Source organism: Pinus tabuliformis, chromosome 5_1 (assembly GCF_031772625.1).
Source record: "Pinus tabuliformis cultivar Carrire ecotype Pingquan chromosome 5_1, CPIR1, whole genome shotgun sequence".
In the NCBI taxonomy this organism is placed as follows: Eukaryota; Viridiplantae; Streptophyta; class Pinopsida; order Pinales; family Pinaceae; genus Pinus; species Pinus tabuliformis.
Window position 1 is genome coordinate 715,725,126 of NC_142305.1, and position 144,179 is coordinate 715,869,304.

Below are 144,179 nucleotides of genomic sequence, written 5' to 3' on the forward strand. Positions count from 1 at the left end.
TCCACTCCAAATGTGAGTTCTCCCAACACTGCTTCCTGTGTGGCCAAAAAGAGGCAGAAAGGGCATTTTCAAGGTGTTTTTGACCCTTTTGGAAGCTCAAAACTTGACAAAAATTTCTAGTAATTTCTAGGTATTCATAATTTTGCATGAGGAATCCAAAAATGTAGAGTTTTTCTCCAGAGGAGGTCCCTAGCGAAAGCGAGCGCCGGGTGGCGCTATGCACCAGGTAGAAAAACATATTTTTTGGTCCAAAAATTCAAAATTGACAAAAAGTGTGCCAAATTTCTTGAAATTTGGGCTGAGTGACCTGCATCAAGTACTATGTTGGGCTAAGGAAGCCTCAGCCAAAATCTTGAGCTTGTCTTGCTCTTTCTTCCTCCTCAAAGTTTTCCTCAACTTGGCCTTTAAGGTCCTTATTCTCGCTTTGCAAATCTTGTTTCTTGCCAAATAGTAATAGGCCATGTGCCTCAACATCTTTTTCTCTTTGTTTTCTTTCTCAAGCAGCTTCTCTAGGTGCATGTTTGACCTCTCCAGCCAATATTCTCGATCAGATTCAATCTTTTGATTTAGCGGTGTCAACTTGACTTTCCTCCTCTTTGTTGCTTGTCAGTTTTCTCTTATGTTTTGCAGCTCCATGATTGTCTTCTGGCCCTCCAACTACTTGTTCCTTTGCTCAAGATAGTTTATGATCCACTTAGCTCTTTCTAGTTTAAGAGATAAGTCATGAATGTCAGCTTCTTATTCCTGGATGATCTCCTTGAGCTTTGAGCTTTGGGAGCCCAAATCAGAGTCATCATCCTGAATGAGAATGAAATCTCTCTCTTGACCTTCAGAAGGCCCTTCATCATGCACTGGTTGTTTACCTTTGTCCTGTACCTGCTTTGCTATTGAAGGAAACGAGACCCCTTCCACCCCGGGTGGAGATAGTACTCGTTTGGCTGCTGTAAACAATCTCCTTATGCAATTTTGGTAAGTGACAAATACTGACACACCGGTGGTTTGAGTCTCATGCACCTCTTGTTGATGTGAAGGCCCTCCTACCTCATGAAAAACTGATGGGGTCACTTGAGGACTTGTGAAAACCTCATGTGAAATGAAATCATCCCATGAAACATTCAGCAAACCACAATCTTGATCAATGCAAAATGATAAATATTGTTGTACTGCTGATGAGGAGGTTTCCTTTGCACCAATGTGGTCATTTTCTCAATATTCTAGCATATGAAATAGGGGATGTTCATCATCTTCACTCTAGTGAAATGCATCAATAATCTGACATGATAGGTGTATAAGCGAGAAAATCTTCCTTCATAGCTGAAGTATTTGATTATGAGCTTCATGAGTGGAGCATATGTGTCCTGTAGGTATCTGAAAGGGAAGACCCTACTGATTTGTTTCTGATAGCCAGCCTTGATATAAGGCTCATAATGTTTTTTGTGCACCAGCTGTCCCTTGTTCCATTGTTCACCCACATTCGGAATACCTGTTGCTTCAGCTATAGTTTCAGGTGTCAAAGTGAATGTAACACCTGCCAAATTGACCTAGCCATTGTGAATATGGAGCACAAATAATCTAGCAAGCTGATGATGGTATTTGACTCTTTCCACCATCTTACAAAACTCGTAGAAAGATTGATGTTTGAAACATGCTACAGCAAGAGGGCAAGCCAATAGCTTAGTAAGTGTAGTGGGCTCCTCCCGGATGTGTTTTCCTCCCTTGTGAGGTTTTCTTGGTGCATGAATCTCTTGGGAGGAATCACTCACTGTTTCTCATCTCTTTCATAAGGTGAATCTGTTTCCATATTTGCCACTGTTTGGTTTTCAATGATGAGTATGAAGAGATTTTATATTAAGAATAGGTGTTTGCTATTTGATGAATGGGACTGATGAGGGGGACAGTGAATGAGGGATTTTGATGTTGGATATGGTGGCTTTTATGGAGTGATAGGGTTTGGGGGATGCCAATTAGGGTTTGGGAATAGTGGGAATTTTATAGGGTTTTAGGGTTTTGGGGATAGGGGAGTAGGATGAGTGGAAATGAGAGGGGGAATGCGAAATTAAATTAATGAAATGTATTGAAGGGGATGTGAAAATGATATAGGGGAATAAGACAACAAAAATGACAATTTTGCAAACCCTAGGCAATTTTTGTTGTGTAACTGTGCAGCAAGTAGGGTTTGTTTTTTCACCTTTTAAAACACCTTGAAGGATGAGTAAATCTTTTGAAATGGAAAATTAGAATGCTTAACTTACTTTTAGAATAAATTTTGCAAGATTTGGGAGCTTTGCAAGATGATTTGAGTGAAATTTTGACTAAGCAGGCAGGTGCACTGTGCCACTACCCAGGTGCGCCGCGCCAAGGAACAGGTGCGTAACACCTTTTTGCAGACTAGTTTTGGAGGCCTTCCCAGTGTCAAAATTGGGCACGAGATATCTTGTTAGAAATATTATTGAGTCCAATTTCGAAAACAACTTTAATTTTTTAATTTGGAGTTCATTTGCCCTGTCAAAAGTCAAATCTCCCAAAACTGGTCAAAATGTGCAAAATGAAGCTGCCTAAAGGCATAGTGTTGTTGCAATCAACTTTTGAAGGTCTTTCTCAACCCCAAATTGAGCTCATGATAGCGCATTTGAAATCTCTTTGTGTCTAGCTATCATTTGACTCATCAAGAAAGTCGTTTGGCCAACCAAGCTAGGAGAAATTTTAATTTTCTCAAGGTCACTTTAAAGGTGCATCAATTCTCCTGAGGCAACTGTATTTTTGACATTTCTCTAAAACCATGACACCTGTGTAAAAAGTGAAGGAGGTTTTATTTTCTTGATATATTTTGGAAAAAAACCTCTCTCAGTTTTCCCAAATTCGTCTTTTCTTGGTCAAAAACGTCATTGGAGTAAAACTTATCCTGATGTGTGGAACAGGGGATTTTTTCGAAATGAAGTGAAATGAAGGGGATAAGGGGCTTCTAAATTCTTGAGAAAATTTTTGGAAGTAGGTAGGGATGTTAGGAAGTAGGGGAAAGTGGAATTTCAAAGATTGAGTGAGGGGAAGGGGTCCAAAAGGGCAAAACACAGGCCTAGCCTAGAAAATTGTCAAATTGTAGCAAGAAACTAGGGTTTGTGCTAAGATGAGGAATTTGAGGGACATCAGTTATGGGAAGTGTTTAATAAGGTACTTAGGGATAGTGGAAGGTGTATGAACATCAGGATACAATTTTTGTTGATGATCTGACCATCCAAGAGAAATTACCTTCAAAACCCTAGGAGAGGGAAATGAACCTTACCTAGGCACAACTGAAGCATGAACAAGGTGTAAAATGACCCATTGGAACCTGACATGATGATGAAAACCCTTTGAATGATGGTACACTCAGTTGAATGGTGACATGGACTGACATTTGGACAACTTTGAAAGGAGTGAAAACAAACCCTAGGCTTAATACCTAGTGACCAAATTTTTCTTCAAGACTCACTGAAATGACAAAATTTGACCTTGAAACCTTAAAATCACTTTGTAAGAGCATGTTTGATCACTGGAGGAAGGTTTCAAAGACTGAAACTAACATTGGCTCCAATGGGGATGGTAGCTCCTTGGAGGTGCCAAGAACCGCAGATCTTTGGGAGAGCATACAAGTGCCTTCATCCATTAGGCAATGGAGTCAATAACTTCAAATATCCAAAAACCAATTACTATGAAACTTTGACTCAAGACTAATAGTTGAACTAACTAATTCAAAACTGAAACAAGACTCTCAAAAGCTGAAACTAGACACTCAGTTGAAACTATCTTTAAACTGTCTGAAACAAAAAATGACTCAAGACTAAAACACAACTGACAAACTAGAAAATATGCTCAAAATGGAGCTTATTCAATACAACCTACTCTAGTTGTTCCATTCATCACCTGATCAAGTGAAATGAAACAACCAATGCAACCAAGTAAGCATTCTGGCTACTGTTGCTTTCTCCACAAGTGCTTGCTTATGAACAACAACAGAGAACTACTGAAAGGCAACTCCCATGAAAACTTGGAAACAAATCCGTTGAATGATATGGATTCTCTATCCGCCTCAAAAAACACTGCATAAGGATCTTGAAGTTCATGCACACTGGGACTTAGCTCATCCAATGGGTTACTTCTCTTCTCCTCATACCATGAATGAAAAATTTGATCTGAGTTTTGTGATGAGAGTCTTGTTGAAAATGAAAAAGAAACCAGTTGCCAGATCAAGTTTGTATCAATACTTTTGTCAAGCTCACAGATAGGAGAAGGACTTTGACTGTAGACATCATCCAACACATCAGCTATTGGATCGTGAAAAACTTGAAAAGATTGCTGCAACCCATTTTTTATTGTTTCCTATGAGATTACATGATTTCCTACAAGCTTCTCATTTGAAGATATACTATGCAGTTTTCCCTTCAGAAACTGAAATGATTCAAAACAAAAAGGTATGGAATCATCTTGCATCATTTGATCATATGGTCCAGCTTCCAAGTCTTCATCTGCAACTTGACAATCAATGGGATTCGGGGGCTACAACTCTGGATATGAAAAGTCTTGAACAAGGTTTTCATTGCTCTCAAGATGGTCCAGATTAAGACTTGTTGTTAGTTGATTTCTGATTGCATGAAAGTTGTCTCTGATGAACTGAAATGAAGCAAAACAAAAAGGCAAAGATCCTTCACTTACTTCAAAATTTGCTGCACTTTCCTCATCATTTCCATAGCTGATATGTGATGGCTGAACATTGTATTCGAGCTGCTGAAAATGAACTTCCTCCTTCCACAAACTAGTTGCTGATTTGTTTGCAAGATTAGATTCTGTTTGGAGAACATAATCATCATCATACTGATCAAACTGAGGCAAATCATCAGTAAAAAATACATCATCAAGCATACATGTCATATCAACAGATCTCTCTTCTCCAAGATGATCTATAAAACAATCATTATCAGATCTATGACAACTGGGATAAGAAAGAAGATTTTTTGGATCAACAACTTGTTCTTCTTGAATTAGCGAGCCATGGGCTTGAACATTATACTCATTCCTTGTGATGATCCTTTGCATCATCTCTTCCACTGCACTTACCAAAATTTCAATCTTTACCTCTAGAGATGTCTATTCCTTCGGATCTATGTTTTTCATCTCTTCTTCCTTCAACTTTTCCCTTCGGATCAACAAATGAGCCTTTACATATACTGCACTATTCTGCATCTCTTCAAGTGTTGCAAGATTCATTTATCTCAGCTGAAACTCCATTTCTGGATCAAAGGCACCCGGGTAGTGCAAGAGAGCAGATCCAAGAGGAGGTCTTATATTAACTGGCATCGAAAAATAGACTTGGTTAAACCTACCTGAAAACTGTTGTACTGTTTCCCCTGGCAATCTTTTCAGCTGGTTATACTCTTCTATAATAAAGAAATGGTTTTGTTTGATCATCCATCTATCGAGGAAAACTTTGACGAATTGATGGAAATCTGAGATGCTCACATCAGGTAGGGTTTTGAACCAACTCTTGACTTTGCCTTGCAAAGAAAGAGAAAAAAGCCTAATACTAACATCTTCTTCATCAACTTCAAAAAGGTCAAGAAAGGACTCAAAATTCAATACATGTCTCTCAGTAGTGATATTGTTGAATTCACCATCAAATCTTGGTAGATATAGATCATGAATTTTAGTGAAAGCATGGGATATAGGAGGTAAAATCAGAGGCTTGTATCGATCTGGAATTTTACAAGGTATAGGGGTATGTACAGAAAGTATAGAATCAATCTTGATCTCTTGAGGCTCATCAGTTTGAATACGGTCATCAAAAGATTCAGAAAAGGGGTCTTGATCAAGCTCAAAGGCATGCAAATCTTTGGTATTCACAATCTTCAAAGGGAAGGAATCAAATGCAGGCTGAGGATATTTTCTCAAATACAATATACTTTGCAAAGCCTTCTTGACATTCTCGGGAAAAGAGAAGAAATAATTTATGAAAAAGAACAAAATGTCTTGGATGAAATTCCAACTTGAATACCTAATCTTTCCATATTGTCCTTTCATGTTTCTGCTGGTCAAGTTCATCCTCCAGTGGAGTCCTTGGATATGATCTCGAAATTGATTTAGAGTCACCAGGTGAATGATTTCAGCCTTGTGGTGTTTGATCGTTGTCAACCACCAACAATCAAATCTGAACTTTATTACATTTTGCTGAGGAAAGCAAATGTTCAATTCATAAACTAAATTGGAGATTGACTGAAGCAACATTTATCTACTATGCACTTACAGAGCAAGAGCAGTTCAAAGGCTACCTAGCTAACTTCAGGCTCCATCTGTAGTTTATAAAGCAAACAACAAACTCTTTGTCTCCCTAGCGGAGTCGCCAATATATTATGGCCTAAATCTACCTCAGGCTAAGAAAGGCAGGATCTAGGGTAACATCAAACCACGCTTAACTTGGTAGCTAGCCCTGCCAGGTCGGGAGAGGGCCCTCTCCTTGTCGATCTCAGGAAAAGATGGTTAATAAAGCTTTGAGATGACTGATATAATGACTAATTTTAGGCTAGGTATATGCTCAAAGGAGTTTGATTGAATTTAATGTTGGTTTGCTGGCTCAAATGTGAAAGGCAGATTTGGGTCCGGGGAATGGAATTAGTCTTGCAGAGGTTTCTGTGGAGCGAGGTAGGAAAATGGTTTAGTACTTTGAAATAAGTGAGATGGAGAGTCTTAAGATTGATGAGGAGTTGGAGAGGGCATGAGAGTCTAAGGAATCCTCTTCAAATAGTTGAAAACATGAATAATTAAACAAACCCTAGGTAGAGCACTGCAACATCAATGATTTCCACCTTTATCCTTGATTCATTTAGTTAAGCTGAACAGAGAGAGATGATGGCATACATAAACACATGTAAAATTGAATTACAGAAGGAAAAACAATACCAAATCAAATTTCCACAAGAATCCCACAAAATACTGCAAACCCTGGTCTATTCCTTTGCCAAACTGCAAAGATGAATGTATAATAATGCTCAAAACATTCACAAGAGTTCAACCTTTACAAATGACTGATAAAGTACTAGATATAGGCAACAAACAACTCATTCTAGGCTTTAGGGGTTGAATTCATGATTTTAAGAGCTGTTTCAACAAGATCTAAACTAAGAACTGAAAAGTAGGCAGTGGAACAACTTGCCTCTAAAGCCTAGGAAATTGATTCATTCAGTTCAAAACTACCCAAACATGATGTATCTAACTCCATGAGTGAATTTTCAACATTTTTACATCAAATTCCATCAAGTTACATCAATTTACATCATGAGTTTGACCATGAGAGAGAAAAAAGTCAAACTGAGAAAAAACTAGGCGAAAAATAGAGTTTTTTGGCAAAAATAGCAATTTTCCATCCTGTGCGCCGTGCCACTTTCCCTATGCGTAGTTCCTTTTTGCAGCTAATTTTGGAGGCCTTCCCATGCACCAAATTTGCTCCAAGTGGGCTTGTTGGAAAGGTATATCTGTCTACTTTCCAGAACAGATAGAATTTCTAAATTTTGTGTCCATTCCCCTCCAAAAGTGAGTTCTTCCAACGATGCTTCCTGTGTGGCCAAAAAGAGGTAGAAAGGGCATTTTTGAGGTGTTCTTGACCCTTTTGGAAGCTCAAAACTTGACAAAAATTTCTAATAATTTCTGGGTATTCATAATTTTTGTGAGGAATCCAAAAATATAGAGTTTTCCTCCAGATGAGGTCCCTAGCAAAAGTGAGTGCCGGGTGGCGCTACACACCAAGTAGAAAAACCGATTTTTTCCTCCAAAAATTCAAAATTGACAAAAAATGTGCCAAATTTCTTGAAATTTGGGCTGAGTGACTTGCATAAAGTACTATGTTGGGCTAAGGAAGCCTTAGCCAAAATCTTGAGATTATCTTGCTCTTTCTTCCTCCTCAAAGTTTTCCTCAACTTGGCCTTTAAGGTCCTTATTCTCGCTTTGCAAATCTTGTCTCTTGCCAAATAGTGATAAGCCATATGCCTCAACATCTTTTTCTCTTTGTTTGCTTTCTCAAGCAGCTTCTCCAAGTGCATATTTAACCTCTCAAGCCAAGATTCCCGATCAACTTCAATCTCTTGCTCTAGCGGTGTCAACTTGACTTTCCTCCTCTTGGCTGCTTGTCAGTTTTCTCTTATGTTTTGCAGCTCCATGATTGTCTTCTGGTCTTCCAACTACTTTTTCCTTTGCTCAAGATAGTTTATGATCCACTTAGCTCTTTCCAGGTTAAGAGATAAGTCATGAATGTCAGCTTCTTGTTCCTGGATGATCTCCTTGAGCTTTGAGCTTTGGGAGCCCAAATCAGAGTCATCATCCTGAATGAGAATGAAATCTCTCTCTTGACCTTTAGAAGGCCCTTCATCATGCACTGGTTGTTTACCTTTGTCCTGTACCTACTTTTCTATTGAAGGAAATGAGACCCCTTCCACCCCGGGTGGAGATAGTACTCGTTTGGCTGCTGCAAATAATCTCCTTGTGCCCTTTTGGTAAGTGACAAATACTGGCACACTGGTGGTTTGAGTCTCATGCACCTCTTGCTGATGTGAAGGCCCTCCTACCTCATGAAAAACTGATGGGGTCACTTGAGGACTTGTGAAAACCTCATGTGAAATGAAATCATCCCATGAAACATTCAGCAAACTCAGCTGATGCAAAACCACAATCTTGATCAATGCAAAATGATAAATGTTGTTGTACTGCTGATGAGGAGGTTTCCTTTGCACCAATGTGGTCATTTTCTCAATATTCTGGCATATGAAATAGGGGATGTTCATCATCCTCACTCTATTAAAATGGATCAATAATCTAACATGATAGGTGTATAAGCGAGAAAATCTGCCTTCACAGCTGAAGTATTTGATTATGAGCTTTATGAGTGGAGCATATGTGTCCTGTAGGTATCTGAAAGGGAAGACCCTACTAATTTGTTTCTAATAGCCAGCCTTGATAGAAAGCTCATAATGTTCTTTGTCAACCAGCTGTCCCTTGTTCCATTATTCGCCCATATTCGGAATACCTATTGCTTCAGCTATAGTTTCAAGTGTCAAAGTGAATGTAACACCTGCCAAATTGACCTGGCCATTGTGAAGATGGAGCATAAATAATCTAGCAAGCTCATGATGGTATTTGACTCTTTCCACCATCTCACAAAACTGGTAGCAAGATTGATGTTTGAAACATGCTACAGCAAGAGGGCAAGCCAATAGCTCAGTAAGTGTAGTGGGCTCCTCCCAGATGTGTTTTCCTCCCTTGTGAGGTTTTCTTGGTGCATGAATCTCTTGGGAGGAATCACTCACTGTTTCCTCATCTCTTTCATAAGGTGAATTTGTTTCCATATTTGCCACTGTTTGGTTTTCAATGATGAGTATGAAGAGATTTTATATTAAGAATAGGTGTTTGCTATTTGATGAATGGCACTGATGAGGGGGATAGTGAATGAGGGATTTTGATGCTGGATATAGTGTTTTTAGGGAGTGATAGGGTTTGGGGGATGCCAATTAGGGTTTGTGAATAGTGGGAATTTGATAGGGTTTTAGGGTTTTGGGGATAGGGGAGTAGGATGAGTGGAAATGAGAGGGGGAATGGGAAATGAAATTAATGAAATGTAGTGAAGGGGATGTGAAAATGATATAGGGTAATAAGACAACAAAAGTGACAATTTTGCAGACCCTAGGCAATTTTTATAGTGTAACTGTGCAACAAGTAGGGTTTGTTTTTTCACCTTTTAAAACACCATGAAGGATGAGTAAATATTTTGAAATGGAAAATTAGAATGCTTCACTCAATTTTGGAATAATTTTTTCAAGATTTGGGAGCTTTGCAAGATGATTTGAGTGAAATTTGGCTTAAGTAGGCAGGTGCGCCGCGCCACTACCCAGGTGCACCGCGCCAAGGAACAGGTGCGTAGCACTTTTTTGAAGACCAGTTTTTGAGACCTTCTTAGTGTCCACATTGGGCATGGGATAGATAATTAAAAAGCTTATTGAGTATACTTTCCAACACAACTGGAATATTTCAATTTGGAGTTCATTTTCCATGTCAAAAGTCAAATCTCCCAAGACTGGTCAAAATGTGCAAAATGAGGCCGCCTAAAGGCAGAGTGCTGTTGCAGTCAAATTTTGAAGGTCTTCCTCAACCCCAAATTGATCTCATGATAGCTCATTGGAAATATATTTGTGTCTAGTTATCATTTGATTCATCAAGCAAGTCCTTTGGCTAATCAAGCTAGGAGAAATCTTAATTATCCCAAGGTCACTTTAAAGGTGCGTCAATTCTCCTGAGGCAACTGTATTTTTGACATTTCTCTAAAACCATGATACCTGTGTAAAAAGTGAAGGGGGTGTTTCTTACTTCATATATTTTGGACAAAAACCTCTCTCAGTTTTCCCAAATTCATCTTTTCTTGCTTAGAAACATCATTGGAGTAAAACCTATCCCAATGTGTGGAACAAGGGATTTGTCAAAATGAAGTGAAATGAAGGGGATAAGGGGCTTTTAAATTCTTGAGAAAATTTTGGGAAGTAGGTATGGATGTTAGGAAGTAGGGGAAAGTGTAATTTCAAAGATTGAGTGAGGGGAAGGGGTCCAAAAGAGCAAAACACAGGCCTAGCCTAGAAAATTGTCAAGTTGTAGTAAGAAACTAGGGTTTGTTCAAAAATGAGGAATTTGACGGATATCAATGATGGGAAGTGTTTAATAAGGTACATTAAGGATAGGGGAAGGTGTATGAACATCAGGATACAAGTTTTGCTGATGATTTGACCATCCAAGAGAAATTACCTTCAAAACCCTAGGAGAGGGAAATGAACCTTACCTAGGCACAACTGAAGCATGAAAAAAGTGTAAAATGACCCATTGGAACTTGACATGATGATGACAACCCTCTGAATGATGGTACACTTAGTTGAATGGTGACATGGAACGAAATCTAGACAACTCTGAAAGGAGTGAGAACAAACCTTAGACCTAATACCTAGTGACCAAATTTTGCTTGAAGACTCACTGGAATGACAAAATTTGACCTTGACACCTTAAAATCACTTTGTAAGAGCATGCTTGATCACTGGAGGAAGGTTTCAAAGACTGACACTAACAGGGTACTTTGAACTTATGATGGTTTTGACATTGTTGTGAGAATTGTGTTGGGGTGGGTTCTTCCCTTCAACTAGTTAGGGTACTTGGGGTCTCAAGAGAAACCTCACTCTGAGGTTGACTAGGAAATTTATGAGGGGGAGGTGTGACCAAAATATTATTGTTTCATTGACATGTGATGAGTAAGTGACACATATAAGTGAGATGGGAATCCTTAGAACAAAGCATGCAGGGGCATTCCATCCATTGGTTGATCGAGGTAGTGATATAACAAATGGTAGGAAATGCATCATCAACATCTGGGGTTGGTGGAAATGGTGGTGCAACTATGGAGGAATTAAGTAGGGTGACAAACACATCCCAATGTCACTAGAGATTGTGGAAATGATGCATATAATGTGTGTGTTGCACACAACTATCACATGGGTGGTTGGTTCATAGAACCATATTACATGATGAGGTAGCTCTATCACCTAATGGAGTGGGGAGAAATGGGGGTCCGTAATGGGCATGAAGAGGGGCATCCAAATTATTTTATGTGGGGAATTGATTAGTAGGATGGTCTGACATGTCATAAAGAGCACAGGGAGGGGTGATTACCCTTAGAGTAATTGCGATTGGAGGGCATTTCTTCTTTTAATTTCTCCCTATTATTTTTTTGGTTCCCTTTAATGTCCTTGTGTTGGTTTGTGTTTCCAAAGGAGTAGGTTCCTTTGAACATGAGGTAGATGTAATATATCTAGTGAGAATGACCACTAACATAGATGACATGGAAATAGGTGTCAAATACTAGACATGCATTTTCAAAGAATGTTTAGCAAGGTAAGTGTCACCATTACTTGGTGTAAGACAAAACTAAGAGACGAGTATAGGAAGGGATTTTAAATGATAACATATAGTAAAAATGTTGTATCACTCATTAGAGCCATTTATGGTTTAATTGTTATGAAATGAGCATCCTAAGAATATTCGTTAGAAGATGTGGTTACTATGCACACAAGGGATGAAGTCGAAGAAGTCATGATAGGGAGTCTCTTGAGTCTATAGCTAGGAGAGTGGAAACTTTGATGTTTTTGAGCCTAACTTATGTCAAAGAGGGGGCCAATTCTTATTGTGATCCCACAAAAAGAAACATATTGTTAGGGGAGAGTTAGGCCTTTAAATCATAGTGTATTTAGTGGTATATGGTTATGATTTTTCAATTATAAGGAAATCTCAGTGTGAAGAAGACTAAGGATGTTACGACCTTCATTGTGTACATGTAACTTTGTACAAAGTAAATGTTATAATCCATCGGGCATCTAGGACTTCAATATCAATGATAACTATTTTACTAATGAATTCCATTGGGATGTTCTCAAAGAGTCCTACTAGTTGTGAAGGATGACTATCATATACCTTAAGGGTAATAAATGATGTTACAAGCTTGGGGATCCTAATTTCTACCATACTGTCTTATACATGATGCACGCAGATCCCCCCTCATCGATAATGAATTTGTGTATTGTGATGTTACATATGGTGAAATGTATCTGGAAAGTCACTAATGATGGGAGTCACAATTCTTAGTTGTCTAAATCAAATGATCAATAGTGAATTGGAAGGGTTGATCACTCCTAATGATGAAAAAAACCCTTCCTTTGAGTTGGACATGTTTGAAGAAATTCTAGTGCTGACATGGAAATAGGGGAGTGTTCAAGGCCATAAACAATTCTATAACTATGTGTTTCCTTTGTGTTGTGAGAGGCACATATTAAGGGTCCTTTAATCAAACTAGAAATTGGGTCTATGGAAGGTTGTGAAATTGTTAAGGGGGGTGGGGGTTGAAGTAGATGGCATTGCATCTACTAATGAGGGGTTAGACTTAGGAGGAGAGATATAGTCTTGATGGAAAGTCTACAATATGATATCTATTGCATTCATACAAATGTCATGGTTGGCCATATCTTAGGTGTTGCCAACTATGACATTGTTGTAATGTAGAGCACCAACTTCTGGTTGTGAAATTACTATGCCCTTTTGAGGGAAAGATATTTATACTAGGTTCTTGGATACCTCCTAATTGACCACTATAGTTACCTATAGCCTCTTTAATGCATTTGAACTTAGAATTTTGGGGGAAATGATAGGTGTAATGTCCATACTCAGCATAAAGAGTGCAAGGATAATTAGTCTGTAGTTTTAATTTGGTATCTCAGTGATAAATTCGAACCATGAGATGAGATTACTCTTTTCAAGAGGACCAATTTTGACTATTAAAGCACTCAATTTGGATAAGGGAAAGTGTATTTTTGAATTAAATCCCACATGTGCACATTTGATCAAGTCGCCTCTAAAGCAAATTGGACCCCCTTTGGAAGGCTATAAATATAAGTGACCTCAACCTCATTTGGACATCATCATTATGATCATTCTTATTCTTTCTTTTATTTGGATCACACATGTCTAAGATAGTTCGTGGAAATTTTTCTCGCATAAGTATGAGATTGGAGGGCTTGAAGCTTGCACGTGTCTAACATTTTTTGTTTCCGACCGCAGGCATGGCACAAACATATTTTAGTCATAACCATAGGCATGTAGGCTCATGCATGCGGTTGGAGGGTTTCAGCCACACACAAGTCACTCTTTGGGTGCAGTTGGGACCTAGGGTTTAGCTTTTCAATTGACTGTCTATTTCACTCATTGAATACAGGGCTTGGCAGTGGATCACAAACAATGACAGTTGATCATAGACTTCTGAATCGGGGTTTTGATTGTTGACATTGTTAGGTTCATCTCATGATATTGTCTAGTTCATTTTGCTAGATATTTGTATGAATGGTACTCCCTTTTCCTAAATCATTCAATGAAAATCTAATAAGAAGAAGAATTTGAAAGGGTTTTCCCCATAGTGGGTTTTGTGAATTATTTTATTCTATTGTTCCTTTATGGTCTGCTGCATTGATGATGATGTTGTTATTTCTACATAATTACATATGTTGTTGAATAATTTTGTAAATTTGAATAATGATATGATGTCATGGGGTGAATTTAATGTGCAAACGAAGAAATTTAATTATCAAAGCAAAGAACAATACAAACTTAAGGGAAATTTAGCATGATATTAGATTTGGGCTTAAGAAAATTCAGTGAGATCACCCCTAAGAAGACACCATTGATGAAAGCAAGAAAATATGGTGGAGACCTAAAAGAATAATAAGGTTTGAAGGAAACCCTAGGAAATTTGGTTATTAGGGTTTGATGGATATCATGAGGTTATGGTTTGGAAGAAACCTTGGATTATGACAAATATTGAAGATAGGTACTTTTATATTTATGTTACCTCTTTGTGATTCTATTCCTATTTGAGTTTATTTCTTTGATTATTACTTATACTTCCTACATGTATATGTGAGTATTTAGATATTTCTAGCCTCCTGATGAGATGTGATAAGTGGATTCTTCTTGAGGATCATCTGAGGTGCAGGAAAAGATGGCTCATGTAGGAAGAGAAGATCTAGCATTGGAAAAGGAAAAGAGACACTTGATGAAAATTTTGTAGAAATTAATGTCTATATTAAAAAATACTTATGAAATTTCCTAATCACAAGACTTGAAGCTACTTTATTGATCTACGGAAGTTAATTCACGATATAGAAAAATAATCATAGACATGCAAAAGGAAACATCACACATGCAAAAATATCTATGTAGGCAAAAGCAACTGCTCAAAACCCCTTACTATATATATTTCCTTAATCATAGAATAAAGATGAAATACATATGCTTTTTCAAGCTTGAGCACACCTTGCAAGTGTATGGACTATCCTTCTGCTTGATTGAGTGACTTCAGCCAACACTTAGCCAATTTTCAAGCCCTCCAAGCTCTTATTTCCTTGCATTGTTCCCTTAGGAAATTGCCTCTACTTTTTAGGAATTTCACACCATGCAATTGCGCAATTACCTTAGGTCATTCCTATGACTATATGAACCACCTATACACATTGGAATATGCTACAACTGATAGTACACTACCTTGGAATCTCCATCTCAACTGGGTAAGTCTAATACTCTTAATGAAAAAATTATTTTGGGTTGATTGATTAGTTAATTGGTTGATCACTTAGTGTGGCTGAAGTTCCACTTCCACAACTTGACCTCCACTAGTTCTTCTAACAATTAGAACTAGTTAAACTAATAATAACTGAAACTAACTGAAATAGATTGCTACAAATTAGCAATCAAACATATTGAACTAAAATCAAGCTTCCCCAACTCAAATTAACTAATTTAACTGAGTGACAAGTGCCATGTCACCTCAGTTAACTACCTCCAAGTATTTTGGTGAAATAGAAATTCAAATTCTCTCTAGTCTGACCAAGGGAAAGCCACAATGATATTTTCTTACTGCATTTTCAATGATCCCTCTTAGCAAGAAAGGGATTATCAACCACCCCTATCCTGCACCTGTGGAACTCAATCTCCCTCTTGACAAGGCCTTTGTCAAAATATCTACATCTTACTCCTCTGTCAGAACGTACTACAACAACATAATCCACCTTTGCACACAATCCCATAGATGATGATACCAGATATCAATATGCTTGGATCGATCGTGAAATACATGATTCTTAGAGAGTTTGATGCAACTTTTATTATCACAGTAAATCACAGTAGGATCCATCATCTGACCAAAAAAGCCAACACATATTTTTCTCATCTAGATTGCCTCACATGCTGCTTGACTTGCAACCATGTATTATGCTTTTGTTGAGTTGAGTGCCACTGATCTCCGCTTCCTGCTATACCAAGAAAGTGTTGTGTACCTAACATTGAAAATTCCACTTGATGTACTCTTATGATCCGATGGACTTCCCACCCAATCTGCATTAGCGAAGCCACACAAATTCACTCCCTCTGTCTATCTGTACCAAAGTCCAAACTAGGTAGTGCCTTTGAGGCACTGTAGAACATGTTTTGCTTCCATCCAAAACAACTTGTTTGGCATAACCATAGCTTGACATCAACTGCCAGTAAATAGTCGCATCCAATTCCTCACCTAAGGTGACATCCTCTTTCCTCTTGTTGGTCTCTAGAGGAGTCTCCATGGGTTTGCGGTTGTCCATGCAGAACCTATGAAGTATATCGTTGGCATACTTTCCCTGAGAGACAAACAATTCCCCAACACCTTTCCATACTTCCAATCCAAGGAAGTAGTGCATGAAACCCATGCCCTTCATCTCCACCTCTCTTGCAAGGTACTCCTTGCAAGATTTGATCAGTTGCTCATCACCAATCATGATTAAGTAATCAACATATAAAACAATAATCAACAATTTACCTTCTACCAAAATATGATAGAGGTTTGCATCTTCTTCACTTTTTGTGAAGCCCAAACTAGTGAGATAGTTATTGATCTTGGTGTACCAAGCACAGGGTGCTTGATTGAGACCATACAGTGCTTGCTTAAGTCTGCACACATGAGACTCTCTACTAAAAGTCTCAAATCCTTATAGTTGATCGATATACACCTCCTCCTCAATAACTCCATTGAGGAATGCATTTTTCACATCCATCTGGTGGATCTTCAGCCCCATCTGTGCAGCCAAAGAAAGGACTAATCGAATGGATGAGTACCTTGCTACAATAGAAAATGTACCCTCATAGTTAATCCCCTCTACCTGAGAGTGCCCCTTGGCCACAAATATGGCCTTGTACTTTTATATGCTTCCATCTGCTGCTTGCTTCACCTTGGAGATCCATCTCGAACCCACAACTAATTTTCTGTTGGTATTGGGACAACTTCCTAAACACTATTCTTCACAATGGATTCATAGTCCTCCACCATTTCATCAACCCATACTAGTTGCTCTACTGCTTCCTCGAAGGAGGATGACTTAGTCTCTACTTTCTCACTCATTCGATCCATGTAGCTAGTGTACCGATTTGGTGACCTTCTCTGCCTACTCTAATTTGAAGGAGCATCCACATTCTCCCTCACATCCTACACAAGTATATCATCTTCTCTAGTTCTTTTCTTTCCTTCTCTAGATAGTTCTTCTTGAGCATATCTCTCCACTCTCTTCTCCTCAACTTGTGGCTGCTCCACAACATTCTAAGGCTCCTCATTTGGAGATAAAAGCACCTCCTATAGTAGGATCTGAAGCTCCCTCTCATGAGAGAAGTGCAAGGCTTTTTCTTCATCAAATTTGACATCCCGTCACACAACTATCATTCCGAGGGATGGAAAATACACACAGTAGTTTTGGGGAGTTTCTGTGTAACCCAAAAATACTCCCAACTGTGTTGTTGACTCTAGCTTCATCCTTGATTCTTTGAATACATGGAAATAGACAAAATCTCCAAAGATCCTGAAGTGTGACATGTCCGACTTCCTCCCCGAGAAAGCCTCCTTTGGTGTGATCTTGCCAAGAATATGATGAGGACTCTTGTTCTACAAATATACTAATGTATTACATGCTTTATCCCACAAGTGCAGAGGTAGGCTTTGGTCATGAAACATTGCCCATTTTTCTCCCACAATGCTTTGGTTCTTCCTCTCAGCGACCCGATTCTATTATGGGTTGTGGGGTACTATTAAGTCTCTTCAAATTCCTTCATTTTCACATAAGTTTTTAAAATCATTCGACACATACTCACCTCCATTATTGCTCCCGAGAGCCTTCACCTTCTTGCCCATTTATTTCTCCACTAATGCCTTTAACTCTAAGAACTTGGAGAAAGTATCATCATTCTTCTACATGAAGAAGGTCCAACACTTCTGTGAGTATTCATAAATAAAGATGATAAAATATTTTTGTCTGGTAGTGGAGGCCGTCGAGAAAGTTCCACATACATCAGAGTGGATCCTTTAAAGGACTGCATGTGCTTTACTATCTTGATCATGGAAATCGACTTTTGTGTACTTCCCAAAGGAACACTCTTTGGATGTGTCCTGCTGATCTAGTGCTCCTTTATGGAGGCCTATGGAAATCTGCTACAGGATCTTAAAAGTACCATTATGAAAATGACCAAGCCTTATATGCAAAATTTCACTGACATCGCGACTTTGCACCTTCTCCACCTTTGTGCTAAATGAACCATAATCCTCCACATCTAGCTTGTAGAGGTTCTTCACATGAACCCTGATTTGCTTCACCTATCACATGGCTATGTGTCTTAGGAATTCCTTTCCTTTACTGAAGATCACATCATAACCACGGTCTTCCAAAACTACAGCAGAGACAAGATTCTTCTTTAGACCTAGAACAAACATGACACCCTTGAGCCTGAGAGGGGAGCTCCACTCCCTCTGAAATGTGACTATACCAATCCTAGTCATGTTGTAGCTTCCAGAATCTCCCATATCAATGTGCATATGGAGATCCTTCTCCTCCAAATCACTGAAAAAATATCTATTCCCTATCATATGGAACGAAGCACCACTGTCGAGATACCGCACGCTTCCCATCACTTGTGATGACAATGCATGGAATGAGAGTAAAATCAAGCTTGAACTATGAAGTTAGAGATTCACCCTCTACTCCTCCTGTAGTCTTCTTTCTTTCCTTCTTTTGTGTACACTTCATGACATAGTGCTCGAATTCATGACAGTGAAAGAACTTGATTCTGGAAAAGTCTTTATTCTTTCCCCCTTGAATATATTCTTCTTTGGATTGGGATTTCTTCCCTTTTCGTTTCTTTTCATTTCCATCCAAGGAACAATTCTCCTCATCCTCTCCCTTGGATGAAGTCTCATCTTTGGTATTCCGCCTTATTTCCTCTTGTACCAAATCAGACCATAGGCATTCACAATTCGGTAGTTTCTCCCTCCCATTCACCAAATCTTGGTAGTTGTGCCAACTCTTGAGAAGGCCTAGAAGGGATAGGCTAACCAAATCATCCTCTTCTATAGTAATACCAACTTGACCAATTTCATCATGAAATTGTGTGAACCTTCTCAAGTACTGTGGAATGGTCTCGTTCCTCTACATCTTGATATTTTGAAGCTTGTGCTTAAGTGCCAGCTTCCTGTGGTCACTACTATTTTGGAAAAAATATGTTAGTGCTTTCCACATTGCATATAGAGTCTCTTTCCCATGAATATTTGAAACAATATGGTCTCATAATCCCTCCAATATGATTCTCCTTGCCTTGGAAACACACTTCTTCCATTATGCTAGATACTTTGCATTAGATGCTGCTAGTTTCAAAATATCATTATCAATGAATTCCTACAACCCATTATCCTCCAATATTGCCTCCATGCGGTCCTTCCATGCAACACAATTCAATCTTACCTCAAGGGTATACTTGAGGCTTAGTCCATTGAAATTCATCTTCTTAGTCCTAAAGAAAACCTACAACATTGATTTGCAAATTCGAATCTCCTGCAATGAAAACTTCGAAATCTTTGCTCTACAGTTATTCCAACTCCAACATCATGTGCAAATTAATGTGTAGATTCAAATCTGCTCATGAAATTTTCTAAATAACAAGACTTGAAGCTACTCTATTGATCTACGCAATTTAATTCACCATATAAAACAAGAATCATAGACATGAAAAAGGAAACATCACACATGCACAAACATTTATCTAGGTGAAAACAACTACTCAAAACCCCTTACTATCAATATTTACTTAATTAGAGAATAGAGATAAAATACATATGCTTTCTCAAGCCTGAGCACACCTTGTAAGTGTATAGTCTATCCCTTTGCTTGACTGACTGACTCTAGCCAAAACTTAGCCAATTTTCAAGCCCCCCAAGCTATTATTTCCTTGCATCGTTCACTTGGGAAATCACCACTATTTTTTAGGAATTTCACCCCATGGAATTATGCAATTACCTTAGGTAAGTCCTCTGACTGCATGCACCACTTGTACACATTAGAATATGCTACAATTAATCGTACACTACCTTAGAATCTCCATCATAATTGGGTAACTCGAATTCTCTGCATGCAACAATTATTTTGGGTTGATTGATCAATTAACTAGTTGATCATTGAGTGTGGTTGAAGTTCCACTTCCACAACTTGACTTCCAATAGTTCTTATGATAGTTAGAACTAGTTAAACTAACAATAAATTAAATTAACTGAAATAGATTGCTACAAATTAGCAATCAAACATACTGAAATGAACTCAACCTTCCCCAACTTGAATTAACTAAGTTAATTGAGTGACAAGTGCCATGTCACCTCAGTCAACTACCTCCAAGTATTCTGCTAAAATAGAAATTTGAATTTTCTCTAGTTGGACCAAGGCATCAAACTGAGGTTTTCTTGCTGCATTTTCAACAATGTTGACAAAGTGCTACAAATGCCTATGTCAAATAAGAAGGTTCACTAGTATTTGAATACTATAAGGTATGGATCTTTGTTTCAATTTTATGTTTTAAATGCAATATTGGATGACAAGGTAAGCTCTACGGTATGATGAGAATATTACCTTCACAAATGGCTCATGCATGCATATGAAAGTAAGTTTGATTCATGGTACTTATGATGAGATCATTCACTTGGCATTGAACACGTTTCTTACATTCTATAAAGTCATGGTAAATCTACATAGAAAAATTGATTTTTGATATATTGGTGCTCTTTATATTTGGAAAGCATATTTCATTTTAGACATGATGCATTTCCTAGTCCCATAATGAAGGCTAGCACATTTATTCTTATATATGGTAACTTGATAGTGTTTGTGATAAGCACAATAATGATGATGATGGAAGTATAACAATAAGAGTATTTCTCAAAATATCCTTATTGACCTTGGCTTAGTAATTATGACATATGGTAAAATTGAATGACTTGATTTGATTATTGAATATATGATAAATAAGTGATGTAGTGAATATGATCCGTGAAGTATGATTATGCATCTGCCAATTGCCCTAATCATATGACTCTAACCCTTGATGAAAATTTGATGTCATTTTCATATGTGATGGTGGAGTATCTGATGCTGACATGTTATGCCCATGATGAATATTTGTATTAGAACCTGATATAGTTTGATCTAACAATTCTGTTGATGCATGAATTTATTATGATAGACATGTTGATGTTTTGAATGATGAGGACTGGAGTAGCTTCCCATTCAGAGGGATAAACTCTCCATAATATCCCTACACCTATTATCATTAATTGTATAAAGGATTGCTTATTGTTGAAGTTTTCTAACATTAATAGACAAGATTATGATGTTGTTGGTCTACAACAAGTTCTGGTCTGAGAAGAGACAGTTTCTCTTAGTATAAGCCCCAAACAAATGGAGGAAGGCTTAAGAGTGCGATTATTGCTTCCCAACTGCACATAAGAAATAATATGGGTGCAGTTATGCCTATAGGTCACAAAATCTGAAGCCTCATGCACAAAATCAGAAGTACACCTAGAGTATGATAGTCCTATAGATATGAATAAGACATTATAAAGTTCTATGAGCAAGGAAGTTTGAATGTTTGACTTAGAGAATGTAAACGTGTTGACTAAACTTGTGTTTGCAGGGGACCAAAATATGCATATTAGTATGTTATTTTGATTTGATCATTGAAGTTAGTATATGATAATATTTGATAACATTTGCAAGGGTTTGACAAGATTTGGCTTATTGGCTTGACTTAGTGAGTATATTGGCTTGGATGATTGATGATGCTTTCGAAATTTGACATGATTCTTAATGGTTCATACATATGTTTTGACTTATGGATTGTTTGAGTTCACAGTGATAACAAGTTATAGTTTTGATTTGATCTGGTACTTCATGATTGATGGTTTGCCTTGATGACATTGCTATTGTGGCATAGTAACTTTCTGTGATTTATGTTGAAAACGATTCTATATTGAATTCATTGGATTGTGCACATTTGTTGTAGTACAAACTGTTGAAATATGCAATGATATCACCATGACTGCGTGAAACTTATATGAATTATCCTGTCTGTATGCATTTGCATCTAGTGACAATTCAAGTTATGATGGCCTAATGGAATTTGATATTACTTAATATCAATTTTTTGACATGACAATAGATGAAATCATGACTTAGTATTTGGATGTGAACTCTACCTAACATTTAGTCCAAAGTGTTTGTCATGGGGATATTGGCATAAAATTTTATGATTTTGATATTAGTTTTGATCTAGAATCTAAAGCTTGATAAGCTGACTTAGTTGATTTGATTGCACAATATTGATTTATGTAAGGCTGAGCATGTTGGTTTGGTCAAGTGTTATGTTTGTAGAAAGCATTGTATGAAGCAAGCTCCTCAATCCTGGTATGTCCACATTGACAATTACCTCGTGAAGCCAAAAAGATGTGCAAATCTAAACCTCTACTTCAAAAGTGGTCCGAGGTATAGCTTTGATTTTGGTTTTATTTACCCATGGCATATTCTTGACAGGTAATAAGATTTTTATGGTCAAAGTAAGAGGGAGTTATCCTCTGAAGTTTGAAATGAAGAATCACTGCATGATGAATCACTATATTGTGAAGCTATTGAAGAGTTTTTGGAAAGTGGAAATGCAAATATGTGGAAACTTCGATTGAATTACGCACATATATTGTTGGATTTACCTTGAAAACCAACTGTTCAGTGTTGATTGAAGCATAGATGTTCCTCGTGAACACCCGTCCATATAGATATGTGTGTGTATGTGTGTGTGTGTGTGTGTGTTTTTTGGCATAAAATCTAAATCAATTATTGAGCCTCTTCATACACACTGAGTTTCCACTGAGCACACATCGAGATATTTGCATGTGATGATCAATTTTTGGTCTAAGATATTCTTCCTATGATATGTGATTGCATGGATGTACTGATGTTGTTTGGGATCATTATTGATGGTAGAAGCACATCCGAGTGCTGCCTTAGCATGAGATATTCCATGATATTCTTATGAGAAGTCCATAGCCTTAAGCATGATCGAGGTTAAATATGATGTTGTTGGCATAACTAGCTATGAGGTAGGTTGAAGAAGCTCTTTGAAGAGTTTTTTGAGCTAGTTCCAGATATTAATGGGATACATTACGATAATAATGAGTGGGATTCGATTGGAAGAGAATCCCATATATATATGGGACTGATATATCTGCGGCTGGTGCTGTTGTACGAGACAATATTAGACTTGTGGTTGCTGCCTCCATGAAAGGGAGGATGAATAAGGTATCCTTTTTGTGATATATATTTGTTCCAATATAATATTTGAATTGATGTCTTGTATGAACATGAGATTGAGACATGGTGATTGAACTCTTTAGTGAGTTGTTTAAGTCGATTCCATATATGAACATGATGATATGTTTCTGATCTACAAAGAGCAGGAGTGATTAAGAACATTGAGCTAGCTCTTCCCCCCTGTCTAAGATCCCAAGGTAAGGAATTGAGATGTGGGGCTCCTAGGGTTGAGTTATCTCTAGAAAATAGGGTTGTACATGTTTCTCCCCTATTTGTTTTCCATAGGGTTGGATATGTTTCTCCCCTATATTAGTATTTGCAGAGTATACCCTAGTTGGCATCATGCCCATAAGTTGGGCTCGTTGGGATTACGCTCTGTGTTTGTCCAACGGGTTGAAAGTGTACTTGGGGGTGTACAACCCAAGTTGATTATGATGCATATGTTCTACCACATGAATCTTGAGGTTAATTTTTGGGAAGATCAATGGGAAATAAGATGGGTTGAGATGTGCTCCCCTATAGCACCTATTGTGCAACATGGGGTTGAATATGTTTAGCTCCCCCATGAGATTTTGGGTTGAGATGTGCTCCCTGATGTGATTTTTGGGTTGATATATGTGCAATTTTGGGTTGAGACTAATCTCCCCAACATGGTTTCAAGTTGAGATATGCTCCGTGATATTATTTTAGATTGAGATATTCTCTCCAACATGATAGAGGGTGGTATCTTAGGCTCCCGTCCAATGTCAAATTCTTCTTCTTTTAGATTCAAGAATGTTTAGCACATGAGCAGAGACAATCAAGAGATAAGTAGGAATGAGCAGAGATGAATTGATATGAGAAGTGATGACATTTGATGACATGATACTTGAGACAATATACTTGCGATGATTACATGACGTAGTTGGAATTCCTCCCTAGCTGAAAGGGAGTGTTAATTTGGAAGCTCAGTGAGAAATTCGAAGCATGGGATGAGATTTCTCTTTTCGAGCAGACCAATTTTGACTATTAAAGCGCTCAATGTGGATAAGGGAAAGTGTATTTTTGAATTAAAGCCCACATGTACACATTTGATTACGTTGACCCTAAAGCAAATTAGACTGCCTTTGGAAGGATATAAATACAAGTGACCTTAACCTCATTTGGACATCATCGTTATGATCATTCTTCTTCTCTCTTTGATTTGGCTCACATAGGTCTAAGATAGTTCATGGAAATTTCACTCGCACAAGTCCAAGATTGCAGGTTTTGAAGCTCACACGTGTCTACAGTTTTTGGTTTCTGACTACAGGCATGACACAAGCAACTTTTCGTCATGACCGCAAGTATGTATGCTCAAGCATGTAGTTTGAGGGTTTCAACTCCACACATGTCACTCCCTAGGTGTGGTTCAAAAATAGGGTTTGGTTTTTTAGTTGACCACAGATTTCACTCATTGATCACAGGGTTTGGCAGTTGATCATAAACAGTGATAGTTGATCATAGGCTTCTGAATCAGGGTTTTTATTTAATTGGCATTGTTGGGTTCATGTCATGATATTTTTAGTTGATTTATTGGATATTTGTATAAATGAAGATATGGATCACTGGACTCTCATTTCGTGAATCATTTAATGACAATCTAATAAGAAGAAGAATTTGAAAGTGTTTTCCCCATACTGGGTTTTTCCCTCGTCTCTGACCAATAGTGGTGTCTCTATGTGTGAATGTTTTTCTTCTATTTTTCCTTTATGTTCCGATGCATTGATGATGATATTTTTCTTTCTACATAATTTCACATGTTGCTGAATAATGATATGATGCCATGGGGTGAATTTAATGTGTAAATGAAGAAATGTAATTATCAAAGTAATGAAAAATATAGCCCTAAGGAAAATTTAGCATGCAAACCACTATTTTTCCCCTGTCTCTGTGGGTTGTTGGGGCCTCGTTTGAGATTTTGGTTTTGATTATGGGAATTACCCCTTCCTTGCATGTTTTGTTGTCATAGGTTATTTCCCTGTGCTGAATTTTCTTTTTATCTATTTTTTCCTTTTTTCTTCCTGTTATTGGAAGGGTTGGAAATATTGAGTTGTTTAAATGACTATTTTTGTTGGGGGAAAGAATGTTGAACAAAGCTCACCCCTGCATTCGGTTAAGGTTGTGGGGGGATAGAAAGTTGTTGTCCTTGGAAAGGGAAATATGAATTTCTTTATGTTGGATTTATATGGGAGGGTTGGGATGTTGAAACATTGTTAAAATTACACATGGGGTAATTTTCCACCTAGATGGGTGGTTATTGACTTGAATAGGAGCATTATGATAGTACCTTGTCATTCTAATTGAGGGGATTAATGACATCCCACCTACCTGGGGGAATGATGAAGGTAGTCCATATGAGTTTCTATGGTAGGGAATTTCGTTCCATTTTTGGTGTTGGTATTTGTTAATGGACCCAATAGGGCCATCAACATTGTTTGATTCTTGCATATTTTATTTGTTAAAAGGTTAAGGTCATGGAGCATCTAGTATTAGTGTATAAAGATACCTTGATTATGCATAAATGATCTCAAATTGTTGAGCTTTGATTATGGCTTCTTCTTCATTTTGCATCATGGTGGTGGAAATGTCCTTTGATATTACATGTAAGAGGGACTCGAGGAAAAAATATAAGATAATTTCTTTGAGAAGTTTAAATTTTTAGTTGTTGTGGAATTTGCACCTCTCATGGATATGGTTTGTTATGTGAGTGGAGGATGTTTGTTGAAGTTGTGAGTTGGAAGAATGTGAGAAATGACTTGGATAGGGATTTGAATATGTTGTGGCATCCTAACTTTTCACTCACATACCATTTAGCTGAGGGGCTAGTGAGGGTAAATTGGAAGAGACCTAGTCAACTAATTTGTTAGTGATTCTATTTGGAAAATAACATAGATGAAAGGTCATCACATTGTTTGCAAGATATTTTCTTATTTTCCATTCAAAATTTGGTATGTTTGAAAGATATTTGGTAGGAATTGATTTCCAGTACCATCATGAGCTTGGGATTGGTTGCAAACTTTAAAACATTAGGAAGATTTAGTGAAGCGAAAGATGCAAGGTTACATGTAGGGGTGGCCATACTTGTGTAACTTGTGTGAGATGAAGGGATATTTTGAGGTAATTAGGTTACTAACAAAGTTGGACCAAGGAAGGAAGAGTTTAGAAAAGTGTTGTAGCAGCTACAATCACCCTCCAAAATTTTGCCTTAGCTTCATTTTGGAGCCTCCATAGCAACCATCCTTAGCAGCATGTCTTCCAGTGTCAAGTACATAAGCTTCATTGGTTTTTCTACAGCTTCCCAGCCTGTGCATGATGGTTTTCTTCACCCCCCTCATAGGCTTCCACTCCAGACTTGGGCCACCTGTTGGTTGAGCAACTCCCTCAAAAAATTGTGCGATTCTGTAGGGAAACCAACCTTCCCTTCAGAAATTGCCCAAATTTGACTGGCAACCTACTGGGCTAAGAAATTGCGCAATCCTGTCAAACAACCTTCCTCTGGAAAATTGCACAATCTGGCCTCACAGTGCAACTCAGCCTAGAAATTGCACAATTATGGGTAGCAGTCAGCTTCTCCTACTAGAAATTGTGTAATCCCTCTAGACAACCAGCCCAACTTCCTCCCAGAAATTACACAAAAATCCCTCTTAGTCCAGTAGGATGTTGCATGTGCCTTCAGGTTGACCGGTTCCCTCCGGGACCGAGAAAACTTAACTTGCATTAATGGGCTTATTTCTCCCGAAATAGAAAAAAGAAATATGTAAAAGGCATCCTTAGATTTTAGGGATCTATTTTTAGTAGCTGGAGGTTACATGCAAAGATCGTTTTAAAAACTTTCCTCCAAGTGTCGCTTTTTCCTAGATTTGTGGCATGCATGTCATGATCCTCAAACTTATTTATTTCACACACATTAGAGCTCATTATTCACATAAATCTTGGAGCTCTGACATCCCACAACACATCTAGGAGTCTTTGGCACATTCAGCTCAACTATTTATGTGTCAGTCCACTTTACTTGTCTTTTGCAGCATTTCTGTCGCTTTTTTGTTTTGGCTTGTGTGAGTGTTGTCTGCTTGATTATTGTGAACGCTTGTTGTTGTTTGCATGCATGTTAACCTGTAGAAGCACCATTTTATATTTCGTTTGCGTCTCAATACTGTCACATGCATGACACTGTTTTGCATGAACGATCACCGATTCGATGACTCGTTTCACACACATGCATGTTGTTATGTTTTCTGCATCTTGCATTTTCTGTTTGCATGCAAGATCATTCACTCCTCCTCACACTCAGTATCACCATGCATTCACATCTTCACATTCTTTTAGTTTCCCATTGGTGGTTCTGGGCAACCTTCGCCTGGACTCTGCCTTGCCCGGACAACATTGTGCAATTATGAGAAGGAAGGCTCTGCCTTCCTCCCAGAAAATGCACAAATCTAGCTAGTTTGTACCCTCCAGTATTGCTTTACACAATTATGAGAAGTAGTGACAGCTAGCCCAGAAAATTCTGTAATGTCATCCCTGGGCCTGCATCACTTGCCAGTTGAAATTGCGTATTGCGCAATCTCAGCATCTCGATAGTTCGCACTGACTTTTGCACAGTTTCGACAATCAGTCTCCTGGCCTCCCAGTGAAAATTGTGCAATCCTTTCCAACAATTCCCTCGATATGTTGCTTGTCATTCCTTAAGTTTGCTTTGGTTTTAGCTAATACACTTCTTAGCATGCATGTCACCATGTCTCCAAATATAGCACGTGTTAGTTCGTCTCTCAGCAGTTTAGGATCAATGGTCTCCTAGAGAGCAGGGTTGAAGGACACTGACGAAAGCGTAACTGGAGAAGTAGTATGGATTGTGTCTACGAGTTTTCCAATTTATGAAGACACCAAGTTGATCATAGAAAACGACATCAAGCTGAAATGGCAAGAGGTCGATGATGCATTCTCAAGCACATTTGGGGAAGATCTTGAAGACCGCCAAGTATATGTGAACATTCACAAGTCCACCATGTACCTGATTGCATGCAGGTATCCCGCGTTCCCATGCGTGGACATGATACATTGGATCGTCTCGCACACTGATCCCAAGACAATGACATTGAGCAGTGTCAGCGAGACAGGGATCGCTACCTTCAGGGCACATGATTATTAGCATATGTACCACTTTTCGAAGCCAGTGACCACCATGGAGACACCCTTCAACATACTCAGCAAGAATGCTAACTCCAGGAATATCTTGAAGAACTGGGTGAAGGAGCAAACCAAATTCAGGATGACACCCAACCAGATTTACAAGACGAAGATACTGGGGATGTCATATCATTACTTGGTCATCTTTGCATGTCGCTTGTATGGCCAAGAGAGCATGAAGACCTTCCCATAGAGTTGGATGATTGCATTGGACCAACTGGCTAGTGAGGGACAAGCATGCAACTGAACCAACATGTTGGCTCATAGGCTGAAGGAACAGGTAACACAAGCTTGAAAACCACCCAAAGGTTAGCAAGCAGAAATCTACATGTCCACATACATCTTGGATGCAATCTGTGCCTGTCAGGAGTTTTTGGGCTTGAAGTGGGCTTGGACACCAATGGAAACCTCTTTGAACACATTGTAATTTGTTTTCTGAATGAAGGTTCCGAGGAGTCATCACACAATTGTCAGATCATTTTGTTGCCCCAGCGTACAAGATGATATTTGAGTAGGATCCACCTTGTATGTTGAAGGCATCAATGGAGGAATTGATCGACATAGTAGATTGGTATGCCTAACCTCTTGGAACCTCCATATGAATTTACAACGCAGAGAGGGCTCCGCATGTTTTGCCGAATTTTGCCATGGAAAAGCTCGTCATGCAAGAAGTATCGTACTGCATCTCAGCAGGACTCTCAGCTAGACTGCATCGAAGAAGAAGGCACCTTGGCCCACTCTTCCATCGCGGATCGGGTTGTAGGAGATAGAGAATCTCAATCATGTAGATGACGAAACATAAGAGGTCAAGAAATATCCTTTCAACACCAGAAGCTTCAATCCGTATGACCTGCATTATTTTGTGAAGGATCACTGTGCAAGAGTACAGTTTCTATGGATCCATGGGGCATGTCATTGGGCTGAGGAAGACCCATGGAGATATTGTCACAATTTCTCCAGGCCCAATGAATCGGTCAGCATCACTGTGGAATGGTTAGTGAAGCAGCATCCAGGAGAGAAGTAGCAGCAGAGGTAAACCTACTAGGACGTGACAAAGGCAAGAGAAATATTGTCGATAGCACAGAGGCATAAAAAATTTGCAAGTTCAGAGTAGACCCACTTGTGGAAAAAGAGATTTGGTAATAGAGGCAAAGAGGCAACAACGCAATAGGAGGAATGCGCAAAGGTAGAGAGAAAAACAGAGGATAGAGGAAATAGTGAAGGAGCTGCATGAGTTGAAGGAGAAACTATGGAAGGAACGGGAGTTGCACAGAAAGGAGAAGGAAGTATAATAGGTACAGGTATAATAGGGCTCGTAACATGCACATACATATGAAATTTCACTCGTACATGTAGTAGACTCATCCAAACAACTAGCACAAAGCAGACAAGGTGAGCAGTCGCAGTCACAGGACTTTGCTCAAGAGATTGAACGAGCACTTGAGCAGATGGATATGGAGATGGAGCAGCCAGAGTTAGAACAAGACATCAAACTCATGGCTTACCACCAAGAGGTCAATCCACCAGCTTCATTGGATCCGGAAGCAGAGAAAGTCCCAAGCGACCAAGAGACATTAAGATCCTTGGAGACAATCTGGAAGAAGATATGCACAACATATCATTTCACGAGTCGCAACATAGAGTTGTGCAATTGCGTAGAGTGTCTACTCCATATGACCACACATCTACTGCATAGTTTGAGGAATGAGTGATTGTATCTGATGTACACAAGAATCCAACAACATTGGCCGATGTTACCAGATCATATGCCAAAGCCACTAGCTCGAGTATTCGCTTCTTAATAGAAGAGAATGAGCGAATGGATAAGGAGTTACAAACAGCCAAGAAGGGAGGAGAATTGGGTACAACATCTACCCGAGTAGAATTTAAGAAGGCTATATTGGATGAGTTATCATCCCTTGAGACAGTCATGCGGGCGTTGTATTCCAAATTTGGTATCGTGCATAAGGTAGTTGTCCATCTCAATGTTTGGAAGCAACGATGTGCTAGGAGAGCACATATCTTGTAAAACTTGTATACTGTTGTTGACCACATGAAAACATGGACAATGAGATACAAGGGAACACCATTATAGTTGCCCAAGATGATGAAGCCCAAAGTGGTCGAGTTGAAGGCACACATCTAGAGTCAGATCCAAAACCATGAAGAACTCCCGTAGCTCATCATTAGTTTGCAGGCTTCCCATGGACGGGTATTTAGAAGCATGGATGCTATCATGCATGTACATGCAATCCCATCTATTGGGACACTCATCGAGGCAAAGACAAAGGCAAAAGTCCGACTGGAGTTTGACTCATACTTTGACAAGTTAATGCGCATAGTCACCAGTGAAAACTTGGCGATCAGTGCAGACACCATGCATGAATATGTCATTTGTCCAGCCACACTTGAGACAATGATGTGCATGTTATTAGACGAGTTGGACAGAGGAGCCAGAGCAGTGTAGCCAGATGCAATGGAGGCAAGAGTTTGTTTCCAAAAATATGTCACCACAGAGCACACAGACACCATCGCAGATTATCGAGCTTTGCATCAGTTCGCCACCATCGACCATCATGAGGATGTCAAAGAGCTGGTCTTCCCATGGTGGTCCGAGCCATAGTGATGTCTTGCATGGCTTTGTCAAGCCTATTTTGTCTCACATGGGTACATGTGCAGATTGTATGAAATGTCTTGTCACATGGAAGTTCAAGTGTCGATAGTTGAATGTAACAGTCATAGAGTAGTTGAAAATTCATGAGGGTAGATGAATAGTCACAAAGGGGAATTTTGGGCATGGAATCCCCCCAAGGCACGTTTTCGGGCTTAAATCCCAAGTTTTAACCAAATATTTTTTGTAAAATCTCCGCGAATTGTGGGCGCGGAGCGCGAAATTATGATAGAGTCACAGGGTTGTCCGTCATTGTTTTGTAATGTAATGTTGACTTAATAGACCTACCCATAGTCCGTGGACCATGGGATTGTATAAATAGAGCAAGGCTCTAAGTGTATAAAAAGGGGCATAAGAGCATGAGAAGTCTAAGTGATTAAGAAAAAGTGTAAAGTGTGTCTTTGGGTTGTAGGGTAGGAGAAGGCTCTGCAGTTGAGTGCACGAAGGCCTAGTAGTCCGTAGCTGAATGCACGGACCCCTGCAGCTGAGTGCGAAGGGCGGGTTGAGTTTGTAACCATTGGAAGAATCAATAAAGAGAAGTTTACCATATTTCTGTGCATATTTTCCTATTTTAATATATGATTGGGTATAATTTCCAAGTACATTGTTTATTTGTTGCGCGAACTTATATGAATGTTTTGTATAAATAAATATAATGTAAGACATCCAAGTACGTGGAGGTAATTAACTAGTATAGGAAGATAAGTAAGATCTTGGGTAATAGTGTAGAGCGTAAATCTAGCAATGTGGAAGCTCCACAACACTTGGTTAAGACTACGTGAAGGCAACATATCAGGCCGTGAGGAATAGGGAAGTGCGCGAAGTGACCTGTGCGCAGGGACAAACAGTGGGACCAGTCAAACCTCTCAGACATTTCAAGGGTGCGGAAACTTGGTTCTAGCACCCTCCTATACTACTTTGGGTCAGACCTCAGTCCGTGCCTTATGGAATATTGCTGAAAGGGCCAGTAGTACAGGGATTTGTTTGACTAATTAAACTCCGAACCTAGGTCAGGCCCCAACAAGCCAACAAATGGTTCCGTTGCCAGGACCGGCATCTACATAGAGATGTCTGATGTGTTATCACTGGAATCCGTCAAAGAAAGGAATTGAAGATAGGTTGGACAGGAAGATTCATGAATTTGCAGCGCAGGATAACATGAATCTGTGACTATCAAAGGAAGAGTGGTTAGACTGCTACTTATATACAAAGATCCATGAAATTTTCTTCTCATCCTTCCCCACTGAGTTATATGAGTGTGCAGTGAAGCTAGTAGATAGCCAAGAAAGGTGTAAACTTGACAGACCTATTGTGTGGACTCCAAAATTGGTGTGCAGACTCGAAGTATCGGATGATAATATCACACATGCTGTCGATCACTGGCTCGATCGAATCATAGGAGGATTCATCACCGAATTCGCAGTAGATACTTCAGTCAGTTATAGGAAGGAAGAACACCACTTCCTCAAAGGAACACGAGGTAAGTATGTTAAATCTTTGAACACTTGGATTAAAATGCTGCTGTGTGAAAATTGGGTTATGCAAATAAATTGATTTTTGGGGCTACACGAAGTGGGAGAATCTACAGAAATGAACGTAGCAAAAAACTAGAAAGTAGCCCCTTGATTTCACCTCTGTGAGGGGGAAAAGAAGAGCTCGCGAAGGTCTCGCCAAGAAGTGTGATCAATCTGATAAGGCAAGGAATTCTGTGCATACCACCCCCAGCCACACCACCACCAGTTTCACTGTCTTCTCCCATACCACCTTTGCCACCACTGTGAAGCAGTATGGAAAGTGTGATAAAGCTACCAGTGTTCAAGGGAGTAGGGAATGAAGATCTGGACCAGTTTTGGTTCGTGATAAAAGCTGTATGGGAAGAACAGGGAGTCATGGATGAAAATATAAAGAAGGCCTTAAAGGGGCTGTAGGAACTCATAGCTAGATGTGTTGGGACCGCACTAGGAGAACTGTGCGTATTCTGAAAGCTCGGGAAACACACAACGTGAATAGGAAGGGAGATGAATTTGACCACGCAGATTGGGGTATATGAGATGGACCAAGTGATTTTGGATCTAGGATTAGATGCAAATGTCCTGCCAAAGCAGACATGGGAGCGCATGGGCAAGCTTGGATTGCAATGGTCTCCTATCCAACTGTGAATGGCGAACCAGCAAAATATCCTAGCTATGGGGAGATTGCAGTGAATCACAGTAGATATCGAGGGAGCAAGCGCGCTAGCGGATTTTGAAGTAGTAGAGATTATTGATGACAGCAATCCCTACCCCATGCTATTGGTAATAGATTGGGCCACTGACATGAATGGAGTGATAAACCTAAAGAAGTGCAAGATGATCTTTGAGAAAAAGTCTCTGCACGTAGTGGTACCTTTAGACCCTGTAAAAGGATCACGCTAAATGGAGCTAGTGCGCGACTACGACAGTGACGATGATCTAGACTGCATTTACAAGATAACCGTGTGGGAGCAAGACTGGGTAAATCCAACTGCAGACAGACGAATCTCATGGGGGAGTGAAATCTCCTGCACATCAGATTCTAACGAGGAGATAGAACGATGGCAGAACTAGTTACACAAGGTAACCACGCTCAACTGTAACATGATGATGAGATCACTGCACTGTGTAGCAACAAAGATAAGAGATTTGCCTACATATGATGGGTTAAGTGAGGTGGATGAATTCCTAAACAGATTTGAAAGAGAAGTGCTGGAACAATAGTGCTCCAACACTCTGAAATCGGTATTGTGAGCTACGCCCACAAGGTGGTGGGGTACGCACCAAAGAAGTTTTGAGGACTAGCGTGACTGTAGAAGAATGATGTACACATGGTTTGGGAAGCCTCCAATGCGATTAACAGACAAGATTGTTGGATGAATCGGCCTGCACACCCACCTATCTAGGTGGATACAGGCATATGGTGTGAAACTTGCACGAATGCACAAAGTCCTCACGGTAGGAGACATGATTAGTAAGCAGGCGTGGGTAAGAAAATAGCGTGAACATCCCCTCCGGTTGGGACCATGAAGTATGGAAAGACCAAGTGCGCAGAAGGATATCCACACAGAAGCCTTTAACAAAGTACACAAAGCGCTGAATAAGGTCCATAATGTGAAGTGGACTGACTGGGACTTACGTGTACCAGCGGTTCTATGGGCTTATAGGACTTCGTGCAAGAACCTGACCATGTAGGCAATGCCAAGGGTGGAATATAAAGCAAACGATGTAAGCCCTGTAGTACATGAAAAGCTTAGACCATGCATGATAGAACCGGAAGATATGACGGTTTGTAGAACCTTGGAAGAAGAAACCCAATAGGGAAATTCTAGGCTCCAAGAAATTGAAGAAGAAAGGGTACGATTAAGGAAGAAAAGCGCTCTAGTAGACACGGAAGTCAAGAAGCTAGAGGATGAGATAAAGGAAGATTTTCTTGGTAAAAATACCATCATGATAAGGTAGGATGTGCATGATCACAATGGCAACTTTGAGGCCTATCGCTGTGAATTGATTAGTCAGATGCCTTGGTTTGAACTGCACATTACTAAGCGAATTGACTAGGGTAGCGTGTTGCAGATGATAAAGTGCGCGATGCCACCCATAACAACAAAAGGTGGGTATTTTCCAAGAAACGTGATTGATGACAAGATGAAACTTTACACAGGTGGTGCAACCACCCGACTAGCCAAGGGAAGTACAATCTTAGCGCTCCAGGAAGTTGAAAGTAAGCGCGGGACTATAAACTACTCTGCCCAGGAGCTGCACACAGAAGCAAAGAGTCACAAGGTCCATGACCGACATGAGGGGTTGCGCTGTTGCATGGGTTGGCCATAAATTAACCATTGAAGTCACTATTCACAATGGGATGCTTGACTTGAGACCAAATGGAGCAGGCGGCAGGCATTTAAGACATGATTTATGGGCAAGATTTGGGAAAATCTGCTGCCAAGGGAGCATTAATGAACCAGATTTGGGGGGAACGGTTGAATTCAAATTCAAAAAGTGCTATAAATTACAAGGGGCTACCAAGAAAACAACACTTGGTCATTTGTGAATTGAGCTATTGAGCAGAGCCCTATTTGTTTTGTGCCGAGCGTTGATTGAGCAGTTGATTTCGCAAGTGATAGATTTTTGGACGAACACGATGGCAGCAGTTGAGGAAGTTATGGAAATAATAGAAATGACCATCGAAGAGGCCGCATATGCCCTGAATATGGGGGATGCTTCGGAAGGCGTTGAGATTGTGGCAGAAATCTCGAAATCACCACACACGCCAAGAGCAAAGAAGGACAAACAAGCGATGGTTCCCGTACGTGTGTCCCGGTGGAACCCGCTGCGCACCAAGTTGTCAATGGAGGACAAGGGGAATGTTGTCACCATAGAGACTGATGAAGAAGAATAAGTCCTAGAGGACCTTATCATCGAAGATGATGAGGACGAAGGCATGGAGGAGGAAACTGAGCCTGTGCACCCCCGACAAAGCTGCCCACCTATGTCCTGTGGAAAGGGAAGGCTAAAGCTGCCAAGGACCTTGATGAGACCAAGAGCTCACTCCAGAACCCACTCCTCCCAAACAACATTATTTTTGAGGGCACGCACCTGGGATGAGTTCCGAGCTTAGAATTTGAAGATTGGGACCTCACTGACCATGAGAATTTCCCTCACCTTGAGACCTCGCACTTCATGAAGCCCAAGCAGAACACTGGGGTGGGGGTTATAGAATTAGAGCTGCAAAAGTGGTTGCATAGAGTGGAAAAGGTCAGGCTACTTAACCTGCTGTGGGTGCCGCATTTCCACCATTCCCCAATAACAATTTTCGTCACTAGGCAGTTACTTTTCCTGGTGCATGATGGGTGTTTGTGGATGGAGGAGCACATCCACATCACGACAGACATGATTCACTGCATTTCCTGACTTCCATGCAAAGGAGAGGACCCTGCAGACATCTCAGAAGGGAAGAGCAGTGACTTGGCCATCGCAGAGGCCATGAAGATGAAATACAAGCTGGAGAAGAAGAAAAGGTGCTACGCCATATCCAACATCAACGATAAAGTAGTGAGAGTGGCGACCCAAATACTAGCCGGTAAGGTTATGTGCAAGTGTCATGTAGACGAGGTACCCACGACGGTGGTAGCACTTGCTGAACAGTGCGTGGAGGGGGTCTAGTTTAACTGGTCCGAGTTCCTCTACAAGGAATTCTTGGATAATTGCTACAAAGCTTAGGAATAGGGTAAAATGTTCCACTATGCATGGCTTCTGCTATCCATAGTACTCGTGGCAGAGGAATTGCCAGAAGATAGTCAATTCCCCACAATTGACAGGGATCTATTAGAGGCTGTGAAGTACACTTTGCTCTGGGCCACAAAGGATGCAAATAGGATCCGCAATAGTAAGATATTCTGGGTGTTCATGGAGATGAACCTCAGAATGGGGATCAACCACAAGCCGCATTTGTTGCCCACTGTCTACAATAGCCTGCAGAGTTTTGTAGAATTTAAAGCAGACATCCATAACATATACATTAGAGCATGCAAGGACCTGGAAAAACAATGGAGAAAGCTACCGTTTGTAGCCATGGATAATGTCATCTTTAACGTATTGGAGACATGGCCGCCAGAGTGGTACGCTCCAGACATCATGGAGATAGATAAGTCAGTGGCACAGAGGAAGAAAGAAGAGGCCAAACTGCACATCGCACAGTTGGAAGAAAAGAGAAGGAAGGAGGCAGCGGCAACAAAAGTGCGGGTGGCGTGGGATGCTACAAAGACAACAATTGAACAGGAAAAGGCCACAGTAGCAGCAGCACAGGAGGCAGCCATGAAGTTGCGCGAGGGCTAAACGTCGCCTTCGCATGGGCAAGAAGCAGAGGAAGAAGGGGGAGGCGCGGACCTGCAAACCGCATCAACACAGTTGAAGCACTAGCACTTGACTGAGCGGATAGGTCCACACAAGAAGTTCAAGCCATCAAAGTTGTCGATTGACCCAATCTCCCTAACTGAGGGTGATTTGCATGACATTTGCGAGAAAGTACACAATGTCACATTCGAGGCCCTCCAAAATTTTATGCAAGAGAACCAGATTGTGTTGGGGGCCCTCAGAGAGTAGCTACAGGAGTTGAAGGTGCACCCTCCTTCGGCTAGTACCCTTTCGACCAGCGTCGCAGTCAGAACAATGATAGCAGAAAAAATGTTGCGCACTCAGGTGATGAATACTGTAGTGCTGCCAGAAGGGGCACTAGTGACAACAAATGTGGTCGACAGGCCTACAGTTAGCGTGCTCAAGGGTCTCGACATCAACATGGCTGCACTCACGTGGGAGACCTTATACGTTTTGCAGGATGGGATAACTGCAGAACTAGGGAGAGTCGTGCACTGCAAGTCCTCAGTGAGCAAAAAATCAACATGGAACAGTTGAGCTTGTAGTGCGATGAAGTGGTGTCGCATAATCGACAGCTGGTAGAGGTACTAGATGAAGCTTGTCAAAGCATCCTGGAGCTGGCCATCCCAAAAGACACAGTAGCAGAGGCGCGCATCCATAGGCTAGTAGCACGGGTGCATGAGGTGTGGGAGGAAATAACAAAGGTTCAGTTGGAGCTGAACCTTCATATCATCGAGCTGCGGCCATTGTGTCTGTCCAGAAATCTATCACTTACAAAATCAAGTGCTTAATCAATGCTCGGCACAAAACAAACAAGGCTCTGCTCAATAGCTCAATTCACAAATGACCAAGTGTTATTTTCTTGGCAGCCCCTTGTAATTTACAGAAATTTTTGAATTTTAATTCAACTGTTCTCGCCAAATCCAGTTCATTAATGCTCCCTGGGCGGCAGATTTTCCCAAATATTGCCCATAAATCATGTCTTAAATGCCTGTCACCTGCTCCATTTGGTCTCAAGTCAAGCATCCTATCGTGAATAGTGACTTCAATGGTTAATTTATGGCCAACCCATGCAACAGCGCAACCCCTCGTGTGCGGTCATGGACCTTGTGACTCTTTGTTCTGCGTGCATCTCTCGGGAAGAGTAGTTTATAGTCCCGCGCTTACTTTCAACTTCCGGGAGTGCTAAGATTGTACTTCCCTTGGCTAGTCAGGTGGTCCCACCACCTATGTAAAGTTTCATCCTGTCATCAATCACATTTCCTGGAAAATACCCACCTTTTATTATTATGGGCGGCATTGTGCACTTTATCATCTGCAACACGCTACCTTGGTCAATTCGCTTAGTAATGTGCAGTTCAAGCCAAGGCATTAGACTGATCAATTCGCAGTGATAGGCCTCAAACATGTCATCATGATCATGCACATCCTGCCTTATCACCATGGTCTTTTTACCTAGAAAAAATTTCTTTATCTCATCCTCCAGCTTCTTGACTTCTGCATCTAATAGAGCGCTTTTCTTCCTTAATCGTCTCCTTTCTTTTTCAAGTTCTTGGAGCCTAGAATTTCCCTGTTGGATTTCTTGTTCCAAGGTTCCACAAACCGTCGTATGTACCAGTTCTATCATGATTAGTCTAAGATTTTCATGTACTATGGGGCTTACATCGTTTGCTTTATATTCCAGTCTTGGCGGTGCTTACGTGGTTAGGTTCTTGCACGCAGTCCTATAAGCCCATAGAACTGCTGGTACGCGCAGGTCCTAGTCAGTCCACTTCACATTATGGACCTTGTTCAGTGCTTCACGTACTTTGTTAAAGGATTCTGTGTGGATATCCTTCTGCGCACTTGGTCTTTCCATACTTCATGGTCCCAACCAGAGGGGTCGTTCATGCCATTTTCTTATCCGCACCTGCTTACTAATTATGTCTCCTACCACGAGGACTTTGTGCATTTGTGAAGGTTTCACACCATATGCCTGTATCCACCTGGATAGGTGGGTTCGTGGGTCGATTCATTAGACAATCTTGTCTGTTAATCGCATCAGAGGCTTTCCAAACCATGTGCATCATTCTTCTGCAGTTGCGCCAGTCCTCAAAACTTCTTTGGTGCGTACCCCACCACCTTGCGGGCATAGCTCGCAGTACCAATTTCAGAGTGTTGGAGTGTTGTGGTTCCAGCACTTCTCTTTCAAATCTATTTAGGAAGTCATCCACCTCGCTTAACCCATCATACGTAAGTAGATCTCTTACCTTTGTTTCTACATAGTGCAACGATCCCGTCATCATGTTACAAGTGAGCATGGTTACCTTGTGTAATTAGTTCTGCCATCATTCTATCTCCTTGTAAGAATATGATGTGCAGGAGCTTTCGTGGTCCAATGAGATTTGGACATTTGTGGTTATTTTTACCCAGTCTTTCTCCCATGTGGTTATCCTGTAGATGTAGTCTAGATCATCGTCGTTGTCGTAGTCACGCACTAGCTCCATTTAGCGTGATCCTTCTGCAGGGTCTAAAGGTACCACTATCCATAGAGACCTTTTCTTAAATATCATCTTGCGTTTCTTTATATTTATCACTCCATTCTGTCAGTGGCCCAATATATTACCAATAGCGTGGGATAGGGATTGCTGTCATCAATAATCTCTATTACTTCAAAATCCGCTAGCGTGCTTGCTCCCTCGATATCTACTATGATTCCTTGCAATTTCCCCATAGCTAGGATATTTTTCTGGTTCGCCATTCAAAGTTGGATAGGAGACCATTGCAACGCAGGCTTGCCCATACGCTCCCATGTCTTCTTTGGCAGGACGTTTGTGTCCGATCCTAGATCTAGAATCACTTGGTCCATCTCATATTCCCCAATCTGCGCGGTCAATCTCATCTCCCTTCCTGTTCGTGTCATTTGTTTCTCGAGCTTTCGGACTACACACGGTTCTCTTGGCACGGTCCCAACACATCTAGTTATGAGTTCTTGTAGCCCCTTTATAGCCTTGCTGTCGGTGGCTTGCAGGCCTAAAAAATATGGAATGCTAGACCTATGTACTAAACAACATGATGCTCATGATAGCATGTAACTGCTCGGACTACGCGAGTTAGCAGTCGGCGAATTCGATCTGACACCCCCACCATATGCCTTTGGTACTAGCGTGGGACATCACCCATCTGAGCATACTCTAGGATCCCATGGGTCAAACCCTCGATATTTCATGCAATCTCCTCCTCGTTGTCGCTTCCCTCCTGATAAGGAGTGACATTAAACTACCGAGCGATGCGCCTGGCAATCGGGGACATCCTAGTAGGGCGTTCTAGTCCAACATCTACATTCATAAAATCAAAGTGTCATGAACACATATTTCAAAAATAGTAAAAAACATCAAAAAGCTAAATTTTTTTGTTTTTACCTCCATCATCAAAATTCTCCCCTTCTGGGAGTGACATTTTAAGATCTCCATGGAAGTCAGTACTATTGTAAGGCCAATCCTCCACTATGATCAGTTGTCATCGTAAACACGAGAAAATGGTGGGTAGGGAAAATTTTAAGAATGCCCCCTAAATTTACATGTATAATAAATGGGCGAATCTCCATGGTATATAGGAAAAATGGAAGGCGATTTTATTAATAATATGATATGTATATATAATTTTTTGGCGAATCTCTCACCAGGCATGGCGAATATTTTACTCAATTATAAAATCTTGTGTTTATTGAATACAGAAATGAAACCATTGCATTTCTTTAAAATATCTTTTGAAATCAAAATTACCGAAATTACATATCGATAACCTAGTGGGTGTAGGATAAAATTCACCCATGCCATTCATAGAAAGCATGAGAAAAAACCTAATACTATATATAAAACCAAGAAAAATTCCAATTCATTACTTCTAGGGACCTCGTAACCACCTTGCCAATACACAAGTATGTTCCTATTTGCAATTAGAAAAATTACCTAAATTACAATCTGTTTACCCCAGCATATGTTGGAAAGTTATAGAAGGATGACTAGTGCAATCAATCCATTCCTTTTAGCCCTGGATTTGTTTCAGTTTAAAACAGAAGTATACAAATATACTTGTCCAATGTCTATACTTTAACCATTCACCTTAAGATGTTTTTACAATATAATTTCATAAGTCTATTTAATATCTTCATTATCATAAAAACCAACCTATCCATCTTAACTCCACATCTACCACTCTTAGGGGGATGAAATCTATTTATCCCTCTGAGCACTTGGTAGACCCAGAATTAAGATGGATCTAAGATGATAGAATTTCCCCTTTAAATAGTCTATGCTCACATGAATACCATGGTATTACCATGGGTTATCATAAACCTGGAGCTTAAAAATTACTATTAGTAATTTATAAAAATTAATAAAATTAATAGTTGATTTTTATTTTATTTTTTATTTTAACCAAGCTAAAATGTTTAACATACATTAAATTACAACATCCATTTTTGCTCTTGATCGGATCAAATATTTTTTCACTCTATGCTAGTTTGCATACCACGATATTTGATACCTCTTGGGGGTTAGTAGATCTAGAGTAAAGATGGATCTATGCTGGTTAAATTCCACCATTTAAATAGGCTACATTCCAGGTGAATACCATGGGTCAATACCATGTGCCATTTTTATTTTTATTAATACTAATATTAGGGTTAATAATGTTTTTTTGCATGGTATTAATAACAATCTAGTCCATGGTATTTGTCCCATAGTATTTTGCCCATAGGTTTCACCTAAATATAACGCATTTTTTGAGTGTTCGTAAATATAAGGTGAATTATGGAGTAAATATAAAAAAATGTTTTATTTGTTTACCATACCTCTCGTTTATTTATATTTTTATTAATTTACCATACCTCTTTTACAAATATGGTATTTGGCCCATAGGATTCACTTAAATAAAACCTCTTTCTTGAGCCTTCATAAATAGAACGAGGGTTATGGACTAAATATAAAAAGAGGTTTTATTTATTTACCATGCGTCTAGTTTTTTTATATTTTTATTTATTTACCATACCTTTTGAGTAAGTATAAAAAGACATTTTATTTATTTACCATACCTCCACTTTACTTATATTTTTATTTGTTTACACCATTGCATGTATATAGGGTGACTTATGGAGTAAATATAAAAAATGTTTTATTTATTTACCATTACCTCTCATTTATTTATATTTTTATTAATTTACCATACCTCTTTTATAAATATGGTATTTGGGCCTTTGGCCCATAGGATTCACTTAAATAAAAAATATTCTTGAAAATGGGCGAATGGAAGGTTGTAACTCCTAATTTCAAGGGCTAAATTTACCTTTTTTACCCTCTCCCTTAAAATAAGGTGGGCGATTTGAGGTGATTTGTAAAAATGTACTATGATACAAAATATTCGCCCACTAAAAATTTAAAACACCTTAATTTCGCCAAAGGGCGAACATTCGCCCCTAAAATTTTCTATGATGGTGGGCTTGTATGACACTTGTTGGCCCCCTGTGACCTTGGGCATCAACTCGGTCCAATGGACCATCCATGGGTCTCAATATATCGATAGATCTACGTTAGTCAACTGGTAGTGGAACCCGCTCCAGGAAGAAGGTCACTAGCACAGATCCAAAGAAAAACTACTTCAGGTGTCCCGCCATAGCTTTTGATAGATGGCACTTCATGTTGATTTTCATTGCTTCCATCCACTTAAAGATGGTGGGCATTGTGCAGTAGATAACGTATTGGAACTTTGACTTGTTGGTCTCATGCGGTTATTGGGACCCAGCCACTCTATTGATGGTCAATAGTAGCATTCTCAACACAAGATCCCGAATGGTAATGATCTCGATCTTGCCACTTTTGGATTTGAGAGCTTCTAGGAAATATTCAGCAAGTAGCATAGTTACGCTTGCCCCAATTGGCCTTGAACCATATAGGGTTACTGCTTCCCCTCTCCGAGACATTCCTGTGATGAAATATATGTCTGAAGTCTCCAAATCTAGCTCTTGGTCACCGATGACAAAAATTTCCTGATTTACATCCTAGAGACTAATTGGGTACTGTAGCAACTTAGGTTGGGCCTATATACCTGGTGTAAGAAATAATTTGAGGAGCCCACAGTACCTCAAAGCCTCCAAGCAATTTGGATCAGCTATTGCTTGAATATCAATATCCTCGTGCTCATGTTATTTCCAATCCACCATTTTTTCATGATTTCTTCATACAAAAAACATGTAATCAAGTCAATGATCATCCTTGGCTAGAAAAAGTTGGGTTCAAATGACTGAATTGAGCAAGAAACATGTAAATTTTTTGCTCGTGGCGTCGGTGCAACTGGAAGTTTTAACCATGCACGATCGGCGCGATTCCATGCCTGGAAATCTTGTCGATCAAGGGCGATATTTTTTGCCAAAATCTCCCCATGAAACCCAAAAAGTGGATATAAATAGGAAAAACTAGTATGAAAATGGAGCTTAAGGTCTTGGCTCTTACCTGCAACTGACGGCTCGACGAGTGACGTCCCAGATCTCCTGCAATCGGCTCCGGAAGAATTAGGGCACGAGTGGGTAAAAAGCTCTTGACACAAAGGTAAAATGATAAATGGTAAAAAATAACTTACTTTCCCCATTTATTCATTTTTTCATGAAATATTAGGGTTTTCGAGTATTTTTGACCTATTTTGCCTCAAAACTGGATAATGCCTTTACTTTTCTTGTGTAGTGACAGGTGATCGATTATTGAGGATGCTACTAGAGTCATGTTTCAACTCTTTTCTCGACTCGTAAATCTCAAATGAAAAGATCTCCAAGTATTTTTCCCTTTTTGACTTGTAAAAGGGAATAAAATGGGGGGTCTGCTATCAAGCTCTTTTTTGACTCTTTAAGCACGAAAAGATTGCCGATCTCTTGTTGTTTTGAACTCATTAAAGGTTGCGAAATGTCGTGCACCTAGTATATGTTTACCCTTTTTCGGGCTGAGATGCACTATTTATGAAAAAGGTACTCCATGATTTAAATGGTCAAGCGGTTCTTTCAAGTGTTTTCTACCTTTTCGGGCTCGAGAGACACAAATGTATGAAAAGGAATCATGTGGAGTTTTCTTTTTCGTGACTTTTAAAACTCTCTAAACATGAAAAACATAGCAAGTTACCCCTTTGTCGGACTCTTTAAAACATTAAATGACATCGGATTCATCATTGAACGTGAGGTTCTCCTTCCTAGGGCTCATTAAACTTACTAGGTCGGATTCGTCTGAAGGATGAACTTACAGTGCAAGAACATGCTATCCCATTCAAGATTGCGATAAAAGATAATTGGTGTACCTACCAAAAATGGTGGGGCAAAATTGGAAATTTTATCAGTTGTGTCAGAAGCTCAGTCTCAAACATGATACTTTCTATTTCATGTTGGGTTGGGATATCCCCATTTCATCATTGACCTTCCTGGGTTGGGTTGTCCATTTTTTCCATCCATTTGATCTCTGCCACATTATCATGACCACCGATCCTATGGATCCAACAACTGCCAAAATCTAGAATCGTGTTGCCGATATGTTGAAGAGTTAGTTCCTTTGCAGTTACACTTACTCCTGATTTTATGTATCATCTGACATCATTTTCATCCCTTTGTCTCATGTCGATGATGTGGGATACATCATGGCCCTCCTTCGACACAGTCGCTTCTTGTCGACTTCAACTCAATTATCCAAGAAACTGATCGAGAGACTCCCTTCTAGTACCTTAGAGCTTGCATGCCCCAATGGAAAGTTCTTTGCACTCGATGACAAGTTCACATCATTGGCTTTCCATTGGGCAATTTCATGGGTGTTCGACATCAGTTCCTTTCTTCACATTCTATGAATTGTGCTTCCAGTACCTTGAGAACCATTGTCATTATTGGTGGTTTCTCTTGCGCTTGTTAATGGTTCACATCATTGACCGATAATCAGGTGACTTCCTAGCATGTTTGACTTCAACACTTTCCTTCACATGTTAGGATTTGTACTTTGATCAGGTTGTTTGGAGCGCAAGACCTTGGGCTAAGATTACACAAGTCCAGGCTGCGAGGCGATGTGACATGGTCATGTTGATATACATGTCTCTTTCAGATGTATGGCTGTGACCATACCAGGGGTTGTTAAATGTGATCCTTTTCATTGTTGGGTGGCTGCGACCATACCTTGGTTTCATTATGATCCTTTCTACTGGATGATTGTGCCCATGCCTTGGATCCATTTGCATGATCATTCTCTAGATAGATGTGTCAATACCATGATTCATGTATTATTATTCAAAGTTTTTCAGTGATGTATATGTATCTATGCTTGCTTGTAGGTTTTCTGATGACAGACTCTGGTTCCCCACTTCCACTTGTAAAGCATTTCAACCCTCACTCTAGCTCGACGTTCACACTTTAAGGGGCACTTTTTACACAGAATTTTGTCACTGTCCCTGTACTCCCCATCTATGATCCTGGAGGACCTCTATAGTGTACCTAACATGCTTTCTTATCATGAATAAACTCCCATTGTGTCCCTCTTCATGAGCAGAACAATTCCCTTTTGCATCATTTCCTCAAAATCTTCTATTTATCCTAGTTTACAAGACTGACGCTAATGACCCATGTCCTCCTTGCGTTGATATGTAGGTATTACAACTGTCCCTAGTGCTGATCGGATCGACTGAGTCCTTTCTCAGTCACGCCGATCCTCTTTTGGAAAGTTTTTTAAATATGGAGTCGAAGCTTCCAGCTCTAGAAGCTTCATAACGAAAGTCTGGTAAACGGTTAGGTTGGATTGAGTCAAGGAGGTCAGTTTGGGCTCCTCTCCCCTGTTAGGATGGAACTAATCCAAGAGATAAGGCCTTCTCCCATGAGAAGAGGAACCATCTCCCTTCCATCCAAGCTATATAAACCTTTGTTTTTCCCAAGCACAAGCTAGCTTTTAGTCCTAATTAAGTTATGGCTAAAGTTTTGATTTTAGAGTAATCAGCAAGTTACCAATAGTTTGTAGCTTTCTAGTTTGTGTTTAAGGGAGAATTGTGAGTTTGGTTTAATGTAGAGACTAAAGGGAAGAGCCTTAAGACTACCATTGTTGGGGCTATCCATGAGATGCTAGCAGAGGTGTGTGGGAACCCAGATATGTCGGAGGATAACAAAAACATCAAGACATCGGTTGTAATCTCTTATTGAACTAATATAGATGCAAATATTGATTGATTTCCTACATGAAATGTCATCTCACATATTTATGGCTTAATGTTTCTTGACCTATTAAGTAGGTTGAATGAAATTTGTATGTTATTAAGTTTGTTGTTTGCTGTTGTTTACTTATTTCAGGTGTTTGAAGAAAGGAAATATAAGATAGCTAGAGCGAGGAAGTAAGATCATCACCAAGCAGAATAGCCTACTAAGAGGTAGGCCCTCTTGTTTGATTCTAGCCTAAGGAGATCTTCCATAGATTGTTTGTTTATGGCTAGAATTGCTCTCAGGATAGAGGAATGGTTTGTGTCCGCACTTAGAATTTACCTGCACCACAGGGACTTCTTATTAGGGAGATACCCTGACATGTTGGTCGGTCCAGCACTGTCAACACAAATATAGATCAAGCAATCATATTTGAGGGGAACGTTGAGTATGCAAAGCTAAAAGATATATCACTCCTCATACCAAAGGTGGGAGGCCTTGAATGCATATTGAGCGACGGGGTGATAAATGGCACCCTATGGTGCTCAAAGGTGTGTGTGAATGATGAGGGGGATATCAAGTATGAAAAATGATGTATTAATACATAAAGCAAAGAAAATAACAAATGATTAGTCACTTTAAATGATGCTTAATGTTTGAAACAATGAAAATTTTAGGCTTGGGGGTTTTGCACATAAAATCATAAAAGACATAATATCCTTCCACTCAAAATTAACTGGGCCTTTCAAAAGTTTTATGATAATGGGGTATCAAGACACCATAAGAAACCCAATGAATGTATGAAAAGAGGGTCATAATGAGGTGTACTGGGCCATGTCCAAAAAAAACTAGAGATGTTTCCAACACACATTCAACATTTCCTCTAGGTGTAATTTCTCCCACACCCACCACCTTTTGTAATATTCCCTAAATTTTCCACTAAGCTACCTCAATTTAGTGAAGGTGAGAGAATATCAGCTTTTGGGTACCAACCATAGATATGGAGCCCCTACCAAGATTCATGAGACTCAAGGAGGCCCACAATAATATTTGGCTTAAGCCTTGCTCCTTCAAGAGTTTCTTATCACCACTAGCTTTGTGACATTAAATTACAGTCTTTAAAGTTCCCTAAAAGACAACATTCTATGTTTCAAATGAGAATGACCATGATGAGTTATTTGGATGCTTACCCCTAGGGTACTAAAATTATAATTTCTTTTGTGACCCCATGATGGGGGGAACTAATGTGTTTAGGTTAGGTTTGTTTTATGAGGCTATGAGTTTGGGATGATGGCCCAAAAATCATGTGGCTTAGGGTGTGAAAAATGGTGATGTTCAAGTAGTTGACACTTGACATTTTGATTCAATATATCACTTTGGGTGCAAGTAGAAGAGCATACTAATAAAGTAAGAGCTATGTGAAATTATTTTGTATGGGGTGTAGTGGGTTCAAAGTGTCAAGTAAACATCACAAATATTTATCATATTGTAGAGATATGGATATCATGCGATCCGTTACTTTCCAATATAATTACTATATGTTTGTTGTACATTGCAAGAAAGAAAATATGTGCATATGATGGGATTCTTCCTTTGCTCCTATTACAATATGTAGTTTAACCTCTAATCATAAAGGGATATGAAGATGTCCTTTTTAGATGTTTTTGATTCTTCCAAAACACTATGTGCGCAAGGGGAAAAACGTACTCTAAAGTCACTAGCTTCACTTATAGTCCCAATTCTACAATTGGTTAGAAAAATGTAATACCATCCACATGGAAAAAGAACTAAATTATTCTACACTAGTGACTAATGAAAATGAAATATATCCTAACTAAGTTGCTAAAACATGATAGAGTGGGGGTAGATCATTAAGGGACGCCACCCAACTTGAAAAAGATGAAAAAAATACGATGATTTGAAATTCTATAGACCCATGCATGTATTTCGCTAATGGTTGTGGGGAAAACATTGTGACTATTTTTTCGGTATACACATGATCTGTCCTGAAAAACATACATAGCCAATTTTTGGCATAGACAAGCTAAGAGGAGGAATGAAATGATTGTACAAGATATTTATAAAGATTATAAATAAAATAGATCTAAGAGGAGTGTTATAGGGATAATTACATGGATGAATAAAAAAATACCCTCTCAGGTTTTCTCAGAAACCCGAGATTGATAGGACAAGGGATCAACTATTATAATGATTTACTCATTCAACAACACGAAGATAACTGAATATTGATAAGATAAGCAGAATATGAACCTATTTTCCATGTGTGCAGATCCATTGGAGTTATTAGTGTAACTCAAAAGTGCTCTTAGCTAGCTCCAAAGGCTGGTGCTGACAATAAAGAAGGGAAGATCAATCTTTTCACATTATAACAATTCGTCAATCAAAACCATAGTAAATGAACAATTAAAAATTATTAAATCAATCAATGTAACTAAATCTTGCAAATAATCATTAGCTAAACACAATATATATAACCATTTAAAAACATTTTGGAAGGAAGAACATTTGATCTATATATTATTGAAAAGAAGGAAGTTTACAACCAAGTGTTGAAGTTGTAGCATAACTTCCTCCATCTCCTAGCTCCAATAGTCTCTCTTAGTGATGATATTGATAGCATAAAAATGATTTGAATTATTATGCTTTTCTCAATGGCCAAGATCTCAATTTATAGGAAAATGGAGGCTATGAAGGCTGTCAATTTCTCTCCAATGAAAATTGGGAAAAATATTTGGAGTGGGTGATGTTTCCTCATGTAAAATTCTTTAAGTCACTTTTAAGTTCTTTATTTGTATATTCAAAAGCTGAAGATGAGGTCAAGTCAATCACATTCCACCATGTAAGAGTTTCCTCATGTGAACAAGAGTGCCATAATGAGTTAAATAAATATTTTGTGCTTGTGATTCGGTGAGTTTTTGGTAAGACAAGCTAGCTGAAGAAACAAAGCATTACAGACAAGGGTAACACATGTCAAAGAATAGATGACCAATTTTATACCTCATGCTGCTAAGAACATAGGGTGTGTTACAATCATGAATAGGATAGAGAAAGAGGTTAAGCTTTGATCAAAGGAAAAATGATCTCGTTTGAGCTGATGAGGAGATACTTAGATGGGACTCTAGAAGAGAAGACAAGGGCAAACATGGAAAATTTGATTTTCTGTGGCAGGGCTCCTATGTCATTTATGGTTACAGAGGTAACAATGTTTTTTTCTTGAGAGAGATAGATGGATTAGATCTACTAGGAGGACCTATCAATGGTAGAATGTTGAAGCATTACTTTTCCATAGATTAACAATAGTTCACTTTACTCATTGTATATAATAGTGCAGAGTTTAGATTAGATTGGATGGTAATATTTTGAAGTTGAAGCCCGGAGAGAAGGCCCTGAGCTTTGAAAGGTTCACCATCATAAGTATGAATAAAGGAGAATCACAGAAGAATAGTTTACAAGGTAACTTCAGTCACATTTTCAAAGGCTACTGATCTCAAAGTTCTTGACATTTCACCAGGAAATGCCATCCCCATGTGGAGCCACTATTAGGGTCCTATAATAATAGGATTCATAATGTTGAATTGGCTATGGTTAGTCTTGTAATATTGTACACAATTTTTCTTTCTGCAAAATGTTTTCCATATTAAAAAATAAAAATTGTAAAGAGGGTATGTCCTAAAAGAATAATCAAAGGACAAAAAGAAAAAGAAAATATCAAAAAAGTGAAAAAATATGAACCCCAAACAAAAAAAGATCATGAAAGTGTGCAAATTGAAGTACGACTGCTTTTACTGTTATGTGCAAAATAATGGTTATGTGCAGCTTGTCATAAATGCCACAACCCATGATAGTTGAATAGCTTAATCTTGACTAATTCATGCTTTAAACTTCATGTTTGTAGATAAAGAATAAAGATCTAGCCAAATGGTTTAACCTTGGCAGATTAGTAGTTAGGTGGAGAATAAAAATGTGCTCATAAGCTTGATCTGAGCCACTGGAAGTTATAGGGTTAGAATTAGATAGTTTGCTTGTCAAAAGAAAAGGAAAGAAAGGGTCTGCTAGCTTAAATGCACCCAAGAAAGTGAAGAAAAAATGTTAGGGTAAATAAAGGTAGGTAGAAGAAAGGTTGCAAATGTACAAGGTTGTTAAATCATGAGCACATTTATCATGCTTAAACTTATGTTTCAGTGTGCAGGAGCATTTATGAGAGTGAAAGGATGTTCACAAGCTTACTTGATTAACTTCCCCTCATTTCATTTCACCCCCACTACATACTTACTAATTTCCCCATTATCCCATCATTTCTTATAAAAATACCCTTTTCCCTTCATTTTGACCCTTACCCCTTGGTTTCATACATTTCCCTAGTAAATTACCCTTCAAAGGTCATCCCCCTACCCAAAACCCCTTTTCCCTAGTATGAAACCCATTCCCCATTGCAAAAATCACCTTCTCCCTTATTAATTTCCTTATTTCACCTCAAAAACCCATAAAACCCCCTTATCCTAAGTTTTAATCCCCCCCCCCCACATTTTTTAATTAACTCCTCAATTTATATTTCCCTGACATAAACCTTTTAACCCACCAACCTAGGTGCGGTTAAGAAAACCTCGCCACAATAAACCTTGGTCCCCACTCCATTAACCAGCAATTATATTTAATCCTCACTTTGTTTATTAATTAATTACAATTTATTGTAATTTACACCTCGGGCCCCGCAAATCCCGACCCATTTTCTCTCCGTGCATCTTGACTACACAACAACTGTTATATCTTACACCCCCAGATTTGACGGTGCACGTCCATATCATGCTCATTCCCTCTCCGACCTTTACTAGCTCGAGAGCACTCGAGATTTGTGGTTTTGCTCGGTCTCTATTCTGCTACGTGGTAGCTCCAGGTGAAATCGTGTGCTCTTAATGAAATGCCAGCTGCTCTCCAAAAGAGGTACAATGGCCCCTAAAACTGCCTCCCCGACAAAAGCCAAAACCATCCACTATTCATTTATGAATTCCACACCAAATTCTAACTGTTGCTGGTTAAAAGGTCGGAGAAGCCCATTTCGACTCTTTTCGCTCATTTGCACTGTGAATGCAGCCCAAGCCTGCCTGCACCACCCTGAGCCTTTGTAACTGAAATTGACCACCGTTTATCTCCTGAACAAGTTTTGGATGCCCAATTCAAGCATCCAGTGCACAACTGAAGCCACCGTACCATCTACAGTCACCATTAAAACCAGTTTGCAGCCTGAACCACCAATTTCCAAGTATTTTGAGAAAAAACCAGAACGACCCTCTCAATTTGAAAACATACAGTTAATTCAAATATTAATTAATTTAATTTAATTAATTTTCCCCTAAATTGAATAATATTTCCACCTGAATACCTAAACCCCTCTTTTGTAAATTGCAAATTACCCTCTCACTGCACCAGAGTTTTCAAAGCCTCACTGCTACAGCCTATACAAGCCTAATTCACACCTTTCCTCCTAAAAATGGCTTCCCAAACCTCTCTAGACATGAGACAAATGTCAACCCCTCACCTGGACATTGACCATTTGGCACTAGCAGATAGGGATTTCTAAGTAAAAGGCACTGCTGCTGCAACCTACCTTCTGAAGCTCCACTGATGGAGTAAGGACAAATTCCTGAACCATGCCGATGATATCCACCTTTGGGAATCCAATTTACCCAAATACCTATTCCCAGAAGTTCACCCATTCCCTGATATCATACATTTTTGTTATGCCTACTATATCCCTAGCGAAAGAGCTATTGTTGCCCGAAACCAGCAGCTCTTATTCACCATTACACCAGAGTCCATCAACCAAATGCTTCAAGTCCAACCTAGCCCTAATCAGATCCTTGTATCCATTGGAGACCTATTGGACCTGTATATCATCCTAGACCTGGTTAATATAAGGCAAATCTTCCAGAATTTCATCATTGAAGACCGCCATACTCCTGCAGATACCCCACCCTATTCTGCCACTATTTTTTCAGAAACTAGTAGGCATATAATCACCATGCTGTCATGGATCCTAGGATACACCACAGATGAGCATGTGCATGAGGTCATCCTAGCCTTCTTGTCCATTTTTACCCCACACAAGCCTCCTTCTATCATGTATAATTATGCTCAGTTCATTTAATATAGGATGCATGAACAATTCACAAGACTGCCCACTGAAAGAGTTTTCAAGTACTCATCAGTGTTGTTTCACATGTTTTATATTACCAAGTAGATAAGTTCCCTGTAAGCATCTAGAAGCTGGATACCAAGGGAAAAGAGAGATCAGTGGTCTTCTGGACACCCTTGCCAGAAATACTCCACAAAATTTACATATAAAGACTTCATATATTCATTTGTCTACCCAGTCATGAAGATGCTGACCTGTAACACTCAACCTAGAATCAGCCAAGAAATCAAGATGGTGTTATAGTTGGCTAAGAAAAGCAAGGTGGGAGATTGGTATGTGTACCAGAACCACAGTGAAATCAGGGTTTATGGCTGCCAATTAGCCCGTTATAATTTTCCCAATACCTCCCTATGAGGACATTTTCACTTGAGTATTTTAGACAAATCATCAACTTTGATGAGGTCCACTTCCTATTTCCTAGGAAGAAGACCTAGTTTAAAATAAAAAAACCAATTAGGCCCATTCACTTGCAATAATAGGGAGGCTGGACTAGAGGCTGACAAGATACTACAACAGATGAAATTCAGCAACAGCTTCATGTGGCATTATGACCCTCATGGGGTCATAAATAAGCTAAGACTCAGGGTCAAATTGGTACCTTTCATCCACCACCCAAGAACTGACATTGAACAGTTTTCCAGCCAATCTGAGTGGTTGGAAAATACATTGATTGATATGGATAACACAGTTGTGGGTGTAGAGAACACACTCATTGATCTAGAAAAGCAATTTGACCATAGTTCTTTCGTGCAGGTTCTAGAACTAGGGGAACTAATGAATTTTCATCCTGTATTACAAACCCTAGCCAATCAGGAGAAGAATCCAAAGAGGAATAGGGAAGAGGCATCCAGTTCTATCATGTAGACTACAGATGAGCTGTTTGAGCTTAGAAAAAGGCCCATGTTGAATCCTATGTCTGAACAAGAGGAGAACATTGAATCAGTGGAAATAATTGAAACTGAAACAATGGGGCAGAGAAGTAAAGACACAGTTGCTTCAGGTGAAACACAGTAGCCATCAACCTCCAACACTCAAATTATTGAGAGACAACAAAGTGTTGAGGTTTCTTCCTTTGTCAGGCTAGCTGACAGAGAAAAGGAAATCAAAGACAGGTACAAAGAAATAAATATGAGCAATGAGAAGTTGAAGGTAGAGACATATGCCTAATACTTCAAACATACACCAGCCAATTAGAGCAGGTTATGTCAACCTTTGACATCAAAGAAAGAAAGATGTAGGTCTCATTTTTTCAGCCCACTGTTCAACAACCAAAGACCTCATCTGCTTATAAGAAGACAGATTTTGAGGTGTTGGCCAAGGATGTTCATCCCATTAACTAGATAAAGTTCCACAAGCAGGCTGGAGAGATGATTTACTCCACCCTTACAGTAAAGGCCATGGCTGCACAAAGGCTGCAGGATTCACTGGATAATGTAATAGTCCAGTATAAATTGGAGAGGGCCTCCTCATAGGCCAAAGACAATAGGATCAAGTCATAGGAGGACATGGTCATTGAGCTAGGCCATGATCCTACTGACATTAAGGCAGCTGAAAAATTGATCAAAAAAAAGAATGAGGATATAGCAATCCTCAAGAAACAACTCAAGCTACTTCATTTACAACACCCACAAAAAAAGGTGGTCCTGGAGAGCCAAACCAATCATGAAGAGATGATGGACCTAGTGATGCAACTGAATAATCAATTAAAGGAGATGGAGAAATAATTGGATAGCTTGATTAATATTAAACAACTACTCTTGATGATGCCCCTGCAACTATCATCCCAACAGCTACCACTATTGTACCTTCTACTTTGGCATCATCCTTAGCTCCGACAGCTCCAATGGCCACATGACTGCCAACATCTACACCAACTACATTAGCAACAGGGTCTATAGCAACATGGTCTACAGGTGATGAGTAAAACAGGTTGGTCAAAGCAATGGAAGAGATGTCCATTCAGACCACTGAGATGAATAGGTTTAAGGAGAAAGTGACCAGCCTGGAAACATATTACAAACTTGCCCAAATCATGCACAAAGAAGAACAACAAAAGTCTACAAGGATGACTCAAAGAACCAAAAGCCTGGAGAAGGAACTAACACTGAATGAACCTCTAGGTCAGGCTAAGGAGAAACTGTGGGCCAATATAATTGACTCAATCAATGATATTTGGCCATCCATTCAGGTTATTTTTTAACAGGTTGATTTAATAAAGCAGGCTACACAAGCCATACAAAGAGTCAAAGCATAACTTGGAGACATACCAGATGAAGCCGCAAGGATCATTCACTTCCTCAACTCTAAGAACAAGTATGAGCTGCAGGAATTAGAGATACCTGACAGAATAGTACAATTCTGGAAGTGAAGAGGGTCCTCACCAAGAGGAATTTGATGTTAAACCTAGAGGATAAGTGCCAAACCATGCAATTGGCCATTGACAGATTCATGGTGAAGTTCAAAATTTTGAGGCTTAAGGGTTTACCAAATCCCTTGGTTATAAACAAAAAGTTGATGACACAGGAGCACTATAATAAAAATATTAGGGAAGTAGCCAGAGATCAGGTGAATACTTCATCCATGAAGGGCATACCCACTAGAAAAGTATTGTATCAAACTTTTGAGAATTTGTCTTACCTCTAGCATGAGGTAAAACACCTTTTTGTCAATAAGCCTACTTTTTCCAATTATACACAGGCAGATGAGATCTACAGGAATATGCTCAATATCCAATTACCAAATTTTGAGACATGGAAAAACTAAATGATTTATTGTAGAAATACACAGTAAAAATGTAAAATGTATAGTAAAAGTAAAAGGGCACATAAAAGGATATTGAAAGGTTAGCCAGATCAAAGTGTATCAGATAAAAGTGTATTAGATGAAAGGTCAAAGTAAATAGAACATCCAGTGTGAAGACCAAATAGAAAAGCAGATTAAAAGGCAAAATATCGAAGCCAGCAGAACCTAAATAATGGGGACAGCGAGCAGCAATTCAATAGTTGTCTCTATCTTCTTGCATGAAGATATTTCTTTCTCCTATATTATTTTCCAAAACAGTTTGGGATATTTTGTAAATTATTTTTGTATAAATACTTCATAATTCAAAGTATTGTGTGTGGATTGCTATACATTTGTATAGTTACTTTGATCTTAAACCTGAGGGTTATTGTACCAATTTTCAAGTCAACAAACTGGAGCAAGTAATAAAAATATTGCATTATCGGATTCATGAGATCAGCTATTGCAGTGAAGTATATTCTTTTTCTAATTTTGTTACATTCTTATGTGTTTCATAAACTTAAATGTTATCTAAATTTGAATGAATTAACTAGAAATTTAACTCAAAATTTGTTTAAGTACACTCTGTTTTGCACAGTTAATCATTTATATGTTTTCCTCTGATATCCAAATTTGAGAACTCTTAATTGCTCTCCCATCCCGGTTGACCTCTTTCATTTCTATTCATAATCCGGCCTAAGGAACCCTTAATTGCTCCCTGGATTTGATTGGAAACCATTTCACCATCAGGCCTTTGAGAACTGTAGTAACTCCTCTATCTTGCCCTGTAGACATTGTTTTTAGAACTTGATCCAGTCCTGCTTGTTTGGTATTTTGACCCCATAGCCCAATGGTAAAAGAAACCCTCTGTTCATCTAAGTGATCCCACCACCCAAATTCAAATCAAAAACCCAAGCACAACAATAACTAACCTAAAATCAAATAACTAAACAAAGTTAAATCATAAAGAGAGAGCCCTCTCTGAGAATTAGGAAGGTTAGATCCTAATCTCCAAAGTAGGTTTGTGGTTACCTCTGAACATTTCTTTCTTTAATAACTTCTAGAGAAATTTTTGGAGTGATAACATAATTGGCGACCATACTGGGGACTTCGATCCTCAGTCTACTAAAACTTTAAGGAAGCCTTAAATTTCATATTTAGCCCCTTAAGGTCATTTTTTAGAAGTTGTTCTTGAAAAGTTTCATAAAAAACAATTAAAAATTTAAAATCCTGGCTCCCAAGAAGACTCACTATACCAAGGCAAATCTAGATCCAAACGCTGCTAATATAGTTGATGTCCCAGAAAGAATTTTAAGAAAACCAAAAAAGGTAGAAACTCAAGCAAGTAGTAGCCAGTTAGTTAAAGCAAATTCACTCCCCAGAGAATTACCAACTTTAGAGGAAATTCCATTTGATTTGTCATTTGACCTCTCATTGTTTAGAACTAAATCATAGAATGCAATATGAAACTGTGTTAGACCCTAATTTTATTCAATTCATTGAGTTGAAAAAGGTGCCTATACATCCATATTTAGATAAATTTGTGTCAAATACTTTTGACAAGTTAGAAGCTTTAACCTCCACATTAATAAGCCATATAGATGATGTTTACCTTCAACAATCAGTTGAGCTAGCTGCCCTCACTGCTGCTGCCTCTAAAATTTCTGCACAATCTTCAAATAATGTAAATACAAATACAATTACTACCACCTCACCAATAATATCCACCACAGTCCTTTCCCGTAAACCAGTTATTCATTAGCGAAACACCTCATCCTCATCTAGTTCATCTCCATCCATTTCAAGCCCTTCCTCAAGTACTAGCACTTTACCCCCTGTTAGAGTTGGTTTGTTCAGCCCTCCGTCAGAGATCAAACCCTCTTTTGTTGCATTTCATTTTTAGGTGTCTCATTCAGCTCGATCATCTACATTCCATTAGGAGCATCGATCTTCTGACGGAAGGGTCTTGTCTCCATACTTCCCTCATGTCTTGTACCTGCTGGTTCGTGTCTGATCATCCAAGTTCATCAAAATCAATTTTACAGTCATTATGGATGGTCTTTTGGTCAGCCAAGAGTCATGTCAGTCATTAGGTCTAGGGTTTCACAAATTTTGTCTTCAAAGTGTCTAATAATGCCAGCAGGCCATGAGGATGTTCATAATAAGTTTTTATTCCAGATGTTTCATTGCCAATAATGCTCGAGAATGATTCTTCTTCAAAACTCTGTTTTGAAGAAGAAATCGTCAAATTTATTTTTTGTAATAAATATGTAATTTTTTAAAGGTTTTTCAAGCTATACAGTTCTTCAGTGCAGTCCTGGTCATCCTTTGCCGAAATCCAAGCCATCATCCCTGCAAAAAATTGCCAAGAGATTCATCATTTAAGTCAAAAAATCAAAAGGAAACAACGAAAACAGAGTTTGTATTAGAAAGTGAAAAGTGCCAAAGCAAAAACATTATAAAAGTGGGTTTCATGAGCTAAAATCTCAAAAGCTCTTGGTCTATAAGCTATTCCTTCCTTTGATAAGCTCATTTGCAAAAGAGAAGCAAGATAGAGCAAATTTGATGAGAAAGTGAGAAATTGGGTGAATTTGGGCGAAAATCGGCAGGCACGACGCACTGGGGAGGCGCAGCGCATTGGGCGTGCTGCGCGGCGCATACAGCCAGGAAGCCCGAAAATCACCAGAACGACCTCCAATCACCAAAATCGCATGAGTTCACCTTGTTCCAAGTAGGTTGAGCTTAACTTCTGCTATTTATCCAAGTTTGGTGCTGATGTTATGATGGTTGATGTGGTGAATGTTTTAACAAATGATCAAACCCTATCATTACAAATTCCTCAAACAAAAATTGCTGCCTAGGGTTTGATCAACTTTTTTGCTACCAAGTTCATTTTCCCTCCATCATTCCCTTACCCCATTTTTCCCTGTTTTCATGGTTCCCTAAGTTCCCCTACCCCCTAAACTCACTAATCCCCTATCCCAAGTTCCCTTTCCCAAATTTCCTATTATAAAATCCCAAACCCTAACCTTATACAAAACCTCCCAAACATCCCATATTTTCCCTATCTAAATTTATCCCAACAGTCCCAAAAATTCCCACTATTTTTCCCTCTCCTAACAGTCCCTTGTATCATTGTTTTCCCTTGGTAGCAGAGGTTGCACAATTATTAAAGACAGTCCAACACAGTTTGACACATCAGCACCCATCTCTTCAGGACAGTTTTTCCACCAGTAGTCATGGCATCTAATCCTTCATCTGATTATGAAGTGGAGACCCAAAGTGACTCACCTGCAGAAGGACATGCACCCCGGAGGCCTCATAGAGGTGGCAGACATATCAGAGAAGAACCAACCACCCTTACTGAATTACAGGCCTGCCCTCTTGCCATCTCTTGTTTCCAGCATCAGTCATGTTATGAGTTTTGTGAGAAGGTTGCTAATGTTTGGTTTCATCATGAGTTGGTTCATCTGTTTGTACTGCATTTACATGGTGACCAAGCCACTTTAGTGGGTGTTACTTTCACACTAACACCGGATTCCATTTCATTAGCAACCGGCATACCAAACATTGGAGAACCATGGAACAAGAGGCAGAAAATTGACTGGCAGCACTATGAACCATACATCAAGCCCCGATTTTTGAGACGGCTCAAGAGAGTGTTTCCATTTCGGTGCCTCAAAGATGAATATGCGCCTTTAATGACACTGATCATGAAGTATTTCAGCTGTGAGGGTCGGTTCTCCTGCTTATATGCTTATCACATCAAGCTGCTGATGCATTTCACTTGGGTACAGATGATGAAAATTCCTTATTTCATATGCCAAAACATAGAAAGGATGACCACCCTTATGCAGCACAAGACCCCTCAGCAGCAGCTTAACAGTGTTTATCATTTTGCTCTCATCAAGATTGTGGTGGTTCATCAGCTTGGATTACAGGGCATCACTTGGGATGATCTTATCTCTCGTGAGTTTTTCAGAGCTTCACAGGGATCTTCAGAGGCTGGACATGAGACAGGTGGACCTTCTTATCAGCATGAGGGTCATGAGACACACACTGCTACTATGCCAGTATTCATTACTTATCAGAAGGGCGCTAGATAGTTATTTGTAGCAGCAAAGTGAGTGTTATCTCCACCTGGGGTGGAAGGGGCCTCACTTCCGACATCAGAACCATAGGTACAGGACAAAGGCAAGAGGCCAATTCCAGATGAGGGGCCTTCAGGTGAATGAGAGACCGACTTCATTCTCATTCAGGATGACGATATAGACATGGGCTCGCAAAGTGTCAACCTTAGAGATATCATCCAGGAGTAGCAGATAGTGATCAAAGCCGTGTCATTCAACTTGGAGAGGGCTAAGTTGATTATAAAATACTTGGAGCAAAGAAATAAGCAGCTTGAAGATCAGCAGGTGATTATGGATTTACAAAACATCAGGGAGAATCGTCAAGCTGCCCAAAGGAGGAGGATTGAATTCACTTCATTGGAGCAAGAGATTAATGATGATCGGGAGTCTTGGCTCGAGAGAGTCAACATCCACTTAGAGAGACTACTGGACAAGGCCGATAGGGACAAAGCATTGCTGAGACACATGGCTTTCCACTACATGGCGCGGAACAAGGTTTGCAAGGCACGAATAAGAAATTTAAAGGCAAAACTAAGGAAGGCATCAAAAAGGAAAAATAGGCAAAAGAGCATGATCGACTCTGGATATTTGCCGAGGCTTCCATGGCCCATCATAGCTCTTGATGAAGAAGGTCCAGCCCAAATTTCAAGAAATTTGGAGCAATTTTTTCATTTTGAAAATTTTTTGCACTAAAAAGCAGGGTTTTCCTCCCTATGCACTGCATCATGTGGCGCTCGCTTTCGCTAGAGGGATCCAAATCCAAAAACTTTGTATTTATGGATTTTTCATTATAAATTATGTTTTCCTACCTATGGCCAAGAAATTTGGGCAGGTTTTGAGCCCTCAAAAGGTCAAAAAACACTCAAAAAATGACCTCACTGCCCCTATTTTGACACACAGGAAGCAGTCTTGGGAGATTGGACATTTGGAGAGGAAAATGGACACCAAATCCAGAAATTCCACTTGGGTTGGAAATTAGACAGGTAGATATTTCCAATGAGCTATCATAAGCTCAATTTGGACTTCGATAAGGGCCTCAAAATCAGCTCCAAAGTTGTGCTACGCATAGATATTTTGGGCACAGCGCAAAAGAATTTTGGCCTATTTTTCACTCTAGCTCAGAATTTCGGCTAGTTTTGACTAGTTTCACTTTTTGATGTTACTCTTTATCTAAATTGATATAATTGCATGACCATGATGTAATTTTGGCACATTTTTACTTGTTTTAGTAGATTCATTCACCAAATGGTGAAATGTGAGTGAATGAATAAGTTTCCTAGCATATAGAGGCAAGTTGTTTCTTTACCTATTTTTCAGTTCGTTGTTTAGATATGGTTGAAATAGCTCCTAGAATGATGAGCTCGAACCCTAGAGGCATGGGAAGGAGTTAGGCTTGTCTATATAATGTCATTTCTCAGTCATTTTCAGGGTTGGAAACTTGGGATTGCTTGGCACTTCATTGTACATTCATTTTCTGCATTTTTGGCAAAGGAAAGACCAGGGTTTTGTAGCACTTGTTGGGATCCTTGTGGCTCTGTGTTTTGATGGTGTTTTTCTTCATGTAATTGTAAGTTCATTGATGTTTTATGTATGCCATTTCCCTTCTCTTTGCTTCTGAAATTAAATAAATTGAGTGACAAAGGTAGAATTCATTTGGCTTGCTGTGCTCTGCCTTAAAATTTGTTTAGTTTTATATGTTTTCATATGTTTGGAGAGGATTCTTGTAGCCTCTTTCCCTCTTCAGCTCCTCAACGGTCTTTTCCATCCATTCATTTAATCTAAAGCATCAAAACTACTGCCTACCTTTCCCCAACCAGAACTCTGCAAAAATTTGGCCTCATCCCCGGACCAAAATTTGCCTTTCCCTTTTTCCAACAAAAAACTCAAAAACTCAAATTAAAACCTTGCACTTCATACCTAGCCTAAGATTAGTTGTTAAATCAGTCATCTCAAGCCCCATCTGATTATCTTTTTCTGAGATTGACCTGGAGAGAGCCCTCTCCTGTCCTCGTAGGGCTAGCTACGAGGCTGAGCATGGTTTGATGTGGACCTAGAATCTCACCTTTTCAGCCTAAGGTAAATCTAGGCTCTAACACCCCCTAGTCAAGCTAGAATCCAAGCCATGGCAGATCGATATGCACCTTTGGTTTTACCAGCACAACTCCATGCCATGCCCCAAGATTATCAAAGAAAAATATATATATATATTTTTTATGTTACTGGTCAGTAAACTGCCCAACAGCATGTGAACAATATGACTGACTATTTTGAGTTGCATGAGATAGATGAATCTGATGTCCAAATGAGGTTGTTTTCCCAAACATTAACTAGGGATGTTAAGAAATGGTTCAAAGCTTTACCAGCTAATCATATTGCAGATTTAGCTACTTTTCATAGATTATTCATTGATATATGGGAGAGAAAGAAAAACCCACTGCAAATACTTTCTGAATATGATAACATTAGAAGAGCTCCTAATGAGTCAATTCAAGATTATTGTACTAGGATCAATAGCATCTATAATGCAATACCTGCTAAGCTTAAGCCTCCACCTGACCTAGCATTAATCAAATTCCCTAATGGTTTTGACATTGACATGTCATACCAGTTAAGGGAAAGAAACCCTGAAACATTGGAACAAATGCAAAGTAATGTTGTTAGTGTAGAGGCCAACCTATTAGCCAAGAAAGCTAGAATGAGAAATGAAAAGAGAGTTGTCATTAAAGAGGAAACTTCCACTTCTGATGGTAAAATAGATAGTTTATCAAAGAGTGTAGAGAGAATAATGGATAGATTAGAAAACATGGAAATAAAAACTCAGTGGGAGAATCAACAGACACCCCCAATAAGAAACCCCAACTTCAGGAAGAACCCTAACACTGGAAAGAATTCTATACCAGATCAACAAATTAAGCCACCATTCCAGGAAAACTATGCTGAGGGTTCACAGAGCCATGAAGGAGAAGATGACACCCAGATAAACTTATTAGGAATAAAAAATGAAGATGTTGTTTTTCTTACTCAAGAAGAACAAGAATTGTATATGCTGCAACAATTGCAATTAGAATCTGGGGAATCCTTCGACTTTAAATAGGGCTATGAATCTACCATATATGAGGTTCACAAATAGTATAGCTTAAGAAGTAAAAAGAATAATGAAGCTCCCACTAAAAGATCAATCCAGACCCAAACTAAAAAGATAACAGAAGCTCATGTCACTAAAATTTTACAAATCCTTCCTACGGGAACACATGAGGCTTCTAGCCCAAAAATTGTAGATGTAACTTCATCCGAAATTCAAACTGAAATAGTCTCTCAAAACATTCCAAATAGGAGTAATTGTTGGGCAGTGGATCCCCCCACAGCATGTTTTTGGGGTTTAAAGCCCGAGTTTTGGTCAATGTAATGTAAAGGATCCATGAAGTACAGACACAGCGAAAGTCTAGGATGAGTCATAGGGTTGTTTGCCCTAAGAATTGTAAAATAATGTAAAGTTGTGTCAACCTACCCATTTTCAATGGACCATGGGATTGTATAAATAGAGTGAGGCTCTAAGTGTAAAAATAGTTTTTGGGGGAGTAAGCAAGTAATAGATAGATTCAAAGGCATGGTTAGAGGATAGAGGAGGATTTGAAGTGTATTGGGTCGTAGTAGTAGGAAGAGGCTCTACAACTGAGTGCGCAAAGGCCTAGTAGAGTCCGCAACTGAGTGTGCAAAGGCCTAGTAGAGTCTGCAGCTGAGTGCACAGGGTAGAGTCCGGTCTGTAAGTGGGATTGTACTTCAATTTGAAAATCTAATAAGGAGAAGGTTATTTTGTGCATCTATTCTTGAATCTGTTTGTTGATGTTATGCATGACTTTACGCTGTTATTTATTGCGCACATTTGGTAATTACATGTATGATTGCTTATATGTGAATTTAATCTAAGTAATTGGCTAACAAAGACTAATTAAGGAAGACTTGGGTAAATAACACTGGTCGTGCTGCGACTAGAATTGCATGCAGATAGTATCACCGGGAGCGGGGTGCCCACAGGTGCACATAGCACAGCAAGTGCGAAGGTTGGACCGCATACAAATCACCACATGTCAGACATCCCCAGGGTGTAGAAACATGGTTCTAGCACCCCCCCATACTACTTCGGGTGAGACCTCAGTCTGCACTCCGTAGACTATTGCCAAAAGGGCAAGTAGTACCAGGATTTTCTTGGCTAAATCACTTCCGAACCTGGTTCAGGCCCCACGTATCCAACAAATGGTTCCCTTGCCAGGACCAGGATTTTCATAAGGGATGTTTGATGTCATTCCACTGGAACCCAACAAAGAAGGAAATTGAAGAGTGGTTGGATAAGAAGATTCATGAGTTCACGACATAGAAAAACATAACTCCGCAAGTATCTGAGAAATGGTGGTTGGATTGCTACGTGTATACAAAAATTCACGAGATTTTCTTTACATCCTTTCCATCTGAGCTGTATGAGGGGATCGCGAGGTTAGCCGACAACCAGGGAAGGTGTAGGCTTGACCAATCGATAGTGTGGACTCTGGAGCTAGTGCACAGACTAGAAACCACATAGGATAAGATAGCGCGAGCTGTGGACCACTGGCTCAACCGAATAATAGGAGGATTTATCATTGAGTTCGCGATGGACACAAGTGTCATTTACACCAAGGCAGAATGATATTTTCTCAAGGGACTGTGAGGTAAGTATATTAAATCTTTGAATAGCTGGATTAAGATGCTATTATGTGAAAAGCGGGTTATGTGAATAAATTAATGTTTGGTACTATGTAGAGCGGAAGAATCTATAGAAGCGAAAGTAGTGAAGAATTAGAAAATAGTCCCTTAATTTCACCCTCGCGGGAGAGTGAGGATGAGGTCGCGAAAGTTTCTTCGAGAAGCATGGTTAGTTTAATAAGGCAGTGGATTCCACGGTTACATCCACCCACCCCGCCACCCCCTTCACCTCCTTCACCTCCATCCCTACCCACTCCACCTCTACCACCTCCATAGTTCTATATGACAAGTGCGATCAAACTACCGCCATTTAGAGGAGTAGGGAATGAGGATCTGGACCAATTCTGGTTCATGGTAAGAGCAGTATGGGAAGCACAAGGTGTCACGAATGACAATATTAAGAAGGCTACATTGGTGAGCACGCTACAGGATCGCACATTGACGTGGTACATCAAGCACTCTAATGACCACCCAAACGTAGGGATAGCAGAGATCCAAAATGCGTTGAATAGAGAATTTAGCAGGCCTAAATCAGAGACACAATCAATCATCAGGTTTAAGGAGATCGTGATGCTTCCAGGTGAGACCCCCTGGTATCTAGACCAAAGGCTAAAGAGTACGATCTGCGAGGCCAATATGACACTAACGAAGCACAACATCACACATGGTTTGTAGCATCTCTGACATCACACTTGAGGACAACGCTGTCATAGCAGAAATTTTCTACCCAGGCCGAAGTGTTGGAGATGGTGATGAGATTACATGAGACCTCAATACATGACCCTGGGTTTGGAGTTCAACAAATCCACGCGCAACTATTGAATCTATGCCTGGAAATGCAAATTTTGAAGCAGGATATGGCACCGTAGCTAGAGGCATGCGAGGAAGTATGATGCATAAAATGAAAAGGCCAGGGCCATGATAAATATCATTGTCTAGTGTTCGCGAACTACTTAGATGGAGGGGGGCCAATTCTGTTGAGACTAGAGGCACAGGAAGGGCCGAGTGCGACACCTGCGTTATGGTGCGTGATCTATTAGATAGGAGGAAAACACACGAAGGATAATTGTCATTTGTTGTAGATGTATAGACAGACTCCCCAAAAATTGTTTTGTAATTTCTGCAGGTTGGTAGGCCACAACGAGTGCACTTGTCACATCTACGAGTTAATGATGGATCAGACCCCAGCCTATAGAATACAGATAGAAAATGCTAGCCCTCGACCCAGCTGCGGGGATGGCGCGCGATGGATTTTAGGGGCGAGGTTGAGGACGAGGAGGAATGGGACCAGGAAGGGGCCACGAACAGTTAACCTATTACAATTGCAGAGGACGAGGGCACTATGCCCACGATTGTACCAACCCAATGAGGATATCCTATTTGTACTATGCTTAGTTTGATCATGAAACAATAGATTTCCCTACGTTGATCACACAGATGCATGAAAAATGGGTATTCTAGCCTCCTCAACTCAAAATATACAAATGATGAGGTCTGAACCACACAAATAAGACCCAAATGTGAACATGATGCTCAGAAGTGGTGCAACCACGAGGGAGGATAAGGGGAAGTAGATGGAGGAAGATACATGGGTTCACAAGGCTCCTGCAAAGGAACCTGAGTTTGACTTAGAACATGCAAAGGAGATGTTCATGGAAGCTAAGAAGACCTTCGCGGTGGCCTCCACTTCAGGTAGTAAGGATCAACCAGAGCCAGGAATGGATCCTTCAATGCTTACTACCTTTCTAGAGACATGCATGAAACTGTTGCATGACAAAAAGGTGGTTAAAGGACTATAGGAACTAATCACTAGGTGTGTAGGGTCAGGGGAACTGTGGGTAGTCCAGAAATTGGGGAAACATGCATTGTGCACTAGAAGGGAGATGAGGTTGACTGCACAGATTGGTGAGTATGAAATGGACTAGGTAATCCTAGATCTAGGTTCGGACGTGAATGTGTTACCGAAGAAAACATGGGAACGTATGGGCAGGCCCGTGTTATAGTGGTCCCCTATTCAATTACGAATGGCAAACTAACAAAATATTTTGCCCATGGGGAGGTTGCAAGGGGTAACAGTTGATATTGAAGGTGTAGACACAGATGGATTTTGAATTGATAGAGATTTTTGATGACGACAATCCCTATCCTGCGTTGTTAGGAATAGACTGCGCCACCGATATGAAAAGAGTCATCAACCTAAAGAAGTGGAAGATGATATTCGAGAAAAAGTCACTACGCATAGTAGTCTTGCTAGACCTAGCCAAAGGAGCACGCTACACTGAACCAGTGTGCGACAATGAGATGGATTGTATTTACAAGATAACTGCACGAGACCAGGATCGGGTGAATTTGACTACAGATGGGAGAATCTCATGGGAGCATGAAAGCTCCTGCACTTCAGATTCAGACGAAGAAGTAGAGTGCTGGAAGAATTGGTTGCATGAAGTGACAACATTGAATTGCAACATGAGGCACGAGAGCTGCCGACATATGATGGACTGACAATGGTGGATGAATTCCTAAGAAAATTTGAAATCGCAGTACCAGAATAGCAGCGGTTTGATGTGTTGAAGTGGGCAGTATGCGTAACACCCACACGATGGTGGGGTACACATCAAGGAAATTTTGAGGACTGGCGTGGATGTAGAAGGATGATGCACCTACAGTTTGGAAGCCCCTAGTTTCGAATGAGAGTCGGGTAGCCAGGACGGAGCAGATTGTCGCCCATCTGTGTTGATGGGTACAGACGTGTGCTGTACAGTTCACACAAACACACCCCAAACTAAGGATCAAAAATCAGAATAGGACGTAATAGTAGGAAAATCATCGTGCACCACAAATTTTCCACATAGAATCATTCAAGAAGGTATGCGAAATCATGAACAGGGTCCACCAGGTGAGACGAAATGATTGGGACTTGCATGTACAAATAGTCCGATGGGCCTATAGGGCCATGTAAAAAAACCTGAGCACAGAAATGATTCTGAAGCCGATGATCAGACTCGATGCCATAGTTTTGGAGGAAAGGAATCCTCACACAATAGCTTCCACAATTGGGACAATACGCGAGGACCAAGACGAAGGAATTATGCAGTTTTGCAAGGACGAACATATGCAAATTCAGAAAGCCATTCGGTGAGGGAACCTTAAGCTTCGCAAACTTGAAGAAGATTTGGTACAACTGAGGCAGAAAAGCATGTTAATGGACGTGGAAATCAAAAAATTTGGAAACCGAAATCACGCAAGAATGTTGCATTGATAGAATGGCAGGATAAGATATGGGCAACCATACCACTGCATTAGAATATTTTCACTGAGAATTTGTGGCTCTACTACCATGGCTGCGACCGCACCTTACCAAACAGAGTATCCAGGGGAGCACACCATGTAAGGAGGAATGTGCAGCGATGATTGTCGCAAGGGTAATTGAGGGGTACCCGTAGACCAGGCTGGAAGGTGAATTAAAGCCTTGCATAGTTGGTGCCACCACCTGAATATCTGTAGGGAGCACAGTCTCAGCACTCCAAGAATTTTAAAGAGAGCGCAGGACTATAAAAGAGTCTGTAGGGGAGTGTTGACACCTAATCCTCAACGGATGGGTGAACTGGAACGCGAATAGTCATCAAGAAGATGAACTGAGCCGTCCCATTTATGTATATAAATGATAGTTAGCTAATGAATTATGCAATCAATTTTTCTCTGCCCATTCTGGAGTTACCCTGGCCTGACATGGTATCAGAGCACAGGTCCCAGAATCCTTGTAACTCCTCTGGCCATAATGCCTCTGCCTGAACGTTTGCCATAATGCCTCTGTCCTGCGCTGCTCTGCCTCTGTCTGATATTCCTCTGACAGATATCTCTGCGCTCTCTGACTAACATGAACGCCTGAGACTGCGTACTACCCGGTTTGAACGCCTGCGTTATTTGTTATGCTGGTTACCGTTGAACACACTCCTTGTATTCCCATTCTGTCAGTAAGAAGCTCGTAGGCGGTTTGTATCAGAGCTTCAAAGAACTTTTCTGCCTTTTCTTTTTTCCCTCTCTCGGCTTCGGCCTTTCTCTTGGCCGCCAATGCTTCCAGGATTTTTTTCCGGTCCTCAGGCATGGTTGCAGTAACGTAAGATCCCTATTAGCCGATAGATGCTTCTAGACACTGGAATTGAGCCTGAATTGCTCAGATATTCACCGCGGAGACGAGATAATTTGGATGCAAAGACTCGAAGCTAGCTTCCGACCAAAACGAAAAGATACCAAAATTCCAGATACTGTCAATCTCGTGAGTACAACCATGCTCAGATAGTCGTAACCCTTTTCTAGAGCTCCAGTGAACGAGCACCGACGAGACAGCGCATTTCCTTCTGCGAGGAGGTATAACGTGTCCCCAGCCTGGTAAGCCTCTACCTGAGGTGTTGCGACTTGGACATCACATGGTATCCATTCATTTGATCTCTGTTCTGTGTATATAACCTTGACATGGTCTCGGATAGATCCGCATAAAGATATTGGTTACTGAGGGGGCTCGGATAGGTCCGCATAAAGATATTGTATGTGATTCATAAAGATGATATTATTGTATGCATTATCATCTATGTATTTGAAACGAGTTATTAGCTGTCAGCTGTATAGACATTGAATATTATAGTATGCAATATCATCTATGCCACACAGATGCTTATACTTGGAGCGGAAAGGATCGAGAGGGTCGTTTTCCATGCATTCTTGACACGAAGCTGCTGGGATAGTTGAAAGTGTTCAGTATTGTTCAAAACATTTGTATCATTCAAAAGTTTTATATATTGCGCTGCTTTCATAATAGTTTTGCATTGATATATATATTGAAGTGATATATCCCTTGCGCATTTTTAATATATTGAAGTGATATATTAATAAGTGATATATTGAAGTGATCCATTACGCATTTTTCAAAACATAGTAATATTGCAGTGATATAAGAAATGTTGATGCTTCTATCAAACGTTAGAAGAAAATAAAGTCCATAAGGCTGTGGCATAAGGATTTTTTTAGCAGAAGTTTTTTTTTATCAACAGAAGTTTTTTTTTTTTAGCAGAGACATTCTTTTACAGAATGCATTCAATCATTTCTATGGTAGGAATAGTTCTCACTGGCAAGGAGAACTATTCTGAATGGTCCCGGATGGTAAAACACACCCTCATCTACAATGAGTTGTGGAAGGGAGTGTGTGTCGGAGAAGAAGACAAAGACCCTGTGCAGCCTACATCAGATAAAGAACTTGTCATTTGGGAAAACAAGAACAACAAATCCTATGCATTGATCGCAGCATCTGTAAATGAAGAAGTAAGTCGTCATATTTCATCCTATTCCACTGCCTTTGAAGCTTTACAAAAGCTGAAAGAACTCTATGATTGACATTCTGCACTTGAAGTTGTTCAGCTCATGATTAAACTCTTCACTCTTGAACTGAAAAATAATGATCCTCTTGCTCTTGCATCTGAAATAAAGTCTATAATGCATGATATTAAATCCACTAAGGTTGAGCTGGATATCTCTCTTATTGCCTTTCTCAAAGCACTCTATCCTACCTACTCCAGTTATCTTGAGTCTTTACAAGCAAATGGAAATCTTAAAGACATAACCTTTGAGTCTCTTGTGAAAAAGTTTGCTGAAAGAGAGAAAGCCTTTGGAAAGAAAACAGTCCCTGAATCTTCTGAAGAGACGGTTTGCCTTGCTCATAAAGAAAAGCATCCTGCTCAAGATTCTACAAGAGGAAGAGGTGGACGAAGAGGAAGAGGAAGATACTTCAGAGGCAGGGGGGCAGACATTCTCAAGGTGAAAAAGCAGATCTGCATTGCATTCACTGCAAACGAAATGGATCACATGATGCTTCTACATGCAAGCTACCATGGGACAAAATTGAGCAGAGAAGAAACCAGCAGAAAGGTAAAATTGATGACACAAACAAAGGTAAAGCACCTGAATCTGCTCACTATATTGAGGCACAATGTAACATTGGAGTAAATGAAGATTTTTTTAATGCTTCACTTGCTTCTTCGAAAAATGATTGGTTGCTTGATTCAGGAGCAACCTGTCATATGACTCATAGGAAAGATTTTTTTGAAGATTTTACTGACAATGTTGATGGAGCAGTATACTTTGCAGATCAGTCAAAAATCAAGCCATCAGGGCTTGGCACAATCAGGCTTAAACTGCCTGGTCTTCCAGACTTTCTTCTAGATCATGTTCTATATCTCCCACAGCTCAAGAGAAACTTTCTGTCCTTGGTCCACATCCACCAGCAAGGTCACTCCATTCATATGTTTGATGGAAAGCTTGAGGTAAGAAAGGCATTTGACCACTCACTTGTCGTGAGGGGTATAGAAGAAGAAAGACTTCTTAAACTGCAAGGAACCTCTGCTCATGCACAACATTTCTCATATATTTCTCATCATGAAGAAGGGACACTTCCGTCAAGTTTATTATGGAATGCTAGATTTGGACATTTAAACTATGATAGTCTCCGCTTGTTGAAGAAAAATGGTGTTGCTGGTTTGCCTACAATTCCTAGAAAACATAAGCAATGTGATGCTTGCATTCTAGGAAAGCATAGCAAACAGTCTTTTCATGATTCACATTCAAGAGCACATAGGAAGCTTGAACTCATTCATTCAGATTTATGTGGTCCAATGCCTGTTCCTTCTGCAAATGGAAATTGTCAGGCCAGGGTAACTCCAGAATGAGCGAGAGAGAAAACTGAGATATTATTATTCATTAGCTAACTCATATTTATATACATAAATACAACAGATCAGTTCATCTTCCTGATGACTGTCCAGTTCACCCATCCGTTTCGGATTAGGTGTCAACATTCCCCCCTTAATCTGAAGGGATGTTGGTGAGTCCAAGCATCGTTCTGAATATTTCAAGCTTTTCTCTTCCAAGCGCTTTGGTGAAGATGTCTGCAATTTGCTCGTTTGTGGAACAATGACGGAGATGGATTGTTTTGGCCTCAACATGATGTCGGATCAGATGATATTTAGTATTGATGTGCTTAGTACGATCATGGAACTTTGGGTTCTTGGCCAACTTTATTGCAGATGTGTTATCAATCATGAGTGGAGTTGATTGTATTTGTTTTACCTGCAAATCTTCAAGAATTTTCCTGAGCCACACAATTTCTTTCGTTGCTTCAGCTGCTGCCACATATTCTGCTTCTGTTGTGGAATCTGCTGGTACTGATTATTTGCGTGATCTCCAGGAGACAGCTCCTGATCCAAGACTCATAGCATATCCTGAAGTAGATACCCCAGTTTCTTTGTCTCCATCGAAGTCTGAATCAGAGTATCCAATCAAGTTGAAGTCGTCCATCTGTGTATACTTGATTCCAAGGTCTTGAGTTCCCTTCAAGTACCTTAGAACTCTTTTTGCAGCAGACCAATGTCCCTCACAAGGCTTTTGCATAAACCTGGAGAGGATTCCAACAGCAAATGAAATGTGTGGTCTGGTAGTAGTGAGATAGATGAGACTTCCTACAAGCTGTCTATACTTTTTTGCATCCTCAAATTCCTTTCCTTCAATAGATGTGAGCTTCAAGTTTTGTTCCATTGGAGTAGAAAGGGGATTGCACTCTGTCATGCCAAATCTGTTTAACAAATCTCCAATGTATTTCTTTTGAGAAAGAAATATGGACTTTGGATGTTGGGTTACTTCAATGCCAAGATAGTAATGAACATAGCCCAAATCAGTCATTTCAAAATTTTTTCCTAATTCTTTCTTTATGGATGCAATATAGCTTTCATTGTTCCCTGTCATTAAAAGATCATCTACATATACCACAAGATATACAACTATTTTGCCAACTTTCTTGACAAATAAAGTTGCATCATCAAGATCAAAATGATTGAAGTTGAGTTTCAGAAGATGCTCAGTTAGTTTTTCATACCAGGCTCGTGGTGCTTGTTTGAGGCCATACAAGGACTTCACAAGTTTGCATACTTTTTGTTCATGTCCTTTCACAGCAAATCCTTCAGGCTGGGACATAAAAACATTCTCTTTTAGATCTCCATTCAAGAATGCAGTTTTTACATCCATTTGATGGACTTTCCAACCGTTCTGAGCAGCTAGTGCAAAGAGTGTCCGGATGGTGGCCCATTTTGCTGTGGGAGCAAAAGTTTCCTCATAATCGACCCCTTCCTTCTGTGCAAAACCTTTTGCGACAAGCCTAGCTTTGTGCTTGTCAAGTGAGCCATCAGCTTTGTACTTGTTCTTGTAGACCCACTTGCAGCCAATTGGTTTGGTTCCAAATGGAGGATCAACCAGCTTCCAAGTGCCATTCTTTATGAGGGCATCATACTCCTTCTGCATTGCTTCTTTCCATTCATCATGAGAAGTAGCTTCTTTGAAGGAAGTTGGTTCAAAATCTGTAGACAAGTTCAATTCACAATCATAAGTAACATCCATATCAACAGGTGAATTAGAGTTATCTACATCACCTCCATTTTGTCGGTTTGTATTTCTGGTTCCTGTTTTTCCAATTTCATCAGGATGAACACTTTCAAGTGTCTTTGTCAGCCATTTTGGGGGACCTTTCTGAGAAGGTCCAGGCTGCTCTTTTGATTGAGTTGGGTCTGAATCAAGATTGAGTCTCCCAATTCTATCAATTACATCACTTAAAGAATCATCCGTTGTTGGAGTGTCATGCAGGGGAGATTGTTCTTCAGAAGAAGATTCCACATGTTGATCTAGTATAGGAATCCCCCCTTCAAGATGTGGAATCTGATTATCAAACTCTTGAAATGATTTCGGTTTTGTGAATTTATCCAAGCGATCAAGCTGCCGCTCAACAACACTGTCAGATTTGGATGATTCAAGAAAAATGACATCTCTAGATAAAACAAACTTTTTATTTATTTCATCATAGAGGCGGTATGCTTTAGATGTGTTTGAATACCCCAGGAAGATACACTTACGACTTCTAGCACCAAGTTTGTTTCTATGTACCTTTGGTATTAAAGCATAACAGGTGGAACCAAAAATCCTGAGATGTTTTACCGAAGGAACATGTCCATACCACAATTCATAAGGAGTCTTGTTTCTTATAGCACTAGATGGAAATCTATTCTTTATATATGTAGCACATAGAACAGCATCAGCCCAAAACATTGTCTTTACATTTTTGAAGAAAAGCATGGATCGTACCATATTCAAAATTGTTCTGTTCATTCTTTCAGCTACACCATTCTGTTGAGGATTATAAGGCATAGTTGTTTGATGTTTAATCCCATGTTGGCGAAGATAGTGTTCAAATTCATTTGATGTATATTCTTTTCCATTATCAGTGCGAATAGACCCAATATGAGATTGTGCATCATTTTCAATCCACTTATGAAAATTCTTGAATGTTTGAAAAGCATCAGATTTGTTCTTCAATAAGTAAACCCAACACATTCTGGTGTAATCATCAATAAATGTCATGATATATTTATTTCCATTTGCAGAAGGAACAGGCATTGGACCACATAAATCTAAATGAATAAGTTCAAGCTTCCTATGTGCTCTTGAATGTGAATCATGAAAATACTGTTTGCTATGCTTTCCTAGAATGCAAGGATCACATTGTTTATGTTTTCTAGGAATTGTAGGCAAACCAGCAACACCATTTTTCTTCAACAAGCGGAGACTATCATAGTTTAAATGTCCAAATCTAGCATGCCATAATAAACTTGATGGAAGTGTACCTTCTTCATGATGAGAAATATATGAAAAATGTTGTGCATGAGCAGCGGTTCCTTGCAGTTTAAGAATTCTTTCTTCTTCTATACCCCTCATGACAAGTGAATGGTCAGATGCCTTTCTTACCTCAAGATTTCCATCAAACATATGAATGGAGTGACCTTGCTGGCGGATGTGGACCAGGGACAGCAAGTTTCTCTTGAGCTGTGGGAGATATAGAACATGATCCAGAAGAAAGTCTGGAAGACCAGGCAGTTTAAGCCTGATTGTGCCAAGCCCTGATGGCTTGATTTTTGACTGATCTGCAAAGTATACTGCTCCATCAACATTATCAGTGAAATCTTCAAAAAAATCTTTCCTATGAGTCGTATGACAGGTTGCTCCTGAATCAAGCAACCAATCATTTTTCGAAGAAGCAAGTGAAGCATTAAACAAGTCTTCATTTACTCCAATGTTACATTGTGCCTCAATATAGTGAGCGGATTTAGGTGCTTTACCTTTGTCTGTGTCATCAGTTTTACCTTTCTGCTGATTTCTTCTCCGCTCAATCTTTTCCCATGGTAGCTTGCATGTAGAAGCATCATGAGATCCATTTCATTTTCAGCGAATGCAATGTAAGTCTGCCTTTTCTTCTTGAGGGTGTCTGCCCCCCCTGCCTCTGAAATATCTTCTTCTTTCTCTTGAATGCATACTGTAACAAAATATCTCTGCTGATAAAAAACTTTCCTTACGTTACAGCCTTCAAATCCCTCTAATGTTTGCTAGAAGCATCAGCATTGAAATGATAACTTTTCAATGCAGCATTATCATTCAAAAAAGAAAACTGTGTAATAAATTGCGTAATATCAAACACTTTGATTGATATATATAAATTCTTTGAAGAACAACGCAATATTCAGAATGATAAATACACCCTTTTGAAAACTGCTTACATAAGCCCTTTGAAAACTGCTTACAATACAATACTCAAAACTGCCATCATAAATATGTATTGAAAGCACAACATTATTCGATCTCAACACTATACCAAAACTGCTATCATATCATCACATAAACTGCGTAATCATATAAACTGCATACGGAGGTTTAACATCTCGTGCCAGGTTTGAGAATAAACAAAACAAAGATTATATCAATATAACTTTGTCAGCACCTTGCTCTTAAAAGTTCATCTTGATACCAATTTGCTGAGTTTGACAATAAACAAACCAGAGACTATTGAATAGAACTTTGCTAGATCTGAAAAAATTTGTCAGCGTCGACAGTCCATTTTGATATCAATTTGTTGAGTTTGACAATAAACAGAACAAAGACTATTGAATAGAACTTAGTTAGATCTCAAAAGCTTTATGGTGCTGTCCAGGTTCGAACTGGAGACCAAACCAGAGACTATTGTGATCCCGATGGCTTCGGCAGGTTGCAAAGCAATTTACAGGTCTCTGAATCACCAATAGCTTCATAAAAACAACGTAAGACCAGTCGTTTTCAAAACCATGGAACACAAAAGAGAAAGCGAATACCACGAGAGGGTCTGCGAATCACAAAACACTGGGCGCTGTCGGTTATATTTGGAGCTACGATCCGTGCAGAAGGAGAACTGGAAACGCAAAATCTCAAATGCACCACGAGTGAGGTTTTTCACTTTCTTCTCTGCGGCATGCTCCACCCATTCGCATACACTGTCGAAGCTAAATTTCCTCTTCCGGAAAAGGCCAAACACCTCGTTTGTGAGATAAAATGCCTCCAGGTCTTCCAAGTGCGAGAGCAAAAGCTTGGAGATTATGTTTTCTGCAAATTCGATAATGGGGATTAGGTCTTCGTTAGTTTCGATTATGGAGGTATTAAAACAATTTTCAGCGGCATAAGTCCAGTGCAAGAGATGAAAGGGTGACAGAATGAGGCATGGTATTTGGGTGTAAAGGAATTTGAAGCGTATTCATGCGCAGAGAGGTGTTTTCATGCGTAGAGAGGCAACAGAAAGGTATAACAACGCTTCTATGCATTCAATATAAAAAAACGCATCAACCCTCAGGTGTATTGCACATTCAGCAGGGCAGAGGGCGCAGTGTTGACAGTGTCAGGATAGAGAGCAGAGAGCGTATGGAGCGCTGGTGCGCCAGGGAGCAGAGGAGCAGAGGTGTGTCAGACAAACGCTCAGGCAATGCACTCAGAGAGACGAGTAGCGCTCAGGACTAAGAAGCTCTCAAGACAGCAAGAGTTACTACTATTTCTGGGACTTGTGCTCTGATACCATGTCAGGCTAGGGTAACTCCAAAATGAGCGGGAGAGAAAACTGAGATATTATTATTCATTAGCTAACTCATATTTATATACATAAATACAATGGATCAGTTCATCTTCCTGATGACTGTCCAGTTCACCCATCCGTTTCGGATTAGGTGTCAACAGAAATAAATATATCATGACATTTATTGATGATTACAACAGAATGTGTTGGGTTTATTTATTGAAGAACAAATCTGATGCTTTTCAAACATTCAATAATTTTCATAAATGGATTGAAAATGATGCACAATCTCATATTGGGTCTATTCGCACTGATAATGGAAAAGAATATACATCAAATGAATTTGAACACTATCTTCGCCAACATGGGATTAAACATCAAACAACTGTGCCTTATAATCCTCAACAGAATGGTGTAGCTGAAAGAATGAACATAACAATTTTGAATATGGTACGATCCATGCTTTTCTTCAAAAATGTAAAGATAATGTTTTGGGCTGATGCTGTTCTATGTGCTACATATATAAAGAATAGATGTCCATCTAGTGCTATAAGAAACAAAACTCCTTATGAATTGTGGTATGGACATGTTCCTTCGGTAAAACATCTCAGGATCTTTGGTTCCACCTGTTATGCTTTAATACCAAAGGTACATAGAAACAAACTTGGTGCTAGAAGTCGTAAGTGTATCTTCCTGGGGTATTCAAACACATCTAAAGCATACCATCTCTATGATGAAGTAAATAAAAATTTTGTTGTATCTAGAGATGTCATTTTTCTTGAATCATCCAAATCTGACAGTGTTGTTGAGCGGCAACTTGATCTCTTGGATAGATTCACAAAACCGAAATCATTCCAAGAGTTTGATAATCAGATTCCACATCATGAAGGGGGGATTCCTATACTAGATCAACATGTGGAATCTTCTTCTGAATAACAATCTCCCCTGCATGACACTCCAACAACGGATGATGCTTTAAGTGATGTAATTGATAGAATTGGGAGACTCAATCTTGATTCAGACCCAACTCAATCAACAGAGCAGCCTGGACCATCTCGGAAAGGTCCCCCAAAGTGGCTGACAAAGACACTTGAAAGTGTTCATCCTGATGAAATTGGAAAAACAGGAACCAGAAATACAAACCGACAAGATGGAGGTGATGTAGATAACTCTAATTCACCTGTTGATATGGATGTTACTTATGATTGTGAATTGAACTTGTCTACAGATTTTGAACCAACTTCCTTCAAAGAAGCTGCTTCTCATGATGAATGGAAAGAAGCGATGCAGAAGGAGTATGATGCCCTCATAAAGAATGGCACTTGGAAGCTGGTTGATCCTCCATTTGGAACCAAACCAATTGGCTGCAAGTGGGTCTACAAGAACAAATACAAAGTTGATGGCTCACTTGACAAGCACAAAGCTAGGCTTGTGGCAAAAGGTTTTGCACAGAAGGAAGGGGTCGATTATAAGGAAACTTTTGCCCCCACAACAAAATGGGCCACCATCCGGACACTCTTTGCACTAGCTGCTCAGAACGGTTGGAAAGTCCATCAAATGGATGTAAAAACTGCATTCTTGAATGGAGATCTAAAAGAGAATGTTTTTATGTCCCAGCCTGAAGGATTTGCTGTGAAAGGACATGAACAAAAAGTATGCAAACTTGTGAAGTCCTTGTATGGCCTCAAACAAGCACCACGAGCCTGGTATGAAAAACTAACTGAGCATCTTCTGAAACTCAACTTCAATCATTTTGATCTTGATGATGCAACTTTATTTGTCAAGAAAGTTGGCAAAATAGTTGTATATCTTGTGGTATATGTAGATGATCTTTTAATGACAGGGAACAATGAAAGCTATATTGCATCCATAAAGAAAGAATTAGGAAAAAATTTTGAAATGACTGATTTGGGCTATGTTCATTACTATCTTGGCATTGAAGTAACCCAACATTGGTCTGCTGCAAAAAGAGTTCTAAGGTACTTGAAGGGAACTCAAGACCTTGGAATCAAGTATACACAGGTGGACGACTTCAACTTGATTGGATACTCTGATTCAGACTTCGATGGAGACAAAGAAACTGGGGTATCTACTTCAGGATATGCTATGAGTCTTGGATCAGGAGCTGTCTCCTGGAGATCACGCAAACAATCAGTACTAGTAGATTCCACAACAGAAGCAGAATATGTGGCAGCAGCTGAAGCAACGAAAGAAATTGTGTGGCTCAGGAAAATTCTTGAAGATTTGCAGGTAAAACAAATACAATCAACTCCACTCATGATTGATAACACCTCTGCAATAAAGTTGGCCAAGAACCCAAAGTTCCATGATCGTACTAAGCACATCAATACTAAATATCATCTGATCCAACATCATGTTGAGGCCAAAACAATCCATCTCCGTCATTGTTCCACAAACGAGCAAATTGCAGACATCTTCACCAAAGCGCTTGGAAGAGAAAAGCTTGAAAGATTCAGAACGATGCTTGGACTCACCAACATCCCTTCAGATTAAGGGGGGGAATGTTGACACCTAATCCTCAATGGATGGGTGAACTGGAACGCGAACAGTCATCAAGAAGATGAACTGATCCGTCCCATTTATGTATATAAATGATAGTTAGCTAATGAATTATGCAATCAGTTTTTCTCTTCCCATTCTGGAGTTACCCTGGCCTGACAGGGAGCTGCATGACAAGGAGGTTGAGCAAAGGATCCGTATGCCACAAGGGTCGCGCCCGCGCATAGGGGGCTGCACTGCCACATGAGTAGGCTGGGAAGTGACCATTGGTGTGACTATTCATGACAAGATGTCCAAGTTAAGGAAACAAGGAGCAGGCGACGGGCAATTAAGACACAATGTCAGAACTAGATTTGGGGCAATTTGCCACCAATCTCACATTAATGAGCTGAATAAGGTGAGAACGGTCGAATTTGAATTAAAAAGGGCCTATAAATCACAGGTGGCTCTCCACCAAACAACCCTTGGCATTTTGAGAATTCAGTTGTTGCACTATCAATTGGGTATGGACCTGACAAATTTGGAGGCTTTGAGAGCAAGTTCAGTGTTTGATACATTGCCAAAGGAGACACAGGATTTCTTGAATAGAATGATGTCAACAACCGAGGGAGCCATGCATATCCCTATGCCCCTAGTGGAGGATGCACAAGAAATTTATAAATTGCCCCAGACACCGAGGCCCAAAAAGGATCCACAGGCAGTAGGACCGGTCCATATGTCTCCACAAAATCCACGGTTTGGTAAACTGTCTATGGAAGACAAGGGCAAGAATGTTAATCTTGAGACAAATGATGAAGAGGAGGATGTCCAAGTGTTCATAGAAGAGATCGAGGTGGATGAAGAAATGGAGGAAGACATTCAACCAGTGTGCACTGCAGCAAAACTGCCCAAGTATGTCCCTCCAGGGAAAGGGAGAGAATAGTACTGAAAGATTTGGATGCCATTAAGAGTGCACTCCAAACCTTACTCCTCCTAGATGGAATTCTGTTTGAAGGATCGGTTCTGGGCCATGTGCCCATGATGAAATTTGAAGATTGGGACCTCGCGGACAGTGAAAAGTTCCCAGATTTGGAGACTAGATAACTCATGAAACAGAGCAAGGAGGGGTCAGTTATAGCGCTAGAGTCACAGAAATGGCTGTGCGGTGTGGAGGAGGCCAGGCTACTCCACCTACTATGGATTCCACACTTTCACTGGGCACCAATCACGATCTTTGTCATCAGGCAACTTCTTTGCCTGGTTCACGATGGGTACTTGTGGCTGGAGGAGCCTATTCCTATCACGGCAGAGCTTATTCATAGGATTTCTCAGCTTCCCTGTATGGGAAGGGACCTCGTGGAAATCACTGGCAAAGGCAAAGATTTGGCGCTCGTGGTGACCATGAAGAAGAAATACAAGTTGGAAAAGAAGCAGAGAGGCTACATAATTAATAGCATTCAAGAGAAAGGGGTGTGTGTAGCCACCCAATTGTTGGCTGGAAAGGTGATGAGAAAATGTCACGGCAACAAGGTACCAGCGACGGTTGTCGTACTGGGCAAACAATGCACAGACTGGGTACAGTTCAACTGGATGCGGTTCCTCTGTGAAGAGTTTCTGACAAATCGCAAGGAGGCCTAGGAGCAGGGTAAGACCTTCCACTATGCGTGGTTGCTCTTATCCATCTTGTTCATTGCAGGGGGATTTCCTGAGGATAGTCAGAGGTGGAAAAATACGCGTTGCTCTGGGCGACAAAGGATGCCACACGAATCTGCGAGACCAAGATCTTTTGGATACTCATGGAGGCAAGCATTTGGATGTGGATCAATAAAAGGTTGCCTATCCCCCACAGTGTACGATAGTCTACGAAGCTTTACAAATTTTAAGGCAGATATGCACAATGTGTATATCAAGGCACGAAAGGATCTAGAGTAGAACTGGACCAAACTCCCTTTCATCGTGATTGATGATGTTGTTTTTGTTGTGCTCGACTCATGGCCACCCGAGTGGCGCACTCTGGAACTGGCGGCACGCAATGAGACAGCGATACAAAAAAAGAATGATGCCACCAAGGTGTTGGAAAAATAGAAGCACAATGAGCAGTTCGCCGAGGAGGTAAGGGCTTCCCGCGAGGCAGTGAAGGCCGCCATAGAATAGACCAAGGCCGCCAGAAAAGCAGTAGCAGCACCAGCCACTGGGGTGACCATGACGTAGGAGGAAAGAGGCCTAGACCTAACCACAGGACATGGGACAGATGACATGGCGGAAGGCATGGACCCAAGCATGACACCTGCACAACTGAAATTGCCATGTGGTATAGAACGAACAGGGCCACGAAAGAAGACCAAGGATTCCAAACTAGATGGTTAACCCATTACACTAATAGACGGTGACCTATACAACATCGGTGACACAGTTTGCGAGGTCACTAGGGAAGCATTCTAGGAAGCAATGACGGAACAACAAAATGTGTTTGGGGCCCTCAAGGTGCAATTGTAGGAACTTTAGTTTCGGACCCCATAAGAAGGAACGGCAGCCACCTACAGTACTGCGGGTACATCGGCAACAGAGCAGATGTTGTGGACCAAAATGGCTAACACCATCGTGTTGCTAGAAGTAGGATTGATAGGAGACAGCATGGAGGACAGAGCTGCGATGGGTCGGATCAAGGGACTTGGCCTAGCCGCCCTTTCGTAGGATATATTATACCAGCTACAGGACAGAGTGACAACAGAACTCCATGCTAGGGAAGGATGCGTAGTGCAAATGCTCAGTGAACAATGAATCAACATCGAGTAGCTTAGCCTACAATACGATGAAGCATTGGCGCATAATGAACATTTGGAGAAAATAGTAGAGGAAGAATGCTGCTATGCCCCAGAGCTAGAAATTGCGACAAACCTACCAATATGAGTGCAGATTCACAAATTGGCTAGTGGATTCCGTGAGGCAAAGGAGGAAGCAACAAGGATCCAACTAGACCTCAACCTTCAGATTGCTAAACCGTGATTAAAGGCACAATCATCCATGCCCCTTGAATTTTGGGAACAACGTGTTGACACTATCCAAAAGGGGTTGGAGGAAATAGGATAGGCAATGCAGACCTGTACAATGATGTTGGAAAAATCCTTCGTGGTCCTCACTTCCATACAGGAGGAAACCACCATACAATGCTTGGAAACAGAGGCGCAGGAGCTTAAAATGCAATAGTGCATAGGACGATGCAGACAATGGTCCTGACCCAGTGGCTCACGAAGCTACAACAGGTGAAGGCATTGAAGGAACAAGTGGATGTTGTGCACAAAAAAGAGGCAGTACTTAAAGCACACATCTAGCCTTGGATTGATGAGGCCTCCCTCATCACTACCGACATCGAAGGAAAACTTGCACATATGAAAGCGATGCATGCTTTAAGACAGGGATTTGACTCTGACAGTGAGCATTCAACCAAGCGAGTAAAGAAAATCCAACAGAAGGTAGAGCAGTGTGCTATGAACCTTTGTGCAACCCAGACACAGTTGGATGGGCTCCATGCCAGGATCACCACACAGTGACTTGGGATGAGTTACGATGATTGTGTTGGGGGCTTGTTGGGTAGCAGATCCCCCCACAACATGTTTTTGTGGTTTAAAGCCCGGGTTTTTTTCAATGTAATGCAAAGACTTCGCGAAGTACGGATGTGGAGCGCGAAAGTCTAGGATGAGTCATAGGGTTGTCCGCCCTAAGAATTGTAAAATAATGTAAGGTTGTGTCGACCTACCCATGGTCTGCGGACCATGGGATTGTATAAATAGATCGAGGCTCTAAGTGTAAACATAGTTGGGGAGTAAGAAAATAATAGATAGATGCAAAGGCATGGTCAGAAAATAGAGTGAAAAAGTATCTTGGGTTGTAGTAGTAGGAAGAGGCTCTACAGCTGAGTGCGCAGAGGCCTAGTAGAGTTCGCAGCTGAGTGCGTAGACCCCTGTAGCTGAGTGCGTAGGGCAGAGTTGGGTCTCTAAGTGGATTGTACTTGGATTTGAAAGCTAATAAAGAGAAGTTTATTTTGTGCATCTATTCTCGAATCTGTATGTTGATGTTATGCATTACTTTACTCTATTATTTACTATGCGCAATTGATAATTACATGTATGATTGCTTATAAGTGAATTTTATCTAAGTAATCGGCTAATGGAGACTAAATAAGGAAGACTTGGGTAAATAACACAGGTCGCGTTGCAACTAAAACTGCGCAAAGACAATATCACTGGGCACGGGGTGCCCACAGGTGCGCGTAGCACAGTAAGTGTGAAGGTTGGGCCGCATACCAATCACCACATATCAAACCTCCCCAGGGTGTGGAAACCTGGCTCTAGCACCCTCCCATACTACTTTGGGTAAGACCTCAGTCCGCGCTCCGTGGACTGTTTCTGAAAGGGCCAGTAGTACCGGGATTTGCTTGGCCAAATCAATTCCGAACCTGGGTCAGGCCCCATGTAGCCAACAATAATCAAAGCTCAACTATCTTTCAACCTCAAGGCTGAAATAGTAAAAGTAAAAATATCAGTCCCTTTTACTGAGCTAGTGAAAAATGAATCCTATAGATTGCAGATCCCAGAAACTTTAAATATAGGTGAAGGGGAAGATGCAGTCAATTTGAATTATGATCAACCTGAGCTATTGTTTGGCCCTGAGGTAAATGGTACTAATCAACAAGGAGGAATCCCTCCTTTCTACAATAGCTTGAACATTCATGACAAAGTATTACATAATGCTATGCTAGACTCAGGGGCATCCCATAACTTGATGCCAAAAGCAATCATGGAGAGACTAAACTTAGATATCACCAAACCATATAAGGACTTGTTTTCCTTTGACTCTAGTCAAGTTAAATGCCTTGGCTGGATTAAAGATTTATGTGTAACTCTAGTCCAATGCCTAGAAAAGAGTATTGTGATGGACATAGTAGTTGCAGACATCCCACCCAAATATGGAATGTTGTTATCTCGCTCATGGGGAACAAAATTGTAGGGATCCTTACAATTAGATATGTCATATGCCACCATCTCTGTTTTTGGTCAACAAAGAAAACTATATAGAGAGAACTTGATGAAATACATGGTGAGTAGTGCAGAAAAACCACAAAAATTACCTATATACTCCTGTTGTGGCCAACAACAACCCCCCTTCTTATTTAGTGTTATTCCTAATACTAAATAAGTGGGGACCCTTAGTTAAAAATTTAAAAATCAATTAGTGCTTGAATTTTCTTTTTCAATAAAACTTACCATCATAAACTTAGGAAAATCCCCTTGAAAAATCTAAAAATCTAAGTTCTATGATAAGGTAAGACAAAATCTTTCCTTAGAAAATATTGCATCGCAAAAGGATAACGGGATACCACCTTGCAAGCTGAATTCTAACATTGCGAGATCGCGATACGGGACAACAAACATATATCACATCGCATGCATCAAAGACCACTTACATTGAAAAACTTTAAATTGCCGATATGTGATGGTGCATATCGCAAATCACATTTCGAAGAAAACAGATTAACGAAAATTGACATATCTCACGTTCCTGCGATATTGCGATTTTGCGATAGAGCGACAATGCGATAATGCGATACAGCGAGCTAGCAACTTTACGATGTTGCGATTCTGCGATGTTGTGATTCTGCGATATTGCAAAGAAAATTGAAAAATCGCTTCGTCGCAGATCTTTCAGGCTCATTGTTCAAAAAGAAGTATTTTCCATAAACCGACACCTGGTTATGCACTTTAATACTAATTAATGAGTTAGTTTCTAGTTATTAATGGAATATGGTTTCGTGCTTATCGAAAAGTCATTTCACGTAAGGTGGTATATTTTATACGTCTTCGGCATTTAAAACTTTCCCATCACCTTTCCTTATCATTGTTCTCACTTCAATTGTAAATTGCAGGAATGGAGAGCAGAGAAATATACTAAGCAGTATGTAGGATATCATGGGAAAGAAAGGCAAAGCCCAGAGTTCTGAAGAGAAAGAAATGGCACCCTTGTCTATAGACACTGCCTGTAACAGAGACACTGGTATTTCTACTTGGGAAGGCATGTATAGTCTACTCGATGAAGAAAATCCCAGAGTAATGGAAGTTACAGCTACTGCTGGCTCACATGGTTCTTCCGAGGCATCCATTATAGAGCTAGCTTGTTCGTTCTTGCATAGGATAGCGGTGAGGCCCAAAATTCTCCCATACATAGACATGGTTAAATGGATACTAGACAGCGTTGATATCAGAAATAGACAGAAAATACTCAGGGTCAAGAGCTTACAGAATCATTATTTTCACAAATTTTGAGCTTTATATGAAAAAGCGCAAAAGGTGAAAAATGCACTAAAGAAGCCTAGATCAAGAAACGGAGGCAGTTTCCGATGTGCAATTAGCGCATCGCTGAGCAAAAATTCTTGAAAAGGAAAGCTTCTAATTGCTCAGTCACCTGTAAGCCCAAAAATTTGTAAGAAAGCAACGATAGAGGTAAAAATTAAGACTTGAATCCTAAAACCAGTGGTATTTGTCAGAAATATCTTCAAAATGGTATCTACCAAAAATACAACAAATACAAACAAACTGGAGATAGAAGGCTCAAGAAAGGGCAGAATCAATCCAAAGGTTAACCAAGTTGAATAGGGATTCTTACTAGATGTACTTGGTAAAGCCACACAGTCAGTGGATGACTCTCAAGTGTATCACAATTCTGTCGAGAAGATGACGTTAGCTCTTGCCGATTCTGTTTTCACAGCACAGCTAAAATCAGAAGTTTGCCAGCTGACTCTTCTCAAACAGATGCTGAATGCGTGTGACTTCAAGGAGCAGATACAGAAATAGTTAGTAATTTTAGTTTTAGATTCAGTTTTATTTTTAATTTCGTTTTACTTTTGCCCAAAATGAGGACGGTCATTTAAACCACATCATACATTTTTGTAATAAGTTATTTTTAGATTTAGTTAGTAGTATTTAATCCCTTCTCATGCATTTAGAGAAGGGTCCTGAAATTTTTCAAAAACTTATCCCCAGAACATGCACTTTTGTACCCTCTGAGGAGGTTTTGATGAATGAATGGAATAGGATTTATTGATATCTGCATTTAATATTTGCTACTGATGTTGCACTTCTGTACTCTTAGCAGATGTTGGATCAAGAAGAGATAAATCATTATTGCTTGAAGCTCATGAGTAGAACTAGTTATAAATGGTACTTCTATCTCTTAACTATTTCTGCCTTTGTGTCAAAGTGATATTCTTGTTCAGTTGTTTATATATTGATGCGTGAATTCTTGAGTTATCATTTGGCACTTTTGTACGGTGATAGCTATTTATTTATGCTTAATGTATGAGTAGCTTATTATGTGATATGTTTTACACAACTGTTTCGTCTAACTTTTTATACGAAGTGGTTTATCTGTATTGAATTCTTTTCTCATAACAGTTGAATAATATTTATTACCAATTGTTATTTGGAATCATTTTAAATCACATAACAGAAGGATTACACCCCGAGTTAGTGTAGATTTAGATATTTCTACTTATTAGAATACAATTTTTCATGTTATTAGATTAGAGTTAGAATTAGAGCATCTCACTTAGGAACTTTTAGAAAGATAAATATCAATCCTTCACACACACACACATAAATTGGGAAACTGGTCCCATATCCCCAGTCGAACCCACTATACCAAATGGAAAAGGAGCTGCTAACCAAGGTCCGGACAGGGTGGGTATCCCCCTTGTTGTAGACCCGATTTTTGGGGCTTCAACATATTTGGCGCTAGAAGGAGGGGCCCGAACTGTGAATGGAAAGAAAGTCTAAATCTAAATACCATTCTGAGAGTAAATCACCCTCACCATCTCCCTCGACTTCTCCATTGCATTTAGAATCCTTAAATCCAAAGTGAGAAGTCGTTGGAGGAACAACCGCTGCTAAAAACCTTGACATTTCAAAACAATCTACTATTGAACCTCCTAAAGTTGAATCTTTGATTCACAAACTTCAGTGATTCTCTATATCTCCTCAAAAATCTGATAAATGTCAAGGCAGCGTGACTTCGCAATATAACCCTGCTCATCCTCTTACTAGATTAAAGAGCAAAAAGTTTGATGTTTAGCCAACCGAGTTACATCTACCTACAAGGAAGAGAGCAAGGAAGTCTCCTAAAGAGTCCGGTGGCGAGACTCTTTCGTCATCATCATCCATCTCAACCTCTTCACTGCGAAGTCAACCATCCACTCCTCCACTTCAGATCGTTGTCCATCAGTCCACTAGAACTCCCACATCTCCTTCTCAATCATCCGGAGTCATAATATCCTCATCTTCTCAACCGCAGGGATCATCTTCTGCACTTTCCTCTGTTAATAGTTTAGTGATGGCCCAATCTCCATGGAATAACCCAGGGGTAGTCTTAATACCTATACCCTTGAGTCAGCTACCGGCCCATCCTGAAAAATGGCTGCCTAAGTTTAATCCTGAGGCAGGCATGCTAGCGGAAGGGCATATAAATAACTTTATGCTATCCATAAATCTCAATGGAGTAACCAACGATGACGCTCTTGTTCAACTTTTTCCTTATACTCTACAAGGAACAACCGGATCATGGTATTTTTCATTACCGTCTGGATCTATTACTAGTTGGGAATTTTCCAAGAACAATTCCTGACCAAGTTCGGTGATGACAGGTCTACAGCGACACTGATCAACGACTTGTCTAACCTTAGGGCCAAGTCAAAAGTACTTATCAAAGATTTCAATTTATGTTTCAATAAAATCTTAAACAAAATTCCTACTGCTTCCCAGCCTAGCAAAGAAGTGCGAAGTGAATGGTACATCATTGCTTTACCATCAAACATAGCAATCTTTGTTGATAGGGCTAACAAAACAACTTTAGTTGAAAATATGAAAGAAGCGATAGCAGTAGAGAAATGTATTATGGCCCTAGAAAAGAAAAACGCGATAGAAGAACGAAAATCTAAGAAGGTTACTTTCAAGGAAGATCCCAAGAAAAACAATCGAAACATCCATTGGACTTAGAAGGATTGCAAAAAGTTTTGAAGACCATGTCTAACGAGATGGTCGAAATTAAGAAACAAGTGGCAGAAACTTCTTCTAAAAATCCGTACAGACCTTTTAAAAGAAACCCTTCGACTGATTCCAAACCCCCTAACACTATTACAAGTGCTGAATCTGAAGAAGAAGAAGAGGAAATCGCTACTGAGGAACATACCGATGAAGAAGAAGTTGTAGAATTAAAAGGTATGTGGGATTTCATCCTCCTAGATGAAGAGGATCAAGAGGCATTCCTAGTTATTACTCGCAGTAGAAATCAATGTTAGAAAATTATATATTACGGAGCAATGGAACACATAAAATATTGTACAAATATAAACACAGAGAACACACAAAACAAGAGAGACACAGATATACGTGGTTCACCCAGTTTGGGCTACGTCCACCCCGAACAGCTAGTCCTTCCTTTCTATTATCCAGCAAAATGAAGAGACACAACCTACAGCAAATCCGCTGTAATATCCTCTGTTTTCTCTCACAGCCTCACCTCTCTGTTTCTCGCTCACGGAATACACATCTATTTCACAGCCTCAAATACAATACCCTCATACAAAGAGAGGGGTTGCCTTCTAGGGCAAAAAACCCTAAACTAAACATAAGTTCTACCGTCAGATCATCCGCCTAATGAACGGCCCAAATTGACTAGAAATTACTATACTTTTACAAGGCAATTTTACATTTGTTTTTAGCTTCGGGGGCGCTGCCCCCGAGCCCCTGCCGGGGGACCACTGGCCCTCGGACCCCCCAGTCGGGGGGGATCAGCCCCCCTGGACCCCCGCGGGGGGTACAAGTCCCCCCCGCACCCCCCCCACTGGATGGGTGTACAAACTTCCTGGGGTATACATCCGGCTGAAACAAAGACCTCTGAACAATCATGCTCCACACACAACAATCAACTTGATCCTCCTCAACCTACACCTAAGCCAAAGAGCACAAGCTCAATGACTAAGGATAAAGTCGCAGCCAAGAGAACGACACCTAAAGCGACTCAAACCAACCCAGTCCAAATAGACCCATCAACTCCATCTAAATCGCTGATCGTTTCGGATGAAATGGAGTATAATATCATAGAAGACATGAAAAAGACTAGGGCCAATATCACCTTTTACGAATTGAGCAAGTTAAAGCACCAGCAAAAGGTACTTTTGAAAGAATTACATGTTGTACCAGTTGCACCTTTGCTCGCCACTGTAATCTCTCAAGCTTCCCATGACATGGGAAGACCTCCAACTAATGTGATTAATAAATTTGATCCAAATGATATCACCTTAATTGGAGGAAGATCGAGATCTCATACTCCCCCATTTCTTCTTACTTATGAAATTTTCAATAAAAATTTGCATAATTGCTTAGTGGATTCTGGAGCTTCATCGAATATCTTACCGAAGTCAATATGTGAAAAATTGAATGTTTAACCCCAAAAATCTGCTGTGCACATAGTTCAATTAGATCGATCGCAAGTCGAAGTGATTGGCGAATTAAATCAGGTTACCATAAGGTTGTCATCCAACCCAAAGGTATGTCAAGTTATCGACATTTTAGTTGCTGATATTCCAGAATTTTATGGCTTAATTCTTAGCAGAGATTGGTCAGAAAAACTTCATGGATACTTTGCAACTGACTGGTCGCACATGTGGCTCCCCGACAATGGTAAACCAAATCAAATAAAAGTTGAGTGAGAAAGGCATCATAAATACATAGTAACAGAACTCGAGGGAGAAAATGAACCAGTAGCATACAACAATAACATCATTGGCAACTACTCAGTAGATTCTTTCCTAGGAAATTTTAATGCTCATACCTCACCTTACTTAGAACATTCTGTTTTATCTCAAGTAGAAAATTTCTCTCAAATAGATAGTTCTAAATGTATTAATTTTATAGATAGTCCTGTGAATAACTCTTTATTTTGGAAATTATTTTTTGATGGTTCTAAGTCTAATGAAGGAGCAGGAGCAGGATGCGTGTTAATAAGTCCAGAGGGAGATAAAACTATGCTAACTTGCAGGCTCGAATTGGATTTCACCAACAACACTGCAGAATACGAGGCTTTAGTCCAAGGGTTATACAAAGCAATCGGATTAGACGTCAAATACCTTCAAGTTTTCAGAGATTTTGAAATTGTAATCAGACAGGTACATAATACTATACATTGTTTATCAGGTCATTTAAAATATAACCAATCTTTAGTTCAAGATCTGACTGAACACTTATTACATTTAATATTTCATCAATTCCCAGACTCCAGAATGCTAATGCAGACCTCTTAGCCAACGTAGCTTCTAAGCTCATTCCTTCAGAAGATTTTAGCCCTGATCGATTTTCAATCAAGTTAATTTTTAGACCATCTATTCCTGATAACATTACCAATTGGAGGAATTTCAACGACGATCCTGATATCGTGAGTTTCCTCACATCTGAAGGATCCTATGCCAATCAAATAATTGACGAAGACCAACATGACGAACAATTGCAATAGGATAGCACTAACAATGCCATACCTAAGTCAGTAGTCAAGTTAGAGGAAATTTATGATTTGAAAGATCGATTAAAAAGATCTACCAATTCAAAACTCCAAAGTTCAACTTTGAACTATGAATTAGTAAATCTAGGAACTGATACCAAACCACAGAATATCAATCTAGGCCTTGGTCTAGCTCTTGAAGAAAAATTAGTGTATATTCGTCTCTTGAGACAATACAAAAGTGTCTTTGCTTGGAATTACGATGAACTCAAAATGTACGACGCCTCCATCATCCAACATACTATTCCAATGATCAAAAATGAAAAACCTATCCAACAAAAGTTGAGAAAGATCCATCCCAATCTAGAAAACCAGATCAAATCTGAACTCAATAAGTTATTGAAAGCCAAAATAATTTTGACATTCCAAATGGGTTTCCAATATGGTTCCTGTTGGATACCTATAGTAATAGGTTTCATATTTCATGATTGGCAAGAGAAAAGCCAAATATGCTCTGCTCTGGTATCCCAAAGATCCCATATTTCCTAGAAAGCAAGAGCTGGGTAAAGTGTTTCAAGTATTGAGGACCTTATTTCAAATTTTGTGGATGATTCAACAGTCTAATCTGGATCATGCCATGTTTCAATTTTGAGTTGTAGAATAGAGAAAGAGGTCTGTCCAAACAGCTTAATCTTGGCAGACAAGTAGTTCAGGTAGAGAAGCAAAGGTTCCCAAAAGTTTAATCTGGGACCTTGGAAGACATAAGGGTAGAAGTAGATAGAGAGAAAAGGAAAAAAGCCAAAGAAAAGAAAAGGCAATTGAGGGTTGCAAGTCCAAGTGCCCCTCCAAGAAGAAACAAAAAATGCTAGGCAAATAGTTGGGTAGGCAGTTGTGGTTGCAGAAAGAATATGATCACCATTACACAGGCATCAATAGGTCTCTTGCCAAGGCAATAAATCTATCAGCAAACAAAGTGGTGAATTCCATGAACTCACAGCAAAGAGCATCACTAACTTCTTTTCTTTCCCTCTCTAGTCTATCACTAACACCCCCTTTCTAATTCCCCTCCTTCATTCATATTAACTCCTAATTCTACTATATAACCTCCCTTATCTTACCCCCACCCCTAATATTATTAACACTAAGGTGTATAAAACCCCAAATCTTATGTATATTCCCTCCCCTAGGCATAATAGCCGTGTATTGTTCAAAAGGGACCAAAATGGCATCTGGCCACTTTGGTGAACCTATTCCACCCTATTTCCCCTTTGCTGCAAGTCAATTTGCCCTCAAATCACCTCTGCACTGATAAAACCCCTCTCCAAACCCCTTTGGCATATAAAACCTTTGCAAAGGCTAATACCCGCCTCTGGCACGTTTCCCAATCCTACCGCACGGTTGGTTAATCAAAACATTTGAAAAAACCCATAAAACCCACAAAGTTTGATTTTTCCGCCCGCACTATCAAACGCGCCTTTTTCTCCTCCGCCAGCCGTCGGATCAAGCCCATCAGATCCGACGGCCCACATCAATATCGGAGCGCTTCCTGTGGCGGCACGTTAACCTCCGGGAAAGTGACGTTGCGCCTTGTCATGCCTCCTCCACGCGTCAACCGATGGACCATCTCGGAGCCCGCTCTGACAGCCTCTGCGCCGTACCTAAACCGCCCCGAGAAACCGCGGCGGTTAAGGCCTTAACCGTGACCGCTGCAGTTTGACCGCCACCTACCCGCCGCTGACTCGCCGCCACGTCATTGCCTGCTCGTACCTGCCTCTCGTATGGGTCCACCTCACTGCTGACTGGACTGCCACCTCGCCGCCCCTTGACCAGTCACCCACTGCCACGTCGCCCGATGACGTCAACTGACGTCACCTCACCATGACCCACCAATGACGTCATGCTGACGTCAGCAGAAAAAGCGCCAAATTGGTAAAATAACCCATATTTACCAATTTTCCCGTGTTTTTACCATTTTCACTGTGATTTCTGCTGAATGCTCTGCATGACCGTTTGAACTCAAATTTTCGCCAACCAGTCAATTAGCCCGGGCGACCTCCTCAAACAGCAACTGTGCACCTGTGTTTCAACCTCTGCTCGTCGAATTACAGGTATTTAGACCGTCTCGCCCTCCATACGACCTTCATTAAGCTTAAAATTTCTCAGAGGGATAATAGAACCATAAAAACGATATTTGCACCGTTCATTTCCATTTGTTCATCCACCATTATCATTGTGAGGGCCAAGAAGTACCCGCAGAGCTTTAGAAACCTGCAATCCTCATAAAACCTCTGTAATTCTGCGTTTTCCCGGCAGAGCTCCTAATAGACATAATTCACCCGATTGGAGAGTTCAGTTAGGCCACAGAGAAGTTCTGTCACTAGACTCCAGTAGTATTTCAATTGCTATTGAGAGAATTCCCCTTGAATACTCAAAACATCAACTGTTTCCACAGAAAACTGCCTCCAGACTGTGTTTTTACCATTTCACCTGTCTACCTACAATTATTGCAACTTGAAGAGCTATGGAGACCCCTATTGCACTGAATATTAAGCCCATCAATGCCCCTCACCAGGAATTAGCATGGAAAGCCCTGGGGGACATGGACTACCAAATGCTGGATTGGTTCCCGATGGGAACCAAGTACAATGTGCTAATGTTGAATGAATTAAGAGCCCAGCACCTCAGTGGGGCAGATATCTTGGGGATTTGGGAGTCAAATTTGCCCATATACAACCTTCCCCAAGTCAATCCTATGCCAGAGCTCATTTATAGCTGCCAGGAATGCTATGACCCCAGCCAAAGAGCAGTCATGAGCCCCACAGGCCTAGTCCTGTTCCAGATCACCCCAGAGAGCATAAACCAGATGCTGTGCTTCAATACAGCCAAGAAATTGACCCCTCTGTCCATGCAGAATCTGATTAACACAGGGATCAAGCTGTCCAGTGACCAGATTGTCAAAATCAACCAACTGTTTGTCACACCAGGCTCTGAAACAGTCAGAACCCCTCCTATTGGGTACCATTGTCTGAATGAGTTGGGCAGAATGTTGGTGGATCTAATTGGCTATGTCCTAGGATTCAGGGGGCTGGAAGATGTAGATGAAAGCATAATGGCAATGCTGTCCATATTTGCCCCTGGTAAGCCTCCAGCTGTGCAGTATGATTATGCAACTTACATAGCAGAGAAAATCCATGATCAGTTCATGAATTTGAAAAGGGAGAGACTGTTCAGGTACTCCTCCTATATATATCATTTATTCCTTTTCTATCAGCCAGCTACCTTCTCTGTTCCTTTGAGGCCACTCAATGCCCAAGGAAGCCCAAGATCAGTTGTTTTCTGGACCTCTGTTTTTCATTTTACCTCAGTATCACCCTATACATACTGTGAGTTTATTGATTTATTTGTTCATCCGGCCCTAACAGCTCTGCAAGGTACTCCTCCTCCTAGATTAACCGATGAAATGAAGAGGATTCTACATTTGAACAAATCTTACAATATTGGCAACTGGTACTTCTACCAGAACCACACAGTCATTAGGATATATGGCTGTGAATTGAACCCATTTAGATTGCCAAGGTATGTCCCCATGAGGCTTTTTGCCTTAGAGTATTTCAGGCAGTTTGGGAACTCAGATTACCTTCACTTTCAGAGTAGAAACAAGAAGTCACAATTGAAGGTAAGAAGTCAGCTAGGTTCCTTCCTGTATAACAAGAAAGAAGAAGGGTGGAAAGAGGCACACAGCATCCTGGAAGGCCTCAGATTGCAGACCAGTTTTGAATGGATTCCCTATGACCCCAATCATTCTATCTCCCTCAGGAGAATTAGATACAAATTGGGCAACTATGCACATAAAAGACAACCTGAAATTGAACAGTATGCCAATGCACTAGATTGGGAAGAGGGTACACTAGTAGAACAAGTCACTGAGGTAGAATTACTTGAGAAAGAAGCTAGGAATGTGCAAAAGGAAGCTGACTTGGAAACTTGTGGACAGGTGCCCTCCTCCTACAGAAAGCAAATTGGAACAGCTGCTAGATCTTCAGCAGCACAGCAGCAAACCACTGAGAAGACATCCCAGGCAGCAGGCAAAGACAAAGGTAAACAGGTGGAACAGCCACCTGTATTGACAGAGGAACAAGTTGACACCTTGCTACAGCAGCAAGAAGAAATGGAACAGCAAGAACTGGGGCAGCAACAAGAAAAAGCACAGTCCAGTGAACAGCAGCCCTTGCAGCAGGAAAAGGGGACAGATCAACCTAGTAACACTGAGCAGCAGCCCCAAACAAAGGTGCCTCCCAGCACAGACACCAATGTAGACACCTCAGTCCTCCAAACACCACAGAAGGAGGATGTGACTAGGAAAAAGGAGAGAGAGACCCCCCACACCTCATCCTTCATCAGAGGAGAGAAGAGACAAAGACTGAATGACTCCCAAGAGGAGGACATAGCAGTAAGGCAAGCCATGGGCATGGGCCCACCCAGTGGAGAACTTTCGGCCAGCTCATCTCAGCGTGGACATGACATGACTATGGGTGGAGAGGTCAGCTCCTCCGGTCAACATAGAAAGGGGCAGTCAAGTATAAAGCAGCAATTCATTGACATCAAAAGGAGGAGTGATCCCATAAAAGTGCAGCTGTATGATCACTTGTTAAACCTAGCTCCTAGCAACCAGCAGAGACTCATGTCTGCTTTCGATGTGAGCGAAGGCAAAATGGTAATGAGCCACTTCATGCCCACAACTTTGCAACCTCAGTCCACCTCGGACTATCTAAGAACCAACATGGAGGTTCTTGCCAAAGACATACACCCTATGGACAAGATTGAATTACATAAACAAACTGGTGAAATGGTGTATGCCTCCCTGGCAGATGAGACATTGGAGAATTATAAACTAAAGAGCAGCCTGGATAACACAGCTTCTCAGCTGGAGTTAGAAAGAGCATCATCACAAGCCAAGGACAATAGGATCAAGTCCTTGGAAGAGGTAATTATAGAGATAGGGCATGATCCTAAAGATGTCAAAGGCATCCAAGAACTTCTGAAGATAAGGGATGCAGACATGGCAGCCCTAAGAAAGAAAATCAAACTCCCGGCCACCATCCATCCACAAACAGATGAAGTTTCCCAGCAAAGGCAAGAGAAGGATGCTACAGATCTGCTGGTATCCCTATACAAAGAGCTGGTTAGGACTCAAGACCAGCTAGGACAAACTGAAGCTGCAAAGGCAGCACTACAAGAAACACTGAAGCAAAGAGAAGGGGGCCAACCCTCCCAGCCTCCTCCTGTGATAATAAATCTTGAGGAAATCCCTCCAAAGACCACTCCTCCTCCTCAGCAAACAGAAGCTACAGCACCAACTACAGCGCCATCCACAGCAACAACATCTACAACATCAGAACAGGCTACTAGTTTAGACATGCAAAAGCTGCAAGCTGAGATCCAAGCTATGGAATCTCAAATGAAAGAGCTGGATGAACTTAAGAAAACCTTGACCAAGGTAAATGAAAAGTTTGACAAGAGCAAACAGAATGAAGCAGCCAAGGAGAGAGAGGTAAAAGCTCTTAAGAGGAGAATTGCTGAACTAGAGAAAGAGCTTGCACTAGAAAAGGTGACAGCTGAAATGAAAGCAGTGCTATGGAGCAACATTGGGCGGTCCATCGCCAACCAGTGGCAATATATTGAGACCATGGATGAGCAAATGGTGCTCATCACTAAAGCAAACAGAGAAATACAGAGGGCCAGGGCAAGCCTTGGACACATGCCAGAAGCTGCTACTAGGATAATCAATACTCTGAACTATAAAACTAGCTCTCAATTAGCTGTCATGGGAATCACCAACAGGACAGAAACAATTGCTGTAGCCAAGAGAGTCATAACATTGAGAAACCTGGTTGGAACACTGGAGAGGAGGACACAGGATATGCAAACTGAAATCAACAGATTCCTGGAAAAGTTCGTGGCACTACAAAACAGAGGCCTCCCCAGCATTTTAAGCAGTGTAGGAAGACTGCTCACCCTGGACAATTACAATAAGAGAATTGATGCCCAGGCAGTAGCAGAGATTGCACAACCGCCCAGCACTTCAGCAGAACCAGGGCCAGCCACCGGGCAGAGTATGTATGACAGAGTGGAGAACCTGTTTTTCCTCATGAATGAAGTTGACCATCTGTTTGATACACCACCTAACTTCTTCAAATTCACAGAAGCAGATGAAACTCTAGGGGCAATCTTAGCACACCAACTGCCCACACAGGATGCCTGGAGAAATTTGACACAGACAGTTTTGTCAGGCCAGAATCAGTAGCGCCAATTCTCCAGGCAAATGAGCATACATGCGCAGGCACAATTTTGAAGAAAGGTATCTACAGAGAAGAGGCAGAGGCTGAGCCAACTCAGCAAGACCATTGACTCACCACAAGCAACAGTCACAATCACAGGTGACAAGTCCAGGATACAGCATACAAAGCCTTAAAGACAGATCTTCCAGCATTTATTCAGAATATCTCGACCGACTTAGCTGTCTCCAAAGGCTAAAATATCTTCTGACAGAGCATTAAAATGCCTGTACTCTGTAATCAATGCTGCATTAAATTTTGATCATAATATCTTAAGTAGTTGGTAAGAATGTAAAATCTGAGATAACTCAGAACTCAGATATTTTGTAAATCACCGCAAGTATATATTCACCCTTCACAGCAGTTGAAGAGGTTGTTGCAATTTTCTTTTGAAGAGCTCTCGCTCGTTGTAATATTTTCAGAGAAGTAATACAAAGGAATAATGGAATTTCCAAGGCTTGGTGTTCTTTGATGTATTGTGGTGAAAGATGAATGTTACAGGATTCCAGGGTGTTGCATAAAACAATAAGTATTCTCAAATCTCTTTGTTATATGTTTTCGAGTCTTTTGTTCTCTTTTGTTGTTCAAATGTTTTACACTTGATAGCAGGGTGAAAGGATAGTTCCAGGATTTAACCATGTTTACCCTGGACTCAAACTGAGCTATTATACATGTTTTCCTCAGATACGGTGACAGAATTGTAATTCTTAATTGCTGCATTTCAAAACTGTGTCTTTTACTGTGACAGGCATTCTCAGGGATTCAATTTTTTCCCCTGAGACCTCCGTCTTTCTCCTCTTAAAGTTGTCTGTTGGAAATATATAGACAATAAGTGAAAATTCTTAAGTGCTTTCACTGTTTGTGTTACCTGTTTCCAGTCATTTAATCAAAAATCTGTTCTATTAAACACTCAAATGGCCCTGTAAGTTCCATCTTTCATCTCAAAATTTCAAACACATATAGCCACAGACTCCATTGCCCAATGGTACTCAACCTCTCTGAAAACTACTTCACTAGAATCTAAAAGGAGTTTCATCAACCAAAACATAAACAAAACCAGTGCATAATAGCTAGCCTAAAACCCTATCATAAACAGTTACAAATCATAAAGAGAGAGCCCTCTCTGATCACAGTTTGGCTAGAAACAGTGATCCAAAGATTGGTTAGTGGTTACCCCGGCCGTATTCCCTTGGGAGTCATAGGGAACAACCTGGGTGTTAACATAATTGGCGACTCCACTGGGGACTTAAGATTTTTTCAATTACTATCTACTTTCAAAAGCTACCATCAAGCCTGAAACTAGCCAAGAGGCCTTAGGACTGTTTCTGTAAACACAGGGACAGCTTTAGGGAAGAGCTAACTAGGGAATCTTCATCTTAGCTTTGAAAAATATATAGTCATTCCAGAATTCTTACCTAGTCCTTGTACATACAAAACCCTCTGTATAAAGTTCTAAAAGAATACTTAGAAGCTGGCTCCCAAAAGAAACCCAAGGCACACTAGGGCAAACCCTGACCCTGATCAACCCATCATTGTTGATAACCCAAATATCATACCAAAGAACATAAGGAGACAGCAAAAGCAGGAAAAGCTTGCTGATTCAGATATAAGTTTAGACCAACCTATCCTCATTCCAACTCCTTGCAAAGTTCTTTTCCGTTCCACACCCAATTCCCCCAGTTCACCATCAACCTCTCAAAGTCCTCTCCTTCCATCTTCACCATCTGCACACGCTCCCTCAACCAGTTCCCCACTTATTATCCATCCTCTTAACCCGGTTACACCTGTAATCCCAGCTGTCCCATTTGTTCCTATTAACCCTATAAATCCCATAAACATGGCTAATAGATATGCACCTCTGCAGATACCAGCCAATGCTCCAGCTCTACCCCAAGAATACCAAACTAGACTCTCATTTTTTGACTCCCATGGCCCTTTGACAGCCATCCAGCATGCTAAAAAGATGCAAGACCACTTTGAGACCTATGAAATAGATGATGACAGTGTCAGGATGAGAATTTTTGTTCAAAGCTTAACTGGGGATGTCCGAACTTGGTTTAGATCCTTAAATGCAAATTCCATTGCAACCCCTGAAGTTCTATACCAGGAATTTACCAACAGATGGGAGAAAAAGAGAGATCCGCACCATATACTTGGTGAATATAACACTATTAAAAGAGGTCCCCAAGAAACGGTTTTGGAGTATTGTGCTAGGTTTAACAACATATACAATGCTATCCCCCAGAACTTAAGGCCCCCTCCTGATTTGGCCCTTTATAACTTCCCTGATGGTTTTGATTCTGATATGGCCTATCAGTTGAGAGAAAGAGACCCTCCAACCCTCGCAGAAGCCCAAAGAGTTGCAGTCACTGTAGAGGCCAACCTAATTGCCAAAAGAAATAGGGCAAAGCTTGAAAAGAAGGTTGGTTTCAAAGAAGAGCCCTCAGGCTTTGATCAAAAGTTGGATGCAATACTAAACAGCATGAAAAGACTAGGTGAAAGAGTGGAATCAGTTGAAAGAAAGTCATCATGGGAGGCACCACAAAACAATCCTCCTAGAAACCCAAATTTTAGGAGAACACAGAACCCCAATATAGGAAAGACAGGTGCTGACCAAGATATCAGACCCCCTTTTCAAGAAAATTATGCAGAAACTTCCTCAGCTAATCAGCTCAATGAAGATCCTGACATCAACTTAATAGGTCTGGATGGTAAAAGCCATGTTTTCTTAACACAAGAAGACCATGAGGAGGATGAAAACAAAACATTCCAAACACAATCAGGAGAGTCTTTTGACTTTAAACAAGGGTATGATACTGCTGTCTATGAAGTCCATAAACAATACAAACTAAGAAGTCGGACTGTAAATGCAAATCAGCCTGAGAAGGTAAAGGAGAAACAGCAATCTAAAGAAACCTTAGTCACTGAACCTAATGACAAAACAAACTTGCCTGCAAAGGAAGTAGTGGTTGAGGAGGTCACTGAACTACTGTCCACACCACAACAGCCCACGGCAACCTCATCCTCCCACCCAAATCCGAACATTACCCCTCAAGTCATGGGCATGAGGGGCAGGTTCCAAAATCAGGATGAAATCCACCAAGAAGATCTAATGAACAGAGAAAGAACTGCTACCCGCGACTCCAAAATCCAAATTGATAAACCCTTTGACCTAGGAACAGAGATTGGCAAGTTAAAGGTAGCAATTCCCCTTTCAGAGCTAGCCAAGCATGACATATACAAACAACAGATCAAAAAATCCCTTCAGCTCACCAATAGCAAAGATGATGTAAATGTGTTAGATGACACTCCAGAATTACTGTTTGGCCCAGAGGTAGATGGAAAAACAGTAGTCACAGGGGTTTTACCTTTTTATGTCAGCTTGCATATTCATGATAAAATACTGCATAATGCAATGTTTGACTCAGGTGCCTCTCACAACCTTATGCCAAAAGCGGTCATGGAAAGGTTAAACTTAGACATCACAAGACCATACAAAGACCTGTTTTCTTTTGATTCTAGTCAAGTCAAATGCTTGGGCCTAATTAAGGATTTATGTGTGTCCTTGGTTCAATTTCCCAACAAAACCATTTTAATGGATGTTGTTGTTGCTGATATCCCACCCAAATATGGGATGCTCTTATCAAGATCATGGGGAGCCAAACTCCAAGGCTCCCTGCAATTAGACATGTCATATGCAACCATTTCTGTATTTGGGCAACCAAAAAGACTTTATAGGGAAACACTCATGAAATATATGGTCAGCAGTGAAGAAAAGCCTCAAAATTTCCCAATATATGCTGTCCATTCAGACATAGACTCCTTCATCCTCTTCAATGACAGCGCAAGCTTCTCAAACAATGACATTAAAACCGAAACACCCATACAAGAACAAAACATTGATCAAACAAGTGGCACCTGCCAAATTTCAATCAGCCCAACAATACCCATTAACCCTCCTCTAGTTGTCAAAGATTGTCAAACAAATGATGAAATTATCCTAGGAGACAAATGGGAAAAGAAACCTCAACTCATGCTCACATTGCCATCCCATGAACAGAATTTGAAATCTCCTGACCAGCAAGGCATCTGGTGGATCCTAGAGTTTGATGGCTCAGTTAACAAGTTAGGGGCAGGAGCTGGAGTATGGATACATAACAAAGAGAAAGGCTGTGCAGAAGGCCGGGCTTATAGATTGAACTTTAAATGCACTAACAACATGGCAGAATATGAAGCTCTGCTACTAGGTCTCAAGATTGCAAAATCATTACAAGCACATAGCCTCTCAATCATGGGGGACTCTGATCTAGTAATTCAACAAGTAAAAGGGGATTTTGTCACCAATGACAAAAGATTAAGGTCCTATAGGTCTGCTGTAATTGAAATACTAGAAACTTTCTCCGAGTTTGTTCTCACAAAGATTCCAAGGGGCCACAATCTCCATGCACATAGCTTGGCAACATTTGCCAGCACCTTCAAATTCCCACTACAACCCAACAATTGTTTCACAGCAGAGGTCAAATATAGGCCTTCTATTCCAAACAATGTCAAAGAGTGGCAAGTATTTGAGAATGACATGCAAATAAACAACTTTTTAACCTTGCAACAAGAGTTTACAGGATTAAATATTGACCTTGAGACAGCAAGTCAATCTCAAATAGTTGATGGAGCAAGTCAATCACAATTACAGTTTCAACAATCTGCTCACCCAATGTCACCTAGGACAGCAAAACAATTACTCAGTCCAACCATTTTCAACAAAGAAAACATTCAGCAAATTCACCAAATTGACTGTGAAGAGCTGAGCAACGCTGAAGATGAAATCATACAACTCAAAGACAATCTTCTTCCAGCAGGTCTTACCCCACTAGAGGATATTTTTGACTCAAATGATGTCCCCAGGAAACCAAAGATGCAGCCATTAGATGCAACAATTGAAGAATGTAACATTGGTACCACTGACAAGCCTAAAATAATAAAGCTATCTGCTGCTTTGCCCCCTGACCAAAAACCCAAATATATTGATCTCTTTAAAGAGTTCCAAGATGTCTTTGCCTGGGGTTATGAGGACTTGAAGTCTTATGATACCTCTGTTATCCAGCACACCATTCCCCTCAAGCCTAATCAAAAACCATTCAAACAGAAATTGAGAAGAATCAATCCTGTGCTCCTTCCTTCCATTGAAAAGGAATTACAAAAAATGTTCAAAGCTGGTATCATAGCACCAATCAGGTTTTCTGAGTGGATTTCAAATTTGGTCCCTACAAGAAAGAAAACTGGTGAGATTAGACTTTGTGTAGACTTAAGGAATTTGAACCTAGTGTCACTCAAAGACAACTACCCCTTGCCCAAAATGGACCACATCCTTCAAAGAGTAGTAGGAGCCTCAAGGATATCATTGTTGGATGGTTTCTCAGGTTTCAATCAAATCCTGGTGCACCCTGATGATCAAGACAAGACTGCATTTACTACCCCATGGGGCACTTTCAAGTATGTGAAGATGCCCTTTGGATTGAAAAATGCAGGGGCAACATTTCAGAGAGCAATGGACATTGCTTTTGCAAAGCAAATTCATGATTTCTTGGTCATTTACTTAGATGATCTTACACCCTTTTCAAAATCTGACCAAGAACACTTGAAACATTTAAGACAAATCTTCATAACATGCAGGAAATATGGTATTTCCTTAAACCCCAAGAAGTCATTATTTGGCTTGGAAGAAGGGAAACTTTTAGGACACATCATTTCGAAAGATGGCATAAGAATTGATCCAGATAGGATACAAGCTATCCTACAAATGCCTCACCCAAGGAATATCAAGGAGCTGCAAGGATTCTTAGGAAAAATCAACTTTTTGAGAAGGTTTATCCCAAATTTAGCAGAGTTAATCAGATTACTAAACAATATGCTAAAGAAAGATTCAAAGGTCAAATGGACTGTTGAAGCAAAACAAGCTTTTGAAAGTATAAAATTGGCCTTGACTCAAACCCCAGTGTTAACTAACCCTCAGTTTGACAGAGACTTCATCATTTTCTCCTTTGCCTCCCAACATACTATTGCTGCTGTTTTATTACAGAAAGATGACCAAGGGAATGAAAAGCCCATTGCTTTTTTCAGCAGAGCTCTTAGAGATGCTCCTCTAAAGTACCAAATAATGGAGAAACAAGCCTATGCCTTAATCAAAGCTATCAAAGACTTTAGGATTTACATCCTTTACTCCCATGTTGTGGCTTATGTACCAAGTCCTATTGTCAAAGACATTCTCACACAAGAAAACTTAGAAGGTAGAAGAGGAAAATGGATTGCAAACATACTTGAATTTGACATTGAAATAAAACCTACAAAGCTGATAAAAGGGCAAGGTTTGGCCAAGTTAATGACAGAAGCAAATTTCCAAGCCTTAGACATTAACCAACTGGACAGTGAAACAGAGCTGGCGACTCCAAAGATCAATGTAGCCTTTGAACAATCTCCTTGGTATTCTGATGTCTGTTATGTGTTACAAAACCTGTGTGCTCCCCCAGGACTGTCCAGAACTAAGTCTAGGTTCCTAAAAATGAAAACATCTAAATTTTGTGTGATAGATGAGAATCTACTCTGGAAAAACCATGAAGGTATTTTGCTGCACTGTCTTCTTGAGAGTGAAACTGACAATATCATGCAAGAATTCCATGCTGGAAACTGTGGTGGACATTTGTACTGGAAGTCCACCGTAGACAAGATATTAAGGGCTGGTTATTACTGGCCCACTATGTTCTCTGATGTGAAGAAATTCACAACATCATGCCACAAGTGCCAACTGTTTGAAGGCAAAAGACAGTTGCTGCCACTTCCTTTGAGGCCCATTGCAACAGAGAGACCTTTTCAACAATGGGGCTTGGATTTCATTGGAGAAATTCATCCCTCATCTTCAGGACAACACAGATGGATCTTGACAGCAACAGACTACTTCACCAAGTGGATTGAAGCTGTCCCATGCAGACAAGCAAATGATTCAGTAATCATTCAATTTTTGGAAAACAATATACTGGCTAGATTTGGCTGCCCAGACAAGATAATAACAGACAATGCTGCTGCCTTCAGATCCAAGAAGATGGTGAACTTCTGCCATAAATTTCACATTACCCTGGGCCATTCTACAGCTTACTATCCTCAAGGAAATGGTCTTGCTGAATCATCAAACAAAAGCCTGATAAACATCATAAAGAAAGTGCTGGAAGAGAACAAAAAGAACTGGCATAAGAAACTAGTAAATGCTTTATGGGCAGACAGATTAACCACTAAAAGATCAATTGGGACCAGCCCATATGAGTTAGTCTATGGATTAGAGGCCAGATTTCCTTCATCACTAGGAGTGCCGGTTATGAAACTCCTACAAGAAAGCCAAGCAGAGCCAAATGACATGCAAAGAAGGATTAACCAGATAATTTGTCTACAGCAGACCAGAGAACAAGTTTTCAGCAGAGTGCAGATACTACAAGAGAAACTGAAAAAGGCCTTTGATAGAAGAACTAAAGCAGAAGATTTCAATGTAGGGGACAAAGTTTTAAAGTGGGATGCAAGAAGAGAAGAGAAAGGAAAACATGGGAAGTTTGATTCTTTATGGAAAGGACCATTTGCTGTCCAAGCAGTACAAGGTAATAACACCTACTTCCTAAAAAGTTTGACTGTAACTGAACTGGATGAAGGCCCTGTCAATGGCAGGATGCTGAAGCACTATTTTGACTGTTCACTATGATAGAAATTCAGAGGTTCATTGTATATATGCAGTTGTACATATTCCTTTCTGATTTAAATTGTATAAAGAGGTTTTCCCAAATGCTGCACCTAGCAGCAACAGGCAGATAGAATCAGAGGTTCTCCAAGAAAGGCACACTATTTTGACACATTCATGCAGCAGATTTCAAAGACAAAGATGGGCAATCAAGGAATAAGGCAATCTGACCTGCTGTTCTTGGTCTTTCAAAAGAAAAACCATCCCCATGTGGAGCCACTGTTGGATACCTATAGTAATAGGTTTCATATTTCATGATTGGCAAGAGAAAAGCCAAATATGCTCTGCTCTGGTATCCCAAAGATCCCATATTTCCTAGAAAGCAAGAGCTGGGTAAAGTGTTTCAAGTATTGAGGACCTTATTTCAAATTTTGTGGATGATTCAACAGTCTAATCTGGATCATGCCATGTTTCAATTTTGAGTTGTAGAATAGAGAAAGAGGTCTGTCCAAACAGCTTAATCTTGGCAGACAAGTAGTTCAGGTAGAGAAGCAAAGGTTCCCAAAAGTTTAATCTGGGACCTTGGAAGACATAAGGGTAGAAGTAGATAGAGAGAAAAGGAAAAAAGCCAAAGAAAAGAAAAGGCAATTGAGGGTTGCAAGTCCAAGTGCCCCTCCAAGAAGAAACAAAAAATGCTAGGCAAATAGTTGGGTAGGCAGTTGTGGTTGCAGAAAGAATATGATCACCATTACACAGGCATCAATAGGTCTCTTGCCAAGGCAATAAATCTATCAGCAAACAAAGTGGTGAATTCCATGAACTCACAGCAAAGAGCATCACTAACTTCTTTTCTTTCCCTCTCTAGTCTATCACTAACACCCCCTTTCTAATTCCCCTCCTTCATTCATATTAACTCCTAATTCTACTATATAACCTCCCTTATCTTACCCCCACCCCTAATATTATTAACACTAAGGTGTATAAAACCCCAAATCTTATGTATATTCCCTCCCCTAGGCATAATAGCCGTGTATTGTTCAAAAGGGACCAAAATGGCATCTGGCCACTTTGGTGAACCTATTCCACCCTATTTCCCCTTTGCTGCAAGTCAATTTGCCCTCAAATCACCTCTGCACTGATAAAACCCCTCTCCAAACCCCTTTGGCATATAAAACCTTTGCAAAGGCTAATACCCGCCTCTGGCACGTTTCCCAATCCTACCGCACGGTTGGTTAATCAAAACATTTGAAAAAACCCATAAAACCCACAAAGTTTGATTTTTCCGCCCGCACTATCAAACGCGCCTTTTTCTCCTCCGCCAGCCGTCGGATCAAGCCCATCAGATCCGACGGCCCACATCAATATCGGAGCGCTTCCTGTGGCGGCACGTTAACCTCCGGGAAAGTGACGTTGCGCCTTGTCACGCCTCCTCCACGCGTCAACCGATGGACCATCTCGGAGCCCGCTCTGACAGCCTCTGCGCCGTACCTAAACCGCCCCGAGAAACCGCGGCGGTTAAGGCCTTAACCGTGACCGCTGCAGTTTGACCGCCACCTACCCGCCGCTGACTCGCCGCCACGTCATTGCCTGCTCGTACCTGCCTCTCGTATGGGTCCACCTCACTGCTGACTGGACTGCCACCTCGCCGCCCCTTGACCAGTCACCCACTGCCACGTCGCCCGATGACGTCAACTGACGTCACCTCACCATGACCCACCAATGACGTCATGCTGACGTCAGCAGAAAAAGCGCCAAATTGGTAAAATAACCCATATTTACCAATTTTCCCGTGTTTTTACCATTTTCACTGTGATTTCTGCTGAATGCTCTGCATGACCGTTTGAACTCAAATTTTCGCCAACCAGTCAATTAGCCCGGGCGACCTCCTCAAACAGCAACTGTGCACCTGTGTTTCAACCTCTGCTCGTCGAATTACAGGTATTTAGACCGTCTCGCCCTCCATACGACCTTCATTAAGCTTAAAATTGCTCAGAGGGATAATAGAACCATAAAAACGATATTTGCACCGTTCATTTCCATTTGTTCATCCACCATTGTCATTGTGAGGGCCAAGAAGTACCTGCAGAGCTTTAGAAACCTGCAATCCTCATAAAACCTCTGTAATTCTGCGTTTTCCCGGCAGAGCTCCTAATAGACATAATTCACCCGATTGGAGAGTTCAGTTAGGCCACAGAGAAGTTCTGTCACTAGACTCCAGTAGTATTTCAATTGCTATTGAGAGAATTCCCCTTGAATACTCAAAACATCAACTGTTTCCACAGAAAACTGCCTCCAGACTGTGTTTTTACCATTTCACCTGTCTACCTACAATTATTGCAACTTGAAGAGCTATGGAGACCCCTATTGCACTGAATATTAAGCCCATCAATGCCCCTCACCAGGAATTAGCATGGAAAGCCTTGGGGGACATGGACTACCAAATGCTGGATTGGTTCCCCATGGGAACCAAGTACAATGTGCTAATGTTGAATGAATTAAGAGCCCAGCACCTCAGTGGGGCAGATATCTTGGGGATTTGGGAGTCAAATTTGCCCATATACAACCTTCCCCAAGTCAATCCTATGCCAGAGCTCATTTATAGCTGCCAGGAATGCTATGACCCCAGCCAAAGAGCAGTCATGAGCCCCACAGGCCTAGTCCTGTTCCAGATCACCCCAGAGAGCATAAACCAGATGCTGTGCTTCAATACAGCCAAGAAATTGACCCCTCTGTCCATGCAGAATCTGATTAACACAGGGATCAAGCTGTCCAGTGACCAGATTGTCAAAATCAACCAACTGTTTGTCACACCAGGCTCTGAAACAGTCAGAACCCCTCCTATTGGGTACCATTGTCTGAATGAGTTGGGCAGAATGTTGGTGGATCTAATTGGCTATGTCCTAGGATTCAGGGGGCTGGAAGATGTAGATGAAAGCATAATGGCAATGCTGTCCATATTTGCCCCTGGTAAGCCTCCAGCTGTGCAGTATGATTATGCAACTTACATAGCAGAGAAAATCCATGATCAGTTCATGAATTTGAAAAGGGAGAGACTGTTCAGGTACTCCTCCTATATATATCATTTATTCCTTTTCTATCAGCCAGCTACCTTCTCTGTTCCTTTGAGGCCACTCAATGCCCAAGGAAGCCCAAGATCAGTTGTTTTCTGGACCTCTGTTTTTCATTTTACCTCAGTATCACCCTATACATACTGTGAGTTTATTGATTTATTTGTTCATCCGGCCCTAACAGCTCTGCAAGGTACTCCTCCTCCTAGATTAACCGATGAAATGAAGAGGATTCTACATTTGAACAAATCTTACAATATTGGCAACTGGTACTTCTACCAGAACCACACAGTCATTAGGATATATGGCTGTGAATTGAACCCATTTAGATTGCCAAGGTATGTCCCCATGAGGCTTTTTGCCTTAGAGTATTTCAGGCAGTTTGGGAACTCAGATTACCTTCACTTTCAGAGTAGAAACAAGAAGTCACAATTGAAGGTAAGAAGTCAGCTAGGTTCCTTCCTGTATAACAAGAAAGAGGAAGGGTGGAAAGAGGCACACAGCATCCTGGAAGGCCTCAGATTGCAGACCAGTTTTGAATGGATTCCCTATGACCCCAATCATTCTATCTCCCTCAGGAGAATTAGATACAAATTGGGCAACTATGCACATAAAAGACAACCTGAAATTGAACAGTATGCCAATGCACTAGATTGGGAAGAGGGTACACTAGTAGAACAAGTCACTGAGGTAGAATTACTTGAGAAAGAAGCTAGGAATGTGCAAAAGGAAGCTGACTTGGAAACTTGTGGACAGGTGCCCTCCTCCTACAGAAAGCAAATTGGAACAGCTGCTAGATCTTCAGCAGCACAGCAGCAAACCACTGAGAAGACATCCCAGGCAGCAGGCAAAGACAAAGGTAAACAGGTGGAACAGCCACCTGTATTGACAGAGGAACAAGTTGACACCTTGCTACAGCAGCAAGAAGAAATGGAACAGCAAGAACTGGGGCAGCAACAAGAAAAAGCACAGTCCAGTGAACAGCAGCCCTTGCAGCAGGAAAAGGGGACAGATCAACCTAGTAACACTGAGCAGCAGCCCCAAACAAAGGTGCCTCCCAGCACAGACACCAATGTAGACACCTCAGTCCTCCAAACACCACAGAAGGAGGATGTGACTAGGAAAAAGGAGAGAGAGACCCCCCACACCTCATCCTTCATCAGAGGAGAGAAGAGACAAAGACTGAATGACTCCCAAGAGGAGGACATAGCAGTAAGGCAAGCCATGGGCATGGGCCCACCCAGTGGAGAACTTTCGGCCAGCTCATCTCAGCGTGGACATGACATGACTATGGGTGGAGAGGTCAGCTCCTCCGGTCAACATAGAAAGGGGCAGTCAAGTATAAAGCAGCAATTCATTGACATCAAAAGGAGGAGTGATCCCATAAAAGTGCAGCTGTATGATCACTTGTTAAACCTAGCTCCTAGCAACCAGCAGAGACTCATGTCTGCTTTCGATGTGAGCGAAGGCAAAATGGTAATGAGCCACTTCATGCCCAGAAATTTGCAACCTCAGTCCACCTCGGACTATCTAAGAACCAACATGGAGGTTCTTGCCAAAGACATACACCCTATGGACAAGATTGAATTACATAAACAAACTGGTGAAATGGTGTATGCCTCCCTGGCAGATGAGACATTGGAGAATTATAAACTAAAGAGCAGCCTGGATAACACAGCTTCTCAGCTGGAGTTAGAAAGAGCATCATCACAAGCCAAGGACAATAGGATCAAGTCCTTGGAAGAGGTAATTATAGAGATAGGGCATGATCCTAAAGATGTCAAAGGCATCCAAGAACTTCTGAAGATAAGGGATGCAGACATGGCAGCCCTAAGAAAGAAAATCAAACTCTCGGCCACCATCCATCCACAAACAGATGAAGTTGCCCAGCAAAGGCAAGAGAAGGATGCTACAGATCTGCTGGTATCCCTATACAAAGAGCTGGTTAGGACTCAAGACCAGCTAGGACAAACTGAAGCTGCAAAGGCAGCACTACAAGAAACACTGAAGCAAAGAGAAGGGGGCCAACCCTCCCAGCCTCCTCCTGTGATAATAAATCTTGAGGAAATCCCTCCAAAGACCACTCCTCCTCCTCAGCAAACAGAAGCTACAGCACCAACTACAGCGCCATCCACAGCAACAACATCTACAACATCAGAACAGGCTACTAGTTTAGACATGCAAAAGTTGCAAGCTGAGATCCAAGCTATGGAATCTCAAATGAAAGAGCTGGATGAACTTAAGAAAACCTTGACCAAGGTAAATGAAAAGTTTGACAAGAGAAAACAGAATGAAGCAGCCAAGGAGAGAGAGGTAAAAGCTCTTAAGAGGAGAATTGCTGAACTAGAGAAAAAGCTTGCACTAGAAAAGGTGACAGCTGAAATGAAAGCAGTGCTATGGAGCAACATTGGGCGGTCCATCGCCAACCAGTGGCAATATATTGAGACCATGGATGAGCAAATGGTGCTCATCACTAAAGCAAACAGAGAAATACAGAGGGCCAGGGCAAGCCTTGGACACATGCCAGAAGCTGCTACTAGGATAATCAATACTCTGAACTATAAAACTAGCTCTCAATTAGCTGTCATGGGAATCACCAACAGGACAGAAACAATTGCTGTAGCCAAGAGAGTCATAACATTGAGAAACCTGGTTGGAACACTGGAGAGGAGGACACAGGATATGCAAACTGAAATCAACAGATTCCTGGAAAAGTTCGTGGCACTACAAAACAGAGGCCTCCCCAGCATTTTAAGCAGTGTAGGAAGACTGCTCACCCTGGACAATTACAATAAGAGAATTGATGCCCAGGCAGTAGCAGAGATTGCACAACCGCCCAGCACTTCAGCAGAACCAGGGCCAGCCACCGGGCAGAGTATGTATGACAGAGTGGAGAACCTGTTTTTCCTCATGAATGAAGTTGACCATCTGTTTGATACACCACCTAACTTCTTCAAATTCACAGAAGCAGATGAAAATCTAGGGGCAATCTTAGCACACCAACTGCCCACACAGGATGCCTGGAGAAATTTGACACAGACAGTTTTGTCAGGCCAGAATCAGTAGCGCCAATTCTCCAGGCAAATGAGCATACATGCGCAGGCACAATTTTGAAGAAAGGTATCTACAGAGAAGAGGCAGAGGCTGAGCCAACTCAGCAAGACCATTGACTCACCACAAGCAACAGTCACAATCACAGGTGACAAGTCCAGGATACAGCGTACAAAGCCTTAAAGACAGATCTTCCAGCATTTATTCAGAATATCTCGACCGACTTAGCTGTCTCCAAAGGCTAAAATATCTTCTGACAGAGCATTAAAATGCCTGTACTCTGTAATCAATGCTGCATTAAATTTTGATCATAATATCTTAAGTAGTTGGTAAGAATGTAAAATCTGAGATAACTCAGAACTCAGATATTTTGTAAATCACCGCAAGTATATATTCACCCTTCACAGCAGTTGAAGAGGTTGTTGCAATTTTCTTTTGAAGAGCTCTCGCTCGTTGTAATATTTTCAGAGAAGTAATACAAAGGAATAATGGAATTTCCAAGGCTTGGTGTTCTTTGATGTATTGTGGTGAAAGATGAATGTTACAGGATTCCAGGGTGTTGCATAAAACAATAAGTATTCTCAAATCTCTTTGTTATATGTTTTCGAGTCTTTTGTTCTCTTTTGTTGTTCAAATGTTTTACACTTGATAGCAGGGTGAAAGGATAGTTCCAGGATTTAACCATGTTTACCCTGGACTCAAACTGAGCTATTATACATGTTTTCCTCAGATACGGTGACAGAATTGTAATTCTTAATTGCTGCATTTCAAAACTGTGTCTTTTACTGTGACAGGCATTCTCAGGGATTCAATTTTTGCCCCTGAGACCTCCGTCTTTCTCCTCTTAAAGTTGTCTGTTGGAAATATATAGACAATAAGTGAAAATTCTTAAGTGCTTTCACTGTTTGTGTTACCTGTTTCCAGTCATTTAATCAAAAATCTGTTCTATTAAACACTCAAATGGCCCTGTAAGTTCCATCTTTCATCTCAAAATTTCAAACACATATAGCCACAGACTCCATCGCCCAATGGTACTCAACCTCTCTGAAAACTACTTCACTAGAATCTAAAAGGAGTTTCATCAACCAAAACATAAACAAAACCAGTGCATAATAGCTAGCCTAAAACCCTATCATAAACAGTTACAAATCATAAAGAGAGAGCCCTCTCTGATCACAGTTTGGCTAGAAACAGTGATCCAAAGATTGGTTAGTGGTTACCCCGGCCGTATTCCCTTGGGAGTCATAGGGAACAACCTGGGTGTTAACAGTTCCTGTTAGAAAGAAAAACAGAGATATTAGAATCTGCATTGACTTCTGAAACCTTAACAAAGCCTGCCAAAAGGATAATTTTCCTTTGCCCCCCATGGAACAAATACTGCAGGCAGTCACGGGCTCAGAATTAATGTCATTCTTGGATGGATTCTCAGGATACAATCAAGTGTTGGTACATCCCGATGATCAATTAAAAACCACATTCAGAACTAAATGGGGCACATACCTATATCAAAATATGCCATTTGGTCTGATTAACGTGGGTGCCACATTTCAGAGAGCCATGGACATCACATTCAAGGGGTTAGTTAATAAATCAGTGGTAATCTATTTGGATGATATAACTGTATATTCCAAGAAACGAAACAATCATCTTAGAGATTTAAAACAAAGATTCCAACGTTGTTTAAGGTATGGAATTTCACTTAACCCGAAAAAATCCTTTTTCGCATTAAGTGAAGGAAAACTTCTCGGATTCATAGTGTCAAAATCTGGAATTCACATTGATCCTGACAGAATCAAGGAGATTTCCGCAGTACCCCTACCTCACAACAAGAAAGCCATGCAATCATTTCTTGGCCAGATTAACTTTGTAAAGAGATTTGTTCTTGATTTTTCAAGAATTGTGTCTCCTTTACAAGTAATGATTAAAAAGAACTCAAACTTTAAATGGGACCAAGATGAACATGAGGAATTCAATCTAATCAAACAAGCAATTGTTAATGCTCCATCTTTAGCAACTCCAAATTTTTCCGATCCTTTTATTTTATATACATTTGCCTCTGATAGATCATATGCTGCGATACTCACTCAAGCAAATCAAGAAAAGGCAGAAGCCCCAATTAATTTTTTCAGTTCCAATTTACAAGGGGCTGAGTTGAATTATTCAGATGTAGAGAAACAAGCGTATGTTGTTTTCAAAGCAATTAAATATTTCAGACCTTTTTTACTCAAAACACATACAAAAATCATAGTACCGTTTCCAGCAGTAAGAAATATTCTAGTATAGAAGGATGTGGGTGAGAAAAGGGCCAATTGGGTTACTGCCTTACAGGAATATGATGTAGAAATCAAACCAGCAAGTATTGTAAAAGGTCAAGGCTTTTGAAAAATGCTGGCCGAAGCATCGCTTATATCCGAAATTCCATCTGCAGAGATACAAATGTACGAGGTAAGCCTAAACGATGCTGAGTAATTATACGCTGATATTATTTATTATCTAAAGAATGGATACGCTCCTTCAAACCTCGATCATACCAAGAAAAGAGCTCTAAGGTTGAAAGCCAAACAATATCAGCTTGTGAATGATGTTCTTTTTAGAATAAATTATGATTCTGTTCTCCTTAGATGTCTTGAGAAATCTGAAGCTGAAAAAGTCTTGCAGGAACTCCATGATGGGCTAGCAGGCGGACACTATGCTGGAGATGCAACTGCTCCTAAAATCTTACACACAAGCTATTACTAGCCCACATTATTTAAAGACTCACATAACTACGTGAGGAAATGTCAAGTCTGTCAAACTATTGCTGGGAGACAAAAGAAACCATCCTTGCCACTGCAACCAGTTAACATTGAGCAGCGTTTCGATTAGTGGGGATTGGACATAATAGGTGAGATCTTTCCTCACTCTTCTAAACAGCATAGATATATCCTTACAGCAACAGATTACTTTACTAAATGGGTAGAAGCAGTTCCACTCAAGACAGCTAATGTTGAAAATATCATCAAGTTCATAGATCAGTTCATAATCACCAGGTTTGGGTTGCCTTCTGTTTTAATGTTTGATAATGCATCATATTTTTCAAGCCTAAATACTTTGCCAATTATTACCCACAAGAGAATGGGTTAGCTGAATCTACAAATAAAAATTTAATTAGAATCATTAAGCGAACCATTGACCAAAATCATAAAAATTTGCATAAGTCTTTAATATATGGTTTATGGGCAGATCGAATAATGCAGAAAGCCTCCATTGGCACTTCTCCCTTCAATTTATTTTATGGGAAAGAAGTGGTTCTTCCAACTCATTTGGCAATTCCCTCTTTAGCCTTGGTTCAGTATATTGATGAAGCACCAACTTCTTCCTTACAACTAAGGCAACTGGAAATAATTAAGTTAGAAGAACAACGAGAATAGGCTAAGATAACTCACGCTCATCACCAAGCATTAGTAAAAGCTTCTTTTGATTCAAACATGATATCCAGAAAAGATTTTTAGATGGGAGATCTAGTTTTAAAATGGGACAAGGCTCACGAGGAAAAAGGGAATCATACAAAATTTCAACGAATGTGGCTTGGCCCTTTTCTAATCGTAGAATTCATAGGTCTGTTTACTTTTATGTTACAGGATTTGACAGAGAAAAGAGATTCTTTACTTGTTAATGGACAGATCCTCAAAAAATATTTTCCATAGGAGATCATTCTTCTATTTTCTAGATTAGTTGTTTTAGTTTTATAATAAAACCAGTTGTAAATGGTTACATTTGAGATTCACGAAAAAGACACAAATTCTCTTTTAGATTTCGTTTTTTCACTTGTATAAATAGAATTCTTTTAGAAAATTGATCATTATTATTGAAAGATACAGTTAAAGACTCTAGGCCTAGAAATGATACTAGTTTCAACTGTATAAACTTTGACAAAAAATGACTTTTAGTAAGAAATTGTTGTATATCAGTCCAATGAAAGGTATCAATAATAAAACAAAGATTCTCTGTAGAAAAGCTCTTTCCAAAAACTCTATCATTGTCATCCAGAGCTGTCTTAAGGAAACAATGACTTCCTCCCCACCTAGGAAACTACAATGTTTAGAGAATGATCCAAAGATACACTTTAACTTAAAGAGTAAGAGGTCTCATCATGAGCCGACTTATCATGATCATAGATATTATAGCTTGCTGACTTTGCCAATACTGCATACCAAAACAGGGTAATGACTCAAGATTGTTGCAATCAAAAGACAAGGGGTCTCATCACTAGCCAGCTTGTTCAGCAAAGTTATAAATAAGTGAATGACTGTGTCATGAATTGGCTACCAAACCAAGACATTGTTCTTTAAGGGTAAAAAGAAAATGAAAGCAATAAGTGTGGAAATGGATTTCTCTTTGAAAGTTGTAAATTTCTCTAAGTAGGATACAAGATCATTGCTGGGTAACAGGTAACCCTGTCGAGGCTATAAACGCTTGTTGGCAGCAGAGTCTCTACCTACGACAAATGAGCATATTCAAAACTAATTTACAGAGAAGGCTTTGTTTTTATCTGTATAAACAAAGTAATGACTGATGTAGATACAAGGACTAGCTTGCGGGAGTAAATAATCAAAGTTAAAAATAGAAGAAACAAAATATCATTGATAGGTAAAAGCATAATGTACTTAGTCTTTCTATAATAAATTATAATTTCCTAGAAAATTTTCTGTTTTGGAAGTTTAGAAAATTCAAAAGAAAAGCAGAGATAAGTGGTTCTTCCAAGTGAATCACCAATTGTTGTGGCCAACAACAACCCCCCTTCTTATTTAATGTTATTCCTAATACTAAATAAGTGGGGACCCTTAGTTAAAAATTTAAAAATCAATTATTGCTTGAATTTCCTTTTTCAATAAAACTTACCATCATAAACTTAGGAAAATCCCCTTGAAAAATCTAAAAACCTAAGTTCCATGATAAGGTAAGACAAAATATTTCCTTAGGAAATATCGCATCGCAAAAGGATAATAGGATACCACCTTGCAAGACGAATTCTAACATTGCGAGATCGCGATATGGGACAACAAACATATATCGCATCACATGCATCAAAGACCACTTACATTGAAAAACTTTAATTGTTGATATGCGATGGTGCATATTGCAAATCACATTTCACAGGAAACAGATTAACGAAAATTGTCATATGTCAAGTTCCTACGATATTGGGATATTGTGATTTTACGATAGAGTGGCAATGCGATAATGCGATATAGCGAGCTAACAACTTTACGATGTTGCGATTCTGTGATGTTGTGATTCTGCGATGTTGCGATTTTGTGATCTGCGATATTGCGAAGCAAATCGCAAAATCACTTCATCGCAGATATTTTAGCCTCGTTGTTCAAAAAGAAGTATTTTCCATAAACCGAAACCTAGTTATGCGCTTTAATGCTAATTAATTAGTTAGTTTCCAGTTATTAATGGAATATGGTTTCGTGCTTATCGAAAAGTTATTTCACGTAAGGTGGTATATTTTATACGTCTTCGGCATTTAAAACTTTCCCATCACCTTTCCTTATCATTATTCTCACTTCACTTGTAAATTGCAGGAACGGAGAGCAGAGAAATATACGAAGCAGTATGCAGGATATCATGGGAAAGAAAGGCAAAGCCCAGAGTTCTGAAGAGAAAGAAATGGCTCCCTTGTCTACAGACACCGCTTGTAACAGAGACGTTGGTATTTCTACTTGGGAAGGCATGTATAGTCTACTCAAGGAAGAAAGTCCCAGAGTAATGGAAGTTACAGCTACTGCTGGCTCACATGCTTCTTCCGAGGCATCCATTACAGAGCTAGCCTGTTTGTTCTTGCACAGGATAGCGGCGAGGCCCAAAATTCTCGTGTACATAGACATGGTTGAATGGATATTGGACAATGTTGATATCAGAAATAGACAGTTTAAGACTCAGGGTCAAGAGCTTACATAATCATTATTTTCACAAATTTTGAGCTTTATATCCGCTAAAAGAAAAAGCACAAAAGGCGAAAAATGCACCAAAGAAGCCCGGATCAAGAAACGGAGGCAGTTTCCGATGCGCGATTAGCGCCTCGCTGAGAAAAACTTCTTGAAAAGGAAAGCTTCTAATTGCTCAGTCACCTGTAAGCCAAAAAATTTGTAAGAAAGCAACGATAGAGGTAAAAAGTAAGACTTGAATCCTAAAACCAGTGGTATTTGTCAGAAATATCTTCAAAATGGTATCTACCAAAAATACAACAAATACAAACAAACTGGAGACAGAAGGCTCAAGAAAAGGCAGAATCAATCCAAAGGTTAACCAAGTTGAATTGGGATTCTTACTGGATGTACTTGGTAAAGCCACACAGCCAGTGGATGACTCTCAAGTGTATCATCAATTCTGCCGAGAAGATGGCGCTAGCTCTTGCCGATTCTGTTTTCGCAGCACAGCTAAAATCGGAAGTCAGCCAGCTGACTCTTCTCAAACAGATGCTGAACGCGTGTGACTTCAAGGAGCAGATACAGAAATAGTTAGTAATTTTAGTTTTAGATTCAGTTTTAGTTTTAATTTCGTTTTATTTTTGCCCAAAATGAGGACGGTCATTTAAACCGCATCCTAGATTTTTTTAATAAGTTATTTTTAGATTTAGTTAGTAGTATTTAAACCCTTCTCATGCATTTAGAGAAGGGTCCTAAAATTTGTCAAAAACTTATCCCCAGAACATCCACTTTTGTACCTTATGAGGAGGTTTTGATGAATGAATGGAATAGGATTTATTGATATCTGCATTTAATATCTGCTACTGATGTTGCACTTCTGTACTCTTAGCGGATGTCGGATCAAGAAGAGATAAATCATTATCACTTGAAGCTCATGAGTAGAACTAGTTAAATGGTACTTCTATCTCTTAACTATTTCTGCCTTTGTGTCAAAGTGATATTCATGTTCAGTTGTTTATATATTGATGTGTGAATGCTTGAGTTATCATTTGGCACTTTTTTACGGTGATAGCTATTTATTTATGCTTAATGTATGAGTAGCTTATTATGCGATATGTTTTTCACAACTGTTTCGTCTAACTTTTTATACGAAGTGGTTTATCTGTATCAAATTCTTTTCTCATAACAGTTGAATAATCTTTATTACCAATTGTTATTTGAAATCATTTAAGATCACATAATAGAAGGATTACACCCCGGGTTAGTGTAGATTTAGATATTTCTGCTTATTAGAATACAATTTGCATGTTATTAGATTAGAGTTAGAATTAGAGCATCTCACTTAGGAACTTTTAGAAAGAGAAATATCAATCCTTCACACACACACATAAATTGGGAAACTGGTCCCATATCCCCATTCGGACCCACTATACCAAATGGAAAAGGAGTTGCTAACCAAGGTCCGGACTGGGTGGGTATCCCCTTTGTTGTAGACCCGATTTTTGGGGCTTCAACAACTCCATGCATTTTGATATGGACTCTTTCATCTTGTACAATTCAGACCATGAAAAAAAGGAAATCACAACTGTAGAACAGAAATACAAAATAGCTGATAGTGAAAACATTTTTCATGAATCACTATGGCATTTGGATTTTGATGGATATGTGAATAGACTGGGAGCAGCAGTAGGAGTGTGGATCCACAATATGGAGAATAATCATGTTGAAGTTCATGCATTTAGGTTAAATTTTAAATGCACAAATAACATGGGAGAGTATGAATCTCTGATATTAGGGTTACGAATGGTTAGAAAACTTGGAGTGTTAGATTCGGTCTTGTCAGTCCTCCACCAATGATCAAATATGCTCTTACAAAGTGGTCTCAGAGTGTCAAGGTCAAATTTTGTCATTTCAGTGAGTCTTCAAGCAAAATTTGGTCACTAGGTACTAGGTCTAGGGTTTTCTTTTACTCCTGTCAAAGTTGTCCAAATGACAGTCCATGTCACCGTTCAGCTGAGTGTACCATCATTAAGAGGGTTTTCATTATCATGTCAAGTTCCACTGGGTCATTTTACACCTTGTTCATGCTTCAGTTGCGCCTAGGTAAGGTCATTTCCCTCTCCTAGGGTTTTGAAGGCAATTTCTCTTGGACGGTAAAATCATCAGCAAAGCTTGTATCCTGATGTTCATACACCTTCCCCTATCCATAAATTACCTTATCAAACACTTCCCATCACTGATATCCCCCAAATTCCTCATTTTCGCACAAACCCTAGTTTCTTGCTACAACTTGGCAATTTTCTAGGTTGGACCTGTGTTTTGACTTTTTGGACCCCTTCCCCTCACTCAATCTTTGAAATTCTACTTTCCCCTGCTTCTTAACATCCCTCCCTACTTCCAAGAATTTTCCCAAGAATTTAGAAGCTCCCTATCCCCTTCATTTCACTTCATTTTGACAAATCCCCTGTTCCACACATTGGGATAGGTTTCACTCAAATGATGTTTCTGAGCAATAAAAGATGAATTTTTGAAAACTGAGAGAGTTTTTTGTCAAAAATAGTACAAGGAAGAAAAACTTCCTTCACTTTTTACACAGGTGTCATGGTTTTAGAGAAATGTCAAAAATACAAATGCCTCGGGAGAATTGATGCACCTCTGAAGTGACCTTGGGAAAATCAAATTTTCTCCTAGCTCAGTTGGCAAAATGACTTGTTTGATGAGTCGAATTATAACTAGACACAACGATATTTTCAATGAGCTACCACGAGCTCAATTTGGAGTTGAGGAAGGCATTCAAAAGTTGACTGTAACAACACTCTGCCTTTAGGCAGCCTCATTTGGCACATTTTCACCAGTCTTGGGAGATTTGATTTTTGATAGGGTAAATGAACTCCAAATTGAAAAACTCTAGTTGTTTTGGAAAGTAGACTCAAACACCTTTCCAACAAGCTATCCTGCACCTAGTTTTGACACCGGGAAGGCCACAAAAAGTCACATGGAAAAGGGCAAGACGCACATAGAGAGCGCGGCGCACTGGGAGAAATTTTCCAGTGTAAATTTGCATTGGCGCGGAGCACATGGGAGGCACGGCGCACAGAGCTAAAAGGCCTGAATTTCATTGAAATTTGCCTCCAAATTTCTAGGTAGGGTCTAAATCATGGCTTGCTCATCAAATTTTATGGATGATATGGTGGTTCTTGGCTATGTTCAATTGCCACAAAACTCATAAGACCAACCACTCAAAAAACATCAAAACCATGGTGGCTAGGGTTGCATAATTGAGGTTTGAGGCCAAGGTTCTATTTTCCTACCATTTTTCCCTCTCCTACCATTTTTCCCTATTCTACCTTTCTCATTTTTCCTATTATCCCTACCCTAAAATACTACCAAACCCTATCCCCTATCCCTCCTCTTATTTGTCAACATAACACCCCAAAACCCTACCTTGTCAAAACCCCAAAACCCTACCCTATCAAATACCCAAACCCCCTACATATCCCCAAACAAAATTCTCCCCATAACCCCTATTCCCATCACATTACTCCCCTCCTAATACTCCCTTTTTCATTGTCCCCCTTGGTGGCAGATATCACAATAACACCTAGTTTCACACCATCACCAAAAGGGCAGCCCAAGTACAGTACACACAACAGTCATGGCATCACAGCGTTCATCAGAGTACAAGATGAAGACACAAAGTGACACATCCTCGGAAGAGTAGGCTCCCATGAGACATCACGAGAGTGGCAAACATGTTAGGGATGAGCCCACCACCCTCACTGAATTACAAGCATGCCCTCTTGCCATGTCATGTTTCCAGCACCTAGCATGTTTTGAATTATGTCAAAGAGTGGCTAATGTTAGAGTTCATCATGAGTTGGCCCATATTCTTGTGCTTCACCTACATGGAGGTCAGTCTATCTTGGCTGGGGTCACCTTCACATTGACACCCGAAACTATCTCAGTGGCAACAGGCATACCAAATGTTGGAGAACCGTGGCATAAGAAGAAGAAGGTGGATAGGCAACACTATGAGCCTTACATTAAGGCCAGATTCTTGAGTCAGTTCAAAAGAATCTTTCCATTAAGATATTTGAAAGATGAGTATGCTCCACTCATGAAATTGATCATGAAGTACTTCAGTTGTGAGGTATGAGTGCAAAGGCCCGGATAAGGAGCTTGAAGGAAAAATTGAGCAAAGCAACAAGAAAAGCAAAAGAGGAAAAAGAGCAAGATCGGCTTCGAATCTTGGCTGAGGCTTCCTTGTGCCATCAAAACACCCCATAGAGAACCTCCAGCACAAATTTCAAGAAATTTGGGGAATTTTTGGTCACATGACAAATTTTTGGGCAAAACACAGGGTTTTTCTCCCTGTGCGCGAGACGCTAAAAATCGGGAGCTCCAAATGAGGAATGGTTTGCATTTTTGGATTCAACATGGAAAATCACGACTACTGGTGCTCGGATAAGAAATTTGGGCAAGATATGAGTCTACAAAAGGTCAAAAACACCAAAAAAATGGCCTCTCTACCCCTTTTTTGACACACAGGAAGCAGTTTTGGGAAAATGGAGATTTGGAGGGGCAAATGAGCGCCAAATTCAAAAATTCCAGTGGGGTTAGAAAGTAGACAGGACAGGATTTCCAACAAGCCCACTTGGGGACATTTTGGACACTTGCAAGTCCCCAAAAACAGGCCCCAAAGTAGCGCAGCGCACAGAGGAAAAATTGCCAAATTTGCTTCCGTTTCGCGAAATTTCGATTCACAACTTCTCCAAGTGGGCCCGCTCATCTAAACTTCAGTTTTTTGGCACCAAAGGTGGCATTTAAAGCATTTTCTTTCCATATGGACTTCTATCCAAGTGGCAAAGGAAGGCAAATGGTAACCCAAGCCAAATGTCATGTTTGTAGCGCTGCACCTGTAGCTGATGGTTGGCTCTTCATCTCCATTTTGTAATAATTCGAGTAACTCCCCAACCCTTGGGCATTCTATCTCTTCATGGCACATTCTATATATTGCATGTAAGCTATTTGCAAAGGGTTGGTTAGTTTGTAACTTCTGGGAGACTATGGGAAAGAAACTTTGTTTCTTCATTGTGTATTTTTGACAGAGAATTAATGAAAGGCAACGACTCTGTTTCATGAGATTCTTGTGGTTGTGAGTGTAGAAAATGTGTCTCTTATGTTTTCATATGTATTTTGTTATGTTTCATAATTCAATTCATGTTCATTTCCAGTGAAATTTTCTGAGTGAGATTAGGTAGAATTCAATTTTATTGCTCTGCCTGTGGGAAAATTTCATGTTCAATGTTCTTCTTCTGTTGAAAAGGATTCATGTTCCTATGCCCTTTTCACACTCCTCAGCCATCTCTCGATTCCACTTTATTTCAAACTAAATTGCCACACTTTCCACCTGCCTTGCCTCATGAAGTAATTTGTGCCTTTGTATTAAATTCTCTGTTCTTTGCTGACCGATGGTCCCATACCATCCCAGAAGCTCGGTCATTCATAAAAATTGTTTCTTGTATCCATATTCACTTACTAGCCTAAGAGCAATATTTCATTGTAAGTCATCTCAGACAATTTTTTCTTATCTATTCACTGAGCGTGACTCGAAGAGAGCCCTCTCCTGTTCTAGTAGGGATAGCTACCAGACTGAGCGTGGTTTGTGGTTACCCTGAATTTTTCCTTCCTTCAGCCTAGGGAAGATTTAGGTGCTAACATAGTGGCAACTCCACTAGGGACAAAAATGGTTTGCTTGAAGATTGTTTTTCCCCAGTACATCTATCAAGCTCAGATCTGATGGTTGATGGTGAACAACGATCATACATAAGAAGACGGATGTAATCATTCACCTAGCGACTCCATTCACTGAAGAATCCAGCAGTCGGTGCTTCATGATGACTCCATTGCAGAGAGGTCAGTAGCTTTGAGATTTTCAAGATGGATCGGGTTGCAAGAACATACGCTCCCATGAGTCGAGATCACATTCCAGGCTTTCCAAATAAGATTCCAAAAGTAGATTGGTCAAGGAATTTGCCTACGTTTAAAGATGATGGTAAGAAGGACGTTGCTTTACATCTAGTTCGATTTCACATGCATATTCGCAAGTTGAAGGTTGATTTTCCTGAAGATTGCTTAATGAAGATATTCATGGCCACTCTAGAAGGTGAAGCCCAGTCTTGGTATGAAAGTTTGCCGCCTGATTGTATTTACTGTTTAAAGTATTTTCATGCCATGTTCATTGAAAGATATAAAGACTCTTATCCATCATTAAATCTAGTTCATGACTGTTGCAAACATGCTTCTACTTTTATTGAAAGCCTTGAAAAATACTATGAGGATGATAATTTTATGGATGATGAGATCATGGAAGCCCTGGATGAAAATCCCTTTCAGCAGCGTAAACACGATCATGAAAATTTGTAGCATGATCAAGATTGTAGTACGGTGGAAGAGGAAAGAATTTTGCATCTTGATAGTCAACAAGAATTACATGAAATGGATCAGCAGTATGAGGAATATCTATATACACCTTCACTTGAAATTAATGAAGACAATCACTGTTCGAGCGAAAGGAAACAAAAGGTCATATCTCCTTTGTCTGAAGACGAGATAGGTCAACTCTTGCATGGTTATGTTCCAGCTCAAGCTAAAGCGGATTTGCAGTGCACACATGGTCAAGAAAGTGCTGGTGAAACTTCTTCCTCTTTTGAAAAGGATGACAGTCCGGTGAACAGCTTTATAGATCAGCAGGTTGAAGAATTCCATATGGCTGAATGTGATGAAAGAAAAAGTGTCGTTTCAGATCTGTTCATAGAAGAAGACAGCATGCAGGGAAGTCCAGTTCTACTTTCAGAATGTAATAACGTTAAGTCAACCCTTTCAGATCCATATTTGGATTATGGTGACCAAGAAAACCTTATACTAAGTCCCATGAAAGAGAACTCTGCTGCTGAAATCATCCGAGAGGAAGAAGACAGAGTTTTGGATCCAAATGTTCTCATGTCATTAGAACACAGTCTTCATGAAGAGGTAATCCAGTCAGCGCATGAATAGCAAGATGAGAATTTTTCTCAAGTAAGTGAAAAGGTTCCTTGGATGAATCGTTGGTAGATGATAGAAATGTCATGCTTGGGTTTCAAGAATCATTCGGAGTTTCTTTTCTCATGATTGATGAATGCAAAGACAATTTGGCTGTCATATCATATGAAGGTGACCTACAATACATTCAGGCTACTGAAGAGTAGGACATTCAGGATTTTCTTTCAGACTCTTCCTCATATGTTTCATGCTTTGAAGTGTTCTTTGAAGAGGAAATGCTCATCTGGTTGTTCAGAATTTTTTGAGGACCAGGAACATACGTTTTTCTAAAGTACATTATGAAGGAAGATCAGAATCAAAAGAAAAATACATCTTGTTTCCTCAGCTGTAGGTAAATCTTCATGTTTTTCATGATCCAATGGCAAATCTGTTGCAATCAACAGTGAAGGTGATTATTGTAGTATTCAGTGATGAAGGGGATCATGGTCAATTATGTTTTTGGAGGCCCAGTTACCAGTATCTGTTGTTGGCCAGAAGATCTAATTCGGAGAATCAATCAAGGAGGCATCTACTTGATTGGTTACATTGGAAGACACATTAAACATGATTGTACATATTCCATTAGTACACAGGTGGCTTTCATCATGATTTGAAACCCTTGAATCCTGATGGACTACTGCCATTGAATAAGTTTTGTCAGTTCTTGTTTTAGTTAAGTCAGTCATGAGTCATTTCCTTTTGCATTGAGTTGGTTTTTTCAGTCATGTTGGTTTCATAATTAATTCACTTTAATTCAAGTTTCAGTCAATAAATGAGTCGAAGTCTTGCGTTGTTTGTCGAAATAATGACTCCATAGCCCAATGGACGAAGGCACTGTCTAGCTCTTCCAGAGATCTGTTGTTCTTGGCACCTCCAAGGAGATACCATCCCCCATTGGAGCCAATTTTAGAGTCGGTCTTGTCAGTCCTCCGCCAGTGATCAAATATGCTCTTACAAAGTTGTCTCAGAGTGTCAAGGTCAAATTTTGTCATTTCAGTGAATCTTCAAGCAAAATTTGGTCACTAGGTACTAGGTCTAGGGTTTGCTTTTACTCCTATCAAAGTTGTTCAAATGACAGTCCATGTCACCATTCAACAGAGTGTACCATCATTAAGAGGGTTGTCATTATCATCTCAAGTTCCATTGGGTCATTTTACACCTTGTTCATGCTTCAGTTGCGCCTAGGTAAGGTCATTTCCCTCTTCTAGGGTTTTGAAGGTAATTGCTCTTGGATGGTCAAATCATCAGCAAAAATTGTATCCTGATGTTCATACACCTTCCCCTATCCTTAAAGTACCTTATCAAACAATTCCCGTCACTGAGATCCCGCAAATTCTTCATTTTCGTACAAACCCTAGTTTCTTGCTACAACCTGGAAATTTTCTAGGTTGGACCTATCTTTTTCCTTTTTGGACCCCTTCCCCTCACTCAATCTTTGAAATTCTACTTTTCTATACTTCTTAACATCCCTCCCTACTTCCAAGAATTTTCCCAAGAATTTAGAAGCTCCTTATCCCCTTCATTTCGCTTCATTTCGACAAATCACCTGTTCCACACATTGGTATAGGTTTCACTCAAATGATGTTTCTGAGCATTAAAAGATGAATTTTTGAAACCTGAGAGAGGTTCTTGTCCAAAACTATCCAAGGAAGAAAAACCTCCTTCACTTTTACACAGGTGTCATGGTTTTAGAGAAATGTCAAAAATACAATCGCCTCGGGAGAATTGATGCACCTATGAAGTGACCTTGGGAAAATCAAATTTTCTCCTAGCTCAGTTTGCCAAATGACTTGCTTGATGAGTCAAATGATAACTAGACACAAATAGATTTCCAATGAGCTACCATGAGCTCAATTTGGAGTTGAGCAAGGCATTCAAAAGTTGACTGTAACAGCACTCTGCCTTTAGGCAGCCTCATTTGGCACATTTTGACCAGTCTTGGGAGATTTGATTTTTGATAGTGCAAATGAACACCAAATTGAAAAATTCTAGTTCATCTGGAAAGTAGAATCAAATACCTTTCCAATGCGCTATCCTACGCCCAATTTGGACACCGGGAGGGACTCCAAAAGTCACTTGGAAAAGGGCACAACGCACATAGAGAGTGCGACGCACTGGGAGAAATTTTCCAGTGTAAATTTACACTGGCCCGGCGCACATGGGAGGCATGGCGCACAGGGCTAAAACGCCTGAATTTCATTGAAATTTACCTCCAAATTTCCATGTAGGGTCTAAATCATGGCTTTCTTATCAAATTTTATGGATGATATGGTGGTTCTTGGCTATGTTCAATTGCCACAAAACTCATAAGACCAACCACTCAAAAAACATCAAAACCATGGTGGCTAGGGTTGCATAATTGAGGCATTGAGGCCAAGGTTCTATTTTCCTACCATTTCTCCCTCTCCTACCATTTTTCCCTATCCTCCCTTTCTCATTTTTCCTATTAACCCTACCCTAAAATACTACCAAACACTATCCCCTATCCCTCCTCTTATTTGTCAACATAACACCCCAAAACCCTACCTTGTCAAAACCCCAAAACCCTACCCTATCAAATAAAAAAACCCCCTACATATCCCTAAACAAAATTCTCCCCATAATCCCTATTCCCATCACATTACTCCCCTCCTAATACTCCCTTTTTCATTGTCCCCCTTGGTGGCAGATATCACAATAACAGCTAGTTTCACACCATCACCAAAAGGGCAGCCCAAGTATAGTACACACAGCAGTCATGGCATCACAGCGTTCATCAGAGTACAAGATGGAAACACAAAGTGACTCATACTCGGAAGAGTAGGTTCCCAAGAGACATCACAAGAGTGGCAAACATGTTAGGGATGAGCCCACCACGCTCACTAAATTACAAGCATGCCCTCTTGCCATGTCATGTTTCCGACACCTAGCATGTTTTGAATTATGTCAAAGAGTGGCTAATGTTAGAGTTCGTCATGAGTTGTCTCGTATTTTTGTGCTTCACCTACATGGAGTTTAGTCTATCTTGGCCAGGGTCACCTTCACATTGACACCCGAAACTATCTCAGTGGCAACAGGCATACCAAATGTTGGAGAATCGTGGCATAAGAAGAAGAAGGTGGGTAGGAAACACTATGAGCCTTACATTAAGGCCAGATTCTTGAGTCAGCTCACAAAAGTCTTTCCATTTAGATATTTGAAAGATGAGTATGCTCCATTCATGAAATTAATCATGAAGTACTTCAGTTGTGAGGTATGAGTGCAAAGGCCCGGATAAGGAGCTTGAAGGCAAAATTGAGCAAAGCAACAAGAAAAGAAAAAGAGGCAAAATAGCAATGTCGGCTCTAAATTTTGGCTGAGGCTTGCTTGGCCCATCATAACACTCCATAGTGAACCTCCTACCCAAATTTCAAGAAATTTGGGAAATTTTTGGTCACATGACAAATTTTTGGGCAAAACATAGGGTTTTTCTCCCTGAGTGGCGCTGCGCTAAAAATCGGGAGCTCCAAATGAGGAATGGTTTGCATTTTTGGATTCAGCATCGAAAATCATGACTACTAGTGCTTGTACAATAAATTTGGGCAAGATATGAGTCTCCAGAAAGTCAAAAACACCCAAAACATGGCCTCTCTGCCCCTTTTTTGACACATAGGAAGCAGTCTTGGGTGAATGGAGATTTGGAGGGGCAAATGAGCACCAAATTCAAAAATTCCAATGGGGTTAGAAAGTAGACAGGACAGGCTTTTCAAAAAGTGCACTTGGGAACATTTTGGACACCTGAAAGTGCCCCAAAACAGGCCCCAAAGTAGCGTGGTGCACAGAGAAAATGGCGCAGCGCACGGAGGAAAAATTGCCAAATTTGCTTCCGTTTCGCGAAATTTCGATTCGCGACTTCTCCAAGTGGGCCCGCTCATCTACACTTCATTTTTTTGGCACCAAAGGTGGCATTTAAAGCATTTTCTTTCCAGATGGACTTCTATCCAAGTGGTGAAGGAAGGCAAACGGTAACCCAAGCCAAATGTCATGTTTGTAGCGCTGCACCTGTAGCTGATGGTTGACTCTTCATCTCCATTTTGTAATAATTCGAGTAACTCCCCAACCCTTGGGCGTTCTATCTCTTCATGGCAGATTCTATATATTGTATGTAATCTATTTTCAAAGGGTTGGTTAGTTTGTAACTTTTGGGAGAATGTGGGAAAGAAACTTTGTTTCTTCATAGTGTATTTTTGATAGAGAATTAATGAAAGGCAGCGGCTCTGTTTCATGAGATTCTTGTGGTTGTGAGTGTAGCAAATGTGTCTCTTATGTTTTCATATGTATTTTGTTATGCTTCATAATTCAATTCATGTTCATTTCCAGTGAAATTTTCTGAGTGAGATTAGGTAGAATTCAATTTTATTGCTCTGCCTGTGGGAAAATTTCATGTTCAGTGTTCTTCTTCTGTTGAAAAGGATTCATGTTCCTATGCCCTTTTCACGCTCCTCAGCAATCTCTCCATTCCGTGTTATTTCAAACTAAATAGCTACACTTTCCACCTGCCTCGCCTCACGAAGTAATCTGTGCCTTTGTATTAAATTCTCTGTTCTTTGCTGACCGTTGGTCGCATACCATCCCAGAAGCTCGGTCATTCATAAAAATTGTTTCTTGTATCCATATTCACTTACTAGCCTAAGATCAATATTTCATTGTAAGTCATCTCAGACCGTTTTTGCTTATCTATTCACTAAGCGTGACTCGGAGAGAGCCCTCTCCTGTTTTGGTAGGGCTAACTACTAGACTGAGCGTGGTTTGTGGTTACCCTGAATTTTGCCTTCCTTCAGCCTAGGGCAGATTTAGGTGCTAACATAGTGGTGACTCCACTGGGGACAAAAATGGTTTGCTTGAAGATTGTTTTGCCCCAGTACATCTATCAAGCTCAGATATGATGGTTGATGGTGAACAACGATCAGACATAAGAAGACGGCTGTAATCATTCACCTAGCGACTCCATTCACTGAAGAATCCAGCTATCGGAGCTTCATGGTGACTCCACTATAGAGAGGTCAGTAGCTTTGAGATTTTCAAGATGGATCGGGTTGCAAGAAGATACGCCCCCATGAGCCGAGATCACATTCCAGGCTTTCCAAATAAGATTTCGAAAGTAGATTGGTTAAGGAATTTTCCTATGTTTAAAGATGATGGTAAGAAGGACGCTGCTTTACATCTAGTTCAATTTCACATGCATATTCGCAAGTTGAAGGTTGATTTTCCTGAAGATTGCTTAATGAAGATATTCATGGCCACTCTAGAAGGTGAAGCCCAATCTTGGTATGAAAGTTTGCCGCCTGCTTGTATTTACTGTTTAGATGATTTTCATGCCATGTTCATTGGAATATATAAAGACTCTTATCCATCATTAAATCTAGTTCATGACTGTTGCAAACATGCTTCTACTTTTATTGAAAGCCTTGAAAAATACTATGAGGATGATAATTTTATGGATGATGAGATCATGGAAGCCCTGGATGAAAATCCCTTTCATCAGCATCAAGATGAACATGAAAATTTGCAGCATGATCAAGATTGTAGTACGGTGGAAGAGGAAAGCATTTTGCATCTTGACAGTCAACAGGAATTACATGAAATGGATCAGCAGTATGAGGAATATTTATATACACCTTCACTTGAAATTAATGAAGACAATCACTGTTCGAGTGAAAGGAAATAAAAGGTCTTATCTCCTTTGTCTGAAGACAAGATAGGTCAACTCTCGCACGGTTATGTTCCAGCTCAAGCTAAAGTGGATTTGCAGTGCACAGATGGTCAAGAAAGTATTGGTGAAACTTCTTCCTCTTTTGAAAAGGATGACAGTCCGGTGAACAAGTTTATAGATTAGCAGGTTGAAGAATTCCATATGGCTGAAAGTGATGAAATAAAAAGTGTCATTTCGGATCTGTCCATCGAAGAAGACAGCATGCAGGGAAGTCCAGTTCTACTTTCAGAATGTAATAACGTTAAGTCATCCCTTTTAGATCCAGATTTGGATTATGGTGACCAAGAAATCCTTGTACTAAGTCCCATGAAAGAGAACTTTGCTGCTGAAATCATCCAGGATGAAGAAGACAGAGTTTTGGATCCAAATGTTCTCATGTCATCAGAACACAGTCTTCATGAAGAGGTAATCCAGTCAGCTCATGAACAGCAAGATGGGAATTTTGTTCAAGTAAGTGAAAAAAGGTTCCTTGGATGAATCTTTGATAGATGATAGAAATGTCATGCTTGGGTTTCAAGAGTCATTCAAAGTTTCTTTTCTCATGATTGATGAATGCAAAGACAATTTGGCTGTCATATCATATGAAGGTGACCTACAATACATTCAGGCTACCGAAGAGTAGAACTTTAGGATTGTCTTTTAGACTCTTCCTCATATGTTTCATGTTTTGAAGTGTTATTTGAAGAGGAAATCCGCTCATTTGCTTGTTCAAAATTTTTTGAGGACCAGGAACATACTTTTTCTGAAGTACATTATGAAGGAAGATCAGAATCAAAAGAAAAAGACATCTTGTTTCCTCAGCAGGAGGTAAATCTTCATGTTTTTCATTATCCAATGGAAAATCTGTTGTAGTCAACTGTGAAGGTGATTATTGCAGTATTCAGTGATGAAGGGGATCATGGTCAATTATGTTTTTGGAGGCCCAGTTACCAGTATCTGTTGTTGGCCAGAAGATCTAATCAGGAGAATCAATCAAGGAGGCATCTACTTGATTGGTTATATTGGAAGACACATTAAACATGATTGTATATATTGCATTAGTACACAGGTGGCTTTCATCATGATTTGAAACCCTCGAATCTTGATGGATTGCTGCCATTGAATAAGTTTTGTCAGTTCTTGTTTTAGTTAAGTCAGTCATGAGTCATTTCCTTTTGCATTGAGTCGGTTTTTTCAGTCATGTTGGTTTCATAATTAATTCGGTTTAAGTCAAGTTCCAGTCAATAAATGAGTCGAAGTCTTGTGTTGTTTGTCGAAATAATGACTCCATAGCCCAATGGACGAAGGCTCTATCTATCTTTTCCAGAGATCTGCTGTTCTTGGCACCTCCAAGGAGATACCATCCCCCATTGGAGCTAATGTTAGAGTCGGTCTTGTCAGTCCTCCACCAGTGATCAAATATGCTCTTACAAAGTGGTCTCGGAGTGTCAAGGTCAAATTTTGTCATTTCAGTGAGTCTTCAAGCAAAATTTGGTCACTAGGTACTAGGTCTAGGGTTTGCTTTTACTCTTGTCAAAGTTGTCCAAATGACAGTCCATGTCATCGTTCAGCTAAGTGTACCATCATTCAGAGGGTTTTCATTATCATGTCAAGTTCCACTAGGTCATTTTACACCTTGTTCATGCTTCAGTTGCACCTAGGTAAGGTCATTTCCCTCTCCTAGGGTTTTGAAGGCAATTTATCTTGGATGGTAAAATCATCGACAAAACTTGTATCCTGATGTTCATAAACCTTCCCCTATCCTTAAAGTACCTTATCAAACACTTCCCATCACTGAGATCCCCCAAATTTCTCATTTTCGCACAAACCCTAGTTTCTCGCTACAACCTGGCAATTTTCTAGGTTGGACCTGTGTTTTGCCTTTATGGACCCCTTCCCCTCACTCAATCTTTGAAATTCTACTTTTCCCTACTTCTTAACATCCCTCCCTACTTCCAAGAATTTTCCCAAGAATTTAGAAGCTCCCTATCCGCTTCATTTCGCTTCATTTCGACAAATCCCCTGTTCCACACATTGGGATAGGTTTCCCGGAAATGATGTTTCTGAGCAATAAAAGATGAATTTTCTAAAAATGAGAGAGGGTTTTGTCCAAACCAGGCCCAGGAAGAAAAAAATCCTTCACTTTTTAGACCGGTGTCATGGTTTTAGAGAAATGTCAAAAATACAATCGCCTAGGGAGAATTGATGCACCTATGAAGTGACCTTGGGAAAATCAAATTTTCTCGTAGCTCAATTGGCCAAATGACTTGTTTGATGAGTCAAATTGTAACTATATGAAAAAAGCTTTCCAATGAGCTACCATGAACTCAATTTGGAGTTGAGGAAGGCATTCAAAAGTTGACTGTAACAGCACTCTGCCTTTAGGCAGCCTCATTTGGCACATTTTGACCAGTCTTGGGAGATTTGATTTTTGAAAAGCCAAATTAACTCCAAATTAAAACATTCTGGTTGGGTTGGAAGGAAAACTCAAATACCTTTACAACGAGCTATTCTACGCCCAATTTGGAGACCGGGAAGGCCTCCAAAAGTCACATGGAAAAGGGCATGATGCACATAGAGAGCGCGGTGCACTGGGAGAAATTTTCCAGTGTAAATTTACACTGGTGCGGCGCACATGGGAGGTGCAACGCACAGGGCTAAAAGGCCTGAATTTCATTGAAATTTGCCTCCAAATTTCCAGGTAGGGTCTAAATCATGGCTTTCTCATCAAATTTTATGGATGATATGGTGGTTCTTGGCTATGTTCAATTGCCACAAAACTCATAAGACCAACCACTCAAAAAACATCAAAACCATGGTGGCTAGGGTTGCATAATTGAGGTATTGAGGCCAAGGTTCTGTTTTCCTACCATTTTTCCCTCTCCTACCATTTTTACCTATCCTCCCTTTCTCATTTTTCGTTTTAACCCTACCCTAAAATACTACCAAACCTTATCCCCTATCCCTCCTCTTATTTGTCAACATAACACCCCAAAACCCTACCTTGTCAAAACCCCAAAACCCTACCCTATCAAATACCCAAACCCCCTACATATCTCTAAACAAACTTCTCCCCATAACCCCTATTCCCATCACATTACTCCCCTCCTAATACTCCCTTTTTCATTGTCCCCCTTAGTGGCAGATATCATAATAACACCTAGTTTCACACCATCACCAAAAGGGCAGCCCAAGTACAGTACACACAGCAGTCATGGCATCACAGCATTCATCAGAGTATGAGATGGAAACACAAAGTGACTCATCCTCAGAAGAGCAGGTTCCCAGGAGACATCACGAGAGTGGCAAACATGTTAGAGATGAGCCCACTACCCTCACTGAATTACAAGCATGCCCTTTTGCCATGTCATGTTTCCAGCACCTAGCATGTTTTGAATTATGTCAAAGAGTGGCTAATGTTAGATTTCATCATGAGTTGGTCTGTATTTTTGTGCTTCACCTACATGGAGGTCAGTCTATCTTGGCTAGGGTCACCTTCACATTGACACCCGAAACTATCTCAGTGGCAACATGCATACCAATTGTTGGAGAACCGTGGCATAAGAAGAAGAAGGTGGATAGGCAACACTATGAGCCTTACATTAAGGCTAGATTCTTGAGTCAGCTCACAAGAGTCTTTCCATTCAGATATTTGAAAGATGAGTATGCTCCACTCATGAAATTGATCATGAAGTACTTCAGTTGTGAGGTATGAGTGCAAAGGCTCGGATAAGGAGCTTGAAGGCAAAATTGAGCAAAGCAACAAGAAAAGAAAAAGAGGCAAATAAGAAAGATCGGCTTCAAATATTGGCTGAGGCTTCCTTGGCCCATCATAACACCACATAGAGAACCTCCAGCCCAAATTTCAAGAAATTTGGGGAATTTTTGGTCACATGACAAATTTTTGGGCAAAACACAGGGTTTTTCTCCCTCAGTGGCGCGGCGCTAAAAATCGGGAGCTCCAAATGAGCAATGGTTTGCAGTTTTGGATCAGCATGGAAAATCACGACTACTAGTGCTGAGAAAAGAAATTTGGGCAAGATATGAGTATCCAAAATGTCAAAAAAACCCAAAAAAGGGCCTCTCTGCCCCTTTTTTGACTCACAGGAAGCAGTCTTGGGAGAATGGAGATTTGGAGGGGAAAATGAGCACCAAATTCAAAAATTACAATGGTGTTAGAAAGTAAACAGGATAGGCTTTCCAAAAAGCCCACTTGGGCACATTTTGGACACCTACAAGTGCCCCAAAACAGGCCCCAAAGTAGCACGACTCACAGAGAAAATGGTGCGGCACACAGAGGAAAAATTGCCAAATTTGCTTCTGTTTCATGAAATTTCGATTCGCGACTTCTCCAAGTGGGCCCGCTCATCTACACTTCGGTTTTTTGGCACCAAAGGTGGCATTTAAAGCATTTTATTTCCAGATGGACTTCTATCCAAGTGGCGAAGGAAGGCAAACGGTCACCCAAGCCAAATGTCATGTTTGTAGCGCTGCACCTGTAGCTGATGGTTGGCTCTTCATCTCCATTTTGTAATAATTCGAGTAACTCCCCAACCCTTGGGCGTTCTATCTCTTCATGGCACATTCTATATATTGTATGTAAGCTATTTTCAAAGGGTTGGTTAGTTTGTAACTTCTGGGAGACTGTGGGAAAGAAACTTTGTTTCTTCACTGTGTATTTTTGACAGAGAATTAATGAAAGGCAGCGACTCTATTTCATGAGATTCTTGTGGTTGTGAGTGTAGAAAATGTGTCTCTTATGTTTTCATATGTATTTCGTTATGTTTCATAATTCAATTCATGTTCATTTCCGGTGAAATTTTCTGAGTGAGATTAGGTAGAATTCAATTTTATTGCTCTGCCTGTGGGAAAATTTCATGTTCAGTGTTCTTCTTCTGTTGAAAAGGATTCATGTTCCTATGCCCTTTTCACACTCCTCAACAATCTCTCCATTCTGTGTTATTTCAAACTAAATTGCTACACTTTCTGCCTGCCTTGCCTCACAAAGTAATCTGTGCCTTTGTATTAAATTCTCTGTTATTTGATGACCGTTGGTCCCATACCATCCCAGAAGCTCGGTCATTCATAAAAATTGTTTCTTGTATCCATATTCACTTACTAGCCTAAGATCATTATTTCATTGTAAGTCATTTTAGACCATTTTTGCTTATCTATTCACTTAGCGTGACTCGGAGAGAGCCCTCTCCTGTTCTGGTAGGGCTAGCTACCAGACTGAGCGTGGTTTGTGGTTACCCTGAATTTTGCCTTCCTTCAACCTAGGGCAGATTTAGGTGCTAACATGGAGCATAAAGAGTTTCTATACTTGGAGACTCAGAATTGATTATTAAACAAGTTAATGGTGAATACTCTGTAAATAATCCCAGACTGAGTCAATAGAGAGAGACTTTCCTAGATTTGGTCAAAGACCTTCTCGAAACAAACTTTGCTGCCATTCCTAGAAAACAGAATATGCAGGCCCATAGTCTGGCTACTTTTGCTAGTACCTGCAAATTTCCCTTTCAGCCCAACCATCAGTACACTGCAAAAGTGAGACATAGGCGTGTCATACCAGACAATTTGAAGTATTAGCAGATTTTCTCATAGGATTCCCAAATTTATGACTTCATGAATGTTGAAGGTGAGTTTTAGAATTTTAATATAGATACAGATTGTACAATAGACAATGACATAGATAGTGGGATAGATGTAAATATTTTAGATATAGCTAAACCCACTAATTTCACTAAATTAGAAGTAGATAACTTAGAAAATGTAGAAATAGAAGAAATAATGAATGATGATCTTGAAATTCTTAATCTTAAAAATAATTTTTTGCCTAAGGGATTAGTCCCCTTAGAAGATTTGTTTGATTCCAACGATGTAGCTAGGAAACCAAAAATGGAGCCTTTGAGAGAAGATATAGAAGAATGTAACATAGGAACCGAGGAAAAGCCAAAAATCATTAAATTATCAAAAGCCTTACCTCCAGAGGAAAAGGTTAAATACATAAATCTATTTAAAGAGTTTCAAGATGTTTTTGCCTGGAGTTATGAAGACTTGAAGTCTTATGACACCAGTATAATTCAACACAAGATACCTATCAAAGAAGATCATAAGCCTTTTAAACAAAAACTTAGGAGAATTAATCCAGTTCTTGTGCCATCTATTGAGAAATATGTTAAAAGAATGCATGATGCCCAAATCATAGCTCCCATTAGATATTCAGATTGGGTTTCAAACTTAGTCACTACTAGGAAGAAGACTGGGGAAATCAGACTTTGTGTTGATTTCAGAAATTTAAACAAGGTCTCATTAAAATAAAACTATCCTCTACCAAAATGGACCATATCCTTCAGAGGGTAGTAGGCTCATCCATAGTTTCATTGCTTGATGGATTTTCTGGATACAACCAGATCTTAGTGCAACCAGAAGACCAAGCCAATACTGTATTTACTACTCCTTGGGGTATCTTCATGTATTTAAAGATGCCTTTTGGATTAATGAACGCAGGAGCAACACTTCAAAGAGATATGGATATTACTTTTTCCAAGGAGATACATGGCTTCCTAGTGGTTTACCAAGATAACATCATAGTCTTTGCTAAATCTGATAATGAACACCTAGATCACCTGAGAAGAGTTTTCATTAAATGTAGGAAATTTCGTATTTCCTTAAATCCCAAAAAGACACTCTTTGGTCTAGAAGAAGGAAAATTGTTGGGACATATAATATCCAAAGATGGAATTAGAATAGATCATGCTAGAATGGAGGCAATCTTGACCATCACCCATCCTAGAAACATCAAAGAATTGCAGTCATTTTTAGGAAAGATAAATTTTGTTAGGAGATTCATTTCAAATTTAGCAGAATTAATTAGAGAGCTAAATAACATGCTAAGAAAAGATTCAACACTTAAATGGACAGTGGAGGAAAAACAGTCCTTTGAAGCCATCAAGGAAGCCCTAACCAAAACTCTAGTCCTTATAAGTCCTGATTTTCAGAAAGATTTTATAATTTTTTCTTTTGCTTCAGAAGACACTATTGCAGTAGTCTTTTTGCAAAAGAATGACCAGGGATATGAACAGCCAATTGCATTTTTCAGTAAATCCTTAAGAGATGCCACACTCAAATACAACATAATGGAAAAACAAGCACTAGCTTTAGTAAAGACTATAAAAGATTTCAGAGTGTATATTTTGTATTCTCACATCATTGCTTATGTTCCAAACTCAGTGGTAAAGGACATTTTGACACAAAATGGGCCTGAAGGAAAGAGAGGCAAATGGATTGCCACTATTTTGGAATATGACATAGAAATAAAGCCTACTAAACTTATCAAAGGCCAGGTTTAGCCAAACTCATGGCTAAATCGAACTGTCAGGCCCTAGATATAAATTTCATTGGTGCACTTGATGATCAGGAAGAGATGGTGACTCCACAGATTAGTGAACCTTTTATTGATTCACCTTGGTATGCATATATCATATTTGTATTACTGAACCTACAAGCTCCTCCTTGTTTAACAAGAACTAAAGCTAGATTTTTGAAAATGAAGTCATTATGATATTGTATCATAGATAATGCTTTATTTTGGAAAGACAATGGTGGTATTCTTTTAAATTATTTACTGAAAGAGGAAGCTGATAAAATTATGCAAGAATTTCATGCAGGAGATTGGGGAGGACACTTGTATTGGAAGACTACTGCTGACAAAATTCTGAGTGCTGGTTTTTACTGGCCCACTTTTTTTGCAGATGTTAAGAAACATGCGACCTCTTGTCGTAAGTGTCAGATATTTGAGGGAAAAAGAATGCTTTTACCTTTACCTCTCAAACCCATCTCCACAGAAATTCCATTTCAACAATGGGGGTTAGATTTCATTGGAGAAGTACACCTAGCCTCCTCAGCCTAGCATAAGTGGATTTTGATAGCCATTGATTATTTTACCAAATGGATAGAAGCCATCCCTTCTAGACAAGCTACAGACTTTGTCATTATCTCCTTCCTTGAAAATAATATTCTGTCAAGATTTGGATGCCCCCAAAAGCTCATTATTGATAATGCAGCTACTTTTAAATCCAAGAAAATGGTAGACTTTTGTAACAAATACCACATCACCCTTGGCCACTTCACTGCCTATTACCCTCAAGGTAATGGACTTGCAGAATCCTCTAACAAAAGCCTTGTCAATATCATTAAGAAATTACTGGAAGACAACAAAAATACATGGAACAAAAGGTTGGTCAATGCCTTATGGGCAGACAGACTAACTACCAAAAAGTCCATTGGTACATCTCCCTATCAGTTAGTATATGGGATGGATTTTGTTTTTCCATTCTCTTTGGGAGTTCCAGTGATGAAGATTATCCAGGAGTTGTAGGTAGAACCAAATGATATCCAGAGGAGGATAAATCAAACAATACACTTGCAGCAGACCAGAGAAGAAGTATATGTAAAATCACAAGTAATCCAAGATAGAATCAAAAAGTTTTTTGATAAAAAGACTAAAGCTGATGATTTTTACATAGGTGACAAAGTACTTAGATGGGACTCTAGAAGAGAAGACAAGGGAAAACATGGCAAATTTGATTTTTTGTTGCAGGGCCCTTATGTCATTTATGGTTACAGAGGTAACAATGCTTTTTTCTTGAGAGAGATAGATGGATCAGATCTACCAGGAGGACCTATCAATGGTAGAATGTTGAAGCATTACTTTTCCATAGTTCAACAATAGTTAACTTTAATTTACTCATTGTATATAACAGTGCAGAGTTTAGATTGTATTGGATGGTAATATTTTGAAGTTGAAGCCCGGAGAGAAGGCCCTAAGCTTTGAAAGGTTCACCTTCATAAGTATGAATAAAGCAGAATCAAAGAAGAATAGTTTACAAGGTAACTTCAGTCACATTTTTAGAGGCTACTGATCTCAAAGTTCTTGACATTTCACCAGGAAATGCCATCCCCATGTGGAGCCACTATTAGGGTCCTATAATAACAGGATTCATAATTTTGAATTGGCTATGGTTAGTCTTGTAATATTGTACATACTTTTGCTTTCTGCAAATTTTTTTCCATATTAAAAATTAAAAAATGTAAAGAGGTTATGTCCTAAATGAATAATGAAAGGAGAAAAAGAAAAAGAAAAGATAAAAAAAGTGAAAAAATATGAACCCAAAACAAAAAAAAGATCATGAAAGTGTGCAAATTCAAGTGCCACTGCTTTTACTTTTATGTGCAAAATAATGGTTGTGTGCAGCTTGTCATAAATGCCATAGCCCATGATAGTCAAATAGCTTAATCTTGACAAATTCATGCTTTAAATTTCATGTTTATAGATAGAGAATAAAGATCTAGCCAAACTGTTTAACCTTGGCAGATCAGTAGTTAGGTAGAGAATAAAAATGTGCTCATAAGCTTAATCTAAGCCACTGGAAGTTATAGGGTTAGAATTAGATAGTTTTCTTGTAAAAAAAAAAAGGGAAGAAAGGGTCTGCTAGCTTAAATGCACCTAAGAAAGTGAAGAAAAAATGTTAGGGTAAATAAAGGGTAGGTAGAAGAAAAGTTGCGGATGTACAAGGTTGTTAAATCATGAGTAGATTTATCATGCTTAAACTTATGTTTCAGTGTGCAGGAGCATTTATGAGAGTGAAAGGATGTTCACCAGCTTACTTGATTAACTTCCCCTCATTTCATTTCACCCCCACTACATACTTACCAATTTCCCCATTATCCCACCATTTCTTATAAAGATACCCTTTTCCCTTCATTTTGACCCTTACCCCTTGGTTTCATACATTTCCATAGTAAATTACCCTTCAAAGGTCATCCCCCTACCCAAAACTCCTTTTCCCTAGTATGAAACCCATTCTCCATTGCAAAAATCACCTTCTCCCTTATTAATTTCCTTATTTCACCTCAAAAACGCATGAAACCCGCTTATCCTAAGTTTCAATCCCCCCCCTCCCCCCCCCGCATTTTTTAATTAACTCCTCGATTTATATTTCCTCGAACTAAACCTTTTAACCCACCAACCCAGGTGCGGTTAAGAAAACCCTGCCACAATAAACCCTGGTCCCCACTCCATTAACCAATGTTTATATTTAATCCTCGCTTTGTTTATTAATTAATTATAATTTATTGTAATTAACCCCTAGGCCCCACAAATATCGGCATGATTTCTCTCCGTGCATCTTGACTATGTGACAACCGTTAGATCTTCCACCCCCAGATCTGACGGTGCACGTCCATATCGCGCTCATTCCCTCTTCGACCTTTACCTGTCTAAGAGCATGCGAGATTCATGGTTTTTCCTGGGCCCTATTCTGCTATGTGGCAGCGCTAGCTGAAATCATGTGCTCCCAAGGAAATACTGCTCGCTCTCCAAAAGTGGTGCAATGGCCCTTGAGGCCACCTCCCCGCCAAAAGCCAAAACCATCCACTGTTCATTTATGAATTCTGTGCCAAATTCTAACCATTGTCGGTTAAAAGGCCAGAGAAGCCCATTTCAACTCTTTTCTCTTGTTTGCACTATGAATGCTGCCCAAGCCTTCCTGCGCCACCCTGAGCCTCTGCAACTGAAATTGACCGTTGTTTATCTTCTGAACAAGTTCCAAACACCCAATTCAAGTATTCAGTGCACAGCTGAAGCAATGTAACATCTACAGTCACCATTAAAACCAGTTTACATCCTAAACCACCAATTTCCAGGTATTTTGAGAAAAAAACATAATGGAGCTCTCAATTTGAAAACGTACAGTTAATTCAAAGATTAATTAATTGAATTTAATTAATTTTCCCCTAAATTGAAGATTATTTACACCTGAATACCCAAACTCCTCTTTTGCAAACTGCAAATTACCCTCTCACTGCACGAGAGTTTTCAAAGCCTCACTGCTACAACCTATACATGCCTAATTCACGCCTTTCCTCATAAAAATGGCTTCCCAGACCTCACTAGATGTGAGACCGGTGTTAACCCCTCACTTAGACGTCGACCATTTAGCACTAGTAGATAGGGATTTCCAAATAAAAGACACTTCTATTGCAGCCTACCTTCTGAAGCTCCACTACTAGAGTAAGGATAGATTCCTGAACCATACCAATGATATCCTCCTTTGGGAATCCAATTTACCCAAATACCTATTCCCAGAAGTTCACCCATTCCCTGATATCATACATTTTTGTCATGCCTGCTATATCCCTAGCCAAAGAGCTATTGTTGCCCCAAAGAAGTAGCTCTTATTCACCATTACACCAGAGTCCATCAACCAAATGCTTCAAGTCCAACCTATCCCTAATCAAACCCCTGTATCCATTGAAGACGTATTGGACCTGTATATCCCCCTAGACCTGGTAAAGGTAAGGAAAATATTTCAAACTTTCATCATTGAAGATCGCCATACTCCTACAGATACCCCACCTTCTGCTTCCACTATTTTTTCAGAAACTGCAGACATATAATCACCATGTTCTCATGCATCCTAGGATACACCACATATGAGAATGTGGATGAGGTCATCCTAGCCTTCCTAACCAATTCTACCCCACGCAAGCCTCCTGCTATCATGTATAATTATGCTCAGTTCATTGCAGATAGGATGCATGAACAATTTAGAAGACTACCGACTGAAAGAGTTTTGAAGTACTCTTCAGTGTTGTTTCACATGTTTTTATATTACCAAGCAGATAAGTTCCCTGTAAGCATATAGAAGCTGGATACCAAGGGAAAGGAGAGATTAGTGGTATTCTGGACACCCTTGATACAGAAATACTCCACAACCTTTACATAGAAAGACTTCATAGATTCATTTGTCTACCCGGTCATGAACATGCTGACGAGTAACACTCAACCTAGAATCAACCAAGAAATCAAGAGGGTGTTACAGTTGGCTAAGAACAACAAGGTGGGAGACTGGTACCTGTACTAGAACCATACTGAAATTAGGGTTTATGGATGCCAATTATCCCCTTATAAGTTGCCCAAATACCTCCCTATTAGGATATTTGCACTTGAGTATTTTAGACAAATGATCAACTCCGGTGAGGTCCACTTCCTATCTGCTAGGAAGAAGACTCAGTTTAAAATAAAAAACCAATTGGGTCCATTCATTTTGAATAATTGGGAGGCTGGACCATAGGCTAACAAGATACTACAACAGAGTAAATTCAGCAGCAGATTCATGTGGTAGTATTACTCTCATGGGGTCATAAACAAGCTAAGACTCAAGGTCAAATTGGGACCTTACATCCACCACCCAAGACCTGACATTGAAAAGTTTTCCAACCAATCTGAGTGGTTGGAAAATACATTTATTGATGTGGATAGCATATTTCTAGACGTAGAGAACACACTCATTGATCTAGAAAAGAAATTTGACCAAAGTTCTTTCCTACAGGTTCCAGAACTAGTGGAACAAATGAATATCCATCCTGTATTATAGACCCTAGCCAATGAGGAGAAGAATCCAAAGAAGAAAGATGCAGGTCTCATTTTTGCAGCCCACTGTTCAGCAACTAAAGACCTCATCTAATTACAAGAAGATGGATTTTGAGGTGTTGGCTAGGGATGTTCATCCCATTGACCAGATAGAGTTCCACAAGTAGGCTGGAGAGATGATTTACTCCACCCTTATAGGAAAGGCCATGGCTGCACACAGGTTGTAGGATTTACTGGATAATGTAACAATCTAGTATAAATTGGAGAGGGCCTTCTCATAGGCCAAAGACAACAGGATCAAGTCATTAGAGGACTTTGTCATTGAGATGGGCCATGATCCTACTGACATTAAGGTAGCTGAAAAATCGATAAAAAAGAAGAATGAGGATATAGTAGCCCTCAAGAAACAACTCAAGCTACCTCATTTACACCACCCACAAACAAAAGAGGTCCTGGAGAGCCAAACCAATCATGAAGAGATGATGGACCTAGTGCTGCAATTGAATGATCAATTAAAGGAGATGGATAAGGAATTGGATAACTTGATTCAGCTAAAACAAGCTAGTCTTGATGATGCCCCTACAACTATCATCCCAACAGTTACCACTGTTGTACCTTCTACTTTGGAAGCATCCTTAGTGTTACAAATCCATCTGGGCACATCAAACCCAACCTAGAGATTAGTACTATTAGGGCCCGTCAAACCCTAATTCAGTTGTTACATGCCCCAAAGAAGTCAACCATCAGAATGCCTAGCTTCTGAAGAAGTTTCATGACAAAAATCATGCAAAAACTGCCTCTAAGAAGATTAGCGCAGGCAGGCCTTCATTAGGGTGTGCTGCAATGCAGACCATACGCTGATAGGGTGTTATGCAGCATACTTGAGCCTTCTTTGGCCTGCGCTAGGCGAATTTGAGTGAAATTTCATTGGGGTCTGGGAATATTCTTATCCGTTGGATGCATCTAGAAGTTTCCCAAGTTTATCTACTCCTTTGAGCTCGTATTTGGATGAGCAAGGGAGTTAAGGAACATCAATCCCTTTATCCCTTCCTCCATGGAACTAAATCCTAAGTTTGGGAGGGCATTCATTATCACCATTTATGGCATAACTTCCTTAATTCACCTATAAAAAGACTACTCATCTAAGTGATCAGGGGCTGGAAATTATTGAATTATAGGGAGATGCTATTAGTATGAGACTTGAGTTGATTTCAAGTATTGTAATGATGTCAAAATGTCTTGCTTGTTATGAGGAGAGGATGGGATTGAACTAGAGGAGTGATGCTGAATTGAGCAAATTGGGTTGTAACTATTCCTTTTACTAATAAAGTGTTCAAATATTTTTCCATATGCTTGTGTTATTCATCTATGCTTTCATATTTGTATCATGTACTTGATTCCATGCTGTGTTTAATCAATAGATAATTATCATATGCTTTGATCGGTTGTTGTATTTAGTCTATGTGCAGGTACTCTTCAAGTGGATTAAGTACGGAGAGGAGCGACATAATTGATCAAGGGAGATAAGGAGTAAGTGAAAGCTACAGGTAGGCTTCTTTACCTCTTATTTAATCTATTGAACATAGAAAAAGTAGAGAATGCTTTGCACTGTTGTTCTAGACTTAGCTACTAGTTTAGTGGTTTAAGCGTTTATCCGTAGACACTAAAACTTCCCAAATCAAATTGGCGACTCCACTGGGGATTGAAACCTTTCCTAGTAGCTTATCCATCTCCTTAGATACCTTGACATACTTTACTTGTTGTAATTCAACCTTTTGCATTGAATTTTGGTCAAGATGTGAGATTAGATGACTCTTGAGTGGCCTCACAGGAATCAGCACATGCTAGCCTTAGAGACAGTTCTCTGCAGTGTAGTTATGCCTTCTTTGACCTGTGTTGACTAACATTGAAATAATTCAATTAGCATGGTTGGGCCCTCTTTGACCTACGCTGATCAGTGCAGATAGGACCTCTTTGACTTGCACTGATCAATCTTGAAATCATTGAAATCAGCGTAGGTTGTAGTAAGAGACAGTGCTCTGTAGCGCAGTTAGCCCCTCTTTGACCTGCGTTGATTAACCTTAGGTCAAAGTCCCATCTTTGGATTGATTTTTTGCCAAAATTCTTCTCACTGCTTACTTGTTGAATGTCAATGATTTCATGTCTCAGAAAATAGGCTTTCATCTCCTTAGCCAGCCCTACATTGATTGGATTGATTAATGTTTCTTTAATGTTTTCTTTGTCATTATCAGTCTATAGTCAAAGTTAGTTTTTGGTCGATTGATATTTGTCAAAAGAAAGTGTCGTAAAGTCATATTTTCCTTCGAAAATTGAATTGTCGTAAATTCTTCATTCATAAAAGATTGATTGATTGATGTGTGCATATGATTAATCTTTGTTGGAAAGAAAGTGTCATAAAGTCGTCTTTTCCTTCGAAAACTGAATTGTCATAAAGTCTTCATTCATAAAAGATCGATTGATTTATATGTGCATATGGTTTTTCTTTTCGTCGAAAGTGTCGTAATTCCTCATTTATTTGAAATCGAAAGTGTTGTAAATTCTTCCTTTCCTTGAAAAGAAATTGTCGCAAAATCGTCATTTTTATGAAAAGAGATTTTTGATTGATTGTGCATATTTCCTTTTTCTTCATCATAACATTAAGGGATTTGAAAAGAAAAACTTGCATCGTTCATATTGTAGTTTGTGAATTCTTGAAAGGAATAGCTAGGGAAATTGCATTAGTTGTGCTCTTTGCTCTTTGTCAAAGACCTGATTGCTCTAT